Source organism: Neopelma chrysocephalum, unplaced genomic scaffold, assembly GCF_003984885.1.
Source record: "Neopelma chrysocephalum unplaced genomic scaffold, ASM398488v2 Primary Assembly neopelma1_26, whole genome shotgun sequence".
NCBI classification, from domain to species: domain Eukaryota; kingdom Metazoa; phylum Chordata; class Aves; order Passeriformes; family Pipridae; genus Neopelma; species Neopelma chrysocephalum.
The window spans coordinates 15859224-16003402 of NW_020897695.1; the positions used below are offsets into that span (position 1 = coordinate 15859224).

General features: G+C 39.6%; 3 protein-coding genes across 4 annotated transcripts; 2 read left to right on the forward strand and 1 right to left on the reverse strand.

Moving 5' to 3' along the window:
* Window positions 1-26924: 26924 nt before the first annotated feature.
* On the forward strand, window positions 26925-48634 carry NME8 (NME/NM23 family member 8). Of its 2 annotated transcripts, XM_027675686.1 has the most exons (17): window positions 26925-26998; window positions 28245-28289; window positions 29362-29398; window positions 29491-29548; window positions 30333-30439; window positions 31216-31287; window positions 32329-32445; window positions 33266-33332; window positions 35092-35171; window positions 36403-36495; window positions 36923-37071; window positions 38386-38564; window positions 39686-39830; window positions 40613-40720; window positions 41468-41619; window positions 42620-42764; window positions 43355-48634. In XM_027675686.1, the coding sequence occupies exons 3-17, from the start codon at window positions 29366-29368 to the stop codon at window positions 43575-43577; spliced, it is 1728 nt and encodes a 575-aa protein (XP_027531487.1). In that variant the 5' UTR covers window positions 26925-26998; window positions 28245-28289; window positions 29362-29365; the 3' UTR covers window positions 43578-48634. The 2 variants fall into 2 exon arrangements, with proteins under 2 accessions (XP_027531487.1, XP_027531488.1); XM_027675687.1 differs by lacking the exons at window positions 26925-26998; window positions 28245-28289 and having other exon boundaries at window positions 29491-29544; window positions 35089-35171.
* A 1266-nt stretch (window positions 48635-49900) lies between these two features.
* Window positions 49901-59685, reverse strand: SFRP4 (secreted frizzled related protein 4). The gene is made up of 6 exons (XM_027675688.1): window positions 59226-59685; window positions 59005-59085; window positions 58848-58913; window positions 56026-56224; window positions 53526-53589; window positions 49901-51101 (listed from the first exon to the last, which is right to left on the reverse strand). The coding sequence occupies exons 1-6, from the start codon at window positions 59665-59667 to the stop codon at window positions 50913-50915; spliced, it is 1041 nt and encodes a 346-aa protein (XP_027531489.1). The 5' UTR covers window positions 59668-59685; the 3' UTR covers window positions 49901-50912.
* A 1704-nt stretch (window positions 59686-61389) lies between these two features.
* Window positions 61390-92437, forward strand: EPDR1 (ependymin related 1). The gene is made up of 3 exons (XM_027676112.1): window positions 61390-61658; window positions 86785-86993; window positions 89799-92437. Exons 1-3 carry the CDS (start codon window positions 61390-61392, stop codon window positions 89987-89989), a joined length of 669 nt encoding a protein of 222 aa, XP_027531913.1. The 3' UTR covers window positions 89990-92437.
* Window positions 92438-144179: the final 51742 nt, after the last annotated feature.

Consider the following 144179-nt stretch of genomic DNA (forward strand, 5'->3'; position numbering starts at 1 on the left):
AGGACAGATTTCATTAGCAAAGTATGTATCTACCTTGCATGCTCTCCCCATGTACTTCTACAGAAATCTGTATGCAAGCCCAAACAACTGAACAGTCCACATTTTGCCTTAAATCTAAATAAGAATGTAGCTTTTTGTGGCTGTCTTAAACAAGGGCCAAAAGTATTATATCTCTCAGAAGACCATTCTTAAATTAACTTCTAGCTTTTATCACTTTTTATGGTCGAGTAGCTCAGGTGAAACCCTGTAGCAAAAATATTTGGAGCTGAAACAAGAAGCAATTGAATTTTCATCTGCAGATCTTTATTTTCAATTTGCTCTATGTGTCTAGAAACAAACTGTTACTACCATAAGGGTGTTCAGCACCCAACCACCAAGCTGCTAAAAAGATGCCTCAGGTCTTGTTATAGAGCATGTACACATGATAGGTACAACCTCTTCACATTTCAATATTTTCCCATCTTCCATTTTACCTTTATAACATGAGTGCAGATTAAACTTGCACAATTTACACACAGACAGTGTCTTGGCTGGTTCAAATGGTTGAATCTAGAGGCAAATAACTGAAAAAAATCCTAGAATGCAGTTTAGTAAATCAAAATCTCATTCATAATTATGTAAAATGTGTTTTTAACACTGAGGCATGGGTTATTGCTGTCATATGCAATATGACTACAGTTATAAGGTTGTATACTACATGGTATGACATAATTTCAAATACAATTCAGTACAGTATCTCTTCATGAAACTGTGACATTCCATAGTTAGCGATAAAGGAAGTAACAAAGAAAATATGTCACTTCTATTTTTCATTTTCAGTAACCTTCAAAAGAAGAGTTTAGGAGGACGCCTAACAGCAGCATAACCCAGCAGAATCATTCCTCCAATGACACACTTCTGGACACCTCAGAGAAGCTCTGCACAGTTCTCATAATCCTGTACATAATCGACTTGGCTGGTGGCACCCTTGGGATCATCATGATGTCCCATCAGTTGTTCCAAAGGAGATCACAATCTGTGATGACCATTATCATCATCAACCTCCTGGTGCTACACACCTTTATGCTACTCAGCATCCCCTTTCGCCTCAGCTATTACATTTTGCAGGAGTGGAAATTCGGGTGGTTTGCCTGCAGGCTGGCGAGTGCCCTCATCTACCTCCACATGTACCTCACATTTGTGTTTTACATGGCTATCATCATAATCCGCCTCTTCCGGCTTGAGTTTAGGAAGTGCTACACTACAACCTGGGTTAGTGCTGTCTGGCTGGTGGGAGCACTGGTCATCACACCTGTTCTTCTCTCATACTATGGCACCTCTAAGACATATCACCCCTCCAAATGCTTTCAGTTCCATAGGGAGATACAAGAGCCTCACATGGTGATCGCAAACTACTGCTTGATTGGGATTTTGGTGGCAGTTTGTGCTGTGCTCACCATAATCCAGCTGATGGTGATCTGTAGACTGGCTGTGAAATACTGGCCTGACATTAACTCTCATGTGGAATTCAGGGCTCAGGCAAAGAGTTTCTTCTTCATCTTGATAACATTAGTCTGCTTTACGCCTCATCATGTATTCAGAGTATATTATATCCAAAACTACCACCTTGATAAAGACCATATACTACTCACATATAATGAAATTTTTTTAGCTTTAACAACAATGTGCTGCCTGGATATGTTGTGCTTCATAGCAGGGATAGTCCATTAAACTGTGAACTACCAGGAAATCCACTTGCAGTGTGTCAATACTGGCTTTTGGCAGAAATAAAACTGTGTAGCTTGCACAAGCTACTGTTTTTTATCTTCTCTCTTGAAGGCAAACAGAGGTCTTACTCTAGACTTTGTCTGGGGTCATGCCATGAAGCGTCATTAAGATCTTTCTCAGTTGCCCTTCTCTAGCAATGACAGCAAAAGTATCCATTCCTTTGTATTTTTTCCTCAAAGTGTCTCAGTAACAACCCACTGTGATCAATAAGTTGTCTACTCTGAAGGTGTAACAACTTCTTCTGCCAATTGTGATACTGAAGGGAAGAGATGGAAGAAATAAATTCCTTTACAGGACATTTATATTAGTGATTTTTAGATAGCAAGGACATAAAATCTATTCAAATGAGAAGTATTCACAAAATTGGTAAGGTTGGAAGGGACCATAGTGATTTGGTCCAACCTCTCTGCTCAAGTAGGGTCCATTGTACAGGATTGTGTCCAGAAGGTTCTTGAATATCTCCAGCGACAGAGACTCCACAACCTCTCTGGGCAATCTGTTCCAGTGCTTGATCACCCACATAGTAAAGAATTTCTTGCTCATATTCAAGTGAAACTTTCTGTACATCAGTTTCTTCCTGATACCTCTTGTCTATTGCTTGGCACCTCCAAAAAGAGCCTGGCTCCATCCTCTGGACACCCTGCCTTCAGATACTTATAGACATTGATGAGGGCCCCACTCAGTTGTCCCTTCTTGGGGTTGAGCAGGCCCAACTATCTCAGCCTTTCTCATAAGAGAGATGCTGAGATGCTCCAGCAGAGGAGTAGAGATGCTCATCTTCGTAGCCTTTTGCTGGACCCACTCCAGGAGCTCCATGTCTCTCTGGTACTGAGGAGCCCAGAACTGGACACAGCACTCCAGATGTGGCCTCATCAGGGCTGAGTAGAGGGGCAGGATCACCTCTCTCGACCTGCTGGTAGTGCTCTTCCTAATGCACCCCAGGACACTGTTGGCCTTCTTGGCCACAAGGGCATGCTGCTGGCCCATGGACAGCTTTTTGTCCACCAGGACACCAAGCTGCTTTACATCAGGTCAGCCCTCAGCCTGTGCTGGTGCATGGGGTTGTTTTTCCATAGGTGCAAGACTCTGAATTTGTTGAATTTCAGACGGTTCCTCTCTGCCCATCTCTTCAACCTGTCAAGGTCCCTCTGAAGGGTTGCACAGCAGTCTGGGGTATTGGCCACTCCTACCAGCTTTGTGTCATCAGCAAACTTGCTGAGGAGGTGTCTACCCCTTCATCCAAGTCACTGATGAACAAGTTAAACAATCCTGGGCCCAGTATTGAACCTTGGATGATGACACTAGTGGGAGGCCTCCAACTAGTCCCTGTGCCACTGATTATGACCCTCTGGGATCTGCCATTCAGGCAGTTCTTAATCCACCTCACCTAACCTAAATTCTCAATCCACTAATCCAACTCACACACTAATCTAACTTTAAACAGAGTAGTAGCATACCTCGGCATAATCTTTTTTTCTTAAGTTACACGAAGTGTATATTAAATTAAATTATATGAAAACTTACCACAACTTCACCTTTACTTGCTTCATTCTAAAACCACAAGCAGCTCACTGAGTTATAATAATTATGTATTTAGAGTGAGTGAGAGCAGAACAGGTCACAGGATTTAAAACTGCCTTATGTCACCCTTCCATCATGACTGGATTTGTGGCTGTTATGCCTTAAGGCCATTGTAGCCAAAGAAATACAAGTTGCTGTGGTTCCATAACTGGATCTGGAATTTAAATTGAGGGGTCTGATCCTCTACTGAAGGATCAGGCACTGTCTAGGAGAGGGAAATATTTTATCAGCCTTCAAAAACCTTTGATGTCTGGTCACTTTCAGCTGCCTGTTGATTTATTATCAGATGCCATATTTTTTCCACTTATACATGTAACAAAACAGAACCAGAATAAACTTACTGAACAGTGTTTAATCTGTTCAATGTATATTCATCTGTGTACACAAACTTGTGCTAGAGTGTACATTTTCTCCATTAGGCAGATTATATTCTTTGGGAATTACATCCGTTCTGGGAATCTCTGTTTTATCTTCGTGATTTAAAGGTTCTTTTTAATGATTCATTCTTCCTGCTCTGCTAAGTGCAGAAGGTCTCTAACCCTTCTGCCAAAGGCCCCACTGTCATTTGCTGCATCCCAGCAGCTTGAGAACAGATTTCTCCCACCCCAGACTCCTAGGAGTCACACAAGGGTATGCTTCCTCCTTCACATCCCCTAAGTTGCCATAATTTTTAGTCTGGCAATCTTTGATACTGAAAGTGCTATGACCCCTGGATTCACATAGATTAAATATTGATTTGGGAGGTTTATAAAGTACACTTATATAGTAATGCTATTGATATCTCAGATTGATGACATTTCTTTGAATGCAAGAGCTTACATTTGTTTTGAATGCAAGAGCTTACATTTATTCTGTTGATCCTGAATAATTGGTTTTGCCTTGACATTTCCATAAAAATCTTTGTTGAAAACTCATGGTGGTTTCAGGATCCTTCCTGCCTCTTTTAAAAGGTGTGAGGTGTCCAGGGTCCAGCAATAGGTCATCTGAAGTCTTCTGAATATCCTGCCCTTATGGCTTCCTCTAATGTTACCAGGTCCACTCCTGTTCATAAACTAGTTTGATCAGCCCATGATTTTCAAAGGTGGTAGCTAGATGTAAGATACAGTACAACAGAGATGAAGTGCAAAGAGGTTTTAAAGTTGGATCTACCAAAGCATTTAGAAAAACTGGTAAACCTGTGGATGGTGCAACAAGTACATTGTTTTTCCCTTACCGTACTCCTGTGGCTAAATAAAAAATCTGTCCCTTGAAGAAGTGTTCTGTGTCACTGCCTCTTCTCACTGACCAGTGATTCCAAGGTGACTTACCTGGTAAAGATCAGAGTCATCTGACATTGCTTGTCAGTCTGCTGGCAATCTATCAGTCCACCATAATAGTGTGCAAGTTTGGGAAAGAAATTACATGCATGTCCTCAGCCATGGTAACAAATCATGGCTTGATGGCTTTGCCCTTGGCTATTGCCTGAAGTTTCTTACATGTGCCTGGCTGTGTACCTTGCTGAAATAACCCTGACACACTGACTTGACTTCCTGGAATGATGCTGAAGCTGTGTTGCCCGTCACTGCTGTCTGCTAACCACTGGCTGCTGGCTGGCATTGGACCTGCTCTGCTTGCCTTGCTTGAGTACTGCAGAACTGCACGTGGCACTAAGTCTGGCTGGGATGGAGTAAACTTGCACAGCATCAAGGTTTTCTCTCTTTCCCACTCTGTATCACAGTGAATAGGCTGGGGCTAGACAAGTCAATGGGAGAGAACACAGGTGGGGCAACTCACTTGAAGTGGACATAGGGATATTCTATATCGCATGATGTTGTGCTTGGTAATGTAAAGTGAGGTAGCAGAAGAAGATGGAAGGGGATTGAATTCTTTGGTGACTGTGGCTCAGAGACTGACTGGACATCAATCTACTTGTGGGAGATACTTGTGGGCCTGTTATTTGTTTGGGGTTTTTTTCCTCTTCCCTTCACCTATTAAACTGCCTGCAGCTCAGCTCCTGAACTTTGATTTTATTCTTCATATTCTTTCCCTCCTCCTGCTGGGGGTGGAGGGACAGGGGGAGCAGCAGTGTGAGTGCTCAGCTGCTGGCCAGGCCCAGCCCATCAACCACCACCTTCCTTTGCCAGAAGGTTGGATGTAGCTGAAATTTGTATCTGTGTTACTTCTTCCTTGCACCCACAGCCACCCAACCTCTATTATTAACCATTGCAACAATTGTATGGAAAGTGAAGTCCAGCTTCAACTTCTTCTTATACTTAATAAAAATTGCAAGATATTTTGCACCAAAGCTTCAGGTAGAACTTCATTCTAGTGCTTGCTGTACCATCCTGATCATCCCCACTCCTTCTTCCACCCAATAGTTGCTTTCTTTAACCCTACCCATGAACCACAATCCTCTCTGCGTCTTTGCCTTCACCACTGATTTCTCTTTCCTGCATTTTAATCTAAACTCCTTTTTCTTTTTTTTTTCTTTTTCTTTTTTTTACACTTGACCATTTTCTCTCTGACTCAGTGGCTCAGCCACCTGAGGTCAAACCACTCACTGGTCTCACTATGGTCCTCCTAATTCAGAGGGTAATGGATTGAGCATTGATCTCAGCATTGTTACATGTAAGACTCATATTAAAGTGACAGAGATAAACTCTATTCAATACCCAGTCCCCCACTGAGATCTGGAAACACTCTAAAAACTGGTTAAAATAGAAAATTATCACTCTTTAGAAGGATGGTTTGAGAAATAAATTCTGAAAGGACAATAGTATTAAACTCAGATTGTAGAGTACTGTTCTTGCTATGAATTATGTAATGACATATCCCCTGGAAAACAGTTGAAAATGGTTGGTTTGAATGCCATTAACAGGATCCAAGTAATTCTGGAGATAATGATACACATTAATAATTGCTTTCATGTTAAATGAATATGTAGGATTATAAGCCATTTAGTCATCCCATTCATTTTTAATGTTATCAAACGAACACTGGGAAAATCCCTAGACATTCTGTAGCAAAGAAAATCAAACTGCTAAATATATCTTCTGTCATTGTTCTCTGCATGAAGTTCTACATAAACAGAGCAGGCAAGCAAACCAAAACCAAAATCCCATTTGTATCCCTGACTTCCTAACTTAGTTTCATAAAGGAAAGCTTTAGGTGGAGCAAGAGGATTCTTATCGTCACAAATGAGTGTGCTCACTGCTGTCACAGCTCCAGTGCTACTATAGGTGGCCTGTTTCTACGTAACATGGGCATATCCTTTTCTGCAGTGGTGAGGGTGATGCACAAGAGGCATACCTTTCTTAATGCTTACTTCCTAGAATCTGGAAAATCAATGCTTTAAACAAAATCTCTATTTGCTTCTGTTCCTTGTGCCTGCTTATAGAAGGTCATACTGATGATGCTGTCAGATAGGCAATGCAAGTAAGCAGAAGGAACAGATGCATTAGGAGGAAACAAAGGCACATACCCACTCCCTCTTTTTCCTTCTCCACTCAAGCAATGACATTCTGAGCACTAACAGATACTGGTGGGGAAAAAGAAAGGATGATCAAGTAATGCTATTTGCCTCAGATGTCTCAGGCTGCCCAACCCATACATAGTAGGAAGATCATTACAATTTACAAATTCCCTTTTCCTGTCTGCAATATCTGAAGCTCATTGCCTTTGCAGTTAAGAAGTGTGAACTAAAGAAAGTGACCTGTAAGAGTTCACCAGAAGAGTCAAGTGTGGGAATAGCACACTTGCAGAGTGTGTGTGGGATACAGACAGACCAACTTTGTCTCCATGATGTTCACTTCATGTATTCTGTCCAGAATTCAGAGTTAAAGGTGTCATCTGTCTTATATTTTCACTGTTCGAGCCTGAACCTCTTCTATTGACTATCCAGATACCCTGCCATGAAGAGATCGGTCCCCAAACCTAGGATTCATGTGCATCATGCTGTCCCTGTTCTGAACAGCAACTGTAATTACTATCACTTTATTTTTCCTGTGGCAATTCTAAACATAAAAACATACTACATCCCTGCCTTTTCTCATATACACTCCAGTTTGGGGTTTTGAGTGCCACCGTGAGCTACAGAGCAGCTATCTGGCATACAGAGCAGAACCACATGTGGCTAAACTTATGAAAGAAATTGAAAATTATTTTATCTGTAAGCACATGGATGAAAACATTGCAGAAAAGCTGCAGGAGGGCAGCATTTGTAGCAATGATTGTTATACAGAGAATAAATAACAGACAGAACTGAACCCAGAAAAATCATGAAAAAAATAATGAAAATTAAAAAAGCTACAAATGACCAGCAAAAAACCCCCCTACAATTTCTTCATGCCCTTTTTACTATTTTATTTTCAGCTGGCAATGAGGAGCCACATATTAAATCCATGGTAAGTCAAGACCAGGCATTGTCACTCAAAGGGTGTGACATAAATTGTACAGAGATATCTTGTTCATCAGCTGAGAGTTTTGTGACCAGGCTAACAATCAAAGAGCAAAAGCCATCGCTCAGGAGGAAACTGCTGATGAAAGAGCTGCATCACTGAAATCGTGCAGTGGTAATGGCAAGTTAATAGCAAAAAATATAATTTTTGAATGCTGTCATGGTGAGTGTTATTGCTTATGGTCATCTACTCCTTGTCATAAACTCGACAGAACAACAAGACAAGGAGCTGCAGTGAGCTGCTTCAGTTCTTCCTCAGTTGTAGTAAGACTTCTTGTGTTGAACGGTTAGAGAATACAAACTCTTTGCAGTTCTAGGAAGGAAAGAGAAAAAGTGTGACACATAAAGTCATGTGCATTGAGCAACTCCATTTCTGAATCTTTAGACTCCACAGCTTCTACCTGAACTCTTGAGCAGATTTATTTTTTGATTCACCTAATATGCTCCCAACGAATCTCAGGAACTTCTTTCCAAAAAGTGCACTCAGTGAAATTGACTCCTTGACAGCCTGGTCTTTCTTCCTCATGCTTCTTAGTTGTCTCTCCCTGCTTCAGACCCACTTGGGACTGAGACGGCACCCCTGCTTGGAGGGGCTCTCCCACTACAAGTAGATGTATATGATCATTTATGGAAAACAACACAGGAGCAAAGAGGTACCTGTAGAAACACACAAGCTGGTGAATGTCGCTAGCGAAGCATCGGACTTGCACACAGCAGACGAGGAGAAATTGGGCTCCAGATGAAGTAATTTTCTCTCTGCCAAGGAAAGATATGTTGGGGGTTCTCGGTGCCTTAGTGCTAGAAAGTAGCTGCCTACTTTTAAGTCCTGGCAAGGAAGGAGAGAGATGATGAAGGTTTCGAAGGAGAGAGATGATGAATGTTTCAAAGGAAAGAAGGCTGCAAGAGAAAGACTAGAAGACATTTGACTTGCATGATAATTCTTTCATTCACAATTTTTCTTGAATACTTGAAAAGGTTGATTTGTACTATCCAAAACATAGTACCATTGCATAAACACAGTATAAGTTCTAAAAATCCATAGAAATAAATTGTGTTAATTTATTGAGAAAGAAAATTTAAAAAAAATAGAAACACCATGAAAAGGTAGAACCTTTATATGATATTAAACAATAGCATAAAAATACATGCTGCTGTCATTTCATACTCTGCTTGGCAGAAGTATCAAACTCAGTGACACATCTTACATTAGCATGCCAGTACAGTTTACTCAAAAATGTGATAATTCTTCAGCCATATTTTTAAATAAATCCACTTCCTGCAGCGAATTCTTCCTCTTTCATTTTCATATTCTCTATCTGTGGAAACCCCCTCTAAAATGTTGCAATATGAAAACCAGCAGATGAAAAGGGTTCCCACTGGAAAAAAAGGCTGTAAATAAAGGGGAATTTTCACAAGCTTCACGTTTTCTTTTCTCCCTGGCATTATCATAGCACTCTCCTTTCCTGAAGCTTAACCTAAGCAGGTGACTGTGTGTGTATTGTGGAGCCAATGAAGAAACAAATTCAGAGAGATGCTTTTCCGCAATGAGGAACATCAAGATGACTCATCTACTGCTCCTAGTGTCTCTCTCACTGTCCTCTGCCTCTGCTGTGAAAGCGCGAAATGTCAGGGCAGAGGCCGGTGACACCTGTCCCATAAACAAGACTGCGCAACATAAGTCACCAGGCACTCTCCTGCTTTAGCTCTACTGCTTCCCTCTAGAGTTACCCTAAAAACATTCCTATTTGTAAAAAGGCACTTTTCCTAACTGCTAATAATCTTTTCCCCTAACCCATAGAACTCTTCAAAGGAGAAATATATTTTCAGACAAATGGCACTTGAAAACCAACAGTCTTTTTTATCTCAAACTTTCACCTTCCCTTGAAATTTTAAATTCTAACTCCCTGACAAGAGTAACAGCAGCAGAAACTACTACTGGATTAGTTAAAACTTTCTAAAATTTTAGGCTGATGAACAAAATATCTCTATACAACTTATGTTCCACCTTTTGTGCTACAACAGATGGTCACAATTTATGAGTTACTGTGCATGTGAATTAGCCCCAGCTGGCAACTAAGTACAACACAGCTCACTCACCCTGCTCTGCTCCCCTCCTCGATGGGATGGGGAGAATTAGAAAAAAGGCAAAACTTGTGGAATAAGGGCAGTTTAATAATTAAAATAAAGTATAATAATAGTACTAATGATACTAATGATGATAATAAAATGATAATTGTAATGAAAAGGAGAAAGAGAGAGAGAGAGTAATAACACCTAAGAAAAACAAGCAATGCACAAATACCCAGCCCATTCCCCAGCAGCAATCAGAGGGCTTCTGCCCAACTTCCCCCAGTTTATGTACAAACTGAATATGATAGTCTATGGTATGGAATATCCCTTTGGCCAGTTCAGGTCAGCTGTCCTGGCCATGCTCCTTCTTGGTGTCTCATACACCTCCTCACCAGCAGAGCATGAGACACTGAAAAGTCCTTGACTTAGAGTTAGCACTGCTCAGCAACAACCGAAACATCCGTGTGTTATCAATATTATTTTCATCCTGAATTCAACACAGAGCATGGGACCAGCTACTAAGGAGAAAAATCAACTCTATCCTAGCTGAAACCATGGATTTAGTGTGTGGCTCTTCAGCAATACCTGAATGTATTTGTAAGTAGCTCTTACTCCCTTTAAGGAATGAGTGCTTTGGTATCAGATGGCACGTGGTGTATCTACTTGTTGTGTGTTTTCATCTGTTTGGTGAAATACTGGGTTTATATTTGTGGCTGGAAAAACTAACTTACCAAGCACAATAAAATTCAATGTAATTTTTTCAGGTTTCTGGACTTGAGCTAGTCTGGTAATGATGATCCTAATGCTTGAATTATTTGACTTGTTGCCAGCCAAGTTCTGTCATGAGGAGCCTAGAGAGTATAAGGTTTGAGAACCACCGCCTCAAACTAAAGTTATAGTGTGACTACAATCACTTTCCAGAAGATTTGAACAGCTTTAAAGCTTATTTGAGTAACAAAAACTCTTATACAACCTGGTGTCTGACTACAGATGTGGCATCTGCAGTTTAAGAAGGTTCCCACCGTGCAACCACCTCAACCCAAAAGGTTTATACTAAGACTCATAACGCATGCATGGAATGGACACAGCCCAGTGACTCACAAGGCAATCTTTGTGCCAAAGCAGGGGCTTTTTGTTGAAATATCTGAACAGTCTTGATGGTGGCTTCCTCTGACAGCACAGTCTGACTTGGAAAATAATCTCACAACAGCAGTATCTGCATGAGAAGCACTAGAGCAAGATTAGAACCACATAGAGGAAGGAACTCTTAGAGGTCTGCAAAATGGAGACTACAACAACAATAAAATCTTGTGTTTTATAAAAGAGAAACAGCTCAATTACAAAACTCAGTCCATTATAAGCCAAATGAAACAATGCAAGGGAGAATGGAAAAAGAAGAAAATGGTGTAACTCATAACCATTTGCTTATTTATTATTTAAAATGACAAAGAAGTTTAGAGAGAACAATAGAGAAATAGATAAAAAGACAAAGAAACAAAAGAGGCAGATCAAAAAGATGTCTCTGAAGTAAGGTAACAAAAAGTAATAAAATACGATGGGTCAAAGATAAACAACCATTGCTGTCTGACAAACAGAGGTGGCTGAAAGATGAAATGCTAGGGAGATATTAAAGACATTTTTAGGAGAATCTAAATAGACCAAAACCATGGATCACACTTAGAGAGGTTGAATTGACTTCTGAAATCACCCCAAATCAGAATATATATACTTAATATATTAAGTAAAATTATATCAAATTCTATTAGTTTTGTTCTAGAATCTTTCTCTTACTAGTACGCACAGAGCTTGAAAAGGAATTCAATTAAAAAGAAATGCTTTTCTCTTATTATCAGACAGAATAAAATCTGTTTAATCAGATCTTGTCTGATCAGAGAGAATAATAATCGAATACGAAAGCAATACATCCTCTACACCTAATTCTGCAGTGGTGAGCTCCTCATAAAATAGCTCCTGGGAAAAAGCTCTCAGCTCACCTCTATTCCTGCACACCCACACTGCATGAGCCAATGGGATTCTGATCAAAGCATCCTAGTTTTTCTGCCAGTGGGTAACAGGCTGTCAGCCACTGAACAGTTTCCTTGTGCTGATGTTTCCCTTAGCAGCTGCCATTAGAGAAGGCTACAGTTGAAGTGGCATGGAGGCACTTCCACCCCAACCAGCAGTGTCACTTTGTAATCCAGACATGGAGTGCAATGATGTACCTGGAATACCACTGCCTAGGGGGATTGTGGTATAGGAACAAAGCGAGAAGCCAGGGAGGAGTAAGGGCCTTGAACATTGTGTGACCTAAATATTGAAAAGGTGCGGGTTCTGCCAGTCATCAGTCTGTAAAGCCATGATCCTTGGACTTTAGAAACACCCTTCTAGGACACAGTTAGGTAAGCTAGAGCTTGATGTCTTTTGCTGAATATTTATAAGCTTATGAGCTAGAAGAGAGTCCACGGGACTTCCCACCTATAAAATCTACACAAAACTGCAATCCAGCAAGTTTTGGATCATCAACTCTTCCTGCAAAATCAGAAGAGAGTATCTACCATTCCTTAGTGCTAAGGGTAAACCCCAGCCTTTGTTTTCTGGTGAGTAATGTCCTTGCAGTAGGAGTATTTCATGAAGTGCTGCCAGCTGGCCAGTGGAACTTGGCTGGGCACTTGTTCCTGTGAAGGAGGGCAGTGGGAATATGAATGTATAATCAGCTAGCAGAACCAACAAAACACACTTTCATAGAGTTAAATGAGATGGATGCTAGCCAGTCAGAAAAATAATTATGTGAATGCATATTAAAAAATATGGTAAGACTTCAAGCAGTTGAAATATACCATTAATCCATCTGGTAACCTGAGAAACTCTTTCTACACAGATTTAGAAGAGGTCCTGGTAGAATATCTCAAATAGACCTGACAATGACTCAAGCACTCAGTTTGCAATCACTAAATGACCCTGTTAGCTGCTCTGGGGAATGCCTCTTGAAACCTGTATAAACTTTCAGAGGAAAGAACTCATTAACCTCCAAACTGAGATGTAATTGTTCCACAACACAAAACCATAAGAATGTCCTGTCTCTCTGTGATTCATTACTCTTAAAGGGACTATGCTACTACATGTCCTCAGATAAACCAGTGGCCATCACGGAAATGCACACAAAAAAGATTTTTCAGGACACTCAATGGAAATAACAGTGCAGACTTCTTTACTGGATTAACACCACTTTTCCCTGTCCATCAGAGTTGTAGAGAACTCCCCCTTTTCTCTTGCCAAACTCTCTTGTGTTGTGTAACAGGATTACAAGAGTAGTTTGCTTCTAAATGATATTGAAGAAAACTAATATTAGGTATGGATATGTGCAGCACTTCTACCACACTGCCACACTGTTGTGCCTCGCACAGCTCCAGAATGACTCAGTATGAACCAAAGCCTGAGCAATTCTGGCTGCATGATTGTTCTGTTCCAGCAATAGGAAGAAGGGACCAGTAATGATCTGTGTCCTATTCTGATGCACTTAATTTTTTCTGTCTAATGCTTAGAGCTACTCTTCCTGTCCATCAAAATGCCAGGACTCAGTAGAGATCCTCTACATGTGAAGCTGGTATGTCTCAGAAATGATGCATATATCTAGAAAGAAGTAAGGCATTAAATGTTATTAAATTACTTCACCAGGGCCTGTACTGAGGTGGAGAAGTTTTACCCATGATGTTCCAATGTACATATCTCTCCCCACTGAATGTTCAGGGAAAATAGATATTTTGCAAGACTGTTTCACTATGACTAAAACATAGGTGCAAACTGGGTGTCTGGAACTCATGTCCTCTGCATCAGGAAGGAAATGATCAGCAGGTCTGCATGATAAGTGTGCTGGTGTCAGCAAAGACTAAATGGCACAAAGGATTAACACAGTTTATCTCACTGACTCCCAAGACACTGATACAGTTTACCGACAAGAACAAAATCCCAATTTTCATTGCAGAGAAAGAATGATTTCAGAACTTTCTGAGAGCTACACAGAAATGCCTACCAGCAAATTCTCACTGGGAGCTGAAACCCCAGAGTTTCACACAGCAACCCTGTCAGACTTTGACTTTAGCTTCTTTTTGTGTTTTCACATATAGTAGCCAGCAGCTATGGACCTACCTGTGGCAGTGATGGTTGATTACTTACTTGTGACAGGAAAAGAAGTGATGCTGGTCAGGATGTGTGGAACCCAGGTAGCATTCTTAAACATCTAAACTGGGGTAGATTATATGAGCAGACCACATCAACAATAACCTCCAGAAGCACATACAAAGAGGTTTTCTTAGAAGAGTTTTGGGACCATCTGTGGGTGAACCTCTTGCTTTGGACTGATAGTGTTTCATATTGTAATCTCCAGGTGCCAAGCAAAACAAGACTGGCATCAGCCTCAGGTGACTGTGTATTGAAACTGCAGGCAGTGGTGAGTGCGAGGAATGTCGAGACTATCAAGGCTGTTGGTTGAACCACTGAGACTGGAAAAAACAAGATTTCCTTGCAGTTCTGCCACACGTGGCTGGTAACAGCAGCAGAGAGAACATTATGAGATTTTTTGAACTATGGGGTCTGTGCTGTGAAACATGCTGTTTGTACTACAAGCTTCTCAAATGTGTGCCCTCACTTTGCACATGAAAAGAAATGTGCTGTTGTATGGGTGAAAATTGATCAAAAGCAGCAAAACTGCACCAGGTCTCTAAGAGGAACATGGCTTGTCTCTGACTCTAAAACTGTTATCCTGTTAGTATGTCAGAAGCTGACTTTGCATCTCCTTTGAAGCAACTTCTGACAATTAAAGAAAAAATCCACTCAATGAACTTTTGGTTGAAGATTGGCTGAATCAACCAGATGCTGAAACAAAGTTTGGCTACAGCACAATTTGATTCACTGATAAAGAGGAAAACTAGCATTGAACTTTCCCCCACCACAATAATTTCATAGGTGAAGAAATAAGTGCTGCCCTGCAGCAAATCTATAGCAGGTTGTGCGTTAACATTTCTGGATTTATCTGTAGTCCAACATACAACTGCCTTTAAGTACTTGATGACACCTGCTTTTTCATTAAATATGTAGCTAGGTTGAGAAAGGTAGCAACTGGAAACCGAGACACATAAATCTTTCTTTCTTTTGACTTGACTTACTTCTGTTTTACCAAGTAGCTTTTCCTGTAATGTCACAAAAAAAAGTCTTCAGCCTTGTCATACTAAGTGGCACACTAGTTTTATTGTGCAGAATGTTGTATATGTATAGGCAATAGCTGTGACAGCATGAAAAGCACTACATGATGATATTTTCATAACAATGCAATTATTAACTCAAGTCAGACCCATTTTCCAATAACTGTTTTGTATGTTTGATACCATAATCAAAATGTGCCACCATTAGAAGCCTTTTTGACATAATTATTTTCAAACTTGTTTAACAGAACTCTGGTACTTGGTGGTATCATGATATTTTCTGTTGGTTTTGGTGCCATGAAAGACTCAAGTAGGATTCAAGTGGGATTACTCATCAGCACTGTCTTCCCTTTCTCCTTCACTGTGCTCAGTTGCATCTGCCCATTTGTCAGCTTCTCAGAAAGCCTCTTAAAATGCTTTCATATGTGTTTCTTCCTCAGAAGTAGCCTAACCACCAAGTGACATTCTTAAACTTGTCTGCATAGTTGCTATACTTCAACCTTTCCCTCTTAAAGAGGGTCTGTCAGGTTCTTCACCATCAGCTGAGATGGCCTCTGAACAGATTGCCTCTTGCCACCCTGCACAGCCAGTTGTGTGCTTCCTTAGACAAACACAACACAAAAAACCCACCCAGAATTGAGAGTATCCCTCATGCTAGTGGAGCTACTGTAAACCAATTATGGCAAGTAATCTACTGTTTGAAAAGCACACTCTGAAAAAGAGTATCGGTGCGTAACATTTAACAGAGTGTTTTTTAAAAAGATTAGAGAAGGTTGTGAAATTTTTTTTCCATTTGGCTGTAATGAATCACTCTGTGGTTTGTGTTATCTCTCCCTGTTTTTCCACTGTTTAAACTTCCCGTTCGTCACAAAGTAACTCGCTGCTTCTGTGGCCACCCAAAAGATACCTGTGTAGCTTAAGCCAGCTATCTTGAAGAGGTGGGTACTTTCAGCAGGCAGTCCAACCCTTTCAGAAATAGGTGTTCAAGATAAATAGGACAATTAAAATCAGAACTCACCAATCTGTCATTATCACAACTCAGGAAGTCCAAATATTTGCCTTATTCTGTCAATACTCCTGGAATTCAGTATGAAAAGAATACATGAACCTCTGGAAATATAAGGGAAATATTTTGTCTACCCCAATCTCCATCCATACTTGGCTTTAACAACCAAACTGAGAGGTCTGACACTCCCAGATCAAACATTCAAGCTTTCTGCCCTTCATATTACACAAATTATTGTAAATTGCCTAACGTATCTAATTTCCAGTGTCTTAAATTTAATATTCATGGCCTCATTACACCTTTTTATATTCTTTTGGAAATGTTTGCAGTAAGTAAACCACACTGGGCAGTGCCATCCTGATAAATGATCCAGATCACCTGAGCTCTTTGAAGGGAGCTATGAAGAATTCATAACTGGTACTATTCACATAACAGTGAAGCTGCTGGAGAGATGTAGTTTAGTCTCAGGTTCTTTAATATTAATCATTAATCATAACACATATCAAGTTGGTAGAAGCAGGGTATGCTTGAAATCAATCTGCTACCAACATCACTGTATTTAAAAATAAAAGCAAACAGCAAAACCAAGGAGATGAGAATCTGAGGTGAGCTGTAATTGAGCTACTTCATTAAATGCTTCAAGAATTTATTTTTTCCCTGCCCCATCTCTCCTTCAAAATAAGTTAATCAGCTAGAAAAGCACACAGTGAATTCTCATGTCTGCATGAGTCTTTCTTTCCTTTCTCACAGAAAGGTAGTCCTCCATTCATAATTTTACATTAATAAGTGGTGTGTTTGGAGTAGTAATCTTCACTTTACATAATCCTCTCCTTTATATACATTTACTTTCAACTGGGAGCAAATGCTAAGCTGATCACACATAAAATACATACACAAATGTCAGCTAACTCAGCTGCCTTCCTCCTCCACTTCTCAGTATTGCTGCAATAGATGATGTTGAAGTGCATCAGTGCTGACACTTTTATCCCATTAAAGCTCTGAAAATGCACATCAGTGGTACTGTGATATTATCATTCTTTACATTTTTCCCTTCTGGCTGAACAGACAACATGATCAGTGACAGAAAGCCTGGTTAAGCAGAACGTAGTTACTAGTAAAAGAAGCATTTCAATGAGTCACGAATAAAGATTTAAAGGCAAACCAGAACGCACAGTTAAACACAGGCTACAGATCAATTTTCTTTAAAAAGCAAACTGTCTTTCAGCTATAACTTATTCTTTGACTTAAAAAAAACTTCAGAAGACAAAAGTATGCACACACTAGTCAAAACTACCCAGCTTGAAATCCATGAGAGTATGGTTTCTGGAACCTGAAACATATGAAAGGATAATAAAAATACAATCCAAACTCGAAAGAGAATCAAGAAGTGAGAAAAGCAAAATTTAACATACACGCAGACCTGGGGGAAAAAAGGCAGAAAGGAAGAAGATATGTTTCCTCCACAAAAACAGAGACTGCCACTCTGGCATCTTTTTAAATATTTGAAAAGAAGCTTCTGTAACAGAAAAGGGAAGAATGAGTAATATATGGGCTGACATGGAGCTATGCTTCATTATTTCATTTTGGTTCTATAGTTATTCTTGAAGTCACTGTGTTATAATCTGAAAGATGAATACATAGATTTCCTTAGCATACAGAAAAAATAATATTAATTTCCTCAAGTCTTACTATTAAAGGTAATTTCAATCTTGCCACAGAAGGGAGTTGCATCCACAAGTATGTATCAAACCACTGTTGCATCCTCACACACGACTTGTGCGTTTTTGAGGTATGCTCTTTACCAGTTGTTAGAGCTGCTGCCTGTCAGCTCATCCTCTCACAGTTTCTCCCAATGCAGTTAATGCCACTTGCTGGTTTTCTGCTGCCATTACAGGTTTCCATGCTGCACTTAGCTCTGGGGAGTAAGCTCAGGACATCTCATTCAGTTCAGTAAATTTGGAAGTTAAGATTATGGTAAAACTGAAGCTCCAAAAAACCCCATTACTCTTTTAGAAAATCTACCAATTTGTCAATGGACAGCATGGCAGTAAATATCAGCACCATAGTCTAGCAGCAACTTGCAGGCAGGCTAGTTTTGCATTAAACAACTCTAACCCCTTGTACAATTGTTGTCTTAATTGTGCTATATGCAAAATTCCTACTGTTGTAGGAAAATATGAGTATGACAGAAGGAAGCATCATGGAACACAAAAATCCAAGAGAAAATATCAATAAGGAGATTATTTCAAAATGTATCTTAATTAAATACCAAGTAATAAAGTTTTGTTAAGAAAATGCCTGAGGTGTATCTGAAGAATTCACCTAGATTTGCAAACTAAAAATACTCAACAGTTTATTCCTTCCTTTTTCCAGTTGGCTCTTATTTTGAGGACAAAGCATTTCTAAAGAAAGAATCTGGCTGCAGAAATGGAGAAGTACTGATAACTGCACTGCTGCTTGGGTGTTTCTGTGATATCACATGTCTATCACTTCAGAACAGTAGGAGCAAGTATGTGTGAAGTTTTAGTACAAACTCGTTACCATTCTGTAAGCTGTCACCATTTCCTCAATCCAGTCCTCCAGCATTCACGTTTCCCTCCAGGATTCAGTTCTGATGAGGTACTAACACAATTTAAAGGCTGTCCAGGATACATTATATCAAATTTTTAAAACTTACAAAATTGTTCATAAGTACTGGACTCTGCCATTAACCACATCACATAACTCCCTTAACTTACTGTTTTGAACTCTTTACAATTAAAAAAAAATCAAAAGAGCACAAACATTGGGCAGCGTGAACTGGGCCAGCAAGAGCCAAAGTATTTCATTTTATTCTTTTATTTTTTTAAATGTTATTAAATTTTTGTTTAGAAATTTTCAACGTTCTGGATGGCATATGTAGAATTAATCTCCTTGCCTTCCACCCCATGGAAGAAAAATTCACAAAGCCAGGCTGCCCAATGCTGGGGAAGGACTCACCAGACTGTAAGTCATCATTTTAGAGAGACAGCAGTGCTAAGTTCACAGGTGCTGTTCCTGTCAGGGAATTGTGTTGAGATGTTTATGCAAGCCCTACATTAATTCATTTTCACAAATCAAATTTTGCTTTAATGGAAAAATCAAACCAGAAAAGAACCTTCTTGCAACACTCTGTACCTTGTGTCTTGGTTTACTTCTGTATTTGGCTTGGCTCTCCACTATCGTGTAATTTTGAGGTGCACCATCCATATTCCACTCATCAGCACTCATTTAAAGGACCTAGAACTGCCCCAAGACCACTGGGTTAGCACACAGAAGTAGTTCAGGATCTGACAAAGCCTGTCTGACTTCAACATCCTGCATGGCCAAAATCAGCATGTACTTCAATTTTGGCACAAGAAGAACTTTTTGATATAACATAGTATTTAAAAACTCATCACATTTTGTCTCATGGAGCACCAGGTAAACTTCCCTGTTTGTAGAAATGGATCTTTTGGGTGTACAACTTATTGTTAAATCTGAGAGCTTAATGCATGAGAACATATATACAGTATTAGTGTAAACATGCAAGGATGCTCACGTAGAACTAAGAGAAACAATTAGTAGGTGAAAACACAAAGACAGTGAAATGTCTGAAATCAGTCAAGTATTTGTCCATGTAAAACAGACCTTGTAAAGCATTCTCATTCTTGCCATGCAGTAAGTGAAGGCAGCAGAACAGATGAAAGGATTTTTTAACTGGAAAATGAACAGGACTAAGTCTGTCTCTCTGTCTTTCTATAATTTTCTGCTTTATTTCTGTATGGATAATATATTCTTGCTTTCCTATTTGTTCTCCACAACGGAAAAGTCTTATCTCCCACACTAATGCTTCAGGGAGGCCAGCACTGGACACACATGAGGAGTGTGGAAGCTGATCATGTTTGGCAGGATCTTCAAGAGATCCCTAAGTCAAAAGGAATTCTTGTCTTACTCCAGATTGTTGATGACAAATCAGTCTTACTACTTTTGAGCTGGTGCAGTGCCCTTACAAAAATGACAAATCAGTCTTACTACTTTTGAGCTGGTACAGTGCCCTTACAAAAATCAGTGCAAGATGCATGTTATGACACAGTAAAGGAGTTTGCTTCCATGCTGTATTCAATTATGGATGGGAACTAATTCCCAGAGTTGCAAGAACATTTTGAAACAGTGTTCAAATAGTGAACAAAATCTCAGATTGACTTGAATGTATTTTGAGGAGCTCAGGCAGGTCTGAATATATACCAAAGATAGAAATTTATCATTTAAAGGAAAAGAATATCAGGCAACTGATATTCTAGCTGCAAAAGCTTTCTTGCTGTGCTTGACACCACTCTGCTTAGCTCATACACAGCTTAATGAATCTGATGTTTCTAGAATTTCTACATGATATTTCAGAACCAAGGATATGTTTCCCAAGCACGCCTTTATGAGGTTTCAATGGTGATACAGATGAACTTTGTGATGAACTTGCAGTGCTAATAAGTACCATACCCATAAAACTGTCCTCAAAAGATACCTCTGCTGAGTTGCTGCATGAAGCTCCAGGCATCTTTAACAACATTGGCAACTGTTATGGCAACAGGTAATCAAAACATATCTACTTTGATTCTAAGACACAACAAGCTCATTTAAATGGTTTAGTTACGTCATCTGTTGATGACATTGTAAATCTTGATTATTCAGAATTGTTTGATGGATTCAACACAGAAGTTTACAAATTGGTTGCAAAAGATTCTATCTAATTTATATAATAGGGAGTTCAAGATAATTACTTTTGTCATATGATATGCTATGCATATAGTTTGAAATAAGAAACCATATTTTCCAGGATATTTGTTCTTAAAAGCATATGCATATTGATGCTACATTATGAAATGCCACATTATTTCTTTTTTTAGGATTTGTGGCATTTGTTGGCAAGTTAATCCCTTGTATTTGAAAGAGACAATGTTGTAGCAGATATTTTATAGTGTTATACATTCGACTTCTCTACTCATTTCAAAGAACACACTTGTAAAACCTGCAGGACAAATGATTTCACTAAAGCAGTAATTTGTATTTCAATTCCATTGAAGGACAAGGTTGAGGGAAGGAAAGCCAGAAATCAGCAACAGGAAAGAAGAACATAACTGAAAAATGTAGAAAATTCAAGGTTGATTTTCTGAATTAAGTTCAAATGTTGAAAAATAATATGGCTTCCTTCCTGTAGGTTTTCATTCTGACTGTGCACTCATATATACAAATTTCATATGCAACCTTCACCTGTAGTAATATTTGGAACACTACATTTATATTATGCTACAGCTTTCACAATGTATCTTCACTAAGTTTTGACCAAGGATATGCTGTTTGCCAGTGAAATAAATTATTTTGCCTTTTTAAAATGTGGGATACAAGGTTTACATCATTACCACATCATATGAGACTCCAGTATTGGATGTTTCTAGGTCCTCCTAAATTAAACTGTAGTAGAATCTCTTGGCAAATTTAATTAAAAGTAGGTGAAAAATGCTGCTGGTATAGCTGTCTATGCCACAAAAATTTACATTTGCTGTGTATGGATGCAGAGTCGGGTAAAAAAGAAGAGGCATGAGAAGGTGGTGACTAATCAGTGCAATTCATGGGAGGAGCAGGTCACTTCTTTGGCTGCGCAGCCACGAAGTGAGAAGCTCTGAGGCACAGCTTGGGCAAGAGTGTGGTGAACACTCTGTGGACCACTGCCACCCTTCTAGCAAAGTCATGATGGAGAATCTGGGATTTCTAACACCTGGGTAGACATTCCAACCCCACTGGCGTCACATGTCCTAATGATGGAAAATCAATGAGGCCATGTGGTGCACTTGGGCTAGAGCTAGTTCACCACAGTACTCAAGTAAATCATTGCAACAGACCATCAAAGTCTTGCAAACATCCTGCTTGCATTTTTTGCAAATGATTAGGTTTGCTTCTCGCCCTTAGCAGATCTTGTACACACAATCCTTCTCGAAGTATAGATCTGTATCTGCATCTTCTCTCACTCTGTGGTGAGCCTGTAGGACTGGAAGAATGTTTGGCACTTGGGTTGTGTGCAGCAGCCATCCTTGCAACCAGGAACACCTCCTATGCACATGAAGTGTACACATGCACTGGGTACAGCAGAGACACAGGAAGGAAACCATGGCAGCAGAGGAAAATCTGTTTTTGAGATGACTTAGAGGTGATTTTTGATCCTCTAACATACAATATACTGGAAGCCCCAGGAGAAACCCAATCTGCAGCTCACAAACAGAATGAGTCATACAGCCACAGGCTTGCTCTGTATCATCCTCTGCCAGCAGGATCCTTCTTCTATAGATAAAAATACATCTACAGCCACATAAAAACTTCCTGTTTCTGCTCACAAGTGACTATTACTCTCTGTCCCAGTCACTGCCCCGTTTGACGTATGAGCACTCATTACATGACCACTCCCTGATTTCCTTTTCCCATCCACAGGAGTATATGACAGAAATGAACACTTGTGGTTTGTCTCATGCTTCTGTCATATACTGAGGAGGCACATAGCATTTATCCCTCAAAGTCCTTAGCAAATAAAGTGGCCTATGCCAGGTGAAAGCTTGACTACTGCTGGCCTGTGCAGCACTGTTATATGCAGAAGGACTTGGTATTCACTAAACAAGTTGAACCAGCATAAACTCTTGGATGTTAAATTGACATCTGAAATGGGATCCAACCTTTAAAATGTTTCTGAATGTCACACCAGTATTCACCATTTCTAACCAGCAGTCTTCTAAGGACTGGGGTGTATTTTTGAAATCTACAGTTGGCTAAATGGTGTGATGATTGAAGGCATTTTACCAAGGCCTGTTTTCTGTCCCTAATCATTTTATTAACTTAGAACGGATATACAACAAATTGTTTACAAATATATAGTCTTTTTCACTTGCATGAATTGGATCAGAATCTGAAAGAGTCAATAAAGAGAAATCAGTATAACCTTTTTCCTACAGAAGCTTAAATTAATACTGCTTGAAAAACTTTCAACTCCTTTGGCACATTCTTTAGACTCAGAAGTTAACAAAATTTTGTTTAGATGTAGCCTTTTCAGTTTCATCTCTTCAACTGCCTCTGCCTTGTGTGCTCTTTCTGTTTATAAACTACCTATTATCCTACTTTTCTTTTAAATGAGCATATAGTGCCAATTAATAGCGAATTTAAATACAAAACCAAAACAAACTTAAAGCAGCCAATTTGTGCTCCAACTGCTTGTTATTTTATTCATTATGTCCATAAAAACATACCTCAGTTAGTCTCCGGCAAAGTTTTTAGTGGTTCTTTTACTGTGTTAATTTCCACTCCAACCTTAGCAAGGAACAGTACTTTATATACTACAATTACAGCTGTGGAGATATTAGCCTGTTCCATGACTGGAATGTAACAGCCTATTCTGCTTGGACTACATCACAATTCAAGTATTCATGTGATTTCCCATCATATTTTCAGGTCTGGTATTCTTTAAAACCCTAATCTTTACTTCAAGCATATTTTGGTGCTCATCTCAATGTAATAAGATGATGAAATTGTTTGATTCTCTATTGTTTCTGTCCTGCTGGGATTTACAACCATGCATATACTAAAGCTTTTCACATATACCTGTTCCGATTGTCTCTGCAGATAAAGTTCTCCCAGTCAAAACAGGAATATGTAACAAGGTCTTACTAGTTGAAGATCTCTAAAATATAGAGAGGTCTGAGTTCACTCCAGCTGTGTTAACTATTCTGGAGTTTCTTCAACGGAACTCTGGAGATCTTTAGATCTGATAAAATAGAAACCATCGCTGCATCTGTACCAGTCAACTTTGATTAAAAATACTTATGTGAACCTCCATCCATCTTTGTTACCTGATATCATGGGTTTTGCTCTTCAATATACAGAAATGTGTTTCAAGTCAATCTTTCTTCACTTTCCAACACTTTCCAGATCCCATTGCAAAGACCAGTCTTCTCTATCTCTCTTTAAGTAGAGGGCTACTAATAAAAAACTGTACATGAATCTGGTTAATCAGTGTATTTGATACTGCCAGAGAGCAGACTACTAGCCTGTTTTCAGCTGGTCTAGGTATGATCCAAATCAGAGATACCGGTTTCTTTTGTGAGGACTACTTGAGCTGTGGGAAGACACATCTCACTAATCTGTTGTGTTCATGGGTGGCCATATATCATAGCTAGAAGGATGTACCCAGCATACGTCCCTGATTTTTCTTGCTCTAGGAAACCAAGTCCCAGAGGTGATAGCCACATTATTTGGAAGAATTAATGTCCATATTTATAAAGACTTCTAAATCACTAAATTATCTCAGCTCTTTTGCATCTGTACATTTTTTATATGTTCCATGTTAACATTCATAAGAATCTCTTATGGTACAAATTGTGCAAAGGTTTATGTATTAGTAACTTTCTAGGGTTTTTAACCCTTTTAGGATTACCATTCATGTTGTCTTCAGGGCAAATTAGGGGAATGTAACTACCACTGTCAGGTGGCAGCTCATTCTCTGAAAGCAAGCTGTCAATTCCACTAAGTTAATCACCATTTATGGGCAAAACTAATTGCCTCTCAAACCTCCACAACTGTAACCTGTAGTAGACTCAGACTGCCACCCAGAAGCTAACTGCCTGGTTTTGGAGTCATCTGATGTCTCATCTTGAGAGCACACAAGCTGGTGTGTCACCATAAGTCCTTACAGAAAATTGTTTCTTTATTTTATGCTGTTTCTATTTTTATCAAATCAGTTTTACTGCATAGAATTATCCCCCCAGCAACAGTCTGTGTGACGGAGATCTGTACCTGTAGCAGCATGAATCACTTTCTTCAATTTTGCACTTTCTAAACCATAACAGTTATTTTTGATTTCAAGAAATGAAATTTTCTACCATTTTACATACTTTCTTTCTGTTTTTCAGAAAAGTACAAAAGATCTGAAAGTTCTTCCACTGCTATCAGATCCATGGTCTACTTATGGCTGATGCAGAAAAAGAAAGCAAATAACACCGTAGTGGGTTGCTCCTGGCTGGATGCCAGGTACCCACTACAGCTACCCTCTCACTCCCCTCTGCAACTGGACAGAGGAGAGAAAAAAGCAGCAAAGGATTCATGAATTGATATAAGAGCTGGGAGAGGTCACTTACTTATCACCATCACAGGCAAAACAGACTCAAAGTGGCGATATTTACTGAATTTATTACTAACTGGGTCAGAGCAAAAGAGTGAGAAGTAAAATAATCTTAAAAACACCTTCCTCCCACCCCTCCTTTTTTCCATGTTCTCCCTCCTCCCCCCCCCGCAGTTAAAGAACAGGCTGTGTCAGCCTTTTAACATTTGGTACGTCAGCATTACCTCATTCTAGTGTTTCTCTTCAAGACTTTTTTTTCCTAATATATAAAAAAGTAGTTGCTCATGAAGAAAGTGGTCTGGATAAAGAAGTTAGCAGTTTGTGAAGGAAACCCCAAAAACACAGCCTTAGCTTTGGGACTTTAACTTCCACATGGCAGTTGGGTTAAATATTTCATCTTTTGTAGATCTGCTTAATTTTGTATGCCTATGAAGGTCTCAAAAGTTGTTTTCCTACCTCATGCAGGAAAATAAAAGCTATTCAAGGGCACTCCTCCTCTTCCAAGCAGGCCAATGCAGAGTTTGTACTAAGTCCAAAGCTAGGGTTTTCCAGTAAAAAAATGTAGGAAGCAATTTAGCATTGGCTATATAAATGCATTATTTCCAATCTGAATGCAAAGTCTGTTTTGCCACCTAATTGATTTAATCCAAGCCGTTAGGGCATAGCATAATCTCAGCACTGAAAACTTCTGTAGCTCTGTGGAAATGTTGCCTCATTCCCACTGCAACAGAATGAACATCCTTCAACTCAGGAAAATTTAACTGTGAGGAAGAACATCTCTTCTAGTACCTCTACAAGCTTTTACCCTTCTTTTTTCTTCATGCTAGTTTCAGGAAATAAAGGTAACCTTGGTGAACAGTGCCAGAAAGCTTAAGAAAAGTAACAAGAAAGTCACTAAAACTAGATTTTCTTAAGATGTTGTAGATATACGTAACAGCATGTAGTATGCCTGGGCAGGGTTTCAAAAGCAAATTGGATGCACAGATGATTTCTGACTCAGGAACAACACACATATGTGCAATGTCTGCTGTTTAGAGACACCTATATTTGACTTGTGAACATTCTCAAACCTATACCTCCATAAAGAAAGTCTCACCAGCTGCGATGCCTTTAAGAGTTCATACATAAAAACCCCCACACTGTACTCTGGATCAATTGTGATTTCTATGTGTATAAATGAATTTCACCTTTATTTTCTGGTAATTTTTGGGCCTGCTGAGATGCAAGCATGCATCTGAAAAACGATAACTCTGTTCTGAACTGGTGTGGTCACAGACCTGCAATGATAGTGTGTGAGCATTAGCAGTCACCACTGTTTGGCTTTCAAGACCCTCCTTTGGTCATCATGACATCCACAAAAAAATTTCCCCTTTTAGTCCTCATTACCTCATAATTTGCAAGTAACACAGAGTGAAGGCAGATTGCTAATTACGTGCCAAGACTAATTTTCTTACTTTAAAAGGGTAAGTTTGGACTCTGCCTAGGGTAAAAGAAACAGAGGAGAAACAGTGAAGGAAACAGTGACTCTTCCTCCTACCCCTGCACTCCCCAACTCCCTCCTCATTTCCCTCTCTGCATGCCTGCAGCTCAGCTCCTTGGGCCATGTCAGTGGCAGACTCACAAAGTAAGGTGGTGGGGGAAAAATAACCCTTGGAGATTGAGCAGAGAGGGGGAATGGGGCAGGGTAAAGGACGGGAGAGGCTGTTAGAGCCGTTGGGGGGTGACAGTTGTGCAGCTGTGGGAGAGTCCCCAGGTGAGCGGCTGCTCCAAGACAGGGACAGGGTGTGCAGGTGGGCAGGGGGCTGGCGCTGCCTGTCTGCTCCTGGGTGGGCACCCACCTCAGGGAGGAGTGGCACCCAAGCTGATGTGCGATGGTGTGCTTGTCATGGAGAGTGTGTGTCAAACCACTGGGTGCACGAGTACCTGGGCGCTCTTCCGGGTTACGGTACCCTGCGTAGACACTGTCACCCCTGAACCAGTGTGTGCCTGTGCATTTTCTCACTTATATATGTTTCTCTGTGTGTGTGTGTATGTGTGTGTGTGTGTGTGTGCGTGCAGGAAGGGGTCTTACACCTGCATGCATGTGGGCTCACACAGGCCTGCTCGTGGGGAGGGCCTGCACAGATGAGTGTCCACCTGTGTAGTGCAGGTGTGTGTTGGCATGTTCGGGTGCCTGCAGAAGGATGAGTCTTCGCATGCACTTGTGAAAGCATGCAGGCATGCACGAATGTGCAAGCTGCAGTGTACCTCACTGAGTGTTTTCCATCCATGATTTTTTGTATTTAATCCAGTTTCATAGAATTCAAGGGTAGGGAGCAGATGGTCCATCAGACTGCTATCTAGGAACACACAAGGATCCGCTGTCATACACAAGAACTTATGCACAGGGAACTATATGTCTGTATGCATGTACTTACACACAGGTGCATGTTAAAATCTCACAAGCTCTTGAGTATCTTCATATGTACATCTTCTATGTATATATGCCAATGAGGGTTTGTACTAAGATATAGAATGTCTGTCTGCAAAGACTGTGCATATATGAACATCAGTTTGACACTGTATCTGGGTGTGCACCCAGGTCTGTTTTTATATCTGACTAGTTCAAGGAAGTAGTCTTGGTTGTAAAATGTGTAGTCAGAGGTGTAGCATTTGCACATCCATGATGAAGTACGGACAGCAAAATGCCTTGTATCAAGGCTAGAGAAGCATTTTGTCCATAGCATAGATAATGGAGAAAATATGCTGGCCTGTTCAGATTTTATCAGTATAATACTGACTGCATTACTGAGAGAATGGTATGTGAAAATTATATTTAAAAGTATAGATGTCATATGTAGCTTCACATGTCCGTCTCACACAGCTACTATTCCAGACTAACGTGTATCTCTATATTTGCATACAACAGCAAGTGTGTGTTCTGCAGTGCTTTTGTTTGTCATCTGAGCCTGTATGTCTGCATATTTTTAGCTGGGGAGCGTGTGTAGGACCATTGCGATGTGTAGGCCATTATCATGTGTGGTTTATGTTTTGCAGATCTAGCCTTGCAACACTTTGATTGTCATTGCTCAGTGACAGAAGGTAACAATGGAAGACATGCTCTTTTGCTGAAGATTTCCTACTAATATGCCATATTTCCATCTGTCAGTTTCCTCTAGATTCAATAGTAGTATCATGTCCTCTTTAAAAGACACAAATTATTGCCATGCTCTGTCTCACTACCTGGTTAAGGGATTTGAAGAAAGCCTGCATTTAAAATTTTATTTCTTAACAATATTTTTAGATCAGGGTTTAGATTAGAGTTCTCACATTGACCACTATGCCTCAGTCTGTGATCTGAAGGGAGCAGCTTTGATGGGAATATCAGGATAGTTCAAACTCTGGACATATTTACTTGTTGACTTGTCAGATAACAGTGCCAGTGGAGGTCACATTCATGGTGGCACTTTCATCTTACCCAAGATGAAGACCCCCATCTTAAACAAGAACTCTGGAAACTCAGGCTCCTGATGCAGTGATAACATTTATTGTTCAGTCAAGATTCATTTGGAAACTGAAGTCAATCCACACATGTATCTTAACTGAAATCGTTGTCCTGCCCAGTTCACAGCTAATTATCTACTGAAAAGAAAAAAAAAAGAAGAAAAGAAAAAAGAATTGTTTATTAATGACAGAATAATGAATGTATCAGGAATTAGTTTGGAAGATTAGTTATGGGGCACAAGCATGTCATTGCTTTTCATGTATCCCAGCAGACAGGAGGGTCGATTTGATGTTATCAGAGTGGAAGCCCTTTAATCGATATTTTTCTGAAATGGTCCAGTGTTACAGCAGCTGTCATCCCATCAAGGTCCCTGTAGCTATTCTAAAGAATTATAAGCTTGAAAATTGTTGAGGCCAAAAGTTTTGAACACCCTAGGAAATTAAGAAGGTAAATTTTGTTCTGTTTCCTGTACTATGGGGGCTTGGCAAACAGCATTCCCACATGGGGTATTAACTGCCACTGCTGTAGGAGCTTCAGTTGAGTTAATTCTAAGGGAATCAGAAGGCAGTGATCTTCTGAAAACCATATAAATCAGTTCTGCATGTCACACAGTTTTTTAAAAAACTGTTAAATGTGCTTCATATTTTAATATGTTTCCTATAATCATAGGGAAATGGCAAGCAAGAAGAAAGAAATCCCACTCCAGGTATAAATCTTAATTGTTTAAACTATTTGAGAGAGGAAGAGATGTTTTTTCTCCATTTTAAGATGTTAAAATGTCAGTTAATTTTTTTTCAGATCATAATAACCAATCAAGGCCAGTGGGATGAAATGCTGCAGACGAATGGTATAGTAGGTACTAAGAGTTGCTATTTTCTGTTTAATGTCTCATGGAAATATGTACAGTTTTTCATACTTATATATCATCTTTAATAGATACTCATAATGAACCTAGATGACTATGCCCTATTATCTTTTAAAGAAAGGCTATATGAATATATATTTATAAATGTATATCAAAGAATCATTTTCAATATGGTATTGTCTATGGTAGGGGGTTGGAAACTTCCATGGAAGGTTTTCCCTAAAATTTTGCACAGACTAAATTAATACTGCTGCATTCTTGAGAGTGCATGTTCTATGATGTGTATTATTCCCAGTTTTCAGTTCAGTCAGTCCAAAAACAATGTCTCCTAGGAATTGCATATGGGTAGGAGGAACAAATATGTAATGGGATCATATCTACAGAGGGTTAGTAATGGGAGAGAAATGATCTGCAGGTCAGGGAGGTAAAAGTCTTGTAGAAAAAAGACCTAGATAAGAATGAAAAGCAACAGTGAGAAAATAAAAAGAGCAACTAAAAGGAAAAGGAATATGAGAGAAAAGATGTACAAATTAATAATCTCAATTAATAGTCTCAAAAGTAGGTTTTCTACGTCAAAAGTAATTGAAATAAAAGAGGAAACTCTAATGTATCCACTGAATACCTCGACTTATTCATGATGCATTCATTGACTAGAAGAGGACTGAAAGATACACAAGAATACCTTCCCAGTGCTGTTGCAATCTAAACATAAATGTATCTCATTTTATAAGTTCTACAAGTCAGCTGTTTGTAATTCCAAACTATTACATTTTAGTAATAGATGTGTATCAAGCTTGGTGCGGTCCTTGCAAAGCTGTGATGAATGTATTGAGAAAACTGAAGAACGATTTTAGTGAAGACAATGTGTTACATTTTGCCGTGGTAAGGACTCAAATTCTGTGTGGGACTTTATTAACATTTTAATTTAAATATATCTTCTTATCTCCATATACAGAGCTTTCATTTTACTTTCTTTATGCTGAGTTGTCATAATTTTGGCCTACTTTGTCATATCTCCTCATATGACTTTGTCTAGAAGTAGATTAAAAATGGAATAAATATGTAAGAAGCTGTAATAAAAATGGAGCTGATATCCTAAAACTTTTGTTTTTCTTGATGAGATTGCAGAAATATTCAAAAGCCAGCCTATATGATTTTTAGTTTTACGTCTTTATATTATGGATTATCACATTTAAAATTCTTGTGTTCCTGAAAAATTATTGCATTTTTTATCTTAAATATTCCTTTGTATTTCATTTTTAAGAGAACAAAAAAAGGGAAAATTAAAAATAAATTATCACAGAACTGTAGTAGTAAAAATACCTATTTACACTAGTAGTATATATATACTTCTTCCTTTATGTATGTTATTATAACCTACTTGAGAAAATAGCATCAAGAGAAGATATTATTCCATGATTGATTGCTGTAATTGAGAAGACAATCCCATGTTACCAAAACAGTTCTTTCTTCATCACCATAAGGACTGTTACTTGTATTTAGGACTGCAGTTTGAGTTTGTAACACCAAAGCATGTAGGAGTGGGGTTTCTTGGGGGGCAAAAAGGTTTACATCTATCTATCTATCTATATGTATATAAACATATATATATGCATACACACTTTTGTAAGCAAACAATGTTTTTTGTCTGACTTCAGGCAGAGGCTGACAGCATTGAAACTCTGAAACCATTTAGAAATAACTGTGAACCTGTGTTTCTTTTTTGTGTTGTAAGTACATGGCATCAGTTTCTTTTAATGTGCTGCATAGTTTTGCCTTAACTTTTCAAGATTTTAAAATAGATGTGAAGCAGTATAAATTCTCTCTTTACATTTTACAGTATGTAGAACAGTATCATCAGATATTGTTTACTTGAGCTGTCTCCCATTCCTAAATCTGGTGGCTCTCGGGCACATTTTTGTTGTGGCTGTTGCACACACAGCCACAGAAGAGCTATGGAAGACATTTTTTTGGTAGTTACTTAGTGAGAAATCCATGTAAGTTTTCCAGGTTTGCATCACATAAAGTGCCTACATGAAGTTACACCGGAAATTATTGTTTTATGCACATTTTCCATCAGGGAAATAGAGTTTACAATTCCTGTTGCTATAAAGTTTTTAAGATAACAAATAAAAATGTGTTTGTCACACTTGAGGAACTGCAGCAATTAATCATATATTTATTATTTCTCACTGATGGACACAGAGAGACTGTTGTCCTAGGACACCACCATGGAACACTGCTCACTTAGGAAGTGGTGGGGTTTTTTTGCTTGAGGGTGCCAGGATTTGAATTCCCATAACTAGGGACCACAAACAACGATACTTTCAGGACACTTTCAGGTCTGAATCTGAATGCTGCCTAGAGAAGTTAGTAGTATCTTTGGTCATCATTAGTTAGCTTTGTTATTGTGCACATAAACATGGTAGAACATGCTCTGGAATGTAATGAAAAAAAAAAAGAACACAGAAAACTCCATGTTATAGAAATTACGAGCTAGTAGAATCCATATTTGCATTTGCTTCCAACTGTACTGTTAATGGTGAGCCTTGAAAAAAATGTGGAAAATTAGGTAGAGAAGGAAGTAAGGAATTAAAAGCAGGTTAATTCTGAACTAATAGAGACAGTAGTAGATTTGGTATTCCTTCATGGGCATAGGAAGTAGTCCTGTAGCTGGAAAATTAACAAGATATAACATGTTTCAAAAGCCGAAGTAAATGTGTAAACTAAGAGATGAAAACTCACTGAAAGTGTTATTTTCTCTTTTACAGAATGGCAAAATTATTGATATAGTGAGAGGTGTAAATGCTCCTCTTATAATTAAGAAAGTAACAGATCTAGTGGAAGAAGAGAGGCAAATTGCAGCTGGAGAGAAGGAACGCACCGAGGTACTCACAAATCAGATACTTAAAAATATTTGTGTGATAGTGTTTTAGGTAATGTTTAATTTTTTGTATTTTTGTCTTAACGGTAAAGTGATATATGTGACAGGCTTTTTTTGCAGAAATTTCGTAAAATTATCTGGGTTCCAAGAGACTCTTAAAGATCACAGGCAGTGACATCTTTCACTAGATCAGGTTGTTCAAAGCTGTGGGGATTGCTCTGTACTTAAAGAATCCAGAGGACTTTCAACAACTTTATTCACTTCTGACTTCCAGATAACATGAGGACATAAGGACAGCCTAGTATGACTTCACTGCAAACAATTCTACAGTCGGAATTTATAGTAATAGCAGAATTAATCCTCCCTTGCTGGATATTCTCTCCAGAAAAAAACAAATATCCATTATGGCTTAAAAACTTAAGAAATTTACAGATTAGCCTATTAACGCAAGAAATTGAGAAATGAACAAAATGTCACTAGCACATAGAGGTTTCAGTAATTTTTTTCTTTCAGGGATGAGTATTTTTAATATATAACTAGTAACTGCATCATATGAAACAGACATGAGAAATAGTTATGTCTCATTGCTTGTTTTGAGTGAAAAAGATCAAAGAACTCCACTTACAGTAAAAAGAGACTCTTAACAAACTGCAGGTCAAGGAAAACTAGATTGACCTAAGGTCTTTCTTAGGTCTTGCTTGTTTTCCACGATAGAAAATCTATTCTTAAATTAAGATAGAAGTGTTGTAAAGATCTGATAGCTGTGTTTGGTGACTTTACCTTTTAATGGTAGTGTACTTTTGCTCTATTTGCAATTACCTTAGGTAGTTGAACTTGTTTTTCTAGAAGAAGAATCATCAGAAGAGACTATTGAGGAGACTGCAGATGAGGGTAAATATATTTGATTGATTTTAGAAATGTTAAGAGGAAGAAAGGGAACAAATGTCTTTTGATTAGGAATTGTCTGTGTCAAGCACTAATAGACCTTCCTTTGGTTGAGTCAATAATATGAGACACTATGACTGAACTTTTTTCAGTAAGGAATTAATACATTGAACTGTCATCATTAATATTTTCACCCTCCCACTGGGAACCTTCAGACTTTAGACAGAAGTGATACATGCCAGGGAACTTTTCCATGTAAAATTAGGGCCTGAAAGTCACTTCTACACAGTCCCTGTGTTGGCTAGGTACTTTTGTTGAGGTGGAATACTATGATGGGGGCAACCTGAGAGGACTGAAAGAGTTAATTTGTGAAGTAATGGCATGCCTTGTATCTCAAATTATTTCAATTAACTCTTTCACCAGACTAGATTTAAGAACAGACTTATGTAAGAGCAAAAATTCATAGTATAGCATGATAAGCTTCCAAAACAAATGAAAAACATGCACCATCCTGTTTGCAAGTCCCCTGTCTGTGATTTATCTCAGGCTTCTCATGAGCTGAGACCTAAATCTTTTCTATTTTTATTGTTATCTGTGGCTACTGAATGTTCCTACACCTTCATATATACACAGAATGCCATTCTTCAATGTTGAGTTGGAACAAACCCCTCCCTCATCTCTTTCTTGACCTTGGTTGTGTTTTTTTTCCTGTGAGAAGGCATTAGATTACAGACATGAATTGTGTCCCTTCTTCCTCTTCATGCCTTCTTTATTGTATGGTTCAACTGACATATCCCTGACCTTAGCTTCAGCCAGTATTTTCTTCATAAACCCTGTGAGACCGAGTAGTATTATTATTTAGCAAGTATCTACAACCTTCACACTAATCCACAAAACCGAAATGTGATACAAAATCAGAGAACAGAGCTTTCAGCTCAGGTTCAGCTTCAGGTCAGGGGATCTCTCAGAAACTGTAATATATTAACCTTTTGGGGTAATATTTTCCTTAACACATGCAGGTGCCTATAAGTGTTTTCTAGTCTGCTGTTTCCATTAGCACTATCATTAAGTTCTTCTACAGTGTTCGGAATGGAATTGAGGTATATTCTAATGTTTAAGGTTCTGCAAAGATGATGCAGTGCATATTCCCTTCTGATCATTTTCAAGGATCTGTATGCTATGGATGTTGCAACAGTCTGTCTGTACTGTTACAGCAAGGAACACCTTATTTTAAGCATTAGATTGTACCAGCAAGCATGTGTGACCAACACTTATTAATTGCAAATGACTTCAGCATTCACAATGCCAAAGAATCAAATATATTCTATGACAAGAACTGCATATTTTACAGGGAATCTCCAATATTTTACAGATTTTCACTTAGTGAATTTCCTTTAGTAATAGTAATTCCTTTCACATTTCTACTCTTGTACATACAGAGCTCCCTAGATAAAGCCTCCATCTTAAGATGAAATTTTTTCACCATAGCTACCTGCATGTGAACCATTTCTCCCCAATATTAACCCCCCAAAAATGTGGTTCATCAGGAATGTGGATTCCAGGGATAGCCAAGGGTGGTCCTGCACTTCAAGACATGCTTTAAGTGCTGGAGTCAATTTTTGGAACCACTGTTTGGCCATCTCAATATTAAAATGGAGAATTATTTAGAGAAACCCACTTGTAAACAATGAAGCATTTCGTTTCGTAGCGTATTTATTTTGATGAATGTATTAATTAACATGTTACTCTTTTTTCCCTTTTCCAGAAGAAATACTCAAATATTCTGTTGGAATTATAAAACCTAATGACGTCCTAGAGGGACGTGTAGAACAAATTAAAAAAAAGGTAGAGAGAATTTTAAAATATTAATTCATTCTATTTATTTAAGAGGCATAGTAGCAAGATGTAAGACTAAGTAGATCCTAATTTATGCCCAGGCTTTAGAACAAGATCTGTTAATGTTTCTCTGGTAAGGATGATAAAAGGACAATAATTTTGACCTGAAATAATATGGTATTCAAATTTATACTATTGTTTTAATATTTTATGCCAGTAGATGAGGTAAAATATTGACTCACACTGATTCTGTTACCAAAAAAAAGCCTTATAACACTGTATATCAAGATAAACTCATACAAATTTTAAAAAGTGACCTTTGCATGAAAGGAAATCAGAGTGCTATATAGTTCGTTTCTGCAATTACTCTACCGTGGCCAGAAAATAAGGTCAGAAAAAAAACAAAATACCCCCCAGAAAACAAGCAATGCTTGAAAATTATTTAGCTGGGGCTGAACAGCTGCTACTTGGCTTATGAGGTGTGCACCTACACTGTTTCCACAGTCAGCCTTGTCGAGGCAGTCTGGAAACACTCTGCAGCATCATAGGGGCTTTTAAAGAGCAGAGTGCCAGTAAGCAGATTAATATTACCATATGATCAGTATTGGGGCTGGACAATGCCTTTGTTATTAAAATATCAGTATATGGTATAAACCTCATACCAGTGGACTATGAATTTGACACAGGTCATATAAGCAGATATCACTTACATATACTTGAATTTAGTGCAGTAATGTAGCTTAAAAGAGAAAATAATAAGATAGATTTAATTTGTCTTTATTTGCTCTTTCTGAAGCCAAGTAGTTTAGCCTGATACAAATTGACCACAAGTGCACATCTACATGACTACCTTGATTATAACACAGTTTATAATAAAATTTTTAGAAGTATTTGCATATTAACCAGTCACAATGGGCAAAAGGAGTTTATTCAATGTGAAATAAAAGGGATTATTAACTACCGAATGAATGTACTCCATACATTGAACTGCACTATAATTTTCAAAAACATTAATTTATAAGTATTGTAATGCTGAATTTAGTGAAGTGCTTTGAAAGGCTGGAGGTTCAGTTTAGGCAAAGATAGCCATTATATTTTGAATACAATGGCAATATATTTTGAATTACAGGGAATTTTAAACTTAAGATAACTTTCAAAATCAATCTTTAGATTTACAATAACATACATTTTGTATATATCCATTTTCAAATGCCACTGAGTAATAACTGAATAATTGCAGATTAGAGATGCAGGATTTAACATTAAAGCAGCAGAGGAGAAAATGCTAACTGAAGAGCAAATCAGAGTGTTCTATGCTCGGAATAAAGACCAGGTAAAAGCAAACTAAAAACTTAAATGAAAGGAGCAGGTAAAACATATCACTGTAACTAGATGTGGTTGCAAATCTCTGTACTGTAATTTTTTATGTCAAATAACTGAATTAATGTAGATTTAGTTCACAAAAAATTTCCTTCACTCTTGTCATTCACATTTTAACCTGTAAAAACACAGTACTTCCTTAAAGTAGTTCCATGACTTCCTTTATCTCAATTAATTAATTTTGTTTTAGACATCTGATAATGTTGTCTCAAATGGCTGATCAAAAAACTTCGCAAACAATCTAACAGGGTTCTGACTAATGTATGTGAATGCCAGTTTTGAATAGGAATTTATGAGTTACTTTGAAAGGATGATTGTCTCATTTCTGATTATAAACTCAAGAGTTCCTGCAATTCATGATGGAAAATTATGTTTTTTAGCCTGACTTTGAGGAATTTGTTCAATTCATGATGAGTGGACCATGCCATGTTTTGGTATTCACTAAAAAAGAAGACACTGGTGCTATTCCTCACTGGAAAGACCTACATGAAACACATGACAGTATGTCTGAAAAGTCTGAGCCAGAGAGGTAACTAGCAGTGAAAATGTGTATGTGTGATTCAGTTACAGTGTCCAGAGCACACCACAAATCAAGACATGTTCTTACAGATGCAGATGTGCCCATGTGCACAGGGTTCAGGAGCAGGCAGAGTTCTTCACCTGGTTCTTCACAGGACCACCACTAGAGATGCAGTTTCAGAAACTCCATACTTCCTAGTTAAAGATGACAAGAAAATGTCTTTGATCTCTTTGAACTAGCCTTGAATGGGTTCTCAGACCAGTGGGAGCAATGCTACACTTCAAAAATGATGTAGTCCAGGCAATTCTACTTCATACTCATTCACCCAGACCAAGTGACTGCCAGCACTGCCGACCGAAGGTTGCACTTTTTCCCATGTTCACTCCTTTGTATCCTGGGAAGCTTTATATGTGGCTCAGAGGAGACCAGGGGACACCTGAGGTATGTTGGTCTCCCTGGGAACACTGCAAAAGCCATCAGAGAAGGGGTAGCATACTGGGGTTTGTGTCCCCACTCTGCTCCGTGACACATAAAACATTGTAAGGATTAGTCGTTCACAATCATGGTATCTTGAAATGTCTGTTTTATTTCTGTACTGAGAGTTTGTAGAGAAAGAGGATGATAGTTGTATACACAGCTTTAGACAATAGAGTGTTCACAAAAATTCAAATATTGAATCAAGTTTTACATTTAGACAAGAGACTTACTTAAAGTAACAGGAACTGAAATACTTTGTCCAAGAAATAATTTGTCATAATGATTGATATTTTTGTTGATGACTGCTGTATCCCTTTCTGCATTAATTTAGTACAACTGAGAAATACTGCATTTTATGTAAGTGGCCAAGAGGGACTTTATTTACATAGCTATATAAACCTTAGAAATACAGGTAAGTAACAATGAGAAGTGTCTCTGTTAAAGACAATTCTGTATTGCTATCATTTTTATGATCATGCTGTACACAAATAAAGCACAAACCTTTTATTGATCATTTATTATACACTGTACCCTTGCCAGTAGTAATTCTTTCTCATGAAACAGAGGGACTGTCTTGAATAAGCTAGAGGGGAATTACTAAAGCTGCGTTACTGAGATTTCTCTTTCAGAGCACATGAGGCACATGAGGCATTTTTTGAGAAGATTAATAATTGTCTTCTCAGAAACATTATTTTGCTCATGAATCTGAATTTAATGAAAGCTTAGTTTTGCATTCTATTCTTATGTTTCACTAAATTTTAACATACAAGTACAACTTCAAGAAGCCAGCTTATTAACACTACACATGCAGTGACTTAAAAACTGTATTACTTCATGTTTTGTTAGTGGGCTAGCACTCGTGGAAGCTGAGAGTCTAGTAAATCTATGTGACGTGCAAGACAGTATTGAAGATGCCAGCAGACAACTTGGCTTCTTTTTCCCAAATTTTCATATACATAAAACAGGACAACAAGTTGAAAAGACTTTGGCCATAATTAGACCAACTCTCTTAAAGGAAAGACGAAGTAAGTGTTAATAATTGTATTTTGTACCTGGGGTATATAAGTAGTCTCATATTTTGAATTTTGAATTAAAAATTCTAACTTGATTAATGAAATGTTTTTAGGTTATATTGTCTCCCCAGAATTAGGCCAACAGTAATTTTTGTCTGGAATGAAGTTATATGGTTAATGTTTTTCATATATTGAGAATGTAAACATCAATGCTATTTTGTTCCCTTTGTTGATTTTTCAAGAAAGTCTGTAGATTGTATATTTGGATGGAATATTTCTAGAAGACATCTCAGATAAGCTAGTATTTTCAAATGTTATATAGAGGACCATATTTCCCACCATAACAAAGTAGCTGATATTCTTGAATGGCAGCTCCAAGACAGATCAATGGCAAGGTGAAAAAGATCCAGTCTAAGATATTCTGTGCTGCATAAGGTGGTGTTGCTCAAGGGCAGGTCTAAACAGAAAACATTTTTACACATTAAATAAAAAAATCTACCCCATTAACATGAACCTTCATCCAAACAAGTTTACTTTTCTTTTCAATCATATACTTGCATTTCTTCCTAGATTTCAGATAACACTTTTATTTCTAACTTGAGAATCTCTGTACTTGAAATAACCTATACACAGGATCTGAAAGACTACAATTTTGATCTTTCCTTGGGTATTTATATTCTTGATGGTTGTCTAGTATGTTGCTTAGAGAAGCAGTTCGGGAGATAATTACATCGTCTGTAGGTAATTACAGAGTTATTTTGACTTGTGCCAAATACTGCTCACTTACCCATGTGGTCTTGTAAGACTTAGTTAAATAAACATTCATCTATTCAAGTTCCTTAGACCTTCTTTCGGTCATAGTAATGTATATCATATTCCTCAGTCAGTAATTCCTAATGAGGTTTCGGAAGTAAGAGAAAACCTTAAGAAGATGAGGATCAGCTTTCTGAGTGTTCAGGCAATTACTGAAGCCCAATAACATTTGCTTTATATTAGTTTTCTGTTCTTTAGTTAGGAAATTAATTCACCTGTAAAAATTTAACATTATCATTGAAAAGTCCATGCAATTTCTCTAAAAGTGTGCAAAGTAATGCATGGATGGCCATTTAGCATTATTTCAATATATTTAACAGATTCTATCATGCAAAGGATAAAGGACGATGGCTTCAAAATAGCAATGCAGAAAGAAATAATCCTATCTGAAGAACAAGTGCGTACATTTTACAAAGAGCATGTAAATGAAGACTACTTCCCTGTCCTTCTAGAGCAAATGACCAGGTATATTGAATGAAAAATGAGCATGTGGATCTATAGATAAGACTGAAATTTTCACGGAATCACAGAATCAGAAAATGGCTCACGTTGGAAGGGACCTTTAAAGTTATCTAGTTCCAACCTCCTGCCATGAGCAGGGACACCTTCCACTAGACCAGGTTGCTCAGAGTCCCATCCAAATTGGCCTTGAACACTTCCTGGATAATACATGGCTATAAGATACATATGTATCTAAAACCTTAATAAAAGTCAAAACAGGATCAGATAACTGCAGATAATGAGATAATTCCCAGGTATAACAAATAAATAAATAAATGAGGCTTTCAAAAACTACCAGCTACTCCATATCTCCATATGTACGATGTCAAAGTCAGCAACCAAGTCCATTGTTTCGGCTGAAACCAGTTTAGCTCTGCTCTGAAAGGCTGCATTTAGGTTGTCTATAGGAGAGCTCTGAAATCTTCAACCAGGCTATGTGTTGGATACCTTGGGAGGAGAAATTAATCATGTCTGGATATTCCATTCATATGAAGTTAGGATATGGTTGGGGCATGAACAGTGTTTCTACATCTTGCTGTTGTGATAAAACTCAGTTCCTCTGCAATTTAAATTCATGTTAAGCCTCATAAGGTTTTATCAGACTGTAGTTGTTTAAACAGAGGTCAGTTTTAAAGTCCTCTAATACTATGGCTCATTTTCCTAGCCAGGACTACATGTAATCAAATTACTTTTAAAAAGTACTGGGAGTTTGTTTTTTTTTTAATGCTAGTTTACCCATTTTACAGTGGTCCAACTCTTGTATTGGCTCTAACACGTGAAAACGCTGTATCACACTGGAGAAGTTTACTGGGCCCAAAGACCCTTGAAGAGGCTTGCAAAGAAAATCCAGAGAGGTATAAGCCACAATAGTAAACCATCATTCACAGCTTCCAATTTACTTTCATATTTCTCATCTCAATGAATACAACATTCCAACTGGTGTAACTATAGTGCCATCATCTGGAAACTGATATGCATTTCTGCAATTTGTTAAGCTTTTCTTGGAAGTAGGAGTGTATTACACATAGAAATTATGGCATCTTTTGAGAAATAATGGATGGTAAGAATAATAAAAAGCTGAGTTTAAAAAAGGGTATTGAAGTGAAAGGGGATCTCTTGAATCAGAGAAAAAATGTTGGTAAAATCTATTCTTTATAGTGTTTTTTTTCTTGAAATACCACTATTATTTTTTAGAACAAATGATTTTTCTCTTTGCTTAATGAAAATTTTGTGTCAGTAGAGTATTTTATTTCTGACTTAAGTTTCTCCTACACATTTTATAAACGGACATCTGAGTTCTACCTATATCATATTGTTCTAAGAAAGTGCTGTGGTATCATCTTACCTGTTGCTGATAGAAGTGCTGTCTCATTAAGAAAGAAGTGGTATTTCTTAGAAATATAACAAGATGAGAGTTGGGAGGGAAGGTGTTCAGATTTCAGATTGTCAGATCAACACTAATTTATATATTATAATATATAATAATATAATATAATTAAATAATGTATATATTTATATTCATTCGGTCAAAGCTAATTATAATTCATTGCTCAATTCATAGCTATTCCTTTAAGCAACTTCACTCTTTTAATGACTCTTAGTTTGCGTGCACAATATGCAGTCGACAACGTACCTATTAACCAGCTGCACGGCAGTTCTACACCTGATGACGCTCAGAAGGAATTAGAGTTTTTCTTCCCTGAGGAGCAAACTTTTGCATTAATCAAACCTGAGGCTGCTAAGACTCATAAAGGTAAGTCATTTAGAAAGTATGGGCTATGTCTACCGACGCAGACATTTCTACAAAATATTAGCAACGTACGCTGCAGTAAATCACATCAAATGCATTCTTTTGACTCTCTGAAATGTATTTTCTGTGCAGAGAAATAATTTTACAGGGCTTGCATAATTCAGATTGAGATCTCAAATGTGAAATTTCCTTTGCTTAAGCTGCCTATAGGTCTTTCTTCACAAGAATAATGGTGAATTGAAGAAAGAGAGTTCTTAGATAAGTTAAACTGTTTAAAGGCTAGCTGCCTAGCACCCTTTTAAGTCAAAGGAGAGAGACTATCCAAAGTTATGTTACTTACTTCAGACAGGTATCTCTACTGACTCAAAAGGGGTCATTGCTCAATTAGATCCATTTCTATCCTTGGTTTAACTTGCCATTAGACAAGGGGAATAAGGAGGAAACATCAGAGTAAAAAGTAAAAAGAGTACCATGTACATTTTGGAATCATGTCTTAAAGATTTTTGAAGCCACTTTTTAAAAATCCTATATCCTGAGCCTCTTCTGATCATTATTCTTTTCTATTCTATTTAAAATAAAATTCAATAGTCTTTCTAATGCTAATTCATCACTGGCTTTTGTGAGTCTTTCTACTCCTCTTGTAACAATCCAGATTGATTCTGGCAGGCCAGCTGGTACTTGATATAGCATAACAACTACAGTCCACATTTTATCCAGTGTGAGAACAGTGAATGCTACTGGTATAGTTCGTAACAGTCTAACACCTTCATCAAGATGGACAATGCGATTACAATGGTTTCTGTACATTTTATAGGACTGTTGAAGTGTTTATTATGTTGTTCATGGGTGTTTGATACTGTAACAAGAATTGTAATAGATATTGGTGATTTTTTTTAAAAAAGACACCTAGTATTTTCTGAAACTTTTAAAGTTTGGGTGTGTTGGGAGTTTTTTGCATCTAAACCATTTCAATCAAAAATGAGCTTGTTTGTTATTCTCCTAGATGACATTATTGAAAAAGTTAAAGAGGCTGGATTTAGCATCTCAAAGATAAAAGAAGAAGCTTTAACTCGTGAAATGGCTGCACAGTTTTACAAGGATCATGAAGGAAAACCCTTTTATGAACAGTTAGTGTCTTGTATGACTGAGTAAGTATTTTCTTTTACAGTACTGAGGTATGTAAGTAGACATCACACTTTGAATTTACAGTGTCAACAAAATATGCTACACCGTAAATGGTATAAGGATTTTACATTCTGTCACTCTTTCTGTCAAGTTTAGAGGCTTCTAGCACAGAATGCTCTTCCTTTAAAAGGAAGATTTAAAATTCTTTCCAAACTTATATGTAGTGACTATTATTTTGGAATTTTTTTTCTCAAAAAAGGAACTGCTTTCCAATGGAATGCTTGTTCTTCCCATGCAGGACAAAATATCTTTCTCACAATATTGTTAGTATAGCTGCCGATAAAACAGTATGTATTGTCTTGCTCCAGAAATTATCGGGTGAGAATATTTTTGGACAAAAAGCCCAAATCTAAATACCTGCTCATCATAATTATTTTGGCTTTTAAAGATGGGATATTGTCTTAAATGAAGCACTCAGTAACAAATATTAATACTTAAACAGTTTAACAAAATTCAGATAGTGCAATGCTTATCATAAACCTTCATGGTACCTCTGAAGTCAAAGCTAAGTCTGCATCTCATAATAAAGAGCTTTCTTATACTGATTTTACAGAGGTCCATCAGTGATAATGATCTTATCAAAGGAAAATGCTGTGGAAGAGTGGAGGAAACTAATGGGTCCAACTGATCCAGAAGAGGCAAAGAAGATCTGTCCTCAATCGATTCGAGCTCAGTTTGCACATGATATTTTGTCTAATGCTGTTCATGGATCATCTAATAGAGAACATGCACTGAAAAGCATTGAGTTCGCATTTGGAGAGATTGGTACAAACTAAACAACTAAGATGCAATCTCTGGAAATTGATGTTCATGTCCTCAGATGCATTTATCTACCTAACAATCTATATTTAAGACTACATAAACACACATATTTTCCTTCATACTTCATCCAATTTTGATCAGGCAGCTTTTTATTATCAGCTTTTCCATATTGCAAAGCATATTGATGTAACAAATAGTGCTTGCTAGAAGTTTGACATTAGTAATGATTTCTTTATGTATGCTTAGTAGAGTGTTGTTGGGGTTTTTTGTCACTTTAACAGATTTATGCCTTTCCAATAGTTTCAGGATTCTAAGGTGTTTTGTATGTAGCTATCTTAAAAAGAACAGGGTCAAGGAAGGTGATTAAAACACTATCAATGACACATCCATTGTGTCAAGCCCTACAGTTCTAACTGTGAGCCAAATGGGGCTCCTGGGCTCATTGGCCAACTGTATGCGTATGCATCCCTGGTGAGGCTGCTCTGAGCTATCAAGGCCTGCTGGTTCCCTCGGGGCCCTGAAAAACATTTGCATTGTTTATTTATCCTTTCCCTAAATATCTTCTAACAATTACTGTAGCAGGTTGGATAATAAACCAGAAGGTCCTTTCCAGCCCATTTACTTAATTCAAATATATCAAAGGAACTAAAACATAAAGCCAGCTCTTACATAACAGCTATTCTTGACATATGCCTCTTTGCCAAACTAGTGAATTCATATCCTGTCCAGTCTAACTTGGCTGGCCTCCATAAAGAACACAAATATTATTCTGCAGCTGATATATTCTCACTTTTGCTGTCTGAGTCTGTTGAAACCTCAGATACTAAAGAATGGCATTCAATTAAAACATTGCATTGATTATAAGTGCAAAGTCCAGAAAAATGAAGTCTTTCTCACACTTTCTTTATTTTTCCTATTGTATTTAATACAACTAGCTGTTTAAAAGAACTTCCTGACAAATATTTCTGTTGTGATGGGGCATTTGTTATTATAGACATTCCTCCTGCAGAAGTTGGACTAAGCATTCTCCTGGTGACCCATTTTCACCTACAGCTACTTTACTGCCATGAACTCGGCTTGAGGCTACCTAGCCTGTAGGAAGTTGTGATTAGTACAGAATTTATATGCCACCTCAGTGAGGTGACTTCTGAGAAGCATAATTCAGGACTGCTGTATGTTCTTTGGCTTTTCTTTTACCCATTAAAACTGTTCTTCCTGGCTTTATTTCAGCACTCAAGGTCTTTTGGGGTGCTGGCATGTTGTACTTTGAACCAATAAACAGCCTCAGAGAAGGCCTGAGTAGACAATTTCAGATATATCAATTCTGCTCATTTCCTGAGATCTTTGCTGGAGCTAATGGCTTCTCGATCAGTGAGGCAAATACAATGTTGAAAGTTTAGATGGGTTTATTTTTTGACAGGAGCACAAATGCTGAAAACAGCAAAATGTGTTTATGTCTAATTAAGAGTTCATGACACATCTGGTGGAGGTTCACAATCAAATAGCTTGGTAGGCTTCATACACAGGTTATGAATACTGTGAATCATTTATTGCACTGGTCTGAGAAATTTCAATTAGCTGGGGGGATACTGTAGCTTAACCTCTGCCTATTTAAATGTAACAAAATTTTATATACTGAGTTATTGTTTGTTTAACCATTATCCTTCATCCTCCATTACATCGCTCTTAATCAACATAGCATTCTTGTCAGCTTTGTTTCACTCTTGGATGTTGAAGGATTTAGTTTATTTGGGTTCATATACTTATGTGTGTCAATTATGAGCCCTGCTTTGTACTTGGTTAAAGCAATCCAGTAGATTACATTGAAATATTATGCATAGATTTATGGCAGTTTTTTGTTCATGTTGCCTAAGTATCCAAACTCATATTGAAATGTGGGAGGATTTGATTTATTAATGCTCATTTTCTTCTCCCAAATATGTCCTTGATCTTAATGTCTTTTAACAGCTTTGGAAACAAAGAATTTAACAGATACATCTCCAAACATCAAAAAATAACTGTTTCAGTCAGATGATGAAGAGATTCAGATTTGCAAAGCTTTTATATCTTTGAGAAGCAGTCTTTTGTAGAATTATCAAAATATGTACTCAAAAGCATGGTAATCAAAATACTATCAATATTTTAAGAGATAACTTCATCTCTTTAAAAGTTATTGCCCACATAATTTATACTACCATGCACTCTTCTTTGAAAATTATATTACTGTGACATTGATATGGATGTAATTTTTAAGAATTTGAACATTTGTGATGGGATTGGCAAGCATTTGATTTAGAGAGTTGGGAGGAGTGTATTCCAACATAAACTCCATTGAATCTCAAAGATTATAATCTTGCAATTAAATTTACACAATTCCACTGCCAACAAATCTTACAGAAAATCTGACTCTGCCCATTTATCTCATATCTAAATGCCAGTTCAAAAGAGAATGTGGCCTTCGTGACTGTTTATTTAGAAAATATCTTGTGGTTCATCATAGAAATAGGTGGTGCAAAAATGTGATTAAAATTCTTCCAACAGTAACAAAAGATAGCATAGTTATTTTGTCCCAGCAGGAGAGAAATGGAACCACAGGGCATGTTTATTTGTACCACAGACCACATATTTCCTTGTTTGGGAACTTTAATAAAATCATAATCTGACACTAAAGACTATATTAAAGATCCATTTCAGTTAGAATGATAAACAAGAGGGGGTTATAAATCTTAAAATACTGTTTAAGAAGAATAAGTATGTCTGATTGTAGTGAGGTTTTGTACTGAATTACAGCATAAAAAAATAAGGCATATGGGGAAAAAGTTCTTTTTCCTGCCAAGAAGACGGAGTCAATCAGCTTGTGGTTGTGTACTGCTGCACTATTTTTCCTTTGTTCTGACTGCTGAATGAGCTACACTGGCAAGCTGGACCTTGCAAGTATCTAAATATCTGTTCACTTTGTCCACAGCTCTTTGTGAGCAAATGATCAGCTTTCTGATTATCTTGTTCAGAAGATACATACTGATGTGCTCTGAGTATCTACAAATTAAAGTTTTCATCACACTTTAACCACAAGGAATCAAAATACTGAAGGTGTTGATCTGTTTGGGGCATCTCTTGGTTAATCTGATGCATCCATTAACCTTGTATCTGGAATATAGACTGCCTGACATATTTAAGGGTCACTTTAAGGGTGTGATCCTCATCTAGAAAAAAGGAGTGTGCCCTCCCTTCTATATGTTTTTCTTTATGCTCGTTGCCACACTGATTTATCCACAAGCCTTTTGGTTGCAATAGGAGCCAGTCTGATATTAATTGAATAATTTACTATTTACTGCATATCTAACAAGCAAGTTTGAAACCCTGTTTTATATTCCAATAAAGCTGTTGTTTAATTTCAGAGATGTTACAGGGAATATAGTGTCAGCAGTTGCAATTGAGTGTAATTTTTCCAGAAAGCCTTGACCAGGTCTAATTAGAAGTAATGTACCTCTGTAGAAATTAATGACAAGTTAATGTTTGTTTTATTATTATAAAAGGAAACATAATTTTGAATGTTTGTTGACCCATATTGACATATTATATTTATTTACAAAATTATTGGAGCTGATGTGGTTTACCAGAAAAATCTGGTTGAGGAAACATTTTCAGATATGCATTTACATTCAACTACTAAGCACAACCAAAAAGCATGTGTCGGTTTTGCATAATTGGAGTAAATATTTTTTCAGGTTTCATTCATTTGGAATACAGGTTACAATTCTGGATAAAATAATTTAAGAGCTGTTTGAGTATTTTGGACTGGAAATCTTCTTTTTATTTACTTAGGAAGTATTTCTGTTGTATGCACCGAATGGACGAAAGTTGCAACACTGAATTGAAGTGACTGGGTCATTCAGGTCTTGGAGGGTGGTTTATGGTTTTTTTAAAAATGTGTCTCATAAAAGAGTTCTGATTTGCATTTACAGTGAGCTTCTAAAATGGTGCCAATCATTCACAATTAGAGTAAATATTTTTTCAGGTTTCATTCTCTTGGAACTGAGGTTAGAACATTCAGTGAAAATACTGAATGGCACTTCTTACTAAACTAGGTACATGTGTGTGGGAGGTAGTAAGAAATGCACTAGAAGCATATGTTTGGTGTTCCAGGCAATTTTTGGTTTATATGGAAAGAATGCCAAGCCCCTCAGTAAGAAGACAGCTATAACACTGAGAAAAAAACATTTGACACTTCAACGATTTGGCCTGTTAATTTATCATCTTTAAGTAGGTACAGTAATTACTTTCATCCATCACCAAACTATTTGCCTGCTCTGTTAAATCAAGGTTTCATGACTCTGGTGCTGGGGTGCACTAACAAGAACAGCTATACCCAGCCATAGAGGTACATGACGAGAGGTGAATTGGACCTTTTGCCCCATGCTGGAGAGTGGAGTTGGTGAGTGGACCCGGTGAGAATCCATTTGCCTGTTCTAACAGGCCTCACTGATTTAACATCTACTTCACACCTTTACAAGTGAAGGAAAGCTGGCTGGCGGGTGCGGAAGTTCTGGGCCAGGATTCATCTGGCATTTGAAGTCACAGGAAGTTAATAGTTGTAAAAGATTTTCAAAATGGAATGACTAGCATTAGTGCTGAATTGGGTTGACCTGTGGCTTCTTAAAATATAGGAAAAAATGGATTTGGAAAAGCACACTACCTTACTCATTCATCCCTTGCACATCTCTTCTTTGTATTATGATACCCCTGCTTTTTGTTGTATTGCCTTTCCTTCTTGCATATTTTTACCACATCAGAATGAAAGTTAGTCAGCATAAAGCATACATAAAAGTGTCAAGAATTTAGAAACACCTGGCTTGGTGCATCAAAGTTTATTCCAGCATACTGGAATGGTCAACTTGCAGCAGGAATTGTGACAGTTCTCTAGAGAAAATAATTTTGACATTTTCTTCTCTGACAAAAAAAAAAGTTAGTTTGATTTTAATAGTTGTAAAATAATATGTAATGCTGCTATCAAGTCTAGGTAGCTGTTCCAAAAGTTTCATTGAACAAACAACACACTTGAATATGTTCACAATAAAACTTGTTAAAGTGTAATATCATGACTTCAGTATTAGTTATTTCAACATCCCATTGATAGGACTGTTGTTCGTTCTCTAATAGCTAACCATATACATATTTACGGGGGTACTTGAAATTGGAATCAATAGATAATCAAAGCTTAAGAACTCCTGCTACACAGTACATAAAACTATTCTAGAAGCTTTCCAATCATACTGAACTTTTAGATCCTGCTTACTTAAGTATTTTCAAACTTACCTAAATTAGTCACCTCCAGTGAAATTCTGTCTCCTTTGATTTCCATTTCAGTTTTTCCATTTCATTGTACAGGATTAAGATTTTTTCTATAGTCTGTATTTAGGCACCTAAATTTGTGGTCTGTTTTTTTAAACATGTCAAACACACCTAATTCCCACTAAAGTCAATTGATGGTATATATGCTCAGCATTCCTGGCAGCTGGAATGAATTTTGGATCTAATTCTGCAGGCGTTCCATGGAGATAAATTTCTGCACCTGCCCAGAATTGGTGGTAAGGCCACATTCAAATGCTGACCTTTGCATATTTTAACCAACTGCTCAAAGCTCAACCAATGACCATGTTGGTTGTTTTTCCCCCCCCTGAACTGACCTAAATGCTATTATTCCATCTTATGTAACACCTCTGCCTCTTTGTTTTAGGCATTTTAGCTTGGCATCTATGTCTCCAACTTGTGCTAGCATATATCAAGTATATAACTGCTGCTACCAAAATCACTCCTGCATATTCAGCCTTGAATTTCATGCATGTAAATTTCATTGCAATTCTTGTAATAACAAAGATCAACATACTGACATGACAAATTGTATCTCTTTATGTTAATCTACACAGAACTCCTTTTTTTTTTTCTGAGGTAGACCCTTTGTTTTATAAACACCAGGATTGGTAAGTCTAGCCCTTAGTTTTCCTGTAGCAACTCTTGAAGGTCTTTCAGATTTCTATCATGAGCTCTTCTGATCTTAATGTAGGTGACCTTATGTGTTAAATGAAATTGAAATCAGAATGTGTTATCTATGCTGCCTCATCCAAGCACACCTTGGAAGAACAGCATAAATACCATCTTGGAGTTATGTTGATTAGATTTATATCCCCTTTCTATTCTAATACTTCATACAGCAAATGTTAAGTCAGTAAATGTACTGCATAAATAAAAGCATCTACCTTTCCTGTCAACCTTTTCAGAGTGAATGTTACTTTCCGATCAGCAAAACTGCAGAGAGAGAGTTGCTTTGAGAAGTTCATTAGTAGTGACAAGGGCTATTTATTTATTTATTTATTTGGTATCAGAGAAAGATTAGAAATATGGTGTCAAGTGATAAAAAATTATCCACATGATTACTGAGCCACATGAAGTCTTATCTTCTCCTTCATACTGTATAGTAGCTGTCAGTTATGTTTAGGATAAAGCTTCTATTCCAGTTTTCTTAACAAGGCTATATTACAGCAAAAGTAAGTTTTACTTTTAAGAATTCTACAGATCTGCTTCACTTTAATCTGTCCTTTCAAAAAATACTGATTTTTCAATTAGATGATTAAATATATTTGAAATTAGAACAACAGAAGCCAGCCTGAAGTGCCATAAAAAAATTAAATGTGTGCTTTCAATGCATTTTTCCTACACAAACCCACAAGATCAAATACTAACACTGTAAGCATATTTTCATCACACACATAAAAATAATCACACAATGCATACCCACATGCTTAATGGTAAACTATGCTTTTGAACACTCTGAACAAGGGCTGTGATTCCAAAAAGTTAATAGATTCAGCTCCAGTAGTTGCTCCCCGAGATGTCTGCCAGAGGTTACCGTCACTCTGCTGTTCCTCAGCTGCTGTGTCTGGTGAGCTAACTCACAGACTAACTCACCAACTATTACACCTACTGAGGAGAGATGCTCCATGCAGCTCTCCAAGTTTTGGCAGGGAAGCGGAGTAGTCAACTGGCATAATGAGTCAAAACCTCTGACAGCCAAGGTTAGTTCTATCTAGAATTGCAAATCAGAGCCCAAAGATAAAGCTCAGTCAGCTGGAATATGCCTACCACATATTAGTGCAAACCTATGCTCTATGGCTTACAGTGACTTGAAAGGAGAAGCAAACCTTTTAACAGTAAAGTGCAGCAAAAAGGTCTATGTAAAAAGTGACATGATTTTTTAAGTCAGTGAGTTCCAGATTAATAAAACATGCCGACCAAGACAGATTGTGACTCTTGTCGTGCAGGGAAAGTCTTTCCTTTCGGAAATTTCACTCTCATACTTTTTTAGGGTTGATTTCTTTCTGGCCATATCTTATTTTAGTGGCCTTTTTGGGGCCACTGATCAGTGGGCTGGTATTCTTGGTTGATGGTTTCAGGGCTCCAGTCTGACCACTGCGTCCTGAATTCTGGTTCTTACTGCGGGCAGTTCGTCGCTTTTGCTCTTGAAGTCTCTGCTCCCATCTCTGTAGAAATGCAGAACACAAAGAGGATGAGTTAGGGAAGGACATAACCATAAATAATTATGACTTAATGCTATCTCGAACCACTGATACTAGTGCTGCTTTTAACAGTTTTGTGCTCTAGACTGCAAGGCCATTGACATCAACATGTGACTATCTGCAAGGGGAACGTGACGCATGTTCTTGGGTGGAGGGAATTTCCCTGATACCAGTGGACGGAAATAACAACTGCTCATGTCGTGTGCATGTTGCAAGTGCCTTTTCAGAAATCCATGGGAAGTGGCACCATGCCATCAAAATGCCAGGATCAGCACACTGGAACTCCTTGGCAAGTCCCTTCCTTGCTGTCTTACTGAATGTGCTGCTTGACTTTTCCTCAGTCTGCAGAAATCAAATTATCCTTTCACAATATATATCTAAGCAGACAGCTACAAGGGAAGGTGGTATTTATTTTCTGGTTCTGCTTTTCCGAGACAGGGAGAGGAATGGTATGAACAAGCTTATGTTATGGACAAGTATTGGAAATGACCCCTGAAATCACAATGTTCAGAGTTGCAATGACATGGTTGCGAATAATGAATGCATCTGCAGCTTTATTCAGCAGCATCCCTGAGAAATTTTGAAAAGCAATTAGATCAATGAGCCTACCAAAGAGAAGAGCTGTCAAATTTTCAAAACCCAATACTGCAGTGGTTAGAAAACAAGTTTTTACATTGCGTTTAAGTGGTTAGGTCTCCAAAACGTGGAGGGATCAACAACACCACAGCAGAGACTTCAGTCTTTCACCTCTAGGAACAGAAATACCTATTTTAAGGAAAATAAGGCAAACAGTAGAAACTCCTAAGGACAGGGGGTTTACCCAAGTGATCAGAGCAAGAGAATTGCTCTCCAGCTTCCCTGTTTAGTATCTCTGCACTGACCCTGTTGCAACTCAGACTCTTGTCCTCACTAGAGAAGAGATAGTCATGTTGTGGTTATGTTAACAGCTGTCTTCTGTGGTTCACAGACAGCTCAAAACATTCATTTTAAGCGGTAACTCGAGACAAAAGTCGGATGAAAGTCTTCACATATGAGTGATGGACATTAAAATGAAGACACTATGATACCTAGCTCCATACTCACTTTGTGTAGTCAGGGTCATTTTATGCATCTTTATAAAAAAGAACTATCAGCAGTCATTTATTTAGTTGTGTTCCACTCAAACATGTTTAAATGAGGATTTAGTTTATGAAACTATTTATATCAGAGAAAATGACATGTGCTTTGAGAACTAATTTGTTTGGCAGTCATGCATCTATTTGACAGTCCGGAAATGAATGCCCAAAGATCTTTCAAAGCACAATTAGAAATGACAAAACAGTGTAAGGAGACAAATAAAACACACTGTGCGCCAGTAACAGGCTACTAAGTAGACAGCTAAGGGATTTAAAGAGTCCGAGTCATATATCAATATTCTTCTAAATCCCACATGGTATCCTCTGCAATTGCCATGCATTTATTTTTTAAAGATTTAAAGCATGTTTTCTTTTCAACACATAGGTGTCATATGAGTAAGTGAAAATGGAATGATATAAGCATCAAAAACAATTCCCTGCAAGAAGCTGCTCTGTAATGTAAAAGGTTCTACTTAAATATTCCTACATCATTTGCCAATCAACTTGTAATTAAAATAAACATACACATGTGTCCTTAATGCTCTGAAACCTTTTATGAATTCCAGAAATAACTTTCTTTCATCTCTAAAAATGGGAGGTATAGTCAGACATTCTCTTTCCATTATAAAGAGGAATTTACATGTAAGGAGTGATATGAAGTGATGTCCTGAAGTCCCAAAAAGCAGGGGCATCTGCTGCACCTGCCACCCAGGTCTCTACACAATAGACTTTTCCTTCCAGTGTTCCCCGAAACCAGAGAGAGAGAGAGAGAGAGAGAGATAGATGATGCCCGATACTTTCAATCGGCTTTTAGTAGGGAGTACCTGGTGAGAAGTCTCTGTCTCCAGCCTGCAATCTTTAATACACCAAAGGTCATTAATCCAGTGCAGTGAATTTCAACTTCCTTTCCTACCTAATGTGGACTATATACTCATCTGCATATCACCTATCTGACAACTACTGCCTTAGCAATGATACGAAAGAAATTCCTAGTTATTATTGTAATAAACCAGAGTTCACACAAAGATCATCCAACCAGATAAAATAAAAAATAAAATAGAAAAATATTTTAGATACCCTAAAATGCAAGACTAAAATTTTCAAATTTTCACTTATGTAATTATGAGGTCTGAAAATGTTCAAGTGAAAATAATAATAACCAGATGTGTTATGGATATCTGAAAGTCATAAAAGTTAATCAATGCTGAAGTAAAACAAAGCTGTTTAACTTTTTATCAAGAACATCAACATTGTTTTCTTTGCTTGTATTTACCTTAAATCTTCTGTTTAGTTGATCCTTCCATTTTTCAACTAGACATCCATCAAGAAGCATTAACCTGAAAATTAGGAAATAAACACAAGTTACAGATATTTCTGATTTTGATTCCTGAGATGCCATTCCAGATGATTTAACACAGATTGAGGTTGAAATGCACCCACAGATACTGGTACTGAGAATTTCTATGTAGGGGATGATAGGTAGAATTGGTTGTTTATTTGTTTGATATACCAGGCCTTAATATGCCCTAATATAAATTCCGTTAAAATTCTGGGAGGTTTTACTTAGACGTCAGTGTTGGCTGGACACATTTAACTATCATTACAAATGCACACAATTTCACACAGCACTTTGCTGGCTGGAGAAGTTTACACAGTGTAGCAGGGCCTGACCTCCAGTTCCCATGAATAGTCTTGCTGCTCCTGGCAGTTCAAACACAGTACGAAATGCTGCCTCTCAGAGTCATTAGCCACGGTGCATCCACTTTGACCAAACATAAAAGGCCTAACATGTCTGCAAGCCATGGAGACTCAAGATCAACATGATATACTTTGCTTTCTGAGGAGATATTAGAAAACTAACAGATAGGACTGAAGCTAAGGCCACATCGTAATAAATGAAACCACAACATGGTGTACATTTGATGCAGCTTCTGTTCAGGTCAGATTATTGAGTGAGACCTTAACACTATTGACAGGCGTTTTGCCATTGACTTCAGTGGAGATACAGCTTCCACCCATTTTGGTTCTGTCATTTTAAAAAACTGCTGTAACTCAAAACCTTCTGTTTGCATGCTGCTGAGTTCAACAGGAAGCACATATAATAGTTTATGTTTCTTTTTCAAATCCATTTTAGTACACTATATGAAATTAAAAACCTCGGTGACCTTTAAAAACAGTCACAAGATATTTAGTGAATCGTGTGTTTTTCCATAGTAATGGAGATGCAGATTGTGATCTTTGACTTTTGAAATCTCCCTTTATTGACAGCCTCCAGAGGATCCTCTCCAATAAGGCTCTGCAGCCCAGAGCTTCTCCATCACAGTCTAGGTCATGGTCCTTCTATGTGACTCAGAGCTTGTATCCCTAAAACGGCTAGCACAAGTAAAAGGTTCTAGCTTAATCTTTGTTAAATACAGCAAAGTGCTGTGCAATAATAAAATGCTGTGCTTGTTAGCTCACCAAAAAAAAGGTTAAAGTAATAAGGTATCAGACAGCAACTTTTAGAAATACCTGGAAAATGCTTTTGAAATATCTACATAAAACTCATTAAAAATATGGATATGGCACATCATGTCCTGCATGTAGATGTTCTGTGGTCCTTACAAGTGTGTGTGGTCCATCAACATTAACATCACCGTATGCAAAACTAGCCTGCACATTTTGCAGCCAGCCTTGCCTCTGACCCACAGTACACAGGCCTACGCAGTACCTACCACACCACAACCTGTCCTGCTTGCATCTGCTGCTACTGGTACACTTGGGGTGCGAATGGGGATGGGATGTCTCCTTCTGCCTCAAGGAACCAGAGAGAAAAGGGAGCCGTGATTCATCAGTCCTTCCCCTCCAGACCAGCATGCTGGATTTCCTTCCATGCCTGGGGCTAGGTTGACTGCCAGATGAAAGGTCTAGTAACGTTAGTTTTGCTTTGTTTTTTATTTTAGTCATACAGCAGGACTGGCAAGCTGCTCTGAGAGTATTTGTTTTTCATCTGCCATCTGGGAGCTGGAGCTCCAATGGCTGCAGCTTTGGCTGGTCCCAGTACAGCTGTGGGATCTCAGAATCATAGAATATGCTGAGTTGGAAGGGACCCAAGAGGATCATCAAGTCCAGCTCCCGGCCCTGCACAGGACCCTCCCCAAGAGTCACACCATGTGTCTGAGAGTAACATCCAAATGCTTCTTGAACTCTGTCAGACTCGGTGCTGTGACCACTGCCCTGGAGAGTCTGTTCCAGCACCCAACCATCCTCTGGGTGGTTTCTGATGGCATTGGTCCAAAGTATGGACAGGTCAGTGGAGAAGGCCTGGCTCTGACTTCCGCAGCTCTGCAGCAATCAGATGTATATCGTCTCCTGCCCACTCCCTTGGGGTCAGTGAAGCAGAACTGTGCCTTCCACGTGGTTCTTCCAACACAGACCATCATCTATAGCCACCATTAGGCTTGTAGCACATGAAACAGCTCATACCAATGGCAAGTGGTCCTGGAAAAACACTCCTAAAGAGCTAGAGATGCCTGAAGTGCTGCACGATGCATTAAGCAAAATGCTGTCAGCACCTAATGCCACCAGATATTTTGCTTCATGTGTGAGCCAAGTTTTGTAAACACCACATTGTGGCACAGAGCTGAAACTCATAAAAGGGAAAAAGTCAATTGCAAAGGTAATCAAAATGTGTATGTGTATGCTTATGATGAGGAAGGAAACCTTGCTCATCCTCCTTCCAATCTCTCACAGCCAACTATAACACTTTCCTGCACCACATCGCCACGGCTCACCTTGAGCGCCATTCATAGCACATGATGAGAACATCCTGCTTCGGTTGAAGGGGTGGACATTGGCAGGAGGAATTTGTAAGAAGAGGCACTTGGGACAGAGGAATTGGTGTTGAAGACTTAAGTATGTCTTTGACTTCAACCACAGTTGTTATCTCATTGCAGCTCCCTCGTTCTACACTTTTTACTTTAGCGTGAATGACTGAAAATAGAAAACAGATGCATGAGAACAATAAACGGTCTTAGAAATTTAAACACATCTCAAAATAAAATAAAACATATTCAATTGAAAGCTGTTGTTTCCTGTTGTGAAACTAGAACTACTTTGTGTGTGGGCATGAGCAGTGGCTTAGAATAACAGAGGCCTGATCCTGATTTAATTTTCAGTAGGACTGCTGACAACTGTGAAATTAAACATGTGCTTAAATCTTTGCCAGATCAGTCCAAGCAATCTCACCTGGAATCACACACATGAACAGCTCCTTCAACTCAGACTTGAACAACCCTTTGAATACATCAGACCCATTCTATAGCCACATCTGGTTATTTCCGATTAATAATGAATAATTTACCTCACAGACAGTTATCACGAATTCAGTCTTTTCAATAACAAAATCATTTCCCTGTAGATGGCAACCAGAAATTATATTCTTTTCTTAAATACAAGAAAGAAGGAAAGGTTTGAAACAAGTTATCAAAAAAGTAAGAGGCTTAGGATTGTGACAATTTACTCAGTCTATACTTTTTTTTCATCTTTTGCCTTTGGATTATCTATCAGTAGTGAGATCCTCATATAAACCAGATACTGAAACAGCTTCTTCTGACTCTGAATACAGAATCATTTATATTTTTACATTTCATTGAGGAAAACTCCATGTTTGGATGGGTGTAAGGTGAAACTGTGTAGATTGCTCTGAGATGATCCCTGGCAGTACCTACCGTGGCAACATTTCATCCCTTCTCTCTTGTGAGAAATACCAGATTAGAGAAATGAAGTGTGATTTTTACATGAAGGACATTGTCTCCAGGAAATGTCAAAAACAAGGTCCTCATATCCAAAAATTCATCAGTGAAAGAAGCATGAGAATTGTAGCGACCACAAGGTGGTCAGTCTGCATCAATGCTGCCCCTGCCAGCCACCAAGTCAAAAGTCTTCAAACGAACTTCATAAAACTTGTAATAAACTTCACATGTAGAAAACAGGAGACCAGCATTTTTAATGTGGTCTAGGGTCTTGTGCTACTTTTATCAGGACATGTATAACACACACAAAACACATGAGAAATATCAGTTTTGGAGATTCACAATCCCTTTTGAAGTTTGATTGGAAACCAAGTTCTGACTAGCTAGAAATACAATTTGGCAGCATGTATTACTTTAAAGGATTTCAGAAAAAAAAATTATTTTCAACCTGTTCAGTGTTGTCTTGTCTCTCAATTCATTTTCCATATAAACAAGTCTATTTATTTCAGAAGAGGCTGAATAAAAATTTATCTCTCAAATACAAAATCTTGATTTCACGTATTCAATGGAATTAAATTTTGGACCCCAATCTATAGGCTTTACTCAAGGAACACTCCCACTGAAGGCACTGAAATCAGAATGTATATGACTAACACTTGTCTTTCATTTTCAAACAGTCATTTTATATCACTGCTTTTTCATATATTTCAGACAACTGCGGAAGATCATTGTCCCACCTAAACATACCCCTATGTACTGAGATAGATCAAGGAATTATATAAAAAGAATATGTCATATAAATGCACCACAATGCTATAACAAAAAAAAAATAAACAAAAAACCTGTACAACTACCTAAGTTAGATATTTAGCTTGATTATTCTCACCAAACTGGGGTTTGGATTTTTTTTCCATGCTAACAAAGCAAATAACTACAAACCTACTTTCATTTGATATCAAATAAATAGGAATTGAATGGTTATAACCCTACTGCAGAAGAACTGAACAAATGCCTCAAAGAAAAAACTGCCACCTGAGGAAAAGCCCATAAAGTGCAAAATACAATACTGCATATTAAAATCATAGTTAGTAGGAGTTTTCTGTTGACATTACAGGTGGTTAATCTGGCATTTATCTAATCTTAATTAGAGTTCTTCCTGACTCACACTATCAGAAAACCAAAGTGGGGGGGGGAAGTCAAGGGGGAAGAGGGGTGAATGCTTATTTGTATGGCCAATATGTCATGCAACATATAATAAAACTATCAGTCAACTCCTTGGTTGGATGGTGCAAATTGTCCCTGAATTCACTTAATCTCTAACAATTCTGCATCAGACAGAGCTCTGGCTAGTAAGTAAAAGCATATATGAATTTTAAAAAACTTTTAAATTTGTTATGGTTTTGTTCATATTTACATGTTTTATTTAGGTGGCAAATATCTGTTTATTCTACCTGCTGGATGAAAACGGGAGCTGGCCAAACAGCAAGTGCTCACATTAGACACAACTGCGCTTACTATAGTGACCTTCACAGTAGCAAGCACTCTTTCTGCAGAGCGACTTGTTGATGTCAGTGCACGTTACCAACGCTTCACTGCTTTTATCAGAAACACGCCATCACCGGCACAATTACTACTACTGCCTGCACGTGGTGTGTGCTACAGGTGGGTTTTGGAAGAGGATAGCTAGTTGTCCCCGGGCAAAAATCCACTTGAAAAGGCTGTGGAGGAGTGGTCTACTTGTGCTACACTTGCTGGATGGGGCGTGGTGTGGGTGAAGCACCCACACGGAGCTGCCTGGCTTGGAGGGGACACAAAGAGGGTGTGGGACAGGCAAAATGAAGCATTTTTCCCCATGCACTTACTGTAGCTGTAGTTCTTGGCCAGGTAGTTTGACAGCGTAGGCTTTGTCTTTTTGCACCTGCACCGCTCTTCAAAGGAAGAGAAGGGAAAACGGTTGAGGGGTGTCAGAATGAGCCTGTCTCCGGGGAGGGGGAGGGGGGGGGGTCTCCCAAGGCTCACCCTGGCCACGGCTCCTGCAGTCGGGCTCCAGGGGTCTCTCCGGCAGCATCATGCCCTGCGTGAAGTCCGTCCACTTCACATCTGCAAACAGAGGCGCGTCAGGGAATGAAAACTGTCAGGAAAGGCTCCGGGACAGAGGCTTGGGGGTCCCCCAGCCACACACAAACACACACCCCGGGGGTAGAGGGGGTCTGCCCTCCCGCTGCTCCTAGGGTGCTCACCCTCCGGCAGGTCGGTGACAATGGCCTCTGGGGAGATGCAGACACCGCGGTCGTAGACGGGGAGATCGTCGCAGGCCAGGCTCTCGGGCCAGCTGTGGTTGTAGCGGCGCATGATGGGCTCGCAGCCGTCGCGGGCGCGCTGGCAGACGGAGCGGCACGGCTTGATGGGGTCGTAGAGGAACTCCAGGGTGCAGATGGGGGCGTACATGGCGCAGAGGAAGAAGGGCAGGACCGGGCTGCAGCCTGTGGCCACCAGTTCCTCGTACTGTTCGATGGCGAGGACGGCGTTTTCCTGGGTGCTGTGGTGGAGGTGATTGGGCATGCGGGTGATGTTCCAGGGCATGGAGCGGCACATGGGGATGCGCACCGCCTCGCACGGCGCGCCCTGCGCCCGCGGGCTCACCCGCAGCCACAGGGACACCGCCACCAAGGCGCGCAGCATCCTTCTCCTCTTCCTCCTCCTTCTTGTCCCTCTCCGCCGCCGCCCGCCGCCGCCCCGCGGGTCCCGGCGGCCGAAGGGCGCGGAGCGGCGCTGTCTCCCGGTGCCCGGCTGCAGTCAAGTCGCGGGAGCCGCCGCGCCGACAGCCATGGACATCGCGGGACCTCATTTATACCGGTGGCACGAGTGACGTGGGGCCGATCGCGCTCCCTTGGCAGCCCCGCTCCTCCGGGGGGGTGTGCGTGTGCGAGTGCGTTTTGCTGTGCAGGCACGGTGACATCACCTCCACCCCGTTTAATCCCCCGGCGACATCACTGCGTCTCTCGGCCGCGGCTCCAGCTCCGTTTCAGTTTTCATCTGTGTCATAAATTTCTTCAGGTGGAAGGAGGGGCGGAGGGGAAGGAAACCCAAACCACACGGTTCTGCCACGGGGCTCTGCGCTCCGGCGCGGGGAGAGGGAAGGCGACGGTAGGGACCTCAGTTCAGCGGGGCTGAACTCTACGCTGCCTTTTCTCAAGGGAGAAGAAACTTTTTGCGGGCTTGAGGAAGCTCGGCGGCTGTTCCCGGCGCTTCCAGGAAATTGTAGATTTCCCTCTGTGAGCTCGGCACGGACGGGCGCGTGAAGAGGACGGGCGGACAGATGGGGTAGTAGCTCCTTGCCCGATTTGCTCGGGACAAGGGAAGAGGCGGCGGTCGAGCCGAGCCGAGCCGGGAGCGGGCGGCGGGGCCGGGGCAGCGCGGGGCCAGTATGGGGTTGCTCTGCGGGCAGTCAGCCCCGCGCTCCGCTCCACCTGCCTCTGTCCCCCACCAATCGCATCTGCACTCGAGTGGAAGAAGGGGTTTCAGGCTTTTCCCAAGTGGTTTTTAATTCTTTTTTCCTTGGTGCTCCACGGCCACGCGCCCCTGATGCAGCGCAGTGGCATGCCCACGCGGGGGCATGGGGCTACCTCCCACCCCACCCCGTGCCCGGAAAGACCTACGGCCCCTTTTTTCACTTGTGGGAAAATGCTGCTACTCAGTCTTTGAGGGACCTGCTGAGAAAACAAGATGCCAGATTATCGCAGTGGCCTGGGAGCGCCCCAGCGCAGCTCAGAGGTAGTAGCTCCCGGGCCTGCCTCCGCCAGGTACAGTGGTGCTACCGGTGTTCCCCCTTGCAGGCGCAACAGAGCCACAGAGATGGAGCATCTGTGGAGCTCAGGCTTCCTCCTCCCTTTGGGGGCGAGGAAAGCCCATCGAGAGCGGGCAGGAAACAACAGCTGATAAACCTAAGAGGGCAGTGGGAGGTGAAGGAATGCATGTGCTTTGTGACACTGGCTGCCCGTGCGGAGCCATTGAAATTCTACCGTTGAAGACAACATTAAAGCAGTTTGATCCAGCAGGTCCCACTTGTTTGTGTATCCCCTCCCTCTCTAAGCCCGCACAGAATGCCCGGTGCTTGGGCCTCGCAGCTGCCCCTCTGGGCACCCCCCAGTGGGCACCGCCAGGGTGCGCAGACCCTCCTGGGTGCTAGGAGGGAGGCGTGGGTGGGCGAGGGTCCGGGTAGCCCGTCTCCTGTCGCCCCCGATGCCTCCTCCTGCGCTTGTACACGGCAGCTGGCGCAGCAGCCGCCCGTCCTCGCCGAGGTGATGCGGGTTTGGAGGCGGGCCGCCCCCGCCCCCCCGGCACAGCCTGCCCGCCCGCCTACGCGCCGTGCGGGGCGGCCGAGTGCGGAGCGGAGCGCGGAGCATGGCGCGGGCGGCGGGCGGGCGGCAGCTGCGGCCGGGGCCGGCGCCGCCGCCGCCGCTGCTGCTGCTGCTGCTGGGCGTCCTCCTGCTGAGGGGTGGCGCGGCGGCGGCGGGGGCCAAGCCGTGCCAGGCGCCGCGGCAGTGGGAAGGGCGCAGCGTGTTCTACGAGCACGGCTCGGGCCGCAACACGCGGGCCGCCGTCTCCTACGATGGCCCCAACCAGCGCCTCCGCATCCTGGAGGAGAAGAAGGCGCTCATCCCCTGCAAGAAGTAGGTGGCGGCGGCGGGACCTTGCGGCCGGGCCGGGCCGAGCCGGCCCGGTTGGGCGGGGATGGTCGGCACAAAGCCCGGAGGCGGCTCCCGGGTTGTGTGGGGTGATGTGGAACCGGGAGGGAGGGGATCTCCCTCGGTCCCCAGCGTTGCGGGCGGCACCTCCCCTGCATGAGACGGGGGAGCGCGGGGAACGCCGGAGGGGAGGCACCTGCGTAGTGGGAATAACTGGCGGTAGAAAACCTGTCACCAACATGACTTAAATCCGTCCTCTGTACATAAAGAGATTTATGATCAAATGTCAGCTTTTTACCTTCAGAGATATTCCCCCCTCCCAGCTATTTTGTCTTTTAGGTGGAATGAGCAGCAAAATTAAAAATGCAGCCCAAAATGTGAAGTATAACACGTATCAAGAGGTAAAATGAAGAGATTATACTCAAACGTGAATAATGTCACAGGGGGAGGGGGAAGATTCTAGCTCAGTAACTTGCTAACATTTTACAAGTTCTCTGGACCCTCTTGGTCCTTGAGTGCCAAGGTATCAGGATGCATCTGCTATCTGTGATACAGTGTATTCATTCACACCACACAGCCCTGCAGGACCTCATTGTTTTTCATGTATACAGGATGTATCTGTTAAGGCCATAAGTAATCCCCCCAAATCCCTGTGTCATTGTGCATTTCTTGTTTTGCTGAAAAACAAGCATAGAAAAAAACTAACTGAAGAAGAGCCTCTTTTTTTTCTCCTCAACCTACCAAGCTCAGGTTGGGTAGAAGAAATAATCAGACCAGAGAGGCCTTCCTGAGTGAGACATTTCTGCCTACTGAGGGTCAATGACTTTCAGAAAACATGTCAAGACATGCCTGCCAGTGTGAGAGTAGCCAGTCTGCCTGTACCTCCACCTCTCCCACCTACAAATTATTCAAATAATAGTCCATCAGTCCTGGGGATGTGTAAGCCAAAGTAAAGATGGGCCTACAAATGCTGTATCATCCAAACTAAATGATCTCTGCCATTGAAAGATCAGTATTCTTTTTTGCTGCTGCCTTTTTTCTCTGACAATCAGTTTCTTACCAACATCACATAGTAATTGTTTTAGCCTTTTCAAATGCTCTTCTGTGATCCTTTCTCTACAAATCCCCTGGCACTCTTAAAACTATTTTATGTGTTTCATTTTCAAGCTAATCTTTCCCTCATCAGTTTTTTTATCACTGTTTTCATATAGGACCCATATGAAGAATGTTAAAAACAACATACAGATGTTTGCTGGTGTTCTGCTAAAATACGGCGTAGAGTCTGACCCTGGCCAAGGGGTGCTCATGGTCCCCTTCTTTAGGAGTCCTAGGTTGACCTTCATGTTTGACAAGTGTGAAACTGCTACAAAGTCCGATGCAAGTCATTTCTAGATTCTAAATTGTACTGAATTAATTTCTTCAAGCTTTTATTTGAAAATTTTATTTAAGATTTAATAATTATTCTGCATTTTCTACTCCTGGCCAGATTTTATTTCTTGCCAAGATCTTACCTTTTTACATTTTTGATAAATATTTGCTCTGGATTCAGTTTTTTCTGGGCTGATAGGACTAGAAAGAGGCAGAGTGCAGTAAGATGCACTTGAAGCATTCCTCTGTTGTTTTTTCCTGTATTAGTTTTTTGTTGTAGATGGTTTCTGACCCCAGGGATCCCCAGTGTTTCCATACTGACTGTGTTTTCTGCCATCCAAAACAGGAGAGGGGTTTTGTTATGTGTGCAGCTAGTGTCTGCTCGGGGCATGACCCTTCCAGGGCTTCCATTGAAGGCAGCGGAAAGTCTGCCATTGATTTCAGTATGTGTTGGATTGGGTCTGGAGTTGTGATCACATCTTCATTTCACTGTGGACACAATGAGTCATAAACTGAAGCCTTCAGAAGTTAGAGGCACAGAGATATATCCTGTCTTGAATAATAACCTCTCCCCTACTCTGCTTTGACCTTGACAAAAAAAGGGGTAATTACACTGAGGTATAGACTACAAAATCAACAAGAAGAATAATCCTGGTCTCTAAGGAAATCTTGGTTTAAATTCTCACATTTTGCTCCTATCAGATGCAACTTATGTGCAGCAATCAGGGTTGGCCAACAACCACATTTTTCTGCAAAGCATTTTCTGAAGATTGTGAATGTGAACGTTAATCAGACGCAGCCCTGTTTGAGTTATTGACTGAGGTTAATCAGGGACACAAAGATTTGCCTGTGTGGAATGGCTTGTAGGCTCGTAACTGCAGGAGAATATGAAACTTTCAGGTTTTATTGTAGATATATGTTTCAAATTCATGTCATTTGCTATGTGGCGTTTTCATACCTATGTCAACCCAGTAAAACATACCTACATCAACCTCAGAAAAGTAGCCATAAGGTAAACATCCAAGTGTTGCTTTGTTAACATCACTTCTTTGCTCGTTAGTCATTGAAGAGCACTCGAAATGCAGTGACCACATTGCCTCCCCATTGTCCAGGTGCAGTGTGCCACCTGAGCACACACCTCACTTGCCAGACAACAAAGTAGAACCAGTTCATTAAAGAGGTCTTTGATGGTAGTTTCAGCCAGTTTGTCGAGTGGGTGTTTCTTTGGATCATACAGTTGGCTGCCGATACTCTGGCTTAGAGTGTAAAAACTTCCAATAGTGATCCTAGGCTGAGCTTTTTAGAGGAGAACCTGTTCTAGTTGGATTAATTACTAAACTTTCTTTTTCACTTCTTTTACAGACCCAGCCTTATCTACACTCTGCTTGTGTTTTCTCCAGTGTGCTTTACCCTGCTGCTTTTTTCCCCTTCAGGGTCAAATCTTTGGGAATAGACAAGGAGGGCAAGGACAGTGTTATGGTTTTGTGTAGTCTTCAGCTGATAGCAGGAGAGGAGAAAAGAAAACAAACCAGTTTTCATTGAGTAGTTTGCACCATTTCCTATTTGGAAGAGGTCGTGCCAGTAGGGTTATTGTATAACGTGAAAGGAGAACGCTTGAAACAGTTCCCTAGAGCTCTTGAGAGAAAGCTGCATTCATGTTATCTGTTAAACACAGGATGTGTTTTTTAATCCTTTATTGCCTATTACATGGAGTTACTTCCTTTTGTGCTCTCTGGATATTAAACCTTCTTCACTCTTGTTCAGTCCTCTGTTGGCCACCAACTCAGGACACTTCACAAAATAGGTAACAGTCATCAGCATGATTTGCCGTTGGGGCAGAAGTGTTTCTTTTTAAGGTAGCTTCTAATGGTTTAGATTTGAATATGACATTACTGCAAACTGGTGAAAAATCCTGGCACAAAAAGGTCTAAACAAAAAATCCTACTGACTGCATTATGCCCAGAACTTCATGTCATCCATCACCTTTATTTTCTTGGAGAAACAGAGCAAGAGGTGTGGTGAAGCCACTCAACAGGTGTTAATGCTCAGTTATAAAGAAAGAAAAACATGAAGTGAGGAGCAGAGCAGAAGTAAGGTAGATGGTGTTTAAGGGTTGGAGTGTTACTTATCACATGCTGTATTCACAGTTTCACGCTTATCTTCCATCCTATTTTCTACAGAATGATTTTCAGGGGAGGCCCAGTAACAGAGTGTCCTATGAGAAATGTGATAGTGGGAAGAAAAAAATTTCCATGTGCTCAGAAAAGTCAGTGGGAGGAAGAAAATGCTTTTTTTTTTCCTTCTATGAGTGTATTTTAACAGTAACCTCCATGGCCCATTGCAGAGTGTTCAGCACATTATGATGCTTGTGTATTTGAGATTGTTATAGTTATTGTCTTAAAAAATGTAACTGCTAGTATGATGGAGAAGTGACAAAGCTGTGTTTAGAGAAATACATCTCATCCTGGCAGACTGTATGCTTGCATGTACCAATCCCTGTCCTTGACTGAAGAGTAGCAGCTCAAGGTCAGGTGCAAATATAACAATATGCATCTGGAGAAGAGGTGACGACTTTTCAAAATAAGCAGAGTCTGGGCATGCGTATCTGACTTAACTACTTCTTAGTTGTTTTAGGGTGTGTGATTGTAAAGGAAAAAACAGCGGTGTCTGACCTATTAGAACCATATAATCCATCCGTTCTGTGGTCACTGTGGTGACTCAATAGGCTAAGTATTGAGCTACCCTGAGCGACTGCAAATTTGTTTCCCAGACTTGGTTTTGGGAGTGGTTTCTGCAGTTTAATGTTTAGGGGAATTAACAATGGTCATGGGTAAAATTTTCAGAAATGGCCAAGTTGCTCAGGAACCCAAGCCCCAATTTTTAAGATTATGTAGAGTGTGCAGAATTCCGAGACCCTTAATTTGCAGTGAAACATAGAAGTGAATTTTCAGCAGTTTCTTTAAATCTAACATGAGTTCTTAGGCTCTAAAATTCTTCATAAGCTGCTATGTATATCTTCCAAGAATAAGAACTAAGGGAAAGTACTCATACCTCGTGGATTTACTTTCCTTCTATAGGTGTCAAGTTCTTTCATGGACCTGCTGCTGGTAAAGACTGTGAGTTTGGAAGGGTGGCATTGGTAAGCTGTTGTGATGGATGCCGGCTGGCAGTCAGATGTTAGGCAATAGCCTGAAGCAAGCAGCAGTTGTCCTAGCGGGAGTTGTGTGATTTCTGGGTTTGGAGGGTTGGCTGTACAAGCGTCAACTTCTGCATTTGTATCATAAGTCAATTTACGAGTCAGTTTGCTGAGTGATGCTCCCTGCGAAGGCAGCTGGTTCCTTGGAGCAGAGCACTGTACAAGGAGGGAGCTCTGGTCCCTAAGAGCTGCATGGAGGAGCATCTTGTCTGGCTTCAACCGTTCGTTCTGTTTGTTTCTGCCTACAGGCAGCACCAGTAATTTCCCTTTCCAAGTTCTTGATCCTGTTGGAAGTCAGACAGGCTATGCAGTTCAGGAAGGCACGGAAGTTAATTGCTTTTGTTGTTACAGGTGGGTTGGTTGGGAAGAGATTAAAACACTGCTCAGGGGAGTCAGTTGAATGTCTTCAGATGTCAAACTGCAGCACTAACAAGCAATTGGAGTCTATCATCAGGGGAAGTTGGAACTGTTGGCTTAGCAAAGCTTTTGCTGTCTTGTATCCTATGCTTCCTTGAACAACAGCATTTTTGTTAGTTGTGGAAAAAAAACAAAGAAAAGAAAGAAAAAATAAATAACTGAGTACGAATAAAGCAAATCTGTTGCTTTAAGATGCCTGTTCAGTTTAGTGTGGTGTTCTTGAAACCCTTGTTTATGCTAAGTACTGTGGAGCCATTTCATGCACTACCAAAACGCAGCACGCATCCAAGCTGAACAAAATAAACTGGCTCTTAAATTTAAAATAGCAGAATCCACAAAAGCCTTTAAAGCTAGAGAAAAAATGTAGATAAACAGTATCCAGTGACCCCAAATTGATAATTTGCTAGAGCACTGGTTGCTGTGCTTAAAAACCACTGTCAGACACTCAATGGGGTTGTTACTACCACGAGTTATAGATATTATTGACTGGATGTTCTTAAAAAACAGAGAGGTTCTCACCCAGAAGTTTTGTTTGTCTAAAATACATTGTTAAATGATAGTCACTGACACCATATTGTTGTTGATACTAGTGGATATTGGCTTAAGCCTTTTATCCATTGGAACCCTTTAAATTTAGGGCAGTACTTCTTTCTTATCTCTTATCATGTCTTCCTTGTCTGTTTGCACTCTTTGAAATAATGTTTGTTTGCATTGAAACTTAGGGCTCATTTTCTACTATTGTTATGATAAAAACTTAAAGCAAAAACAGGACTGCACTGAAAATATAATATGCCTGTATCTCTGTAATTTAGACCAGAGCACCATTGTTTTCATAAGATAAATCACTGTAGTTTTTATTCAAGGTTTTTTTATTCTTTTTTTTTTCCTTGGTAAAGACATAGAGTGAAGAAGAATAGAGAGAGATTCAATGTTCCGTGCTCACAGACAGCACACAGACAGTTGATGGTGATGTGACTGCACAGCTAAACAAACAACAAACACAGTGAAAGACATCTTTATATTCATGATCTTAATTTGGGCTCCATTCAGCTTGAAACCTGATGTAATTCGGGTGTCACAACTGACAACATCACACCTATTCTCACAGGACCAAAGGCCATTCATCTGAAAAAGTATCTCCTCTGAAGGATAGTCTTCTAATTTAAGGCCGTACTTGCACTTCTGTGAGGTAAAAAAAGAAAAAATCTGATTGTACATTGCTTTCAGAGAAATCTGGGGGATAAAATGATCCAAAGGACACTTCACCAGTTGATGCATTAGTCCATCAATTGTAGTTAAGGATCCAGGTGTCCTCAGTGTAAAACTACCAGTAATTTAAAACAGTTTTAGGTACTCAAGACAGCATTTACTGAAATGCCTCCAGAAATATGTCTGTTCATGCAGTTCTCTAGAATCTTTCCTGTCTCTAGGATCTCTTGTCTTCCCATCCCAGTTTTGTTCACTGCAATTACAGTGCTGGAAACAACAGGGTGTTGTAGGGCACATTCTCTTTCTAAGGATGTGTTCTAACTGGTTTTCTGTTGTGGCTGTAACTGTCCCTGGGCTAAGTAGTGGTGTGTGCTGGAGTTCTCTTCATTGCAGGGGGAGGGAATATCCTCCAGAATTGTCCCAGCACCTAGGGAGTAGTTGTGTCATGTTCCCAGGAGCAGGATTTAGGAGGTACTACTGCATCTTGGAATTTGGAGAGAGCTAAGATGAGAGGGCACACTGAATTATTCAGGACATGGTTTATCTTCCATATGTAGTTGAACAGTATTTTGCTTGATATGCCAGAAAGAGAAGGGGCTTGAATATGATGGCTGCATATTTTACAGTTGAGATCATACTGAAAAGCTGAACAGTCTAGGTTAACAAGCAAAAGATTTTTCACTTGTTGCTTACTTTTTTAACTTAGGGCTGCAAACTTAGTGAAGTCAATGAGAATTCTGCCCTTGGCACAAGGATCTCATTCCAGGACTTTATGTTCGGTGCACATTTGTAACATATGTGGGAGGTACAAGAAATACCTTTCTCCATTTCCAATTCAAATTCAGCCTCAATTCCTGAGGTTGGTTCACACTGCCAGAACTGAAACCATTGTTCTGCCTCTACCCTTATTGATGACAGCAGTGATATAACTGAGGTGGACAGTTTTCACTGTTGTGTCATCTGAGTGGAACTGGAAGATGGAGTGATAAAACCAGTGCCTCTGAATCCAGTCCACACCCCATCTTTGCCAGAACTTCCAAGGACGAATTTTGGTAGGTGATTGCCAGCTAAAGGAGTGAAAGTGTTCACGGAAAGAGGCAGGATGTTTAAATTATAACAGAAGACTTTTTTTTTTTTTTAACCTGCCTTGCACTTCATTTTGCAGTCCATTTGTTCACTAATGTACTTAATTTTCATGCTACTGCTATTCATTGGTTAGTATTGCTTTTGATTTGTTCATGTGACAAGAGAATTTATGTGTAAGCTTATTATTGTGTAGTTTAGAGGATGTTGCTCTTGTGCTTCTTCCTGTCAGAGGTCATCCTACTCTGAAAGTTTTATTTTGCAGATAGAGGCCTGATTTGTTTTGCATGTCAACAGGCTTATCCATTTATTAACTACATAGGACAGGTTTTCAACTGGATGACATTGTCCCAGACAAGTGAAGTCAGTGAAATGGTAGCAAGTTATGCCTTTGTTGGTATGCCAAGTCATTAGCTGATGCAGAATTGAAAGGTATCCTTTTGTCTTCTCTATTGTGCTATGAACTGATGGCTAACCTTGACATGGCTAGATGTTTCAATCCAGGAAAGGACAGTGGCATAATAAATAATACTAAGCTATTCAGAAAAAGCATAAATACACTTCTTTGCCACATAACATGGGTGAAGGTTAAATTTAAAAGAGCTTTGAGAAAGACGAATGCTTGCCACAATGGCCAGGTATTGAGAAGACATAAAAGTGGGAATAAGAGGCATGTAAATAAATGTGTGAAGTTAGAAACTAACAGAGTCTTAGAAATGGACTGTTGAAAATTCAGGGATTAACATAGTAGAAAATAAGGCAGGATTTTCTTCTCAAGCCAGGATTTAGGCATCAGATCTGTGCAAAGACTGGAGAAAAGGGTCTTTTCCCATGCATGTCACACTAAGGCTGCTTTCTAAAGAAATGGACTTGAGGCCAGCCAGCTGTGAATCTGTGTAGCTGCAGCAGCAGCAATCCAACTCCTGAACCTCATGTTGGTCAGCTTTATCCCTGTCTTCAGATGGCTGTCATATTGGCCTTACCTGTAGATTTGCAAGGAATTGTATGCTTAGCAACTTGAGTTCTCTCTCCTAAAGTATTTTACTTGTTCCTCTTCTTAACTCACAGGGGAAATTATTTTCTCCTCCAAAGTGTTTTCAAGGCATGGTATAGTGTCTGGTATACAGGGGAGGGGATGATGTCTGGGTAAAACAGGGCTACTTTGTGCAATATTTTGGCTCTTCTAGAATAAGGAGCATTATGCCCGGCATGACATTGCATAACATGAAGGTACCACTGGCCAGTGAAACTTCTCTTCACCTCTACCAAACAGACCTGTTTCTTTCAGATGTTTTTGTTTACTGCCTCACTTTTATGGCCCCAGGGGAGATGTATGTATGTTGACTAGAAATCTTAGATTCCCCAGGGAAACTTAGTGTCCTCCCTAGGCTCCAGAGGATGCCTTTTTGCCTGTATCGTGGTCACTCTCCAATGCCTGAGAGTCATGAGTCAAGGACAAGATTTTCTGCCAAGAGTTTGTTCCCATGTGTGAATGCATGGATGGCTCAGCATGTGAGACAGTCCTTGTTTTGAGTAGTGTATTAATTTCTGGAGCTGATACCTCTTATACTTTCATACCCAGGCGTAAATTAGAAGTTTCCAATACCAGCCTAAATTTTCCTTGTCCAAAAAACAAATTTATGACAGGTGGTAGTAAGAAAGAAGGAATCACTTGTTTTCATCTGAACTCGTGCTTTTATAAATATAGATCCTTGACAAACATTTTTTTGAGAATCAACTTAATCATTCTTTTGGGGATTATGTGCACACATTTGGCTTTGTGTCGCACTTGATTGTTAAAAGATGCTTCCCTTGTATCATGAAAAGTGAAAAAGGTAAGGTAACTTTTGCAGTTCTGGTTTTTGCTCTGAGAATTTTATTAGAACATTCCTGCAGTCAGTAGGGCTGTTCCCATAACTTAGCAATGAACATATTTTTGCTTTTTCAGATTTTTGTTTTCATATTTTCATGATTTTAAAAATTTCTGGCATCAGAACATGATTTTGACAGGCATTTTCTTCTTATACAGTGCTTATATACTGTAGTTAATACAATTTTTCATTCTTTGGCTACTAAGGGTTCATACATCTGGGGAGCTACTTAGCTATTCATTTAATGAAAGCCTATTTTATCCCTTTCATTCCTTATGAAATTTACCCTTCCATTCTGGCATCATCCATTGTCTGAAACGAGGATCCCTCTGTGTTGCTGCCCCTGTGTCCATGTTGGAGGAGCAGAAGGGACTGGATGCATAGGCTGGAAATTACCTCAGTCAATCACCCCTGTGGCTGAGGGTCAGTGGTATACACTGCCATATTGAAAATGTAATTGAAAATGCACGTTAATATGTGTGGATGTCACACTGCATTTTCATAGCTTATTTCCTTTGCATATAAAAGTGAGTGATCTCAGGGCATTATTAATTTCTTGTCTGACAAAAATAGCCTGCAAGATTCCAGCAGTTAAGAAGATTTAGATTATCAGATATCATTGAGAGATACCAAATTATGCTAATTCTGAAGCTCTGTCTGCTTTTTTTTTTTTGTAAATAAAAAAAAAGAATATATTTCAAAACTTAATGGAAATACATGTAGAACTGCATAACTGTCTGATCCAACCCAACTTTCCCAAAAGAGCCATCTAAAAGATACAAATATAAGAGCACATAAGGTTTACAGAGTTCTGGAAAAGTAGTAAATGTCTTGATTGCTGCCTTCTTTTGGATTTTAGAAGGCTGAAACTTTTCTTTCTCTAGCTCCTCCCTAAATTATAAACAAAAGCAATCTCTTCATTGCAGTTTAAATTATTTTTTAATATGAAACATCCAAGAAGTGGCTTATCCTGAAGTTCATTAAACTCATTTGCCCTTCTCAAATGGAAAGCAATGTTGCATACTTACTAGTTATCTTATTTTCTATATGTATTATTTTTCCTGAGGACAGTTCCTAATGGAATGTGATATTATAACTGATAGCAAACAATGCAGAAGATGAAAATTACCACATTTATTGCAACATCTCTTATTAAGGTTACTTGTGATGAACCTTGTTTCTTTACTTAATTTAAAAAATAACAGTGTAATAATACCCTGCATATTTACCTTTTGGTCAGTTGAATAGTTCACCAGTAAATAATTCCAAAAATGTCTTCACTGACCCTTAATGCTTGACTTATTGTGCAGTAATGTGTTCTTCAGAATCTGCTCCTTTATAACTATTGCCAAATATTATTTCATATTTTAGAGTGTATGTTCAAAACATACTGTCAGATGCTTTATCAGGAAAAGTTTTTTGATGTCTTTAACTAATATTCCAGGTTGTCTATTTGGAATAAACTGTTTTCTAATGTACATTTTCTTCATGCTTTAATGAAGTGAGAAAAAAAGCCCCCTAAACCAGCTCCATATAATGTAATCCTTCTTATCAGCAGGATAAAGAACAAAAACCTCTGTCTTTATTCTGCTCTGTTCTTATTCAGATCTTGAGACTAGTTGCCAGAAAAAAGCAGTGTAAGATAGCAATGAAGATAAATTACTTGTAAGACTTTCCACTGAGATTTTGGTCTCTGATGTTGCCCATCAGTTACTCTGTCAGTTCTGGAACTTTCACACTTAGCAAGCTTTATCTGCTCTCCTCCTATCAGTTCTTTGTGGAAATTCATGGTTGCTACTTCATCTGAAAATCAGATGGCTCAGTAGATAAGAGGGTTCCTAAAAATGTAGTGTGTATTTGCCATTTATTTTGGTGAAACCCTGCACAGAAAAACTGGTGTGAGATGTGTATAGCTGCTGAACAGCTGGAAACTTCTCCATAAGTAGTCTGTCTACATGGAAACCTACTGTTTGTATGGATACCTGTTTTTTCAGAAATTAATGTTTCTGAGGGGAAATGGCCAGATTTTCCTCAGATTTTCCAAGGGCAGTTTTGTGCATGGCAGTGCTAAAGACCTTTAAACACTCATATGGAGCACAGAGTCCATCCAGTGAACACAGTGAAGAAAGATTACGTTTTTCGTTCTTTCGCTATCTTTTAATACCATTTGCAACTGTGGTTTTATCATATTCAGATACTTTTCTTGCCAGGAAACTTATGATTCCATCATACTTTTAGGCAGCCAGCACTGTAAAGTTTATTCATACTATGCAGTTATTGCAATTCTCAGAGGATGTTTATTATTTGGAGAGTAGAACTCTGTACAGAATGAGGAATTCTTACTACACTTAGTTCCCAAATTAATATACCACTATTTAATCAGACCCAAATTTTTTGGCTTACATCTTCTGTACAAGAAATTAACTCCTTTTTTCTTATCTGTGATGGTATCTGGGGACTTTAAGCAACCTGGTCTAGTGGAAGATGTCCCTGCCTTTGGCAAAGGTGGTACTAGATGATCTTTAAGGTCCCTTCTAACCCAAGCCATTTCATGATTCTATGATGACTTGGACACCTTCTTGTATCACTTTAAATACGTGTACAGAAAAACACACAGGATTTGCAAAGCTGGATGGGTTTGTTACCCTATCTGTCCCAAAAAACAGTGGAAGGGACAAATTTGGATAATGTGCTTGATAAAGTGTGAAGGTGAGGCACTTCCTGTGCCTTTTTAGATGGAAAAAAAGAATTAGGGAGAGTAAAAGAAGATAAGGGCATGAAAGTAGAGACACCCTATTGCATTTTGTTTTTCCCCATTATTGAAGAGTGAAAATGTAAGAGACCAAATAACTGCCTCAACATCATGGCTAGGCTTCGCGAACGAAGATTTGGGAAGGGCTCTACCCATGTTTGCTACAAGCACGCTAGTGGCTAAATAGGCCAATACGAGAAAGGCAAGTCCCGTTGCAAAAGGCGCAGCAGAAAGACTCCTTAGATGGTATATTCTGCAAGACGCAATTCTTTCTGCGATGTCTTTTCTCCTTGAGAGTGATACTGCGTGCTTTCTCAAAGGCATCAGCAGCGTTATAGATGGTGTGTCTCCCGATTGGAGGCCAGAGTAGACCAGTTATGTTGATCAGTATGGCCAAGGCTGAGATGTTGTTTCAGGGAGGCCTTGTATCTTCTCTTCGGGGCTCCTCTCTTGCGGCAGCCGGTGGCAAGTTCACCATAAAGCAAGATCTTAGGGAGGCGGTGGTCCTTCATCCTGGAGACGTGCCTTGCCCAGCGCAGCTGTGTTCTCAGCAACGTGGCCTCAATACTTGTGACTGCTGCTTGTTCTAGAACAGACGTGTTGGTCACATAATCTGACCAGTGGATGTTTAGGATTGTATGGAGGCAGCGTTGATGGAAGCGTTCTAGGAGACGCAGGTGGTGGCGGTAGATGACCCATGATTCGGATCCATATAAGAAAGTAGACAGCACTATGGCTTTTGTAAACACTGATCTTTGTACTTTTCTTCAGGTGTTTATTTCACCAGACTCTTTTATGAAGCTTTCCGAAGGCACTATATGCCTTTGCTAACCTGTTGTCTGTCTCTCCGTCAATCTTACCGTCCGAGGAGATGAGGCTGCCTAGGTAATTAAACTGCTGGACTGATTTGAGCTCTGATTCGCCAGTGGTGATATGGGGATGATGGAAGACTTCCTGAGGTGCCGGCTGATAGAGAACTTCAGTCTTCTTTAAGCTGACTTCCAGTCCAAAGAGCTCAGCAGAGTCTGCAGATGCCTCAACATAGCAGAAGATAAAAAAATTGCTGTTGTTTTAACTTATTTTCAGTTCTGCCTGTCTCTAAACCAAATGTAAGCATTTAGATATTGATGCTCAATAAATTTATTTGTATTCTTTGTTTATTGACATATTTATATTAATTTTTTGTTACTTAGATTGACTATAAGAGTATTATTTCCCAACATATGTATCTCATAGCCAGATTATTTTAAGTTCCTAAATTCCTAAGGTAAAGTCTTCTGAAGTAGAAAACAGTCATTAGAGATTAAGACAAAAGTGTTTATAATTTTGGTATGTCCAGAGTACCTGGTCTATCACATCAGTTGTGCTAACATAGTCAAGCCTGGTCAAAGTGGTGTGCAGTCAGATGATGTTTGAGGCACTGCCAAATGTAGGTACCACAACTGCTTAACCAGAGCCTGGTAAAGGGATCCATGGTGGATCTTATCATGTTTTTCAAGTCTAAGACATGTCTGAAACATAGTTTGTTTCTCTGCATTTCCTTCCTCTGAAAGAATGGAAAAATTCACTTACAAAGCTTGTATTATGTCTCTGCAGAACATGTATTGTAACTGAGATGCTTATGTACTGTAGCAATAGTAACTATAAACATTGTTCGGTGAGTTCAATGGACTTTGTATTATAGTTTTTAACCATGGAAGTGTTCTTTATTTATTCAGTGTTCTCCTCCACATTGCACTAATGAATTATCTGCTGTGCTGCAAGTGCTGCACCATTAATAATCAGTCTGGTCTTCATAACTCATCCCCCCAAATATCTGAATGGAGTTTCAGGCTGTAAAAATCCATAGATTATTTTTGTAGCTAATTTTTGTGGTTTTTTTTAAACGTCCCTTAAAATAATATGAAAAGTAGAAGACCATCTCATCATTACAATATGTGTATGATATTTGCCAGGAACTTCATACAGTGTATTAGCAAGCATCAAATGTAAAGACAAAAGTCTGCTTAAATTGTTAGCACAAATTTTTTATACTGAAGCAGTGTATGTAGAAATTGAGTTTTGTTAGACCTGCTCATAGCAACCTCCAGCTACAATGCCCTTGAGATACACCTGCAGTGTGGAGCACTGGGGCAGGCAGTGACAACATGGGGCTTGGTTGGTGCAGAAATCTTTTTCACTATCTTGGCAAGAATGAGTTTCCTCTACAGTTTTTTCTCCTCACCACCTCCCTGTTCTCCTTTCATGTTCCCTAAACGAGTCCAACTACAGGTTCTCCAATGCAGAGAACATAGGAGATGAAGTACACCAAGAGATACAGCAGACCAGAAAAAAATGGATAAATGAATATGCTGCAAAGACTTCTCATAGGCAAATTCTTTTTTTCCAGAGTTTCCATACTCTCAGAGGTGTAGGACTTTTGTTAAGTTAGCTTTAGCAAGTGGCTCCATAAAAAAGTCCCAAAGAGGAGTTTTTATGACAAAAAGATGTTTCATATAGTTTTAGTGTTGGTAGTTAAGGATATAAAGATATTAATTACTTTGCCTAAGAAGAAAGCCCAAAACACTATAAAGGGGAGAACAAGGAATATCATGAAAGCCAGAATATGCCAAGGTTGGCCTACACTTGTGGAAATCCATTTTGGGGAACTGAGATTGCATAAAATGTTATGTTTGCTTTTCAGCATCTCCTCAGGTTGACCATTTGAGATAAGTTGATAGCCATGCTAGGTTTTAAACATTTTTCAGCTTAATTTTTTCTTTGAAATGGAACAGGTAATAAACACCTGATGTAGCATCTGTAAAAATCAGTGACATTTTTTGGCTGCTTTCAAAAGACTTTGGATCAGGTTAATTTTGGAGAAGGGGCTACAGAGTCAGATTAATTACATAATTGGTAGATGGAAATTGTAAACAATAGCAGTTAGATGAGGATCTGTTGTTATGATATGGAAAGAACAATTGTCTCTTGACAAATGAAAACAAGAGATGAGAGAGAAAATCTGATGGGCAGAAAAGTGATTTCTGCTCATGCATTTCTCTGGGGAGAGAATTCAGGAGTTTCTTATGTAGTCTTTGAATAGAAAGTGTGTAGTAACTTTGGGCACCTCAATTTTGCAATGTATACTCTGTCACTGAATTTTAGAAAATACTGAATACTATCTCTCTGAAAATTTGTCCTTTTCAAATACCTTCACGTTGAACATCCAGAATAGGAAGCAGTTCAAAATCACTGGTCAGTTGTGAACGTCTTGCCCATTAAATGTATAAAGTAATGCAATTAGAAGCAGCAAAAAACTGTAATATGCAAATATGAGACTGTGTAATTTTAAAATAATTATAAAATACTTTTGACTTTAAAAGCAAGAGTTTCATTTCTGTTATGATTATAGGAATTACAAAGTAAAAGCCTTTCAGCATGTACAAAAGTTCTAAATTCATATAGTTAAGCAAAGCTCAAAGAAAACTATGGCCGTTTATGTAAACTGCCTACAAACCCTGTCAGTGTATGTAGGACACTGGACTCTGTGTCAGGAAAACACCCCAAAATTAGGTAAGAATACCTGTTTGCTAAAGACTTCAGTTTGTATTTGTGTCAGATTCTAAATGGGAAAGCTATTTCTGTCATGTTTTAAGCAACAGGGGTAGTCTAAACATGTTCAATAGGTCTAGTGACCTTTTCCTGAGTAATGGAAAACTTTCAGCTGTGCCACTGCAGTATATTTATACCAATATTATTTACAGGTCTTGCCCTCTTTGCTACTGCTTCTTAGAACTGTTCTTGAATGAAAAATAAATGTGTCAGGATTTTAATACAATTAAAATGGTTATAAACATTCTTAAAAATAGAAATGTATGCTTAACCATGCTTCCTTTAGCTGATTGCAGTGTCTTCAGCAACTGTTGTTTCTGTGATGGACTAACAGATAACCTGTGAAATGGTTCTGCATCACACACACTGATGTGTGCCCTAAAGCAAGTACTCAATAACTTGAAAGGTTTTGAAATTCATTTTCATCCATTAATTATTTATGTATTTTCAGTCCAGCTGATTTTTAAGAACATACTGAGGTCTGACGGTTTCTTGTGTTGCATCATGGGTGTTGCTTATAGAGGATTCCTACAAACAGTATGCTATGTGGTGACTGCTGAAAGCCGCTTCCCGCCTCCCAGAGGTGGAAAAGTTGCTGTAATAACAAAAAGTACAAAAACTCAACAGATGACCACAGAAAAACAGTTTTGTGAAGAGCAAGTTTAGCATATAGTTCAACCTTTTAATTACTCCCTTTGAATGCTGAGCATGTTTCATTTGAATCCTATCTCCCCAGTCCTGATTTTAGACAGTATTTTTCTTTATTCATTCAGGCATTGAAAACAACGTGGTGGTGTAATTAGAGTTAATTTTACAAGCAAACAGAGCTGAAGGTCATCAGTGTGCAGGAGGTGGCACCATCCCTCAAATCCCCATGTGAAATAAGATGGAGGCTCAGCCCTCTGCTGAGACTCCTCAGAGAGTGCCACTGATGCTTTTGGAGGTGTCAGGAAGTGATGCCAAAAAGGTTGTTCAGCACCTTTGAGCAGGCAGCTCTGTCAGGGATCCCTGTCATACAACTGACAGTATCAGAACTAATTGATTAAGCTAGTATGTTACCAGAAGGGAGGAGCAGCCATCAATATTCTCCAATCACTTATGTGTAAGGCTGGGAAGGTCTTCACCTTGTTGTATAACCTGTTCCTCCATCCTGGAGAAGAAAAGCTTTATATGGGGATGTCCCTCATCCCTGATTTTCTTACCAGTTCTTGTAAAAGCTGGAATGTTAGAAGACATATGGACATTTTCAGAGTATCTCCTAAGTAAACCCTCCTTGCTTCAGGTAACATGGAGAACAATTGGTATTAATTTTTAGCTTTTTGTACACTGGCCAGCTTATGATCCCACGTCAGTCTTGCTTTTGTAGACTAAACATGCTCAGTTTCTTCACAGGTCCTGTTTCTTAAACATCACACTGTTCTTGCTGTTCTCTGGACTATATCCCATGTGTTTGTCTGCTCCCTTAAGTGAGGCATCCAAAACCAGGAGCAGCATCAGCACTCTGGCCTCATCAGGGCTAAGCAGAGCAGAGTAAATGACCTCCTTAATTGACATAGAACTGTAAATTTCCCTTTCTGAATCATTACTGTGTACTGTACCACATCTCAATGGATATGTGTTCAAAATGCCATTTTCTTTACAACCATGGGAGCAATTAACGTCTTCCTTAATTATATGTTTTCTTTCACACAAACATGCCCTTATTTCCCGTAATTCTTGTTTTGCACACTTTCAGTCAGTTCCACCTGGAATTTTGCCATACTGACACATTGTATTTGAATCCAGTCACTAATTTATGCATTCAGCCGACAATATTATATATTTTGATTGATAGCTGCTGAAGGAAGAAGAAAAAGACCTGCACATAGACTTCTGGTTGAAATGAAGAAGTTATTTTACATTGAAGGTGGGGAAGAAGAATGAAGTTCGGTGCCAGGATTTTGCATTGCATTTATTTCCAGTGAATTGAATCTCCATCTTTCACAAAGTTTATTTAAAAATAAGCTGTCCTCAGATCTTTGGATAGAGATATTAGAAAGTTGAAGTGTCCTTAGCTTTGTCAGATTATCTGGCCTAACTTCCAAATTCCCTTGAAAACAGACGCAGTGTTTTTTATTTTTCACATTGGGCAGATATCTGAAAGACCTGAATCATCCCCCTTAAGGAAATCATTGCAGATGGAAGGTGGAAATCATTACATCTTGGGGCAGCAATCTGGTACAACCGCATATCCTCACAAATTTTTCCAGGGAATATTCCATTGTGAAAGAAAAGTTTGCTCTGTCAGAACGGAGACCTCTTCCCCATCTGTTCCAAAGGGCAGCCTGTTCCTCAGACTTCTTCATGATTACCTTTTATACAGGAATGCATACTGAAAAACAGCTAACTGGCCAAGTATATGAATGATGGCATTTACAATCTCGATGAAGATCATTACAGGACTCCTGAATTTCATGTAGTCCCTGTTCATGGTGTCTGAAGATCCTTCTCTGTTTATACATAGAAGTTGAGGTGTGTAAGAACCTGCAGTACCCACTTCTAGTTGAAAAAATGATTTTTTATATTTTTTTATTCTTTTATTCTAAAGTATGTGTCTGGAAAAGGAGAGTATGTAAGTTTAGTTATTTGTGGTTAAAGAACTTCATTCTGCTACACCTTTCTGATGTGTAATATAGATGTTATTATATGGGCAGAGCTAAGATCCAATTTAATATCCTGTCTCAGACCCCGATTAAGAGAAAGATGTGAAAACTCCAGATAAATCTGACAATTAGAATCATAGAATTTTTTACATTGCAAAAGACTTTTAGGATCATCGTGTCCAACAGTTAAGCCGACACTACACAGTCCACCACTAAATCATGTCCCTAAGCTCCACATCTTCAGGTCTTTTAAATACTTTCAGGGATGGTGACTCAATCACTTTCTTGGGCAGCTTGTTCCAATGCTTGACAACCCTTCTGATGAAGAAATTTTTCCAAATATCCAGTCTAAACCTCCCCTGGCACAACTTGAGGCCATTTTGTCTTGTCTTACCGCTTTTTCACTGGGAGAAGAGACTGACCCCTACCTGACTACAACCTCCTTTCGGGAGGTTGAAGAGAGCAATAAGGTCTCCCCTGAGCCTCCTTCAGGCTACACAACCCCAGCTCCCTCAGCCACTCCTCATCAGACTTGTACTTTGGAACCTTCACCAGCTTTCTTGCCCTTCTCAAGATGTGTTCCAGCACCTCAATGTCTTTCTTGTATTGAGGGGCCCAAAACTGCACACAGTGTTTAAAGCGTAGTCTCACCAGTGATGGGTACGGGGGGACGATCACTGCGCTAGTCCTGTTGGCCACACTATTTCTCATACAAGTCAGGATGCCCTTGGCCTTCTTGGCCACACTGCTGGCTCATGTTCAACTGGCTGTTGACCAGCAACCTCAGGTCCTTTTCCACTAGGCAGCTTTCCAAGCACTCTTCCCCAAGCCTGTAGCACTGCATGGAATTGTTGTCACCCAAGTGCAGGATCCAGCACTTGCCCTTGTTGAACCTCATACCATTGGCCTCAGTCTGTTGATGCCTCTGTAGAGCCATTGTACTCTCCAGCAGATCAACATTCTTGCCCAACTTGGTATCATCTGCCAACTTACTGAGGGTGCACTTGATCCCCTTGTCCAGATCATGGATAAAGATATTAAACAGGACTGGCTTCAGGACCCTTCCTGCACATCCTTCCACGTGGTCTGCTGCCCTACATCTGGTTTACCTACCCTGTCCTTTAGTGCTCCCTAAGGGCTCCATTTATACAGGGTAGGGAGGCTTGGCCACCATTGCTCTGGGCTTTCCAACTGCTGTGGCATGAGCTGCAGGCTCCTGGCTGGTCTCTAGAGGTAAAATTAAAAACAGGAACACAGGTATGTCTTTTATGTTGGGATATGTTTGTATTTTTGCTTTTTGGAGATACTCTCAATCATTGTAACCATGTTTTTTCTGGCTCTCTCTACGTGTTAAAATTCTGTTTCCTATTTCTTATGTCTTTACAAGCTGACAGAGTGCCTTAAAAATAACTGCACTCTCAAAAGAGCATTTCCATGTAATTTCCCTCCTTATTATTCTGTCTTTTCTAAGGTCTTTAGTATATATTGAGAGGTGATTCCTGGCCTTCCTCACTCTTTTTGGTCTCCTCTAAGCCCTGCTCTGCTTTTCCAGTAACCTTTATTATTATTAACTTACTCATGGAAGTGTCACTACTAGACTTTTTTACAAACCCAAGAACAGGAAAATAATCTCTGACCTCAAGTATATTTTGATATCATGTGGTTCTGCTAGTATATACCACAATCCCTAGGAGGTGATTCCATTGATTCATTAGAAAGCATTATGGTATGCTGGTCATATCTTCCATTCCTTTCTTTTTGAGCTATGTTGGTGTCTACCGAGGGCTCCAGTTCATGAATATACTATTACTTATGGAAACACACAGATGCTTCCTGTTAAGTACAGTGCATCTTTTAGCCCCTTGCAAAACACAACTCCCTTAAACACAATGCTTTATTGTTTTTCTGAATTTCAACTTCAATTACAATACATTGTTCTCAGGGGTGCGGCTTGGTGGATTATTAAAGAGTGTCAAATAGCCAAAAAGGGACAGCAGGGGAAACAGCATTCTTGCTAAAGAACTTAATTTCCTTTAGAATTTGCCAAAGTAGCTAATCTAATTTATGGGGAAACAATTAAAATAATAATAAGAAATTACATATTTTTTTTTATTCAGTTTCATACTTAAAGTCACAAAAATATGTCATCTGTTAGCTGATGTAGCTTTGACTTTGCAGTGTTTGATTGCTGTATTTAAGACTTTCTTTCTGCACAAACTTCATAATTAACAGGATTTAAATTGCCTAATTCTCTCTGCTTCAGAAACTGGTAGTGCTGGCAAAGTTCCTCATATATGTTGCTAATTAGATAGCTGATACAGCGGGCTTGATTGCCTTGAAAATTAAAAAAAAGCCTTTACAATCTATGAGTGATTTAAGTCAGAATAAAAAATATTGCTTTTACACAATATCAGATTACATTTACTGTCACATGTATTTGCACAGTACTGTATTTGTACAATATACCATACTCCTGCACCACTGCCAAACATGTGAGATCAAATATGGTAAATTACTGTTGTTGTTGAGGTCTGATACACCAGAAGAAAAACACAAGTCTGAAATTACCGAAAACTTCATGGGAAAGAGGAAGGGAGTTCCCAGAAATATACTGAAAAACGAATGCTTCTCCATTTTGAAGTGAGCTTGCCAGAGCAGATGAATGTTCTTGACCTGATGAGTGTTTATCAACTGTCTGCATGTCTGCTTGGCAGCTTTGCTCCCTTGAAATATTCTTAATCTAAGGACCTGAGAAGATGAGGTTATAGTCACACTTCTAGTAAAGGTTCTCATTCTCCCAGCACATCTTCAGTAAGAAACGTGTAAAAAATAGTGGTATTGTTGTGGGGTGTTTTATCAAGAGGATACAAGATAAGTCAAGAATTACGTATCTGGATGTATCTGTCCATGCACAATAGAACAGAGAATTTGTTTGGAATATTTTAGTGAAATTTATTCTACTTAGATATATTTCTAGCTTCTTTCAAATAATTTAAAAATGCCTTTTTACAGACAGAACCAGCAGAGAATTAAGTAGTACCACAAAGGCAGTAAGATGCTTCAAGCTTTCAATTAATCTCAAAAGAGAAAGAAAAGTTAGCTTGGAAATAATTGCAGTGATCTCATCTTGAGATCCTAAATAGCAAATACAGTTTCCTGCCGAGTAATACAGTATCTCAGGTACAAATAATACATAAAATTTTGCTTCCATTTTTCAATTGCTTTATAATACTAGGTAATATAACTCCTGACTATCATGAGTGAGAATTTTAAGTTTACAATAGCTGCAGCTGAGAAAATTGAATTGACAGGTTAAAGCCATAGATACATGAAACCCCATATGTCTTTGCAGGAAAGGAAAGTCTGTTTTTCAAAAACCATTGTTCTTTGTTTTTTGGAACAGGATTTGTGGTTTTGTTCTTTGTTAATACAATGCCTTACACAACTGGTTTGTGATTGATGATTTATCTCTCCAGTACTACAGTAATCAAAAAAACCCAACAAGAACAGCATTTTAAGGCTCTTGTACTGTAAGTTGTTTGTCCAAAGCCGCAGAGCAAAATGATGCAGAGCCAGATTTAGCACACAAGGAAATTTCTTTTACCCAATCTCAGTCTCAGACCATTATTTTGTTTCTTTCTAGAAAGTGACCTTGTCTGATGTTCTGCAGAATATCACATGGGTCTTGCCATGCCACTGTCACAACCTCTGCTCCTCTGAGTCACTACAATGGCAATTGGACAGCAAGTGGCTCCTTTCTTCTAGGTTTGTTGCTCATGAGGAAGCCTTTGGAAGTGCAGAAGAAAACTCTAGGAGGCACGTGGATGTGTTAGGTGGTGGGCAGGCTAGCATGCTTCAGGACTGGGAGAGACCCAGCACAGGACACAGGGCTCGTTGCAGACTGAGCACCTGAAAAGAAGTTGGTAGGATGATCTTGAGACTAATGACTTTTTTCTGACAAATTTTGAAAAATAATTCATTGTTTTGGATTGCATTAATAACATGCAGAACAGTAACCCACTAGGAAGACAAGTCAACAGATAAGTTTATTGGTTCAGGCCTCTATCAGTGTCTCTGTGTTATCTGGGCTGTCTCCTGAGAGGCACCTCTGACTATCTCCCCAAATTTCAGGAGGAATTTCAGAGGTAAGACAGTGTTTGAATGCACACCCACTCCTTGCAGTATTTCCTCAACACAAGTGCTTCACCTCTTGCTTTTGTGCGAATGGTACTCTGGCTTTGCATTGAACACAGTTGGTCTCTTATTCAGAAAAATACTTTCCTTAGCTCAGGAGAAGAAAGTACTGAATGCAGCATGTATCCCACCTGTGTGACATGATTACTTCCAGCAAAGTCAATGGAATTATTTGTGCAGGATGTGGTCCAGTGTTAAGAAATTCTTTAAAGCATAGGAGCAAAAATGTGTGTATGGGTTTAAATGCTGGAATTTATCCATTTTCAGGCACAGACAAAGGGAGTACTTCAGATCATGAGACCATTAAAAGCATAGTGTACAAGGATGTGAGGCATAGAATAGGGAGGGTGTAATAGGATAGGAAAGGAAGGGAAATAATCTCAGTCAGGCAAATAGGATATTTTATCCAAGCTAAATTCTTCAAATCTGTTTCAAGGTGCATAGTTGAGGTACCTGGTTTCAGGTTGGGGCTTTCTTGAAGTTACAATTAAAATAATAAAATTATTTTTAAAATAATGTTAGAGGTGGGCACAGGCTGCAAATATGTTACTTTTTTTCTGAAAGAAACCCCCAAACTAATTAAAAATAATTTCCTCTCCTGTTTCTTTGCCAAGACCTATTTTGAGGACTTTGTGTTTATCTCAAAAAACCAATGAATTCTCAGGCACCTAAAATAAATAGAGGCAGTATACTTAGGACTTGGGTGGTTAAAAAAAATTTTTAAAAAAATTAAATTATTATTTTAAAGTATTTTAAAGATACGGGCAGGAGAACAATTTACCATAAAGAAGCTAATATATAGTCTTGCAGTTTGTCAGCCTCTTTGTGTATCTTGTTAATTTGGGGGAAGTTCCCAGTGACTGACTCCCTCAGAAAGTGGGATGAGCTACCTCCCATGTTGTGCAAGGTCATTTGTGAGAGATGGACCCAAGTTTACCTCATGTCAGCTTCCTTGTCCCCTTTTATTCTTCATCAGTGTTCAGTGTGGCTAATGCCATTTAGCCTGCCTATGTTTCAACATGTGCTGGATAAATGATCTTATCAAGAAATGATGGGAATGTTGCTTAGATGCTTTTAACCATTCTTAGACCCTTCTCATACTGCAACCTTTAAATGCCACCGTGTCAGTGGTGGGCGAGGTGTTTCCTGTCTGATGCAATTGCGTAGTACAAAAATTAAAACCATAAATTGTTTTGTTTTCATCCCTATTTTATGTAAACTTTGCAGCCTCCCCAAAAGAATGTGAGGACTACAAAGAGAAACATGCAGGAGTTGAGAAATAGCACAGAGTAGGGTCCCATCTTGGTTTTGTGTATCATCTCTTCAATTACATGGATTATGCAATGTTCTCTACCAGCTTCCCATCCTGCTGACGGCACAGGATGAATAGTGTTAGGGGCTAGCATCAGGTTCGGGATGTGGAAGATGCCTGTGTCAAAAGACATCCAAGACAATTAGTAGGAAATGGAGGCAGCATTATGACCGAAGCAAGGAATTACAGGTAGAAAGAGAGTATTACAGAGGGCAAGGTGAAGCTACTCCCTTCCTTTTTTCTAGAGTCACTGCATAACAGTAGGTTGTAGCCAAATACTTGAGCCGTAATATTCACAGAAAGCCTCTAACAGTGAGTGCACATTTTTGGAGGGTTTGGAAAGTGACATCCATCAGTCCTTTGCAAAAGGTGCAGAGCATGCATGAGGATGCTTTGAGATGCACTTCAAACAACTTCCGACTGGTAATGCAAAGCACCCTGGAGAAGTTAGGCTTCCAGTGTTTCTAGTTGAGTATTCAAAATCAGCTGATACTTCCGATAATTTTGATTTCTTTTTCTCTCTGTTTCTGTCCCTATTTGGAAGGTAAGGATCATACCACGTCCTTTTCAAAGATATGGAAGCAAAGCCACAGTGTTCATGGTAGACTAGATGAAAGTGTCCATGAAAATGCTCTCTCCTCAGAGCATGACCTGGTCCCTTCAGACTTGATAGAACATTGTTTTAAAGTCCTTATTAACTATCCATTTTGTTGACCTCACCTTCTGGCCTCTCAAGCTCATTGACTCCACACTTCTCCTTATCTCCACCTTACTTTTTTGTTCCTCTGCTTTCTCCTTTTACTGATTCTTGAGTCTGGTGGCTTCCAGAGAGAAACTGTGCCATTAGGAGGGAGAGCTTCTCAGTTCTGCTCTAGGGAGCATGTACTTCCCCCTTTACTGGCATGTTCCACTTAAGCTACATTGGTTGCCATGGAGGAGCATCTGTGAGGATGGCAGATACCACATCTAACCAGCACAGAAAAAGGCTCTACCACATTCATGGAGAAATGAATCTATCCAGCCTATGCAAGCAGATTTTTTCAACGGCTTATAACTTAGCCAAATCTGGGCAACTTTTAATAAAAACCTTTCCCCTGCCAAAATTTTAAGTCCTTTCTCCGAAACATGGAGGCACTAGAGCTTTTTAATGAAACAATCATTAAAAAACAAAACAAAACCTAGAAATAATAACATGTTTTTTCTCTCAGTTGTTCTCAGAAAAGTTGTTCTGTTGTTCTCAGAAATGGCTGAACCAGTTCAGCCTGACTTATTTATTTTGGAAAGTCAGCTGAGACAAACTTTCAGCATGGGAAATTTCAGCCCAACTGGTTAGCATTTCTCCAAGTTTGGCAAAGTTTAATGCAAGTGAAAATGTTCTTATACTAAGAAGTCAAAGGCAAGCTTACGTATCAGCAATGCTCCTGCTTAGTATAAAAAAAGGCTATGTATATTAACTGATTTTTCCTAATGTTTCAGATTCTTTGAGTATATACTGCTCTACAAAGATGGAGTGATGTTTCAGATTGAACAAGTTACAAAGCTTTGCTCGAAGATTGCTCTGACAGAGCCATGGGATCCATATGATATTCCTGCCAATTCAACTTACGAAGATCAGTACTACATTGGGGGACCTGGAGATGAAATTATGGTACAGGAATGGTCTGACAGAAAACCAGCCAGGAAATGTATGTGCATGCTCTTGTTTTATCTTAATAATAATCAACATCACTGCTGCCCAGAGAAAAATAAAATTATTCCTGTTTCACCTCAGCTTTCCCTATTTCTGTAAAGTTTTCTGGAAGAAATAATAAAAATGCCCTGTGCACAGCATGTAATTTTATTAACAATGAATTTTATATGAGAAAATGTTCCATATCTCAGCAGGACTAATTATGTCCAAGGGACTTGATTGTATTGTAGTTCATATCATACAGATTTTGGCATGGAACAGCACCATTTTGTGTCTGAATCTGGCAGTCTGTATCCAAAATTTACCTAGAGAAGAATTGGTACTATAATTAGGGACACACACACTCAAACTAGAGTCTGCATAATAGAAACAAAGTAGGTGTCAGTCACATGGTTCTGCTACCATTGACATCCTTAATATGTGCCCAAATTTTCTTATCCACTATACTAGTAAGAAATATCTGCTCTCAAGGCTTAGTTCTGCACTTGGCAGCTGAACACCTGCATCATAAAAGAGAGTAGGCTGAATTTTCCAGGCTATGGTATATTAGGTATGTTAGGTTTTGAACCCATAGCAATTTGTTAGCGCATTGGTTTCATTTCATCTATGGTTTATTGATGACCCAGACAACTATAAAAATAATTTTAAAACCCCATGAAAAATATATTCCGCTATTCAGCTGATGCAATACTTATGGTTATAGACATCTAATATATAAGCTAGTTGCGAAGCTGAGCATTTAGCCAGAGGAAAATATTTCTTTCTTGAATAAAATTAGAAAAAATGAAGTAGAGAATGAAGGATAAGATCATTAGACCTCTGTAACTCAGTCAACATATCCTCTGGTATTCTACAAGAGGTGAATTATCACTTACTCCAAGAATTTTTGTTTTTCAGATCTGATATTTTTGGAACTTTTATGAAACTTAATATGTGGATACATTCAGTAATTAGGTGTGATTTTTTTATCCTGTATTATTTTGTATCTCCAGTGCTTTTCTGTATGATAATTCATCAAAATAATGTCTTGAAGTTGTCTATCTACCTTTTAGCTAATATTGGCTTGGATTTTATATTTCTGTTTAAATTATAAAGGTTTCAGGGGAGATATAGGCTACCTTGGTAGCATCATATTTTACCATGACTTTTTATTCAAAATTCTGATAGAAGACTTGTTGAATAAAAGATTAATCCATTTTTGTATATTCAAAACCAGATTCATTGAGGTCAGAAAGTTTTTTGGTATATTAACATGCTCTGGAGAGATATGTTCAAATTTTGCTCAGCTTGCCACCCTTTCTTTAGAAAGGGTGTGTGTTTCATGTCCCAACTTTTCTTTTTCTAGTAATGTGATTGTGGTACAGCATATGATACAATACTGGAAGGGCAGAAAATAAGTGTGTGATTGCTGCTGAGTGAGAGAAAATAAGCTTCCTTGGGACTAGAAGAATTTGTTCCAGGCATCCCTCAGAGGAACTGATTTATGATCATAGTAGGTAATTTTAACATCATCAGTTTCTATCAAGGGATCTGAAATGCATAAAACAACGAGACGAAGTGAAGTATGATGGAAGGGCTGAAGAGTGATCACAGATAATGTGGGTGGGATTAATAAAAGAGATATAAAAGTGAAGGGTACTCAAAGGAAGCCACCTCAACAGTATTGCTGCCACTACCAAAATAACATAGTGAAAGTAGAGGTGATGGCAGAGAACAAGGGGAAAGATAACAAGGGAACACCTCTGAGATTAACACTTTGTGAAATAAAACTGAAGTCCAAAAAGGGACAGACTTGCTACATCACGCACCTAGAGGAGATCAGCATTGAGTGTAGTCTTGAAATAACTATTACAACAGTAGAGTGTTTGAAAAGAATAGGAATTTTAAAAAAATAACACAATAATGACAATCTCAATAGATGATGTTAAACCGCAGAAGTGAGTTAAAAGAAGACATTGAGGCACTGGAGTTGTATTTGAAAATGTTCCTCTTCTAATGAGACAAACTCTCTATGCTTGAGACAGATGAAAAAAAATGAAACAAAGTCTAATTTATTCGGATTAAAATTGTGCTATCATCAATGTGAGATTATAGGGGACCAACAGTTGTAGAAGCAGGCTGTCAGTTGTGGTGCAGAGAAGTCCCCAGCACAGCAGAGGACAAATGCTTCCCTAGGTAGGTGAGTGCAGAACTTCCTGTGCATGGGAAGGAATCAGATGTCCTACACAGTTGGGGGAACTAAGTGTTTTAGAGTGTCAAAGGCTGTGTTGAAAGCCATTGTGAAATGGACCACAGGTTTTCAGTAATCACACTTTTCAGCTTGTCAGAAGCAGAGTATAAGGTGAAAGGTTGCAGTGCTACCCAACCTGATGGCACTAAAATTTGCCTTCTGGATAAAGAAAGCATTTCGTTGCTTCACTAGTGAAGCAAGTAACTGCCGACATGAAAGGGGCATGAGAAGTGAGAGAAATTAGACTTGCGCAGAACATAACTAAATTTGGAACTAAACAAAAGAGTCCTTCAGTAGAGGTATACTTGAAAGGTGACATACTGATGCCATGATGTTTTCATGATTTGAAGTGTGCTTGACACCAACATGTTCAGGTTTGAGATCATTGCGGTGTCCAAATTACCCCAGTTTTGTAGCCTTTCTTGGTGTTGCCATGCATAGGGATGGAACTATGGGCAGTTTCAGCCTATAGGCCTGGCTTCAGGAGTGGCCTTTTATTTTGATTGACATCATCATGACACATGAGCTCATTCCTGTCACCTAAAGCAGTACATTTCTGTTTTATTGCAGTGGAATCGTGGGTCGGCGTTTACACCGTCAAAGACTGTTACCCAGTTCAGGAAACCTACACGAAGAATTACAGCGTGACAACCTCCACTCGCTTCTTTGATATACATCTGGGCATTGCTGACCCCTCGGTCTTTACCCCACCAAGCACTTGCCAGACAGCCCAGCTGACAAGGATGAAAGATGAATGCTGATTATGGACACTGGCTGACCTGGGCAAACACATATTAGCCGAGAGGATGGTCCTTAATAGTCAGCTGCCAATGTCTAACCTGATTTTTCAAGCTAATTGTTGCTCTTTTGGGAATTTGTAAGTTTTCACTTGGAAGAGAACATAAACATACAACTAAGTGAAATATATAACACAAAAAATCTCTTTCAATCACATTAATCTGTTCAGTGATGCACTTGCAGTATTATATAGCTACCACTAAGATAATATTTCTAGATACTATTTATTTAAGCTGTAGTTGATTTTCCTTTTGCAAAGGTTTCGTTATTTATTTTTTTCGAGAGAACAAAGCATAAGCAGACTGCAATACAGGTAATGTCTAGAAGGAAAAGCTAGATGTTATTGTCACTTCTGGGGACTTGAGGGGAAACATGAGCTGAGTAAAACCTCATCCCTAAGTGAAAAATACTGTTTTAAACAATATACATCAAAATTGTGGAAATTTATTCTTTTGGTTTTACTTTGCTTTGTGTTCTGTTTGTTTGGGGTTTTTTTTCTTTCTACTCTTCAGGAATCTGGTAGTCTAATTTTCAAGCTTATTTTTGTTCTTTCTAAAAAGAAACTGGAGTAGCTTTATTCATGTAATTCTAGCTGACATGCAAAAAATACTTTTCTGTTTCTTGGGACAATGGTGTGAAAGGAAGGGAAGGAGGGAGGGGTACACCTCCAAAAACAGTAAGCCAAAGTTTTCATTCATTTACTACATTTTTGGGGAAGGGTTCCAGTAGGATGCGATGAGATATTTTTCAGTCATATTTTGCTTCAGCACTCACTTTTCAAGGCAATACTGGCTTTAACATTAAAAGGTATTGTACTCTAAATGACTTTAATATTTAGTAGCTGTTTTCAAAAGTCTTTCTTCAGAGTGTAGAAACAGCTTTATAATTCCAGGTAGATGTGAAAAAAGGCCATTCTTAGTGCATAGTTAGTAAAGGCAGAATCATATTTCACACAGTGCCCTGTGGTCTGGATGGAGTGAAAAACGGAGGTGTGTCACCTGCGTAGGGAGGTGGGAGAGAGGAATGGGAGGGAGAGGTTTTAGATGACCTCTGTGCAGTGTGGCAGCAAGGCACTGCAATCTAAACGGACATGACAATCTTGCTTTCTTTTGCATCCACTGCATTGATGCCTGCTTTGTTTGCTGTTTCATCAGCATCTAAAATCTTATTATCTCCACACCCTTTTCTGGTGTTAAGTGCAACTAGCCAAAAAAGTACAGGAGGCACACATATTTTGCGTTAGAAAATTCAAACCAAACTTTCATGTGCCTTCAGGCTCCCAGAAGTCTGGAATAGTGATGGGTTTTGCACTTTTACTGAATGAAATTAATTGATTTATTCTGTAAGACATGCATTTTATTTATTATTTGCAAATAAATTTAAAGACAGATTCTTGTCCTCTTATACATTTTGGGTAGTTGTTTGCTCCAGAAGTTCTCTGGCTGTAAACAGTGCAACACTGGGAAGTTCAGTGTCTCTGAAAGAGAGATGCTGGGCTGGCTTTTGGTGCTTTATATGGTCATAGCTTTTTGTGCGTAAGCAAGTGGGACAGTGGTTATTTTACTTTCAGAGTTGTGGTTAGAATGGCATTTTACTTTGCCCCGTGCCTAATGAAAGCACATATACATGTGGGTTGAAATTTAGCTAGTTCATTAAAAAATTTCTCTTGTACAGGGCCAGTTCACTGAAACATGCTAGTGGAAAGAAGGATTGGATTTCCTTGAATTTAGAGTGCATTTATTCTGTACTTGCCTTCTGTATTTTTTGTGTCAACCTAAATGCTAACTGCATATTGTTCTCATTAGGACAATGATTAACATGCATTTCTTAATATGTGTCTTGTTAGAATCTGGAAAATATAATAAATCTAGCTAGCAAACATGAAGATGTGGTACTGTATCCTTTTGGATGGCTTTGTTGCGGTTGAGCAGGTAGCTGGGTAATCCGAGTGTTTGTATTATGTTTTGCTGACAGTGATATAATTTCTAGCAATAACATTAAATGTTCCTTTAAATATAAATTTGCAAAATTCTGGTACTCAAAAGTGCTTTAAAAATTTTGCTGTGACATACAGGGCAATTTTATATGCCTAAATATGTACCTCTAAAACAATGCTGTTGTCTTCATGTTTATGCTCTACACATTCAATAAAGAGAGTTGTCAAAGAGATGTCAAACAACAAAATTTAGGATTACGTATTTTAAATTAGCCGCGGACTGAATATGAAGGACAATGTGCGTATGCCTGGTTTGTTATCTTTGTTATGATTTGCTTTGGTTTGTTGTCATGTACCACAAGAGACATTTTGTCTTTATGCAACTATGCCAATGACTCAATAGGAATGAGGATAAAAAGAATTTAAGGTAGCTGTATAGTATGCCACCATAATTGAGTAAAAATGGGAGTTTCATGTGTCTGATAGTCTGGGAAATTTGTTTATCATAGTTATTTGGTGGAAAATTAATAATAAATTGGTATGTACATGAGTTAGATTGTATTCTGCAGGATAACAGTGACAGAAACTGGGAGCTGGATAGCCTCTGAGACAAAGCTGATTTTGTGAGATTTCCAGTGTTTCCTGGTTTCAGCTGGGCCAGAAATAGTGCAAACAGAGATCTGTCTGCTATATTTTTATGTTTCTGCTTGGAGGCTTTGCTGAAAGCAGGATGTGTAGAAACATAGCATTGTTTTATTTAGAGTTAACCAAACATTCCTGAACCTCAAAGAAAGGTTTAGTTTGAGTTTGGGGAGGAGATCTGGGCATTTAGTTCCGTTCCTATTTTAACAGTTTGCTTAAACTCAAGTATTAGGGACATATTTTGCTGCCTGAATCCATGCTGCACACCATGGAAGTGGTGCCATTTACCAGGGCATGCCAACTTTTATGTAGAATGTAGGAAGAAACAAGATAATCCATAGTCAAAGCAAGTTTTAGTCAAGAAATCTCTAAACAATACAGTATTCTCATTTTGGGACACTAACACAATTAGTCTGTTTCTCACCTCGAAGTTCATTTCATTCTAGTGTTCACACTTACTCCTTGTAATCTTGCATGTCTTTTCCCACCACCCTTTACTTCCTAATGTCAGTAAAGTCCACTTCCAAAAGAGTGTTTACAACCCTCACTTGCATGTTTTTCAGCAGGAGTTCAGCACCTAAATACCTGATGGATCTGAGCTAGATTTGATCTCTTTAGTTTTGCCAGCTGTCCCATGTCAAGTTCAAGAGCAGTGCCAGCCATAACAAAATGTGAGCAAGATATGCTGAACTACGTGTAGATGGTCCAACAGAAAGACCAGCGTTGGCTCAGGTGCAATTTCTGGTGTCCCAAAATACCAATTGATGAGAAGTTTCCACAAGGCTGTTGCATCACATCCTGCATTTCCTATATCCTTGGCCACAAACTGGTGATGGAGGCAAACTGCAGGACATTCCCAAATGACAGAAAGGCACATCAGGAGATCATCAGCTAGTTGCTTTCTCCCTAGCCGTGAGGAATAAAGATTTCAAAAGAGCACCCACACAAATAGACAGAGGTCTCTGACTGTAAAGATCCAGAGGTCTCCATCAGCTACCGTTCCAGGAGGCTGAATGTACAGTATGGGCTCAGACGCATGCAGATTCAATCTCCACATCTGCGCTCAGGCATAGGAACAAATGAAGCAAGCTTGGAAGGCTTTTTAAACACTTCTGAGCATTTACTGTTTGGTAAGGGAAGAGGAAGAAAAGCTTATGATCCAATGGGCAATCCCAGAAAACTGTCAGAAATGTGGGATAAGAATGATGAAATGCTGCTAAGAAGATGTTAGAGTAAATTTCCAAACACTAATTTGAGAGCTTACTGGTTTAACACTCTCCAGGGTAAAGATCCATGTGGTTTGATTTGGCTATTTCAGCAAAGAGCCTGAAACTGCATACTGAATTAAATGATGCACATATTTATGGTATGATATTTTGTTTGAAACAAAGACAAATAGCCCAGCAGTGCACATTTTGCAGGCATGAGTGTGTGACTGATGACCTGCCTGTTTACCTACAGGAGTATACTTGCCTTTAAAAGGATGCTGCCTGCTGCTTCTGAACACTGAAAAATTACTCTTCTCACCACTATGTCCACAGGAACCTGCTTCAGACTCCTTTCTTTACTGCTCTGCAAAGTGGGAACAGTAATTCTGCTTTCCACCTGCTCTTGCCTTCCTGACTGTGTTAGCTCTGGGCCAAAATCACTGCCTCAGCCAGTGGAGCCCACAGAGGCCTGGAGGCATTTGTGCAGTAGCACAAATGTCATAGAGGGTTCCCAGCCTTTGCCTTACCAATGTGTAATAAAATTACACCTGAGTGTTACATGTCTGGGGTTGCCCTTTGCACCCCTGCATGCTTACTCAGTGCATGGGGGTGTTGCTCATGCGCTCAGCACCTGCCCGTCACCTTTTACTGGGCTCAGCTCAGGCTTTGTTGACGCCAGGCAAAGGGACTCGTGAGCAAAAGGAAAGGAGAAGAAATGCAAGGAAAGCCTGCTGAGCTCACCCCGCTCCCCGCTAAGGTTTTTCCCACGCTTGCCCAGCACTGATAAACAGCTTTGACGTTCCTGAAACAGCAGCAGCTGAGTTGCCAGCTCTACGCCACAGCCCATGTCATGCTGAAGGAGAGGGTAGGGTTTCACCCTCTGCACTAAAATTATCCTTCAGGCCAGGCCAGCGCCTTAGTTTTGTTTTTAGTGGAGAACACATGCCTGCTCCCATCACCCCTGCCACTGCCATCCCAGCCTGGCTGGCAGGGGTTTGTGCTCATGCCACCTGCCCCAGTCCCTCAGTCTGTGACAGCCCCCCGGGTGGTAAGATAGTGCTCTTTATCCTGTCCCCACTGTCCTGTCTTCATTCCCCGCTTCCCAGTTCAAGCAAGGGTCTGTCAGGGACCTCACTGTACCCACACAGAGGCCTGACAGGTCTTTTTTTCTTTCCTGTAGGGCTTTCAAAGAGGTGGGAAAAGCTCTTCCTATCTTCCCACTGCTGTGCTATTTTGAAATTAATTTTTTATGTGGTTTCTTCAGCTGTTTCCTTTCTTCTTTATATGAAAGCTGCCTCTGTTAATTTTTTTTGGGGGGGGGGCAATTTATCATATGGATGCTGAACTTGGGGGTTTTTTTACCACCCTATTGGCACCAGGTAGCAGCCCTTGCTTATTGCTGCAATATCTGAGTGACTTGTATAATGAAGGACATTATTAATGCTCATAGGAGCTTGCACTGGTAAGAGCGCAGGAGATGGAAATGCTGAGAGTAATGATGAGTGACAGCACAGATACTCTTACTGGTGGCCCAAGTGACTACCAAATATGATGACAGTGTTAAAACTCTGGGCTCTGGAGAAGCTGTAGACACTTAACCCCCCAAGAAATACACCACACCTCTCCAAAGGAAATGGGGAGATATGCTGGGCAGCCCACACTGCTGTTACTTTATTAAAGTAAAATCCTGTAATAAGTCCTGTATGCATGACCATAGGTCATCCTCAAGCAGTTGCTGCATAGAAGGGTAAAAAACCAGATGTTTTCACCCAGCATTCTTCTACAGATATTCTGTAAAACTTAGTTATTTTCAGAAAATCTTTTGGATTAAAGAAATAGTACTGATGCCTAAAATGGAAGAAAATAACTTTATATTAATATAGATAAAATAAAGATCAGGTCTTTAATTAAAGTGCTTTAGGCATACTAAATACGTAAGTGCAGCACACAGCATAGGGCTCCTACAATTTTATAACACTAATTAATTATCATATCTAATGGATACATCCAACCCAAGAATTGTCTTGCCCCAGAACCCCCCCTCAGGTCTGCCCCTTGGCACACCTCCCTGGAATTGAATAGGAGGTCTCAAGACCCCTTCCTTCTTCACCATTATCATCTTCAGCATCACATGCCTCCTTTGGAGCTTCTCCAAGGTTTCCAGGCCTTCTAGGTTGCTTTGACTACAATGACGTCTTATTTAGTCCTTCTAGGTATATGTCCCAGACAAGATGTACTCATTAAAATCTTTTTCCTTGAAAATTATATTAAACAAGATTTGAAGAATTTTGAGAATTTGACAAAAAGTATGAGAAAAGGGGGTTTAGTAACTGTTAACTGCTATTTTACTGTTAGAAACTATACAGCTATATTAAAAATCTATATGCTACAAATCTTAAGAATTGGTATGTAGAAAATTCCAAAGATTTGTAGTTAAACAAAATCTGTATCTATAAAGCAATCTGTAGCTTTAATATAAAGTTTTTCAGCCTTAGAACTTCTACTTTAAAATAATAAATAATGCAGCCTTTCAGAAGGACTGAACTCTGAATAATTACATTGACTGGTATTTAGCTTTGAAAGAAGATGCTTCTGTTGAAGACTTCAATGGGAGTTCTTGCCTAAAGCTGGCTACTTTTCCAACCATACCAGTTGAGCTAATGAAAGATATTTCCTCTTCCTGCAACCCCTGTCCTGTCAAAGGCATGGTGTTTCTTTACTAGTGCATGGGCTCAGTACTCTCCAGACTTCCAAAGAAAAATGATATTTTATGCCAGCACAGGATCTTTATTTTTTGTAGTCAAATGTGCTTACTTGAACACAGAGCAGGCTATGAGCAACTGGTAGTATTCCTTACCATGGGACAAATCTTACCCAAATTGAAGACATATTTCCCTGTTTCCAGCCTGCTGGGACATCCTAGAATGGAAATCTCATTCAAAAATCTGTAAGGTTCATGCTCCATGCAGGTGAGAATGGAAGAAAAACAGCGGTGAAACAGCAAGGTGAAAAAAGAACTGAGACAAAGCAGAATTAAAGTATGCCAGCAGACTGGTAGCCCCAAAACCAGACAACCACACCCCAAAGAAGAGAAGGGGGTAGGGGAAAGAAAGTAAGAAGATGGAGAACCATCTTTGCATGCCCCTTCTCAGCCTGTTTTATAGGCTTATAGAAAAGACATGGCAGACAAATCCAAATTAAAAGATTTCTAAACATCAGCATTTCTTTTCAGGCAATACACATCCCTGAAAGACCTGGCCAGTCCGACAAAGCACCCATGAGGTTTGTTCACAGGACACTGTTCACTCAGTGCCTGATGGCCCTGTGAGGACCAGTGCACGGCTTTTGGGTGCCTTGCAGATGGAAGGAGGCCTTGGGTGGACTTGATCTTTCAGGCTCAACGCAAGGAAGTACCAAACATTTGCACCTTCCACTGGAGTGGATAGATTAAGCGTGAAATAATCTCTAGCCGGTGGAAAGAAACAGTCGGCACTTATGACCCTGTTCTTTTATTTCCAAGAAAAGTTTTCCTAACTGAACTGCTGAATTTGGACATTGAAAGCACCCAGCTCCCTTCCATTTAATTTCCACATTGTGCAAGCTCACACTGCCAAAATGATATTGCCCTTAGTATTATTTTTCCAGCAGTCTCACTCTTACAGATGTGGATGAAAAGGACTGATGGTCCCTCTGGGAAACATTAGGAGAAGTAATCAGAGGGAGCAGTCCAGAACAAAGAAAGGCGGGACATGTTCCCATCCACCTGTTGTCTTTCCCATCACTGAGCCACCCGAGCTGGACTTGTGAAATTGACAGTCGCAAAAATTAAGCCACAGGAAGCAAAGCACTGTGCTTCAAAGACTGGGACTAATTTTGCCTATATTAGAGCAGTGCTAGCATGATGTCAGACGTTGCTCACTAACAAAATCTCCCTCTCCAGAGGATCTTTTTAAACAGCAGAAGGAAATGTTGTATATTACCTCCACAGTGAAACATGTCCCTGCCAGCCAAAAGCACTAGGCAAGGGCAGCCAAGCACAATATATCTTTAAAGCTTCCTCCTTTATTTCTAGAGCAGCTGCCTGAAACATGGCTGGGACAGAGCTGTAGAGGAGGGAGACATAGGTGGTACGTGTTTGGTCAGGTGTCTTGAGTGCTGAACTTTGGATCGCCTGAACCGGAGGGTGTGAGCAGAATCACTGCACTTGAGTGCTATGAACAGCACTTGCTTTGTACAAAAAACTTTGGCATTAAAGTGCCCTGCTAGGTAACAGCAGGTCATAGGAAAATGTTTGGGATAAGATATAAGCCTCAGATCAGTCCATTGATAGCCAGAGTTAAAAACAAAAATAAAAGAAAAAAGCCAAGTGACACCTGCACTTCCAAAAACATTTCCATCTATAGTGGTTGAAGGATGTGACTATTTTTTTATTTTAATGTGGCACTCAGTGCTAATTATATAGGAAGTTGTTACTTCCAGTCTGGATTGTTGCTAGATACAGCACAATACGGGAATGCATTTTGTACAGCCAAAGCTAATTGTTTCAGGATGTGCTAGTTCGGCATCCATTTGCATGTGGCCACTGTCAGAAGGCCCTGAAATGGCTCCAGGCTGAGGGAGAATAGAGATTGGACATCTCCTGGGAGGCATGACCAACCTGTGGAACGAGGAGGCAGGTCTCACTCACATGCTCAGCAAATAGCCTATCATCAGTGCTGGGATCAGGAAGGAATTTACCTGTGAGACAGATTGGCACAGTTTCACAGGAGTTTTTTGCCTTCCTCTGCAGCATCAAGCATGAGCACTGGTCAGGTCTCCTCCAGTCCCTTTTGGCTAGATTGCTGCATGCTGTTCATCCACCACGATATTGGCCCTCGTGCCCCACATCTGGGGAAAGGCAACTTTCTAGGCTCCCAGGGTTGACCCTACGGGTGGCCCCCAGGGATTGCTTCTTGTTCTTTGTGGCGTTGAGCACAGCCCCCCATCAGCTTGGTTCTTGCACGCTGCACTTGTGCCTCCAAGGCACCACTCATGCCCTGGCTCACTCTGGCTCTCTGGCCCATTGCAAACACGGAGCAGGAATGAGCTCTGCTCTTCTCTTGGCTCCATTTCCCCACGGGTTCTTGCTTCTGCAAAACAGCTTGTGCTTGGAAGGGCTCCAGGCTTCCAGCCCCATGAGAAGCTGCCACTTTTCGGCTATCCCTGTGGGCAATACAAGCTCCAGGCAGGCATAAGAGTGCTTTTCATGCATCACTACTCAAGAAGCACAGCAGAGTAAGCTTCGGAAGGCAAAAGTTGTGCCTCATAAGTGTGTCATCAAGATGTGTCATAATTTGGAAAATACCACGCGTCTCTCCTTCTTTTGCGTGTGACTGTTACTGACCCTCATTCTTGTCTTCAGGAAACAGGGACTGCTTGACCTGCATTCCTGCTGCCATATTATCTGAGATTTTGCATCCAAAGTGTTATATGACATTGGTTGCTGTTCTTTCTCCTCAAAGGCTAAAAACCAAAATAATTTAAAAACAGAGAAAAAAAGAATTATAAACTAGGTGGGGGAACATTTGGGGTTTGGGTTTTTTGCATGCCAAAATACAAATTCATACATAAAAAATTCATCATCAAATAAGGAGAGGAAATCACATTCTTAAAACTTTTGAGATTTTTTTCTAGAAAACCTTCTTTGTGCATGAGTCGGCTATCTGCTTTCCTGTTTCTGGTAAAGCTTAATATTTTATAGATAATTTTTTTGTTTTTTTCAATATCAGTAACGTATTTTCAGGATTATTGTATGATCTGTAGGTTAACCCAGTGTCTGTCTCTGATTTAAAGGATACTGGGTTCACCTGGCACCCCTTCTTTCGGCTCCAGGCAGTCCCATTGTTTGGGTTATTCTGTATGTCGGGCTTCAGGAAGGATATGTGGTTAAAATAAATATGTCCTATGAAGGAATGGTGTTTACAGACCAGCATGTTCATTCTCTGCAGAGCCTGGGTGAAGGACTCTTACCAGGAAGATGAACATAATTCATAATCTTGCCAGAAACCCTATGGGAAAAATTGCCTGGAGAGGTGGAGTTCACAGCAACTATGTTGGATACAAACCATGCCATTAACTCTTTGCCACAAGAGACGAGTGAGACAGAAATCAGTTTTGCCCATGTAATCCCAATAGTTCTGCACAAGATTTGGGGGATTTGCGATGTTCTGGCTCTGATGTTCCTCTGTCAGACTTTAAGCGATGGTTTTTCAAACTAAACTGAGGATTGCAATAACCTGCTCCTGGCTACACCTGCACATTGTGATAATGGTTGCAAGAACCGGTCCTGAAACAGAGTCAGAAAAATAAAATCCTTATATCTTTTCTGTTGCAAGTGGCTTTGAACCATTCTCACACATGATGGCATTGGGTACTAGGGAGAAGAGATCAGCACCTCCCTCTCCACTTCCCCTCTTCAGGAAGCTGCAGAGAGCAGTGAGGTCGCCCCTCAGTCTCTTTCTCTCCAAACTAGACAAACCCCCTGTCCTCAGCTGCTCCTCAGAGGACATGGCTTCCAGCTCTTTCACTATTTTGTTGTCCTTCTCTGGACACATTCAAGGATCTTCACATCCTTTTTAGATTTTGGGACACACAATAGTCAAGATGAGCCTGCACGAGTGCTAAATACAGCAGGATAATCACCCCTTTTGGCCACCTGGTTGTGCTGTGTTTGATGTGCCTCAGCATGTGGTTTACCCTCTTGGCTGCCAGGGCACACACTGCTGACTTGTATTGAGCCTGCTGTCAGCCAGCACCCCCAGACACCTTTCTGTGGGGCTGCTCCTCAGACACTCCTCTCCTAATTTGCATTTGTGGCAGGTATTACTCCATCCCAGGTGCAGAATCTGGCATTTGCTCTTGTACAATTTCATGCCATTGTTGATTGTTCAGCACCCCAGTCTATCCACACCCGTCTGCAAGGCCTCTTGTCCCGAGAGAGAGTCAACAGCACCTCCAAGTTCAGTAACATCCTCCAGATCATTGATAAATATATTGAACAGAACTGTCCCTAGAACTGAACACTGAGGAACACCGCTTGTGACTGGTCTCCAGCCAGATGTAGCCCCATTCCCTACCACCCCCTGAGCCCTGACCTTCAGTCAGTTCTTCACCCAGTGAACCATGTACCTGCATGCTTCACAGTCGGACAACTTGTCCAGAAGGATGCTGTGAGGAACAGTATCAAAAACCTTGATAAACCATAATCCAGAAAAACTTCATCCACTTTCTTTCATCCATGTCATACTAGAAGAATATTAAATAAGTTATACTAGACTTTCCCTTCGTGAACACGTTGTCTCTGCCTGATGATTGTGTTGTCCTCTAAAGGCCCTTCAGTAGCACCCAGTGTTATGTTCTCTGTAATTTTGCCAGGCACTGAGATTAGACTAACAGGTCTGTAGTTTCCTGAGTGTTGCCTCATGCCCTTCTTGTAAATTGGAATAACACTGTCTTTTTTCCAGTCAGCGGGAACCTCTATTGCATAAAAACACCTGGTTCCATCACCATGTTCGCTGAAGTAGCATAATGGGCTAACTGGGCCACAAAAAGGGAGCTTGAGAATGCCTGCAGTTCTTGTTCATTGTTTGTACTGGCAATATACTTCTAATACAGCCTTCTGTGAAGAGCATCTGCACTACTGCATTATCTAATCTGTTTAGAAAACTAAAAGCTAAAACTTTCTGTCAGTTTATGCAAGTATGGATCCAAGGACAGTGGGAGATTATACCCAGAGAGTCCATTTTTTTATTTTGTTGACAGATAATGAGAGATTAGTCTCATCCTTTGCGTAGCATCAGATAACAGAAATAAAGTATTCAGCTTCAGACAGACTTTCAGCTGCTTTTTTTTTGGCAAGTATGACAGGAAAGCAGACATCCCAGTAAACAATTCAAGACTGACACGGCAATGCTTAGTAACAGGAGCATCAAAGGCTCTGTAATCCGCAGCTAGGCATGAAGGAGAATCATGACAGAGTCTATCAAATATCTTTGATTCCAGGTTCAGTATGGCAATGATCTGGGCTCCTTACTTGTTCATTGTTTAATGCAGGTTTTTTTTTACTTTCCCTTGTGAAATCTCTCTATGGAAGACTGGAAAACTCTAAGAAAACCTAGCGTTTGAAATTTCTGCAGTTCTCAGAAGAGCACAGGCCTGTTGGCTCTATAGTCCTTAGTACTTTATTTTAAGTTATCTGCAGTAGCTGCAGAGCTTGGCTGCCACCCATTGAAGTTTAAGCTTATACTTTCCTGCCAAAAGTCCTTCCTTCTCTACCTACCCTATGGCTGGCCTCTGCTGCAAGCTCTCTCATATCACTTTATTTTTCCAGTTACTCTATCCTGCTGCTTCCATTTTTTGAGTATTGTAAAACACTCACAGGCATATTGTAAACATTCCTCCTATGGTACTTAAATGCTTGATCCCTTTTCAGATGGCAATTAACCACCCCTCACTCTTAGTGGCATATTATATTCAGATACATGTTATGTACATATGTGTAATAGAAGAATAACATACCTAATTGCCAGGTCATAAAAGCAGTAGTCATTATTAATGTTATTATTTACTGTTCATCTTACATGCAATTATTATAACACCAAATTTGGAAGTTTCCATCACTCCTATGATCACTATATTAGGTTTTTTTCAGTCTTATTCATCTTTTCCTGTTCCTGTAAAGCTTTATTTCAGTCTAACATTAAAAAGGGGTTGATATCTGCTCATGAAACTCATTTTTATTTTGATGTTCCTTTGTAGCAAATCCTGACAAAGTTATCAGTGAGTGTGATGTTCTATATCATTGTATAAACCCTTAAAATACATTTATTGAAGAAAACTTTTCATTTGTGCTCCTGCTACCTGGTAGGGGTCTTCCTAATTTAAACATGGTCTCTCCAAGAAAGAAGTCTTTTTAGATGCTGTAAGCTCATTCTTATTCTGTGTTCAGCTTTAGCGTTGTTTCCATGGTATCTAAAGATGGACTTTAAAAAGCAAGTGGAAGGCTAAATCACCAGGGAGATGGAAAAGAGTGTTTTCATGAGATGTTCAAAAATTACAGATAGCTGCCTTAGCCAGGTTTGACTTAGCAGTCAAGAAACTAAGCACTAATTTTATATTTTTAAACTGTATTAAAATGAGTTTATTTTTCAGTTGGAATCTGAATTACTCACGGCAATCAGGAGGTCCAAAAGACCTTGTGACAGATCTTTGTGCGGTGTAAACTGATGTCAGTCCACAGCATCCAGTGGAGCTACTCTGGCTGGCGCCGAGCAAGCTGCTGACTCATATACCATTTGCTGTCTATGAAATCCAGGAAAACAACTCTTTTGGAGATGGGGAGCTCCAAGGGCAATATCAGAGAGCTCCATGGCTCAGCCTGGCTCAATTTTGTCTCCATTTCCACTGACCTCAACAGTGGCATAATGGTCAACTGCCTCTGAAACAAAATGTGAATCCTCTCAACTTTACTGGTCTGTCTAGGCAAGTACCCAAGGGAACATGTGACATGATACTGGTGAAGTGACCTCACAATGCCGAGTGCTGACATTGGCCCTTCTCTGGCATGATGAAAGCAGGATGTTTTCACGTAAGCGGCAAACGAGCATACCCTTGAATTTACTGTCGTTTCCTTGTCACCCTGCAAAGCACAGCAGACGCCAGCGCTCTCTGCAGTTGCATAAACACACACCGTCAAAGACCTGGAAGCCGCATGCTGGCACAGCACACGGGTGGTGCTTCTGTTCTTGTAATTAATGAACTCTTGGCAGAAGTCTGCTAGGATCTCAGCATCCCCTAAAGAGCACATGCCAGACCACGCAGAGGTGGCACTCACTGAGATTAAAGACTCAGCTGCAGTGAAAAAGAAAGCGGAAGCAAACAGCAGACTTCTGCCAATAAGTGCATTTCCTAAGGCCAAAGTTTGGTGCTAGTGCAAACTTAGGGATGTTTGCAGGGATGCTAGGGGAAGATGTGAACAGAACTGGGAAGAACTGAGATAATGTACTGAAAAATCCAGAGTGTAATGCTGTGCTGACACCAGGACATTGTGATACTGAGTTCTGCATCTGTTCTGCAAATGGGCACCCTCAAAGTCAAGCCCAAATGTTAACCCAAGGCCATCAAGGTAACTCCAGATCAAACTTTACCTTTTTTTTTTTCCATTGTGGCACTCAGTATCTAATGTCTCAGTCTGAACTGGAGGTCTGAAACAGTATGTTTGCTCTTTGTCAATGCTCAGCACCAGACTACATGGGGTGAGCAGGAAAATGTCCCACTGTGATGCCTTGCCTTTGCGAAAGCTGCTGGAACGCAGGCAAGGTACAGTGGATTTCATGGAATGTTTTGTTCAAAGGAGAATTTCTCTGGCAAGAACTCAGTGAGTCTTGCTCCCAAACCTTACTTCTTCAGAGCCAGCACAGCTTTGGCCTGCTTTCTACCCCCATTTCTAATTTGATATTCGTAACCCTTAATAATCCTTGACTTTCCATCATTGGAGACTCCTTACCACTCATTTTAAAGTCATGGCAAACGCTAAGAAACCAAATCACCTTGCCATTTATGGCTTGAATGGGTTTATAGTGTTAGAAATTATGCTTAACTTCTTTTTTTCTGGCCTCCTTTGCTTATATTTTCAATTTAGGAAGACACTTTTGATAGGAGTTATTTCTATTTCAATGAGAGAAACACACAGCACAGATGTACCTATGAAAGAGAGAGCAAAGCAGCCCCAGGTAGTGAACATACATAACCAAGCAGAAATTATTTTTATATTTAATTTTGAAAGTAGCCTATATGTTGAAAAATAACCCAAAGCAAAATAATATTTAATTCTCTCTGTTACAGAAAACATACGCAAGCAAACAGGCATTTAGGTCAAAGACTTTGTGACTCATTTCATATCTCTGTAATGAAAATAAACAAAACATTTCAGTTTATCAGGAGTTTTTAAGCTCAGTGTCTGTAAAAACAAAAACCAAAGTCATAGATTCAGGTTTCTCAATTTTTATTTTTATTTTTTTTGTGCAAGAATTATTGTCTTATACTGCAAATTTTAACAAAAATTGCTATAATTTTTACTTCGGATAGAGACAAAAATATTGTGTGGTGATTAATTTCCTAGGGGTTTTTTATCCTCCTTTATCATACAACTGATTTCTTGGGGTATTGTTATTGTTATCAGATGATCTGAAACCTTTAAGTCTATAGTCACACTTTTCATGTACTTAAATATGGAGCAAATACTCCTACAGCTAATGATGAAATGGAACTTCTTTGACTTCAATGAGAAAACAAATGTTTTCCACCAAAATCTGAGGAGGTAAATGACACGTATTTGCTAATCTCTGCAGTCTTTAAGTGACAGGGAAAAATACTTCCGTTTGTTCAAATCACTTTCTGAAATTAAACCTTGTCAATGTATAGGTATATGTTTTAATATTAATTTACAGGCAACAATTTTTAAAAATTATTAAATGAAACCAAAGACATGACACTCAACTTTCACAATTCAGTTTCTTAAACTCATATTTAAGCACATAAAAGATATTATCAAAGACTGGTTTGTTAAATGTTCACCTCTGAGAAAAACCCAAAACATTTCAATTGCCAGTAAATTCACTTGAAATATAACTTCTGACATTTACTTTCAAAAGTTAGGGGCAAAACTTTCATAACATTAAAATAGGAAATCCAATCCTTTCTACAGAGGATCCTGGGAGATCCAGCTTCAATGCTCTAATTATATACAAAAAACTTATTTTAGAGCATGTTTTAGATATTTTAAACTTCCTTTATATTATCCTGCAGAAAGGTATACAGATAATATTGAGAAAAAAATTCTGTAATTTCTGCTTACAAAAAATTATAATTTCTTATTAAATTATGTAATTGCTAAAGTTAATCATAGACTCATAGAATTGTCTAGGCTGGAAAAAAACTTGCAGATAATTGAGTCCAGCCATTAATATAGCACTGCCAGTGGTTCTGTCTACTGAAATATATGTTGACAATAGAACTCTCACTTCTTTGCTTGTGTCTTATAAACCTTTATTTCATGCTACAATACTATATATTTTAACTTGCAAGACACCGAAAAGAGCTGCAAAGCTGAAAAAAATGAAGAGAGGTCAAATTTGAGTTGCCTTAAAACCAAGGAACTCACCTTGGAGTCCATATTCTACATGTTGAGCATTGGCTCACTGAAGTGAAGACTGCAGGGTAAATGAAAGAAAGGGGGAGCTGGACAGGCTAAGGAAACAAGGAACAAGAAAAGAAAGAAGAAAAAGAAGGGGCTCTTGGAAGCAACACCTTTTGCACTGCATATCCCAGCTTATATCTCTTCGAAATTTTCAGTTTTAGGGAGTCTTCCAAAAGTGTGTACCTCCCAGTGTTGCCAGAGTGTTAGTACGCAATGTATCAACTCCCAAATATGAGTTAAACCTCTCCCACACTGAAACTTACTGCTTATTAAAGGTGATCTGCCTAATAATGATGCTCGTTTGTTCTACTGCTGTCAGGGTATGCGCTGAAACCTAATGAGAGCACTGGAAAGATGCCCATTGATTTTAAGGGATTTGGATCCAGTCCTGAAGTGCTAAAGAAGAAGAAGCTACTTCTCCTTTCCTCTCCCTGTTCTAAAATACCTTGTGAATGTGATTGCATGGTCATGCTGGAAGACAGATATTGTGGTAACAGAACAACAGATAACAGACATCCTTATGCCTCAGTGCTCTTAGTGTGTGTATCATAGCCTAGCAAAGACACACACGCCCACACACAGAGCAGTATTCTTGCTCATTTAAAAGATTTAATTATTCCTGTGTCTCTCATGGCTGACTCATGGTCTTCTTGTGTTAGGACAAGAGTAGATTTGGATCACATATTGAGAAGGCATTCTTTATTGTGAGGGTGGTGAGACACTGGAACAGGTTGCCCAGAGAAGCTGTAGATGCCCCATCCCTGGTAGTTTTCAAGGCCAGGCTGGATGGGGCTTTGAGCAACCCGGTCTAGTGGAAGGTGTCCCTGCCCATGGCAGGGGAGTTGGACCTGATGAATGATATTTAAGGTCCCCTCCAACACAAACCATTCTATGACTCTATGATTACTTGGCATCAGCATCCTGCTGTATCTTATGAGGGTGGCCTGTGGGGTGAAGGGAGTCTGTGACAGCCTCTTTAACAACATCCCACTGACAACATGGCAGAAATAGGCTTTACCACAGAAGGGTATGTGTTGCTGTTTGCCATTTGTCTGAAACAAGTGAGTTCATAGAGGTATAACTGATGAACCTCTTTTCCATCCCCTGGTCAGTGCAGGTCACAGACTGGGTTACACACACACTGCACAGAGACAAAAGAAAATTTTGTCTGGGTGCTCAAAACCTTTTTTAATCTCACCCACACTATAATAACTTGTCCCTGCCCGACAGCAGTGTAGAGGCTGGACAGGCTTCCTGCATTGTGCTCCCAGTGTCTCCTGGCTCAGGAAGTGACAACATCTTGAACTAATTTTTTTAAATGGGGGTTGATTTTAAGCAACATATTTTCCAAACTGTTTTTTTTAAGTGTAAGTCTAATTTTTTTTCTCTTTTTCTTCTTTTTTTTTTTAAACCACTTGGCAGAGAAAGGAATTGCGTGCAGGACCTTGAATGAGGGACACTCAGGGCAGCCAAAGACATCAGCAACATCTGCCAGCCACCTCTGGAAGGCAGGAGCATCGCTGAAGGCTGGATGGAGGCTCCTCCATAAGTGGAGACCTCAGCCGCAGACAGGGTCAGTAACCACAGCCCAATCTGCTTCTCTTTCCACAGCAGACAGTTGTCCTTTTCCACATGTCCAGGTAGAATGTTTCTGGGACAAATTTGGGGGTTTTCGTCATCAGCGGTGAGGGAGTGGGAGAGAAGTTGCATCCAAATAAAGGACCACCACATGTTGGGCTGTAGTCTCATGTTATCCAGCCTGCAGGGAGAGAATTTCTCTGTATTTTCTCCTCCTGGATGTTAAGAATAATTTGAAGAGAAATGTAATAGGCAGTCGAAGTTTCATCTCCCCCCATTGCTTTCCTACCTTTAAGCAGCCACTTGTGGTGCTTCCTTGGCACATCGCGAGTCTGCACAACAGGGAAGAGGACTTGGCCAGCCACAGCTGCCTCAGGCTTGTTGGCTTACCTTGTGTAGAAAATACATGAAGCGCCAAATACCATCCACTATTTCACCAGCCCCAAACACTCAAACATTTAAAAAAAATGCTCCCAAATATAATAAGAGTGGCTTAAAGCCCCTAAAATTAAAGTGTATGAACTTGCCAGTGGATGTGCAATTGTCTCTTTGCAACTCATGGTCAGACGCTCCTGCATGTCAGTGGGGACAAAGTTTCCCAAAGGGATTTTCCTTTCCCTAGGCTTGCCAGTGCAGTGGGGCGATGAAGATGCTGCGAGACACCCCATGGTCCACTTCAGTGGGACAAGATGAGGATCCCATGTTATGTGCAGAGCTATTGCCTATCGCTGTGCTTGGGAGGGTGAATCCAGATTCTTCACATAGATTCAAGTTTTTCTCACTTTTTGAAATTTCCACCTCCTTCACAGACAGGCTTCTCCAGCTTTGGGGTGAATTCCATGAGGCTGGTCAGGAACATTCCTCTGTCCATGTGCCCAGTGTAAATGATTGTAGATTTTTCTTTGGTGCATAGAGTGCTTTTATCTTCCTGAAAAGCCAGCTCCAAAGACTATGACTGACAGGTAGCTAATATTTAAGCTAATATTAAGTAAGCGCTCATTGCCAAGGACCACTCTCTACACAGAGAGGTCTGGATCGTGCCCTGCAGCAGAAGAGCATTTGCCTTGTGATTCCCTTTAGCAGCATGAGCAGCTGGGAGTAGGTCCTGACATCCAGCCTAATCTCTCTGGCTGCGTTCCTGAATCAAGGGGGAGTTTTTAATCTAGATTTCGTGTTTTACCCAAGAACAGGAAAGTCATGAGGTATTAGCCCAGAAAGCATCTAGATTATGGCCAGCTTTCCAGATCCAGTAAGGTCACAGCCCCACTTTTCCACATTAGTCTTGTGTCTGTCTCATGCCTTAACCCTTTATATTGGGTGAAACTAGGCTGTAGCTAGTTTTAGCACCTCCACCTCTCCAGCAGCTAAGGTAGAAAAAAATTGTTTGAAGCAACATAATTTTAGTTTCAGTCTGTAAGTTACATATTTTTCATTGTATAGGTTGCTTTACACTTACAGACAGTTTTTTTCAGGGTCTGCTCATGAGCATTGGTCTGTAAAGGTCTGCGCTTTTTAGGGAATGGGTAAATTTGGAAACTGGGGAAGGGAAGTTTATCGTAGACATCATTGCATTGCAGCTGAAGTACTAGGCTCAGGTTTCCTACAATAAAATGTTAACTATGGTAACAAAACAATACACCTCAGAATGAGCTAGGACTCATATTTAATATTTAGAGATAATGTATAGAAATCAGCTGGTACTATACCAAAATCTTGCTCTTAGTGAGCATATGTGCTGAGAAGCTTGTGGGATTGCACCCCAGCCCTTGGTTTAAACTTTAGAACGAAGTGGAGAAAAGGAGCCAGATCAGCAGTTCTGCATTAAGAAAGAAGGGAGAAGTTTGTCACAGGGGCCAAGTAGCAGCTAGCTCAGCAGCAGACAGCAGGGAAGGCTCAGGCTTTGCTGTGCTTATGAAAGGCATGTGATCAGGAGGTATGTTTCAGTGCCTAGCTAGTCATTTCACAGCAGAGGTTTCCAAAAAACTATTGAACTACATCAGAGCATCTAACCAAGACTGCCAATGAACTTGATCAAAATCCCCAGAAATCTGTTGGGAAACACTCTCATTGTTATAGGTCTGTGCATCATTACTTGGAGCTAGAGCAGACAGGAGCACAGTCTTAAACTTGTACTTCTGCCATTATAGGATGCAGATGTCCAGCTTTTTTTAATTTTTTTTTTCTGAAAATCTTGGGGTCTGGTAGGCTCTAGTCCTCCAAAAATATTTTAAAATTTAATGGACTTTTAAACACTTTGAGGCTGTAGTGATTAGCGAACACAGCAGTTTTGGCAGGAGTTGATGCAAATTCTTCACCAAGTTCAGACCCTGCCACCTAAAGCACACAACCCTGCTCCATGCAGATGTAAAATGCTGTGTAGATACAAAATGCTGAACAGGGGGTGAGGGTTGCAGTGCCTGGGCTGCGGATGTGGAGGATGCCTCCCAATGGCAATAGACCCCACTTCTGCCTCTCCTTCCTGCTCCCAGCCACAGCAGCTAGCTTCTCCAGAGCTTCTGTCCTGAATACCTTTATGCTTTGGGGTTTTGCCTGTGCCAAATTTATCTGTGTTGGTGCAAAAAGAAAAGAATGGAAATCTGTCTGATTGCCCTATGATACCAGTACCTAAGACAGACGAGCATCAAAAATGTCTTAGTTTCGGTAGCCTTTTGACTTCAAAGCACATTGCAGGTGGCTGAATGAGAGGGAGTTAAGAATGTCATGCCCCATGGTAAGATGCAAGACTATATTTTATGGACTTGGAAATATTGGGATCAGGCTTAACAGTGCAAACATGTCAAGCAAAGAGGTCAAACTCAGCACATAGATACTTACTGCGACCAGAAAGAGAAACTAAATGCTGGGCACATCACAGATATCTTCTGCAAGTATGTTAATCAGGGGAGTGAGGGGGCTGCAGAAGTCTTGGAGCAGATCCAAGGAAGGACTTTGCTCTGGCTGAGGATGACCCAATGCCCCTGTAAGATCTACAGCCTGAAAGGGTGGACCGTGCATGCAGTAGCAGAGGGAGCTGTCAGTGCTTGTCTGCAGATTATATGAACTGTTTGCCACAGCACTGAAATGGGATATTTAGCAGATGTCACTACTGCACCTTGGACACAACACTCAGAAGCTTGTATTCACTTATTAGTGTCCCCTTCCTTTACATATCCTCCGTGAGAGCAGAAGAGGATTAAAAAGACATAAGTGCTTACATATTTTTTTGTCTTCCAAAGTCCAGAGTGAATTCATTTGAAAGATTCCAGTTAACTTCAACTGGCTTTGGACCAGTCTCTCAAGGGAAAGATGAGAACTTTGATTTGCAATCTACTGTTGAATTAGTTTGGGAAGCTAACTTGTAATTTAGCACTTAAAATATTTTAACCATTGTTACTGAGGAATTTTAAACCTAAACAGTATGAAAAGTCATTACTCACATACTCTTTCATAAAGTCAGGTTTTTAATTTGCATTTAAATCATGATTTTACCAAGCATTATCTTCCTTTCTAGGTTGGACTTTAAATTCAGAAAACTGATAATTTATGTTTCCATATCTAGCAGAGGACTAGAAAACCTCAACTGATATTCCTAAATATCATCCTAAATATTATGTTAACATCAGATTTGAAGAATGTGATAGCTTTGTTTATACTATAGTTTAGGAGAAGATTACCTGTATTTTCAGAATATTTTCAGTCTTAAAAAGTTCATCACTTGACTTATAAATGGCTTCATGTCTTCCTCTTTCAATACAATGACTTTTTTTCTCAGGGAGACAACATGCAAAGGCAGAAAAGGCAAAGCTACTTTTGGAAAAAGTTTGCGGAGAAAAAAATGGTAGTACGAGGATTTTTTTTAGGATTTAAAAAAATTGCACTCATTTAAACTTATTATAATATTGTCATTACAGACACCGTGAATGTTTTCTAGCAAGAACTTTCTCTTAAATAAAAATGAAACCCACAATACCATAAACAATTGGAAGAGTAGTTAGCTTAGAGAATAACCAACAGTTTTCAGCTTCTGAGCACTGATTATTGTCATGCTTGCTGCTGACTTAAGGATTTGAACTAAATCCATTCAGAAGACGATTGCTTTTTCACTGTATTTTGCAAAAAGTACCTCCATGAGAGAACTTTACAGAGTATTTTCTATAACTTGAGTATCTGAACAAGATTTCTGGTCTAAACTTTTCTTCTGAAGTCATTTCTCTTCTTTCATCTTGTCTGTCTGAAGGATGTGAGAATGTTTTAGTCAGTCTTTGAATGTCTACTCTATCTAGGTGTCTTACATGAAAGTCATTTTCCAATGGGACAGCTGAGGCTGGAAGTGACTGCTGGTGGCCCTCAAGTCCAGCTTTCAGGGCTATCTCCAAAAAGAAGTCAAGTTGCTCAGGACCATGTCCAGCTGTGTCTTGAGTTTCTCCAAAGAATACATTTCCAAGGATGAAGCTTTCTCTGCAACACTCACCCAGTGGATTTTTCCCCCTTACGTCCAGTTAGCATTTCTCTTGCTGCAAATCTCAGCTTTTAAGTTCTGAACTTTCCCTGAGCACCTCTGAGAGCCTGGCTTCATCTACTCTATAGCCAGACTTCAGGGAGTGAAGGGCAGCAACTTCCTCCTTTGCCTGCTCTGTGCGTCCAACTCAGACATGACATCACAACTTGGGTGGGTCGGTGGCACCAATTGCCCACCCAGGTAGCTTTTCATCTTAGGCACTCAAGGAGCCCTCTGGTTCTGGTATGCAGTAAAAGCTCCCAGGGCTCAAGATCCTGGGAAGCAGCTTCCACTTCCTGTCTCCAAGGGTAATTGGCTACCAAAATGCTGGTCTCTGCCACCCACAGCAGTGTGATCTGCATATGTTTACAAAGTCTGGGCTATTGAATCATGCACCTTGGTCCCCTTCACTGTTTCCCCCACACAAGTTTGTGTGAAGTGGTAGTAAAAAGACCAGAGGGAATGGCAAATTAACTACCAAAAACCTGAGGATTTGAAGACTTTTTTATATTTTCATCAGTATTTTACAATGTTTGCCATTTTCACTTCGAAACAAAGCTGTCTAATTTTCAAGTGAATTTGGGAATTAAATGCTGATCTATTACAGAAGAGCACTCTTATTTTGACACATAAAAGAATGAAGAGGCACTGGAGTAGATGAATTCCCAAGACACAGCACAGTAAGTCAGTAGACAGACTTTTTAAAATGAAGAGTAATTTGTGGTCTCTTACTTGAGGATCTTTATTAATAATACTATCCTGGAAACAGCTTGAATAGCACCAGCTACATTTTTAGAAACACTGATAAAAAGTCAGGTTTGCTAAATTCAAATGACATTTTCAAACTACCACAAAATACAAATGCGGTTATCAGAGTAGATCACCTTCAGATCACAGTAGAAAATTTACTTGACTTGTTTTCACTATCATTTAGACTAAGCAACATCCTCTAGAACTGAATTTTCAACTTTCCGTAGCAAATAATCCAATTTTGAATGCAGCAAGGCAGAAAAGTTTATGGCTTAGCCTGGAGAAAGCCATATACTTCTTTACTTCTCTAGGTGACTATAGCAGATACGGAAACAAAATATCAAGGTTGATTGACAAGCATGAACTGCTCCGTTTCTTAGTGTCTCTATAGATTTTCCTCAATCAGCTGGGAGCATTGGCTAAATCAAACTGTAAAAGCTGCTATTAGTTTATTATTAAAATATTCAAAATTGATGGATAACTTTGAAAATAAATTAATAAATAAATGAAACATAGAACCCCACAGTATAAATCCCAGGAGTATAGAGAACAGAGGCTTGGAAAAGTCAGGTAAATTTTAGTTTTAAACCTATGCGGCTTTTCCAAATGTGACCTTAGTGGCTGATGTAAATTCACATTCTGAATTCATAACCAATACTTTATTATGGAAGTATTTTGTTCTAGCTGAAGTAGAGCATTCACCCACTTCTGAACTAAGTAAAGTACCTGGGTATATAATTAAGGAAACCAAGAATTCTCCTCAAATTTATTTTTCACTTCCTTTAACAACCTAAGACAAGTTTCAAATTCAAGTTGCCATACTGTACAATACAAGGCAGTAAACTCTAGCCCTACCTTTCCTGGCCAGGGTAGATCCGTCATCCTCAGGCAGGCAAGAAACCAAGAGCACCTTTAGGCTCATGCCTCTCAGTTTTTATTCCTGTGTATAAGAGTCTCATTTTCTAATAAGCACTTAAATTCCTCAGTGCAATGGCAATATTTATGCAGCTTTGTGCTATGGCTGCAGATAGCAATAAAAGATCTGCAATGAAGCCTTTGGGTATCTAGCATTCTAAATTCGGGAAGCTCATACCAGATGGGAAGAACGATACTGGCCTTTGCAGAAAGTGTCTCCACTGTCAGTACCACCACTGTTCCATTAATCTACCATTTTGAAATAAAAGGGAAGTGTTGAACATCCCTGCAACGTGCACTTTCTAATGAGCCAGTGAAGGATTGATTTTTCCTCTCCCCTGCTGGTCTGCACCCTGGCCACAAAGGTCTGGCAATGCCATGCATGCCATCGGCCCACTGGGGATGCCTTCAAGGACAGTACCTGTCAGCAGAATTAAAAGAAGATTTACAGACTGATAAAATACTGATTAAAAGTCCTTTCTCTGGCCCACTCTGGAGGGAAAAATAGTTGCAGGTCAGCTGACAGCAAAAGTTAGGTGTAGCTGAATGTCTTTTCCTAAAATCCATTTCATTCTTCACTGAAGATACAGCACTTACTGTAATATTGTTGCTCCAGAAGGAGCCCTAGATTAGACTGCATCTCAAGGAATAATTGGACGAGAACTAAAAAAAAATCATTATTTACCAAAAGGCTTCCAACCCAAACCACGACAGAGACAAAGCCACTGCATTTCACAAGACCAGTCTGGAGGGAAATTCTTGTGCGTCATTTAAAAGGCCATTTATTTTTAAAATATAGGACCCTCTAATGGAATAAATGTTTCACCTCCAGCTCACCTTTATAATTTTTTGGCATATTAAAATTTGGCCTTCTTTCATGAGGACTTATGACCGTTCTTCAGAGTTATGAGAGAAAAAATCCAGCAGGACTGTCCGAGTGGATGGCTAATGACAGGGTATCTTTGTTTGTGCTGAAAAGACTTTGCTAAGAAAGTTGAAGAATAAAACCTTTAAATATTGACCTTGCCATCAGCTTCCCAGAGTATTTTTCTTGGCAGAAGTATTTTTAAATTCCTCCCAAATAGCCATTTGCTAATATTTAAACTTTATTTTTACATACTCTTTGAAAACAAACTGGTTTGTTGAATCTTTTTGTTCCACAAATTTAGCAATCATACAAGGTCTTTTGTTGTAACAAAAACAATATTTTAACATTGAGACATCCAAAGCTTCCTGCAAATAAATTATCACATAGTACAACCTTAAAGAACAGTAATTACAGCACTGACAAAGTTACCTTAAAGGTTAAAAGACCTTTTCCCAAAGTAATAGATCCAATCTTTTCCTCTTAAAGTGTGCTCCAATCTTTTTCTCTCAAAGCTCTAGAGGAGTAGAGAGATGAGTGGCCAAGCTTGAATAAGTCTGAAAATACCAGACTGCAGTACGGAAACTGGGTTTTTTTTTAATTTGACTTCAGTTTTTCTTGTAAGAGTGTGCTTTGGTAAAGATATAACCTCTCACAATTAGAATTCTGGGAACTTGTAAGGAGAATTTAAGCTAAGAGTCTTAAATCTACCAGTGGTGAGAAGATAAAATGGGAATCATTCCTGTACCTATTTTTTATATAACAATATATTTGTTACTTTTTTTGTTTGTTTGTTTAAGTTGTTGAATGAAAGAGACCATGACTGTAGGAACTGATGTACTTTTCCCTCATTTTTGAAGACTTCAAATGGTGGAGCTTCAAGGGCAGTGTAAACTCAGGCAGGATGTGCTCAATGTCAGCCTTTGAGATTGTAAATTTTTAAGTAAATTAAAACCAAGAAAAATAAAAAGTCTTTACATCAGCATTTCAAAAACACGCACTTTTTTGTGCTGATTTAAAAAAAAAAATCCATTCTAGAAACACTGTCTTTCTTCAGTCAATCATAAATCAAAGAAACAGCAACTAAAGAATTATTGCATAGCCTGAAGTCAGGTACAACAGAGTTACTCTGTACCTTCAGGAAAACTGGAAAGCCAAATGCCAGTGGATATTTTTCCCTGTCTCCACAAGAAAACTGTATCCTTTATCAGTGAACAGGAATCCAGTTTCTGACCATGACACTAAACCACATGGCACAGGAAGAGTCAGAGACCAAGATAAATAATTACAACCCCATTAAAGGCTTTATGAACAAAATCCAATATGACAAAATTCTACTCAGCTTTTAATAGATGAGTGTTTTTGTTCCTGGCACATGGGCATGATTTACCATGGAAAGATGTGGCCTTCAGTACCAAGATGTGACCTGAATCTTATACTGCCTTCCACTTCAGGAAAAGCATCAGGTATATCTCAGGAAGTACATCTCAGTAAATCAGTCCAAAGTAAACCGCTGAGAAACAAAACCATTCCACTGTGCTGGAAACCCGTGATCACCAACAGCAATGGCTTTATAGGATTGACATAGGTGTTAACTAAACCCTGAATCATTGCTTTTCCAGATGATATCACTGCCAGAGATTGTTTACTCAGACTGACTGACATGGAAAACTACTCATCAACTTTTGCAAAGTGAAAAATTTAGCAGATAATCTTCTTCTGAAGAGCTTTGCAGAGTTGTTTAAGTGTCTGCCAAATGTCTCCTAAACACCTTACTCCATATTCCCAAAGCAGGTCTAAGTTTAGGTGTCAATTTGTTACAATCAGTACTTGCAGAGCAAGCATTGATGGAGGAGCATCAGAGCAAGACAAGAGGATTTATTTGAAAACTTACTGATTTTCTCATCCAGACTATTTGTTAACACTGTCCATCAGTTCACATTGCAATTAATACTTTGAAGGGAACTCTGGAAGATGCATCCATACTTACTTTCACATAAAAAATGTATCTTTGTTCCTGACCCGTTGCTGACTTATTGTGCCTATTGGTAAATAAATTAAACTAGTCTTGCTTCCTTGTATACGGAATTATTTGGTAGTATTGTTCGCTAATGTCTGTCTTCCAAGAAGCCCATGTGCCATGTATATAAAATATTTTTGATTGTAAGTGTTGGCTGATACTTAAATCTGGAGAAAAATGGCTCTCAGAAATTATTTTGTTTTGCAGAGCAGCCCGCAGTACATCCTACCACAGTATGAATAACACTATGTAATAAGAGGTTCATTAACAACACTCCCTCATCCCCACCCCCCAAAAAAAAAAAAAAGCAAACCCAAGAAACAACTAGGTGTAGGTAAAGAACTGGAAGAAATCACGAGAACTATTGTAAAATGTTCTAATTTTGCATAAATGTAGCAAGCACAACAATCAAATGTGCTTCCAAGTATTCCCATTACCATTTGCTCATGACATTTTTTGGAAAATGGCTCCAGAAGATAGATGCCTGTCCATTAGCCAGAAATCTAAATGTTGTAACAGTTATCTATGGAGCTGTATGCCAAGCCAAGATAGAAAGATAAAACAGCTCAGAGATCGAGCATTCTTGGAACCAAATGAGACAAAGACATAGAAGATGTGATTGTAAGATGGCATCATACATGGAAGAGCTCCCATATTTTCTACTTTGTCAAATCCCCAAATTACATCACATCTTTTTAGAAGCAGAACTGTTTTCTAAACTTAAGCACAGAGCACATAAAAATTCAAGGAGAGTAAAGGATCCTCAAGCACAACACACAAATCCTTCCCATGGTTTGAGTGCTGGTTATGACAGCTGTCCTTTTTTAGGTTATGTTGACCATTCCAGATGTTTGTCTTCAACATTATGTCACAAAGTCCCCATGGGAACATCTGTTATCTTGGCTACAGAGGGATGATAAACAGTATTGAGGTCCTGGACATGGATGGTAAAGTACAGACTATTACAGCTGTATTGCAGAGATCATGGAATGTAGTAATAGATCCCCTCTCTTAGTGGAGACTGGTGGTATTTGATAGTGGGTAGGAAAAACTGACAAAGGCAATGCTGGAAGCCAGTTTCCAGCCTTGGATAAAGATCCTACTGTAACAGTTTCAAAACAGGGCAGGCAAAGCACATCCCAAGGAGCCTCCGCTGACTCATAGGTGTTAGTGGTGTCAAACTTAACTGGGATCAAGGAACAGTTGCAGACATGCGGTGAATCATTCTTCCAGTTTTATTCTAGGCAAAAACTCCCCACTCCTCTAGCTATATTATTAAAGCATAAAACATTTCAAAAACTGCTTAAAACCATCTTCAGGACAACAAAATGTTTCCTCCCTGCACCCTTCTCTTCCCAGCTACTTAGAGAAACTTGCCTCCTTCTATCATTCTGTTCTCATTGTGTCTCTAGTAATTTCTGTCTCTTACAGGGTAGGACTTCACCTTCAGATACCTATTGAGAAATGTAGAATATTAAAGAGAAGCATTAAAACTGTTCCTCAAAGGTCTATTTGTTTATTTTTAAAATTCCATTTGCATTGGTTGGGATAGGGGGTTTTCTTAACTGAAGTTGTAACAGATGATTTGTTATCTGATAGTGCTACCACTATCCAAATTACTAGTAGCATGTTATCTGCAGATGGTTTTACGTGCTAATGTAAAAAGATGTGCGTGCAATTCTTCCATTATCTAGAACATATTTGGTAAGAAGTCTGAAGATTTTACCAACAAAATTAAGAACAATTATTTAGGCAGCTAAATTCCTATTGAGCTCAGCATGAATTTAGGAAAATAAATGCAGTTTGGGACCTCAGAGACCTGGATGACTCAGGCTCCTTTTGGCTTCTCAAATCTACCATGACAGATTAGGTGAATGATCACTGGTTTAGCATCCCATTTGTAAAACAGACCATATTTTTTGCAAATGCTTTTTTATTACTCCAAGATAAAAGAAAAAGAAAATATGCCTTTCGTACATAGAAAGATCCCCAAAGGAATTGCATTGCAACAAGTTCAAAAAGTTACATGAAATAGAAGTGTGCCAGATGTGCCTGGAAGACTATACACTTCTGATCATCACTTTTCCAGTTTTTGTTGGTCTGAAACTCAGACTAATGACTGTCAAAGTTCAAGCTGATGAAACAATTTTCGTCATGCCTAGATGTCAGGAGAATTAAGTCAACAGCAATTGTCATGTAACACAGGAAAATGTTCTCAAGTTTCAAGCATTGAGTGAGGGCTGTCAGGGCATTATAACTGTCAGCAGCAATGTAAGTCTAACATAAGTGCCCAATCAGAATTATTCACATCACCTTGAATTTCTGATCACAGAAACCTGTGAAATAAGGTTTCTTTCCACTAGCAGTTATAAATACATTAAACTCAGTTCTGACACTACAGTGAACATAATTTTCTGGTTTCACTGTTTTAGAAGGAAGCAAGGGAAAAAGAAGAGGTCACCACATTAGGATCTAGGAGGTAGAATGTGTTATGGAGCTGAAAGACAAACTGATCAGCCTCATTCTGTTAATCATCAGACACAGGGCAAATTTCAAAACTCATATATAAAGAAATTGTTGTTCAGACAATAAAACACTTGATTTTGCTACGGTAAGAAGAGAATGAGTTTTTCCATCATCTGTGCACTTTTTAAAATTGAAAATTAAGCACTGCTTTTAACAGGCTTCTGAATTTCTTCCCACACAGACTTACTAAACATCTAGATGTGACCACCTCAATGACTGATATTTGACCTGCTTCTCTCAATGGTTTAATGCTTGATATTTCCCGTCTTGTGTACCATCTGGCTGCAATGAAAGCATTCCAGGGATTTGCACACCTTCTCAGCCCAGAAATCTTATGTAAAAACCTGCTTATACAGCTCTATAAATCTGTTAGATCTTTAATATCTTGACCTTTTCAGCAATACCTTCCTCCGCAGGATTTAGTTCCCTGATTTTGCTGACACTGAAGCTAGTACCAGTTTGGAAATCTCTTTCATTTATGTTGTAGCAGCCTGCTGTGGTATAATGGATAAGGAAGACCCCAAGGCTATATAATTCTGTGATTAACCTCAATCCTTCCATGTTGCTGTATGTTCGTGCAACTTTTGATGACACTCAGATCGGGTTCTGTCTTTTCAGGACCTTTTATAAGCATTATGGAGGTTAAACTTCAGAGCTACTCCTTGTAAAACCTTGATGAATAAATGTTCATAATAAAATTTCAACAAAGGCGCAATTTCAGTCCTCAGTGAAACATCTTCTGTAACAAACCATCAAAATAGAATGAAAGAATAACAGGTATTTGCAGCATCAGACTATTTTTAACCAAAAGTTATTGGACATGTTATTCTTCACATCAACTCCCCACAGTTTTTTGACACTGTTTTTTATCCCATTATTATCAAAAGCTGTTTCACCATAAGCATTTGCATGGTTATATGGTTGTGCACACTTGCTTTTTTGAGATACAGTGTTTCACTACGTGTCGCATATAATTTATCACATAAACATGGCCCAAAAGCTGTATTATTAGGGCTTTAGTAAAATGCCAACACGACATAATAGAGCCCTGTCTAACAAAACCTTTGGGAACAAAAGCTCATCGCTTCTGGAAGTGTTTTCAGAAGCAGCTCCAGCTACGGGTACCTGAATCAGTTGACCACAGGATTTTGATCCTGCCTTTTTTTTTTCCCCCCTGTAACCTCAGAGTGATGCAATCGTTATGAGAGACCTGAATGGTACCTGAAAGGAGCTCAAGCACAGTGAACATATCCAAAGTGGTGGCAGCCTCTGAAGTTATCTAAGAAACTGATTTCCATGGAGTTCAGGGTCCTTTTGGAATAGATACCTTATTTTGCATGTACTCTGAGATGTAAACCAATACAAACTAAACTTCATATAATTTTTTTACCACTTCTCTCTTTATCTTAAGGTAAAATGCTGCAAGCTAAGATGTGGGATAAATGCTTTCCTGTGATGTTGCAATGGTGAGAAGAGAGTGACTAAACTAGACAATAAAAATTTTTTTACTGCCACCATTGGATGGCAAGCATTAAACCTTTGCTTTCTGTCAATTGCTTTCAAGTGGTGTCATACAGCCCCATCTCCCCCACAGCATAACTGCCAGAGTTTCCAGGCAGCCATGAAAAAGAGCTGTGAAGTTGTAGTTTCTTTGAAGTGGTATGGACTTATTTTTAAAATAGTTTTGAGCCCCCTTTTGTATTTCAAAGTGTTGTTTTACTAGGTCAGTGATTTCCACCTCAGCAGGCTATCCAACTCATTTCTGCTGCCCCATGACTGGGTCAGCTCTAGCTGCATAATTCCTGATCAGCATTTAACCAGACTGCTCCCAGCAGTCTCCAAAACATGCTTCCTCTGATTATTTACCTCATTCTTTGCTTCCCATGCTCCTAGGAGTGTCCTAGCTAATGTTTAACCCAGGGTCATTTTTCTTACCCTATGAGTATTGAAAAATATGTATCACCTTATCAGCAGTTTTTCATGGTGTGTAAACCTGTGATATCCCTAATAAGCCATCCCTTCTTCAAGAGTAACACAACTAAATCCAGCCTTTCTTCAAAGACTGTATTTTCCAAGTTTCTGCCCTTTGTCATTATTCTTCTCTATACTCTTTCCAAGTAGTTATGTCCTTCTTTATGTGCAGTCCCCCAGCTAGACACAGAGTTTCAGTTGTGGCTGTGCTGTAGCACAATGGTTGGGTTTTTCCATCCATGTGTCTTATTGGTCATCCTGTTGTTTATGCAGCCCAGTTTTTGCTCTCACGTAGCTCTACAACTTTGTTGACTCATGTTCAGCTTGTAGTCCCTTTCCTGCTGATGTGCTGCCTAGACAGTTGTTACTCAGTGTCCGCACACCACACACTTGTCCCTGTCGAAAAGTGTATTGTTTTATTTTGTTTTCATGATGTATTTCCTGTATGGTAATATTTCTTTGAGTTCTAACCTTGCTCTTCTTCCCAGCTTCACGTCACTTAGTACAATACTTTTTTTAGTACAATACTTTATTATCAGGTCACACATGAAAATATTGCACTGTATTAGACTCAGACTGAAGCCCTGTGAAACCCTGCTCACTGCATCTCTCTGACTTTGCAGATGATATGGTTTTTTAGAAGCTTTTCCCCACCCCAGAATCTTCATTTTTTCTTGACCATGCTTTCCTAGCCTATTTATGACTGTTATATGAAGCATGGTTAAGATATATGACACCTACTGCTTTTGCTTTGCCCACAAAGTCTATGATCAGGGGAAATAAAATAATTTTGACAGACAACTAAGAGCAGACAAAGGTAACTAATAGTTGTGGTGAACAGTAATCAGTTAGACCTACAGAAGGACTATCTTGACTGGTATTTCAGATTGGAAATAAACTGAATTTCCAACAGTGCACCCTGACAGTAAGTGTTTCACCAATTTTCAGCTCAGCAGCTGCAGGCCACCCTCAGGGGAAGGTCAGCCAGACATAGAAGAGGTTTGGGTGAACACTCATACAGAAATATAGGGAGGTTGTGGCAGCCCATCTTAAGTTGGGCCAGGGTTCGCACTGTGAGAGATATGGGTAAGTGCTCTGGCAGCCACATTTTTAACATTTGTGGATTTTATACATACGCATGAGCCAAACTGAAACCTCTTGATGTGTCTTAGATGCTGGTAGGTGTTGTGGCACAAACTGGTTATGAAATCCCAAACCCAAAAATCCAAGACTTTTTTACCGAATAGTTGGTAAGACATCTGTTTTTGAAAGGTTTTGTTGTTGGGAATTTTTGTAAAAAACAAAGAGCTCAGAAACATGATGCTTCTCTTCAAACATTTGATTATAACTGATGCTTAATTAGACAAGGAAAATGTTCTCAGGGCTTCACAAACCACAAGTCAAAATAAAAAATGGAGAGGCTGCATTCCTTGTCTTGAGGGAATACTCCATACTTGAAACTACAAGTGTTTCCTCACTCACATTACAAAAATCCATTATAGCACATCTACAAAATATGGAAAACTGAATTTGTTTTGCCCTATATGAATAAGTAGCTTTCCTAAATCCACCTTTCCTACCAATCAAGAGAGCGCTAGGATTTCTTGGACTACCAAGGCCAAATCCTTTTATTACTACACTTCCCTTTCACAAGCACAGGATTGCTCCATCTTAAAAATTGTCATATTGTTTTGCCTCCTGCTGCTCCTATGAATAGCGTTTTGCAAGATCTCCCTACTCTAATAGTTAGACACCTTTTACTCTCCAGCTTGAATTTATTCATGTATACTTTATACTCCATTTCTGTATTTTATCACAGAGTGCAAGTTCATTTGTGAGGTCCCATATTACTTACATCTGATAGTGCATGCCTCTCTCCTCCTGGTTCCACTTCAGCCCTACCAGGAATGGATATTCAGTGAAGTAAACCAATGGGGAAAGCCACAAGGGTTGTACTGGGATCTTGCATGTACTGAATGTAACATTAACTGAGCAATGTCTGAGTCAGTGAAGCAAAGCATTCACCCTAGCACTGATTATCTTTCCCATCACTGTCATCTGGTTCAGCTGTCTCCCAGAAATTCATTCAGCTTGGTTAAAATTTCTGGGAAGGGAAGGTTTCCTCTGTTGCCTGTCCAAGTCCACAGCTCTTAGAGTGGAAAATAAGGACAAGTCAATTTTAGCAGATGGATAATAAAAGTTATCTTTATTTCTGGCTCTTTGAAATCTTTTCTTCTTGCGCACAGGGTTCACATGTGCTATGCCATCATAATCATTATGTGTTAGCACTCTCCCATGCCTTTCCTATCTTAAGTATAACTCCATAGCTCAATAGGGAGAATCCATAGGTCTCTGCTAGCCCTCCTCAAGACACCCTTCTCCAGGGCATTGAGCAGTAACAATGATATGAGACCAGAGGAAGGCATGACCCAAAGGTAAAGTCTAATGTGTTCTAATGTGTTCTAATACTGCCCAAGCATTCAGCTGTTCAGCACTGTTCAGCTTGGCTCCTCAGGCCATACTAACCTGGCAGGGTGATCTGTTGTGGGACCTCAGTGTAGTCTCCTGAGGCGCAGGAGGAGGTTATCAAGAAGAGGTCAACACCTTGGAGGCTTTCAAAGCCCAAACAGACACAGCCTTATGCAACATGGTCTGAACTCAGCTGTGATCTTTCATGGACCAGAGACCTCCTAAGATCCCTTCCTGCCAGATGGACTCTGTGAATCCATTACACAGAAGACACAGATGGGTGATCTAAGATCCCTTCCTGCCTGATGGACTCTGGATGGGTGATCTAATCCATGACCAGCTTACAGCTAACATCCTTCATGCATATAAGTTGCCAAGTGTCAGCCACTAACAAGCCCTGCAATTGAGAGCTGGAAATGAAGGAAGGTAAATAATTCAACACTGCAAAATACAGAAAGCAAGATGAAACAGTCATGGTTACTTCAAAGTAGATACCAGGCATTGGAAAACTGAATCAAGCTGAAGGTCGTGTAAAATAGGTTGGCCTCTGCTTTCAATTATAGAAACTATGCCTTCATTGCCCCCCACTGAGATTCTGACAGGCATTGTTCCTGGACATCATCTGTTGGAAAATGATTGATTCCTCTTTGACACAGCATCAGATCATCTTTAGAAATTAAGTTTCCTTATGTTTGGTGAGCACTTTGAATTAATAAGAAATGGAAACATCAGAATACAAGTGCTCACTACTCGATTTTTTGACTGCATTGCCCAAGTGACAGATCTGTGCAAGATTAGAGACCTATTTATGCTGGCTATTTTGAAGCCTAGAGAAGCATTTTATTTCCTTGCAATACTATTGTTTTCTGCCAAATTGACCAACAGAATGTTTCTAGATTCCAAGACTTCTCCAAAAAGTTCTTTGCACCCATTATGTTGCAGGCAGGAAAGTTCAAAAATTACTAGACTAGTGTTGCCATTGCTGACCTCACTTATTACATGGTCAGTTCAGAAGCTGGTAATTTATTTAACCATTTTGACATGATGGCATTTAAAATAAATTACTCCAGAATTATTCTGTCCTTGTATTCGGTCTTGCAGTCAGGAATCAAAGCCTAATGGTACATATGAAGTGACCCTTGCTTAAACACACATCATGCTAGTAAAAAGACAATGCATGTCACTACAAGCACAGTGCATTTGCAACACTCCTTCAGTTTGTTCCAAAACTCTCATGCTAATGCCTCTTCCAAGCAGAATGGGTGATCTCTTGTTCTGTATTTGTTTCATGCAATTCACCTGGGCAAATTCACAAGGCATAAATATTTAATGTGACCAGACTATTTCTCTCAAACTAAATGCAAATTTAAAAGCACAAAAGAACCAGAAAATGTGTTCCATTCCCAAATGAAACATCAGTCTTTCCTGCCTCCAATAAAGGCCATAGACTATAATATTATGGAGATTTTAAGCCTTTCACATTCCTGCGAATGAATGCATGTTCATTTTTTACTACAATAAATTACCTCAAATTGCTGCATAAGTTGTATTAAAATATTTGGTTCAAAGTTCTTGTTTGGAAGGAAGTTATCTTTATAGGTTAATTTTCTTTCTGTCTTCATTTTACAGGTCTCAGTTCTTGCTCCTCCTCTTCCACATGCCATTTGCATCCCTTATCCTAGCTCAGAAAACTGCTGGTTTCTGCTCAGTTACTCCTAGTTGCCATGCAAGAGCATCATGCATCACACTGGGGATGGGGAATCTTTTTAAGGAGGATCTGGGAGGACATGGTTGCAGACACTGAAGGATTTTTTCTGTTTTGAGGTATTGGCCAAGAAGACCCAATATAGGCAGCCCTTTCCTGGGTTTCCAGTCTGTACATGCCTCCCTAGGCACCTCAAGACTGTAACTGTCGTGCTCATGGAGAACAGATTGAGCATGAAACCTAACAGCAGGATACAAATGGTGGCATTGCAGGTCTTTTGCAAGCCTTGCTGAAAGCTTTTTTGAATATTTGATCTGGGGAAACTTCAACATTTAAAAGGCATTATCTTGTGAAAAACAATGGTTTTGTTACAGTTTCCTTCAAAGGCCTCAGTCCTTAAGTTCCCTTCATTGTCAGTTTGTTGCAAATCAGGCTTCCTCAACTATTACTCCATCAAAATCCTGCCAGAAGCATCCTATTTCTCTTACTCAGGCCAAACGCTTTACTGCCCAGTCTCAACTTCACCAGCCCCAGGCCTTTTCCAGTCTAAGTCCCAAGCCCTCCTCCTGGGTCAACACTTGGAGATCTCTCAAAATGTCTTGTATTCCTGAATTGTTTTGCACAAAATACACACTGGCTTCTCTGGATGCTGGAGAGGACAAATCTGTCTCACAGCAAGCTTCTGATGCTTTAGCCTCACAGGGTCACCATCACAAAAAGAATATGAAGCTACTCCAGCACAGACGGCTAGTCCTGAGAAAATTTAGTTCTGCCGCAGCTGTGTGTTTAGCTTAGTCGACTCCTCTGATGTATATGTACCACGGTGGCTGAGCAAACTTCTGGTGCTAATAGCCCCATACCTTTCTGGAGCTTAATTTAGGAAGGCACCCACTGACCTTGGTTGTCCTGGGTACAGTGGCCAGTTCTGATCAGTAGCAAGCCAATGGTAACGGGCTCTTCGCCCAATTGCTCTTGTCACGTGATCGTTGCCATCACATCCTGTCTTTTCACTACAGCTGGGTTCATACCTTGAAAACTCTGCTTTTCATTCTTCAAGTATTTATTACACAATCAAATTAGTCTCTGTTACTACTTCTTGATCTATAAAAGTCATGTCTACAAATTTTAGAAGTGTAATTGGAGATGGAGCATGTTTTCCCACTAGGGAAAATCCCATTAGGGTTTACTTATACACTCAAAGTAGGTTCAGAAATTTTTAGAGAACTTTACTTTTAAGGTAGAAAACATCTCCATAACTTGGCAGAACACACATCTCAAGGAAGGATTTAAAGGGAGATGATAGTGTTGCTGTAGATTTTTTTACTGACAAATGCAGAATGAAGAAAAGTTTCAGCCATAAATAACTCCCAGGCTTCATGTTCTAGTAGAAATATTGCCACTTTTTCAAGTAAAAACATATTCAACATAAAAAATTATACCTTGTCATTTATTCAGACAGTCTGATTTATAGGGACTGCTGTGTTCTGATCATGCAATCGTTCTGATTGCATCCTTGTATTCTCCATATATTGCTCACAGTATCTCACTTTGTGACAATAAAACCTTGGGGTGTAGCACTTTTATTGGGTTTCCCCTCATTTATTGGGTAAAAGTGGATTATACCTAATCAGTCAGGGTCACATTCTATACTTAATAGAAATTTGTTTAAATAAATTAACTATTAATTTTGACAGTACAGCACATTACCTTTTCTTTCTATATATCCACATATCAGTTAGATGAGAAATACACAAAATAGAAACAGAATTGCTGCCACTTTGTCATCATCTTTTTTACCTTGAGTAAAAACTTTCAGGAATTATACAGTGTCTTAGAAGAACTAAGTGGGTTGATCCTGCTTCAGTATGAGATTTTATGTATGGTACTTCTTGCCAGACAATATAAGATAATAAGTACATATATTATGTATATAGTATAAAAGTATATGGATTGCCAGACTGTAATTAATTCATGGAAATCTTTTTTTTCTTCACTTCTTCTTCCAAGAAGGTGGAGTACTCCTCTGTATACAATGAGAATTTCCACCCAGCTGTATTCCCAGTAGTCTGGAACTCATTCTTGTCATGTGCTACTGAAGAAGATCATGTATTTGGTTTGTCTGGGAAGGCAGAGACTCTTAAGCAGAGAGCTTGGAAGAGATGGGATGTTTTGGAATTTCTAGAAAAGGACAGTGGTTTGATTTGCATAGTTCTGCTGCTGACTGGTGGCACAAAATTTGGACAGCATCTGTTTTATTGCATCATTGTTACTGGACATCACGTGATAAGATAAGACTGATCCACCCTGGAATGACTAATCGAGTGGGATGCTTGAAAAGGTTTTTTTTCTTTTTTACAACCCTCAATTACAGAAACCACATTTTCCAGGGCAAAAAACAGTAACTTTTAAGCATGTGTGAATGTGTATGTGTGTTGTGCTTTTTGCTTTTTGGATTTTTTTTTTTAACAAAAAAGGTTCTCCTGCCCACTAAGGAATTTGGTCAGAGAGACTTTTTGTTTTTTAAACCTGTAGTGAATCAACATGAATCATCTAATTTTAGCCATCATCTTTATAGTTTGAAGCAAAAAATACAACTTACTCCCTAAGCGAAGCAAAAATGTATTTCCTGGCTCATGAAGCTTGTCACCCCATTTATTGTGAGATACACAGCCACGTTACTTTTCCCACTTTCAGCTATGCCTATTGGAATATGTTTGGTACGTCAGCTAACCTTTAAATATTAAAAATGGAGAGTGGCTTTAACAACTTTTGCCAAAATGGAAAGGTGTAAGGAAACCGCAGTCTGGAACACAAGAACTCAACGTTCCTCTTGCTGAGGCCTCTCTGCATCTTTCAGCACTGAGGCCATGGGTGGTTTCTAGAAATAATATTGTGTTTGTAGCTGTGCACTGCTAGAAAATGGTTTTCAGACCTACCTGTTTATGACAAAGCCCCAAGCAATAAGCAATGGTCTTTTTTCTCTTCTCCTGCTGAAATTGGCATGTTTAATCCCTCGGTGAGATGTATGTCCCATTTTACCCCTCTACCCTCTGCAGGATATATGTTCTACTGACCTCAGCAGGGCTTAACTATAGCATGCAGAAGATAGAGTACGGGACAGCCACCATTCATTTTGAGTTGTTCAGGTGTGTTTAGATGTCTTCAGGAGTTTTGTAAGAGTTTGAGAGTATAAGTTGACATGCATCACAGTTGAGGACCTCTGTGTCAGTTTGTCATGGAGCAGATTTAAAAGACATCCTACTAGTCACCACAGTGCAGTAATAACTATCCTTTCAGCCTCATTGTCTAGGTTAAGTAGAACAGGCAAACAGTTGCTGACTCAGGTTTTGGACAGCTGAATTTGGAGGAGATTACTGTCTACCAGGCAGCCTATGGAAAACCCCCAATCTTCACAGAGATTGAGAGGTCAGACATCAGGCGTGGCAGGATCTATGGTGCCTGACCATATCCATAAATAAGTTTGAGGCTTTACAAACCATCTTCATATGTGACACATATGACATCGTATGGTTAGGGTTTTTTTGTTATTTCTTTCTCTTTGGTTATTTCTTTCTCTTCAACAAGGTTTGAATCAACTCAAAACTGGGGAGTGGGAAGTAGGATTTCTTACATCTATCCAATATCACTGCAAGAACATATTTCCATAGTAGTTATCAGCCTCTTGCAGGCGCTTCAAGACTTTTCCTACATGTTTTGGAAAACTAAATTTTTAGAAGTAGTATGATGATAAACTCTATGTTAGCAACATGCTCAGTCTTTCTCTGCCTGAACATACTGAGATGACAGAATGGGCCATTGGGGTCTAGTATTTTACACTGAACAAGGTGAAGAAATGGCTTTCTTCCAGCTCAAGCTTATCTAAAATTCCTTCTAGACATACTTTTTAGGAAGTGCTCTTGGGCATGAATATAGCAATCTCACAGACATCTTCAGGGATGAAACATCCTTTCTATAATTTTTTAACCTGGTTGCACACTTTCTTGATAGTTGTAGAGTGGGACAACATATTTTCTGCAGATCTCTTATGGTGCCCAAGCTTTAAATGAGTACAAAAGACCTCCCACCTCTCTGAAAACCCCCCTCCCTGGAGGGCAGGTCTGCAGCTGGAGCTCTAGGGATGCCAAAATACAAGAATACTCCTTCAGGCAAATTGTGGGTAAATAAAAAGCCTGTGAAATGCTAGAGAAGAGTTGGGAAAGCACAGCTAAGGCCTCCAGGGCTTATATTCCTGTCAGGTATACTCTCTAAAACAGTGGAGACGGGCTGTGGTTTGTAGCTTGTAGTCAACTGGTGTATTTGAGCTGCCTTCAGGGCCTCCACAGGCTGTCAAAAGAAAACAAATGGTTGCTGCTGTGGCTGCAGCCCAGGAAATCCCTTGGGCCATTGGTCACAGTCTTCACACCCGGAGCTTCAAACTCAGCAACAAAACAAAACACTGCAAGAAGCTTCTCAAGACATCAACTTCCAGCCCAGAGAACTGAAGGGAGACAGGTCCTGTAAAAGCATCCGAATATGTCATGAGAGGGACCTCAGCCTGCTGTAAAGGTAACAGACTGTCCACAAAAACCACTGGTATTTTCCTGCTCACTAAAACAACTCCTTTGGATCCACAAAGCCAGGACTGACTGGGAGCAGAGCAAATCCTGGTCACCCTTCACCACCTCCCACTCTGGATGAATCGTCTTCCCAAGGGACATCTTCTGAAACAAAAAGTTGGGGATCTAAAGAAAACAGTTATAAATATGTCCCAAACTTTTGCTGCTTTATTGAAAAGGACTCATGGCTAGGCTTCGCAAACGAAGATTTGGGAAAGGTTCTATCCACATTTGTTACAAGCACGCTGGTGGCTAATGAGGCCAATACAAGATAGACATGTCCGATTGCAAAAGGTGCAGCAGAAAGACTCCTTAGGTGGTATATTCTGCAAGGCATGATTCTTTCTGCGTTGTCTTTTCTCCTTGAGAGTGATCCTGCGTGCTTTCTCAAAGGAAGCAGCAGCGTTATAGATGGTGTGTCTCCAGACCTCCCGATTGGAGGCCAGAGTAGACCAGTTACGTTGATCAATATGGTCAAGACTGAGATGTTGTTTCAGGGAGTCTTTGTATCTTTTCTTCAGGGCTCCTCTCTTGTGACCGCCGCGGCCTGGGTTCAATTCCTGGTCAGGGATACTCCCCCGGGAAGATGGAGCTTGTCAGCCCTGTAAGGCCATCCATCTATGAGAAGGTCACTCTAAATAAACCTACGTCCTGAGGACCTCACTGCCATTGTCCAAGCTCGCCTGGCCCCGGCAGATGAACCTTAGGATTAAAGGGTGGGCTCAGTTCAGCGCATGCTGTGTCTCACCTAAAAAATCCATTATGCAGGCTTGAAAGGTAAAAGACCTTTCCCAAAATCTTCGTTCGCGAAGACTGGCCATACACACTCCTCTCTTGTGGCAGCCAGTGGCAAGTTCACCATAAAGCAGGATCTTAGGGAGGCGGTGGTCCTTCATCCTTGAGACGTGTCCTGCCCAGCGCAGCTGTGTTCTCAGCAACATGGCCTCAGTACTTGTGACTGCTGCTTGTTCAAGAACAGATGTATTGGTCACATAATCTGACCAGTGGATGTTTAGGATTGTACGGAGGCAGCGTTGATGGAAGCGTTCTAGCAGTCGCAGGTGGTGGCGGTAGATGACCCATGATTCGGAACCATATAAGAGAGTAGATGGCACTATGGCTTTGTAAACACTGATCTTTGTACTTTTCTTCAAGTGTTTATTACGCCATACTCTTTTATGGAGTTTTCCAAAAGCACTGTATGCCTTTGCTAAACTGTTGTCTATCTCTCTGTCAATCTTACCATCCGAGGAGATGAGGCTACCTGGGTAATTAAACTGCTGGACTGATTTGAGCTCTCATTGAAAAGGACTAGCCTCTGGTCAAATGACCAAAGACTTCCTCTAAAATAATCTGCAGAAAAAGCCCAGGATATTTAGTAAAATCTTCACCCTCCCTTCTTCGGTTTCTTAGCTAGAAACCATTATGTAGCTGAGAGTATAGCTGGAAGGTTATAAAGAATTCAAGGAGTACTCTGTCACCCTTCTTCTTGCTGCCTAAACCTGCTAAGTGATCTGACTTCAGAGACCTTGGAGGATTAGTCAAGGTTTAAGGACAACTCAAAAGACTGTGCCATGCCTTAGTACTCTGCCTTGATGGGCCGAGCAAGTAAAATGCCTGCTTCCAGGGCTGCCTCCAGCACATGCAGCTGCTGCCCTCTCCCTCTGCTCCTGTTGACACTGATGCTCTTCAGGTCTCACCAGAGCTTATAGGAAGCACTCTGGGCTGCACTTTTGGGGGCTGTTTGCTCCCTATTAGCATCTCCAACAGCAGTTCCCCATCTCCTCTCAGGACAGAACAACATGGATTGCATCTTAAGGGCTGCTTGCAAACGTATCAGACACAGTTTTTGGCCTTTCCATTCTTTAGGACACCAAAATAGATTTAAAAAAAGAAATTTGAAAAACTACTTATTTGTGTTCTTGTAAAAATCTGACACACATTTGGAGATACCGATAGTGTTTTTGTGCTGGCTTTTCAGTTTATGCTTTGCCACAAATTTCCTGTGGCTGTAAAGGCAAACATAAGCATGCAATTATCATGGTTTTCATCATTCAGTGGCATTAACTGGCTGGTTATAGTGGCTTTTATACTCCGGTTCCTAGTCACATTCTAACATTCACTCACAAATTTGATCCCTGAGTCAGATCCATAGTTCATATCTTATCGTGGTAGATTAATGTTTCTTCTAGCTGTTCTGTACCTCTCCAATCCTGTGTCTACTCACAGTTACTGTATACATACCCCAAAAAAACCTAAAGTAAAACTTAGGGTAAGCACAGAGAAAACTCAGCATGGATACTGGTGAACGACTGAATTAAAAGAAATATGTGCTTTAATTAAGATTGTTATAAGATGAGCTTTTAAGGTGTTTGATAGAGTACAACAAAATAACCATTTTGCAGTGAAATCACAGGAGGTTAATGGGACAGTTTTTTAAATATCCACATCCACTGACTGGAAGGGGACTCAGTAGAAAAGCACTTGGATGCGCTGGTCAGCAGCTGGCTGAACGTGAGCCAGCAGTGTGCCCAAGAGGCTAAGAAGGCTGATGGCATCCTGGCCTGTATCAAAAATAGTGTGGTCACCAGGGGCAGGAGAGTGATTATCCCCCTGTACTTGGCACTGGTGAGGCTGCACCTCAAATACTGTGTCCAGTTCTGGGCCCCTCGCTGCAAGAAAGACATTGAGGTGCTGGAGTGCGTCCAGAGAAGGGCAACAAAGCTAAGGAAGGGTCTAGAGAACAAGTCATATGAGGAGAAGAGGAGACTCAGGGGACACCTTATTGCTCTTTACAACTAAATGAAAGGAGGTTGTAGCCAGGTGAGGGTTGGTTTCTTCTACCAGGCAACTAGCAACAGTACAAGAGGACATAATCTCAAACTGTGCCAGGGGAAGCTCAGGTTGGACATCAGGAGGAATTCCTTCACAGAAAAGGCTGTCAAGCACTGGAACAGGCTGCCCAGGTAGAAGGTGGAGTCAACATCCCTGAAAATGTTCAAGAAATGACTGGATGTGGCACTTAGTACTATGGTTTAGTTGGCATGGTGGTGTTCAGACAAAAGTTGGACTCAATTATCTTGGAGGTCTTTTCCAACTGTAGTGATCCTATGATTTATTTCCTAGCAGAAATGGTCTGGCCATGGAGGTAGCAGTGCAGCTCCATAGCTGTGTCTCCTCAATGGGAAAAGATGATGGTAATGGACAAAGGGGAAGGCAAAACATTCCTTTCACTCTTGAGCATCTACACATAAATCTGTGCCTTACTGCATTAGGAGGAGATAGAGATTGGGCTACTTTTTCTATCTTTCATTTTATATAATTGCAATTTTCATTTAAGGAAAAATGAACTGAGACTTTTTATGGGGTAATTAAGTTTTGATCAATGGACAATCTCATGGTAAAGAAAAATTTTAAGTAATTCACCAATGCGTACACAAATATTCATTTTTACTTATTAAATGATACTTATTAAATTATATTTATTAAATAAGTAATATTTATTAAATTAGCAGATAAAATCAGTGGAACATGATTTTAATGCCCTTGAAAAGATGTGACTAGAGCTCTTTCAGTTATAAGGGAAAAACATGAAAGGAATTTGATATCAGAACAAGCAAGCCTAACATGGTTGGAGCAGCCAAAATAAAAGCCTTGCTGTCTATTCATTTGGAGTGCAATGGAAGCCCATGAGTGCATGAATCTTGACACAAAACTTTATCTGCATCAGGCACAGGCTGGTGCCAGACAGCAACAAAACCTTTTGTGCAAGGGAATTTTTACTGTGAGCTAGAGGGGAAAGGAAGGTTCAGCAACAGAAATCAGAAAGCTACTTGCATCTTCATAAACAGTTTCTTCTCAGAAACTCTGTGGATAAAAATTGTCCCTAATATATGAAGACAACACAGCTGAAGAGATATTTTGTGCAATATATCATTAGCTGTGCTTTTCTTGCAAGAGATAACTGTTCTACAGTGCCCTGATACTAGAGACTATCTGGCAAGCTGAGTAACACAGCTGGCTCTGCCGCACTGCCCACTTTCCTTCCTGAACTGAAATCTGTTCCTTGAGCAAGTCTGGAAACCAGAATTTTACAGACTAAAACATGACAGCACTGTCTGGCTTGAGCAAAAGAAAAATGAACCAGTGGCATAGCATAAAGGTCTTCATATATTCTGAGATAAGATGCATCCTGCCTTACCCTTCAAATTTTGACATAGTACTACAGGATGAGTCATACTAAGTAGAATAAAAATGCCAGGCAATATATGACTGCTGGGTGAATGATCTTTCCTCTTTCCTCTCCATCCTTGCCTTTCTTCCCTCCTAGGTCCAAGAGTTTGCCTGATTAGGGACCTGTAGCATCAAGTATATAATTTCAACTACTACTACAATAAGTTAAAAAAGATTTCCAGATGACAGTAAGCCAGCAATTCTGGTTTAATCTCTCAGAGTCATTATTTGCAATGAACACTGACTCAGCACCAGGGTCATGCAGCTCCTTTTGTCCACAAATTTGCTTCAACTGAGACATTGGAAGCCTTGCCCCCCCTGAATGTCTTTCTATTTAATATTTTTTTAATATATGAAAGCGGTACCTCTGAAGTTCACTGTGAGGAGTTTTGTAATATTAGTAAAAAACAGAATCACAAAGCACTGTGGCAAGTATCAAATGCACACGTGAACAATTCCAGTTGTTTTTAAACTCTGCTTTCTGCCCAAGCACTATACAGCACTAGAAAGCTGTGTAGTCTAACTTTGACTCAAGTCTGGCAGGTGGAACAGTTATTAAAAGAAAGGCTGCAGTGCCCGGAGGTTTCATTTTCTTGTACAAACATGAGGGTACATTGGAGCATGTGGTGTTGATGATATTGTGGGGACAAAGCACAAACTACTCGGCCATTAAAAACCCACATCCCAGACTATGCCACATGGCAGCACAGAAGAAAACCCAAGCATTTCTTGCTAACACAAACCAATTAAAATATTTTTAGCTTTTACAAAAACAAAAAACACGGCAAAAAAGCAGACACACTGGTCACTAACACAATAAGCATTTCTAAAGTTAGTTTTGAAATTCTCTAAATACATGCACCCCCTCCCCCACCTCCCAAAAGGAAAATCGTAGTAACCATTAGAGTGTCTGTGTTTATGACTAAAGATCATAGCCCAAAGATTTAGATTTAAGGTTGAAGGTTTTACTTTTCATTCTGTTGTTCAAAAGAAATTGTTTTGCTCTTCTTTACTCCCAATACAATGATCTATGTGGCCATTTTCTGTGACTGCATACGTAGCAGAGTGAGCTAATGGATCTATGATATGCTTTATTTTCTTGAGAAACAAGTTAACGTGTGTGTCTGCCTGTCTGCGTATAGACATGCATACATATATAAATGCAAGTGTATATAGGGTTTTTGTGTGTTTGCAGATGTATATCTAAGAGTCTCATCTATGGACATCAGGGCCAAAATGTAAGCACAGGAGACAAGGAAAACATTCTTTCATAACCTATGAAAATGCTTAAAAGCAGCCCTGAGATTTTAGGGAGGATAAGAAAGTACTGTGCAGGCTCATACACTGAAAGTATCCAAAAATGTGCCATGATAATACTCATTAAAGAAAGATAACACATGGAAGACTTTATAGTTGGTTATCATATGACTCCTAGAAACAGCAGAAGAAAAACCAGCAGGACTTCAGGTAACACATATCAGTGTTCTTTGAAAATTTCCCTTAACATAACAAAAGGTGAACTTGCAGTTCCATTAACATGTAGTGACCTGAGCTGTTACTTTTCTTACCTGAAATTTAGCTTGACGATGGTTATTGTAAATTTTGAAAAAATAAATATATTGTTATATATTTTTTAACTCTGAATCTAGCACCAGCATGTAGTTTTCAGAACTGCCAGCTTAAGCAATCTCCCTTTGCCTTGCAGAGGTTTGGCTAATGGTGTGGGACAAGAGCAGCTCCTCTCTGAGAGCTCAGGGTGGCTGGGCGCTATCTCCATCTGAGTCCTGGATGGCTTACAGACGAGTCTTTTGAGATTTGATGCACATGGACCAGTGGGTGTCCCTACACAGATCTAGTTCATGTCCCTTGATACCATATTTTGTGATATTTTGCTTAAAAATCATTGGGTTCTTAAAGGTGGGGAAGCTCGGATATTTACTACCCTGCAGGGAAAACCATAGGCAACCTCACTGTGCACAACATGCCCGAAGTGAACGGCCACCCTAATTAGAGGCTAAAGCCATAGAGTAGCAAAACATTGGGCAAAGAGGGTTTTTTAAGAAAAGAAAAGACTCCTTTTAGGAAACCTTCATTTTTTATGTGGCAAGGAGTCTGTGTGGATACCACATGCCACTGCACCCTCTTTAAAGAAATCACTTACTGAAATAGAGTGCTACAAAGTCCACCCCAACCAAAATGCCTAGAGGAAATGACTAGTGGCAGGCAGATCAAGCAAGCCAGCCAGCTGCAAAGATGATCAACAGGAAAAATGGGCATTCATGATGAAAAACAGTAGCCAGCAGGGAAACTTGACATGCTTAATAGCAGCAGGTCTCAATGACCTGTGGTCAACTTCTTTCCCCACCACAGTACTCTAGAGCTAAAATAATAATATTTTACAGCCATATGTCCTCCACAACCACTTTTCACTGAGTGGGATGACAGATGGGGCAGGATGTATTCTGATGGAGAACAGTCACTGTGTAGGTCAGTTGTCACCAAGAGCTTTATTGGAGGTAAATATGTGCAACAAGGCGTTACTGTTGGGGTAGTCACCAGTGCTTGTGTTTTGCTTCTCATGCTTCTTTCTATGGTTCCATGTTGCTTGCCACGAACAGAGTCCTGCATCATCATGGCAAGGCTTGGCTCACCAGCATCTGCTCCTCCAGCTCTCTCTGAGCTCCAAGTAAAAGAAATCATTGCCCTTCCTTGTGCCAGCCCCTTCAATTTCCCACTTTTAGCACAGCAGCACTGCCTGACACAGTCCATCACCTTCAGTGATCCCCTTCTATGCAGGCTGGATAAGCCTTGCAGACTTAGTTGATGCATTTCAGCAAAATGGGGGAATATTTTCTCTGCATTTTTTGCACCGAGAACTTGATATGGGTTGTTCCTGTGATGATCAGAAAGAAGCCAAAGTTTAAATCCATGTCCATCCTGTCCATTGTGATGTTTTGTCTTTTAACTTCTGGTGGTTTCAGGTTCTGAATCCTCTGAATTTGTCTATTCTTTCTCCTTCCATGTTGTTAGTTCATTTCCTAACAGTGGTAGTATACTTCAAATCTGAATCTCTTACTTGTTATCCCTGATGCTTTGCAGTGATAGTACTTATTTTTTTGAGTTACAGGGGTTTAGTTATTATGAGAACGCTTTGAATAAAAGTGCATTCTGACAGCAGAGAAAACATGGCAAGTTCAGTGCATGACATAAACACCATATTATCATGCCACTGATTACAAGACTATCCAAGCAAGTTTTTGAACACCCTTTTGAAATTTCTTGTTAGGAAAGTTGTTTTGTCAGATCACTGGCTGTGAAGTCTAATTTCATGGAATCTAAGCAATCACTTCTTTAGCAAAGGATAGTCAAAGATGGCAAAGCCCAATAGCCAGTCCACAGAACATACATCATGAAGATATATAATACAGATATTTTTTAAAAAATCAATCTTAACCAGTTACACTAATGCTTTCATTTTTTTTAGGGTTTTCATTTTAGCTGTGCTTGTCAACATAATTTCACTTCAGTGAGTTTCAAGTCTCCTTTCAGTTTATACTAGAATTCAGTCTCAAACCCTGGCTTGACAATTCATGTTGCTGACTCCAGGGAAAAAGGAGCTGCTTATTTTAATTAAAAAAAATTATTCTATAGTCTGGGTTAACAATTATTTTTGAAGACCAGCAATTTCACGGATTTTATCTGCCTTTTGCTTCAAATTTAATGATGACTCTGCTGTCTGTCTTCCGACCTCATCCTTCAACACCCTGCTCTCCCTCTGAGTCATTTCAGAAAATTCCCCTGCAATTGTCTGGTGTACTGATTTATGTCTGACTAAGGGAGTAGCTGCCTAGGCTACTGCTGTCTATCAAATATAACATTTATTTTAATGGGTCAATTGCTCGGGTATCATCTATAAATGCATTAAAGACCTCTGTCATTTCTGCTTTTAATTATACAAAATTTTCTGTTGTACAAGGTCTAACATAGTATCAGAATGATTCTCTTACTTTTGTAATGTTAAACAACCCTTTTATATTAATCCCATAATATTGTATTTCATTGATGGCATACATTTTTTGTAGAATGAAGGTACTAAATATTCATTATATTCCATTTAACAAGAAAATTGGCTACAAAATTCTTAGTCATATTAAATTTTAAAACTTTATGAAATTAAAAAAATTTAATGCATTTTATGCATGAAAATTTGTAATAAGCTAAGGAAAATCTTACATTTCACACTGTGCTGTATACATAGGCCAGACCATCCATGTGAGTACATAGCTTTCTTTGTGACCAAAAGTCCTCTCAGAAGTATGTTTTGGCCACAAGTAATATAAAGTCTCCAACCCTGCTTTGACCACTGGAAAACAAAATACATTGATTTTATGCCTAATCATTGTGACAGTGTCCGCCTTGTGACATTTTGTTTTGGTTTCCTCCATAACAAATGATGTGATGAGGTTACAGTTAATCTAGAAAAGGTTAAAGCTTACAAATGAAGGAGCTGGTTAATTACACTTCATGGAAGTTATAAGTATATAGTTCAGATACATAACCCCATAACCCTTACTCAAAACCCTAAAGGAAAGCCCCCGTTACTCTCAGTGTAACATTTCCCATATTTATCGTCCCTGACTTTATCACATATTTACATAAATTTGTGCATTACGTTTTTCTGAGTGAAAGGAATGTAGCAGATGGCTTAAAATAAAAGAAAAAGAATAAATTTGCATGTAAAGTGTTTTCATTTACAAAATTGATGATTTCCTTTTCAGCTAGGACAAATCTCAAAAGTGTTCCAACAAGCTTCAGGTGTGACAGTAGTACCTAACACATGGGTTTCTTGAGCAAAGAGGATAATTCAGTTTCCTTGTCCAAAGCACAGATGTGATACATTCAACAGAGCAAACAAATTTTGGAGGCAGTGGACAACTTCAGCACCTCAGGATGGAAGAGCATAGAAAGCTACATCTGGAGAACTGGCTTAAAAGCTTCAGCAGTTGGGCAGGATGTAAAGACAAATGTGAAACTCCACATTGGAATTCAGATCTCTCATATCTGCATCCTGCCAAAATTTATGTAGGCATCTGAAACACAGAAGACTCTGGGAAAAAAATGACAGGTTTGATCAACTTCTGTGAAATGGATGGGTACCAGGAGAACTTCCTAAAGACAGACATACCATGAAAATATCGACAAATCTGAACTGAGGTGTTTCTAAAGACTAGTCAGAAGTGGCTCCTAGAAATAAATAATTCAGATTCTTCAGCCCCAGAGATATAAAAAGAAGAACAAGAATACTTGGAAGGATTTAATTCCTCAGTATTCATCACCACTGGGCTCTCTTTGATTCTGTTGCTTGTGTTAGGGACAAACGTTCTCAGATTGGACCTAGAGGGTCAAAATAACCTCACTGAGCCTGAAACTGGTCATGGACTTGCTTCATTCAAATAGTGGAGGTCCTCTGAAACCATAATACAACCTTAAAACAGACAAGAACAACTGATGCTACAGACCTTGACTGCTGAAATACAGATGCTTGGTCTCCTTTTAGACTTCTAATCAGAAACCTTGCTCTTCCCCTTAATCGTTTCACTGCACAGGAACAGGAGTCGCCAGACCTCAGACAGATTTGAAAGACCTCAGGACTTGTGGAGGCACAAAACTGTTCTTGCAGGTCTGTCCTCTTGCTGTGTGACTGAGGAGCCTGTCCAGAGACAGAGAGAAAGCCATGGAGCATAGCTGTCTGCTCCACACAGGCAGTGGTCAGCCCTGGGGTGCCTTAACCATGTTTGTGAATTTAAAACCACTCCAGAGTGACTAGACTTTCACCAGAATCCCTGATCTGGGATATAATTTTAATTTGGAGTTCAACATGTCAACCAAAACTTTGCAAATGAGAAATAGCAAATAATCTGACAGGTGTCATTTCAGTAATGTTATCCTTCAGCTCAAATGAACATTGTTTTATTATCAGTTACTTAAATGGATCTGTGTAATAATGTTGATGTTTAAAGAACAGTTCAATTTCATGATGATAAATCAGGGTAATCACTAGGAGAGGTTCAATTTCCCAACATATTCTATCTAAGCTCAAATACGTCAACAGACCTTGGTAAATATATTTGCCCAGTGCTCATTAAAAAAAAAAACAAACAAAAACAACAACAAAAAAAAGCCAACAAAACAACAAAGCAAGTACTACATTCAGTGATAATCACTTGGTGTACATCCAGTGTGGAATATGCACTGCTCATGGGTTTGTGCTTTTTTTTCTGGTGTGGTTCAGTTGTATCTGTCAGTTAGTCTTCCAGGATGGAAAAGAACAACAATCTTGCTTTCAAAGTGTTATTGCAATGATGATATTATTCTTTCATTCAGAAATCTTACAAGACATAATTTCGTGGTCATAGAGGTCATGTCATTGTGGAAACTGAGCTGCAACAAGTTTGAACAGTCTAGTTGAGTTCCCCAACCATTACATCTTCTTTTTATGGTGGCCATGCTAACTGCCTCACTAGTCATACTCCATTTACTTTCAGAGCACAACAATGCTGCAGGATGCAATTGTCTACAGATTGGTATTTGGGTGCCATTCTGCACATTTGACTCTGTGTGCTTCAAAACTGGTTAGGATTACTCTTCCTACTAAACAGACTCACATATGATATCATACATTATATTTCCTTGTGGGTTTCTGGATGTATTTCCCTTCTGAGGCTCAACTGAATAAATCAGACAGTAAAGTGCTGGCAAAGATGTGGGAAAGGAGAACCTTAGAACTAAGTCTTTTGGTAAAGTGAGAGGGGTGAGCAATGTGGGGAACAAAAGGTCTTTCAAATCATTCTCAAAACCAGTTTTGCCATTGCAATGGAGACTTAATTACCTCTGCATCTCTCTAATAACTACTAACAACACTACTTTGGTGGCTGCCAAACCCTCCATGTGGCTATGTATATATCCACTGCCTTCTCAGCCTGTTACTGACCATATACACATGGGTCGTATAGACACTATCCCATTGCTTCCCAGTACTCCACAACCAGTTGGTCACCACATCATTCCTCTGCAGATCCATGTTCTTTGCTTGACCTCCCGCTCATCCAGACTTAGGTTGTACCAAAAATTCCAGCTCAGGCAATGCTGAGAACTCCCAATGCTAGACTTTTGTGGAGATAAATTTTGTTTTCCTGCCTTCTGTTCTAGACATTTCTTTTTTAGTGGTCACAGCCACATCAAGAAACATCTGTTCAATCCCTTCAGCACCCACAGATATCACCATGTCCCTAAATTCTACCAAAAATCCTGATGCATGTGCCAGAATAAGGATTAGGAAATGCATTAAGAAATTCCACTAGCAAGTTCCCAGGCTGGCACAAATAGATGAAAGGCCTTATTTTGGTTGCTACATTCCTCAGAAAAGGCAGTTTTATCACCATCAGTTTCAACAATAAGCATTTTAAACCAACAGGAATTTATTAACAACACTCTGAGCACTTTATTTCTTCAGAGAGACTGGTAGCAGTAGTGTCTAGTCCTCATCTGTCCCATGGGGTTTCTCTTACAATCAGAGAGAAATGTCTGCTTTTCTTCACAGCCCACAGATGAGCAAATAAAGCTCTCCTCTTCATTCCCTTCCCTCAATGTCTGATATTTATTCAGAGTTCAATGTGGTGGAGTGAAATCAGCAGCCCAAGAGCCATTTACTGGATCTGGATACTCCTTACATGCTCTCTGGGGATGACCCATCACCCTCCACTCTAGATGATGCTGCACATAATGCTGTGATAAGCATGACTGGCAAAAGATGATGGCTACTGACGTTTATTTGGTAACTAATGCATTGATAACAGTTTGCTTCTCTGTGATAATAGTCTTACTACCTGCAGTTGAGCTTAACTTTACTTTCCAGTGGTTCTTTTTCAGTTTGGTCTGGATGCTGAGGCTTGTGTAAGCATAACATAAATGCAGCTGGAAGCATGTCTGCCCTTTGGGCTCCGCACTTGCTCTTCCCAGAAGGTCTGTCTTATTATTTCTGTTCAAGAATACATGAAGTTGGCTGCATGCCTAGATCTACATCTGGTGTCTAAAAAGAAAAATAACAATTTGCTTCAACACTGTATTTGGAGATGACAGAGGACAAGAAGAAGTTGAGGCTGAGAAACTTTGTCACAGAACTGAGCAGCCACACACCATAGCCTGAAGATGATGACCCTGGGCCTAAGAGCAGGAGCCAGGGAATACAACTCTTTCCTTGTGTACACATCCTTGTAAAAGCAAACTACGGTAGACTAGAAAGTGATTTTTTTTTCCAAGATCCCATGAGCTTCAAGTGATATTTATTGGTTACTTTACTTGTCAAAGTCCTCCAGACAGCTGGAGCAAAGTTCATTCTCCATAGATTAAGGAAGATTTGTACCAGCTTGCCACTTCTACTCTGAAAATTTCTTGAGGGTATTGAGATAGTCTCTTGGTACCACACCTCTAGCACACTTCTACCCTGAAAAGCAGCTGAAGAAAAGGTCTGGTGTCCCTGATCTCCTGGATAATCAAGTCAGCATAAGGAAAACATGTACTTAACTGATCCACAGTTGAAGACTTAATGTAGTTAGAGTGTTTTGTATAGTGTCAGCATCTTGGTTAGCTAATAACTAACCTGTAATAACTATCATGTTCTCACCACAGGATGTGCAGCCTCCTAATTTTTGTGGGATAGATGATCAGCTTTTGCAGGATGGGTATTTCCGTGGATGGGATCCTGTTTTGCTCAAGTATGCCTCTGTGAAAAAAACCTCAGTCCTTTCCCAGGCTTGAGATACACATTGAAAAGGAAGACAATGTTCAGTCTTCTTAGGCTGTTGACCAAGTGAATTTTTCTTTCCTCAGACTATTATTTAGCCAGGATTATCTGCCTGAGTCTTCAGTCACCCTCAGTCCTAGCATTACTTTGGATGCCTCTTTAGGGAAATCAGTGTTCATATTACTTTAAACATAGCTTTATAGTAGAAATGCATATTCCAAATATTATCTATGTACTGTGGCCATGATATATTATGGATGTATTTCTATAAATTCACTCTAAAATAATCCAGAGAAAGAACACATGGAAAAGATTTTTACAGTCTTCATAACAAATCCCAAGCAATTTCCAGAAACTATGTCAGTTAGTATAATAACATTTGCACCCACAGTTCTGCCTTTTTGAAGGATTTGATATTGTATGTATAGGACTTCTTAGTCCTGTATTGCATTTCTACAGCTTTTGAAGTCTCACTTAAATTTTGGAAAGTGAAGCTATTGGAAACTTGGCTATTTCCTCGTATTTGATGGCCAACTAAAATACTGGATATGTCTTGTCAGATGTAAATGATAGGATAGTATGTTGTGATGTGTGTATTTTAGCGACCAAATCCTTGTTTGTAGAGGTTTCATGTTGACATGGGAATCATGCACCACTTCATCAGTAATTTCACTCTCAAACCAAGGTAATTATAATAAAATACAATAGAGTAGAACCAAGCCACAACTGAAACATTAGCTTTCTATCCTGGCCCATCACTTGTGAATGAGATGTGAAAAGTTCAGCCTTACCGTAACTCTTCACTAGTGCCCAGTACACAGGATTTCAATCAGTAAAAATAAATATTTTCAAGTCTTTACTGCTTTTTTTTTCCTAGGTTGCAAGCAGAACAGTCTGTAAAAACACCACCATAATTCTACCAACACATGACTTGCTTAGCTTTATCTGCTTTCTTAGATGCTACTAATACATCAATAGAACATAATTTTATGACTTGCCCATCTCTTCTAAAGTTTTCTTTCCTGACTATCTTTCTGTAAGGTGCCTGTAAAGCATGCTTAACTGAATTCCTCCTTACTAAGGTACCTACTACAGAGAAAAGTTTCTGACACATCTCCATTTACCCATACTGTCATTTTTTCTCCACTGCTTTGCTGTTTTGTTATCTGTACTTCTGGCATCC

Coding starts and splice junctions, on each gene's coding strand:
- SFRP4 (XM_027675688.1), bottom strand. CDS start 59,667: ATGCTGCGCGCCTTGGTGGCGGTGTCCCTGTGGCTGCGGGTGAGCCCG. Junction 59,086..59,225: donor TGTCACCGACCTGCCGGAGG/GTGAGCACCCTA, acceptor CTCTGTTTGCAG/ATGTGAAGTGGACGGACTTC. Junction 56,225..58,847: donor GGCCAAGAACTACAGCTACA/GTAAGTGCATGG, acceptor TTCTATTTTCAG/TCATTCACGCTAAAGTAAAA.
- EPDR1 (XM_027676112.1), top strand. CDS start 61,390: ATGGCGCGGGCGGCGGGCGGGCGGCAGCTGCGGCCGGGGCCGGCGCCG. Junction 61,659..86,784: donor GCGCTCATCCCCTGCAAGAA/GTAGGTGGCGGC, acceptor CTAATGTTTCAG/ATTCTTTGAGTATATACTGC. Junction 86,994..89,798: donor CAGAAAACCAGCCAGGAAAT/GTATGTGCATGC, acceptor GTTTTATTGCAG/TGGAATCGTGGGTCGGCGTT.
- NME8 (XM_027675686.1), top strand. CDS start 29,366: ATGGCAAGCAAGAAGAAAGAAATCCCACTCCAG. Junction 32,446..33,265: donor GAGAGAAGGAACGCACCGAG/GTACTCACAAAT, acceptor CAATTACCTTAG/GTAGTTGAACTTGTTTTTCT. Junction 42,765..43,354: donor TTAGTGTCTTGTATGACTGA/GTAAGTATTTTC, acceptor CTGATTTTACAG/AGGTCCATCAGTGATAATGA.